We start from the raw sequence: 144,179 nt of genomic DNA, 5'->3' as shown, positions 1-144,179 counted from the left end.
ATTCAACTTTCTAAGACGTATAAAGTAACTCACCCATAATATTAATATCACAAGCACTCGATATTAAAAAAAAACTTTTTCAGTTTTCTGCACGAAAGACGTACACCCCTGTCGAGGGTTGAAACGATACTAACAAATAAGGGTGGCTTCAGTTTTATTCACAGGTGGAACTTCAAATTTAATTTATGTTTCATTCATTTGTTGACAAGTTTTTATATTATAATGAATGCCGGAGTTTCAGAGTGAGGCCTTATAAGTCAAAGTTCTTATTATAATTAACTATACTTATTGTGCGCCCGGAAACTCATTTCCGTTATATAACCAAATTAATAAACGTTATTTCAATTAAATGATTTTTAATTAAAACTTCACTTTTCATATTTAAATAGTGTGGGACGTGGATACAATATTTTTGTTTAATTGAACCAACGTCTACTTTCACAATACTCCAAAAATTGGAAGTAATTGTTTGGCAATGATTAATCATTACATATTGTTCTTTTCATATTAATTTATCTCACTTTCAAATATTTCCTTAAGATGATCTGTCTTAGGCATCCTGCCAGAAGTTTTATAAGTTTTCTTCAGAATCCATTTCAGTATCTATGGTCATAATATTCGAGTGGAAATTGCTATACTGTGTCATATTATCTACTGTAGCTGTGCCCCGCGGTTTCACCCGCATTGCTCCGCTCCCGTTGGTCTTAGGTTGATGATTATAGCCTATAACCTTCCTCGATAAATGGACTATAGCACCGAAATAATTTTTCAAATCGGACCAGTAGTTCCTGAGATTAGCGTGTTCAAACAAACAAACAAACTCTTCAGCTTTAAAATATTAATATAGTATAGATATTAAAATTGTATACATTAGTAAGTAATTAAACTGCAGTTTAAACTTTCCAATATAATAGTAAAAGTTTTTATCGAAATATAACGTTAATTTTAATGCAATCTCTTTGGAATTTGCTAATAAAAGTTCGTAATGATAGTTATCTTTATTATAATACTAGCGGTCCGCCGCGGCTTCGCCCGTGGTACATGTTTACGTTTTCTCTACATAAGAACCATCCTCGTACTTCAAGGAATGTAATAAAAAAAGAATTAACGAAATCGGTTCAGCCGCTCTCGAGTTATGCGCTTACCAACACATTTTGCGATTCATTTTTATATATAAGAAGAAGATTAGAGACAGCTAATAACATACTATTAAGGTTTTGTTAATAACAGGGTGTCGTGTTTCAAATAGATCAATGAACGTATCGTAGAGATGTTTATTCTAAAGGTCTTGCAAGATAAGGAAACTACACGTTTCAAATTTCCTAGAAAAGGTTTAGTTTGATTGCTGATTGCTGAAAATTCATGTATCTACTATATATCGGATGGGTCTAAATGCAATAAGTAGTAATTTATTTAATATCTATTGAAAAAAAAAATTATTACAACTATAATAATATGTTTTATTATGAATCTCCATTCATAAAAACGAGAGAGATTTTGAGATTTTTATTATCATGTGCTACTCGTATTATGGCTAATTCAAAAGTAAAAGTTTTTGAGTAATAGAACTATTTAATTTTTATAATTTTTTTCCAGTTCGAGTAGAATAAGAAGTCTAATGAATAAAGACTTCGTGGGTTCGAACGTTCGAAGCCTTTTGAGATCTGACAGACGTGTTACCATTCATATTTTTCACACTTATTATACAGTATATAATATATTGTATTGTTATTGACACTTAATTCATTCTACCATCACTACTATTTAAATATTTTTGTTTTGTTATCCGTAAGAAGGAAAGAGTTCAGTGACCCCTCCATTGGGCGGCGAGACAACACAGTGGGGTTGTAGGCTTATGTAATAGGCGCCAACAACTTAGAGCGATATAAGCAACGAATTGTGCAATTTGTGTTAATAACTAAAAGTTGCCTATAATCTTATATATAAAATTCTCGTGTCACAATGTTAGTCTGCATACTCCTCCGAAACGGGTGGACCGATTCTCATGAAATTTTCTGTGCATATCGGGTAAGTCTGAGAATCGGCCAACATCTATTTTTCATATGTACCACGGGCGAAGCCGGGGCGGACCGCTAGTTATTTTATAATTATTTCGCAAAGAAAGGAAATAAGATTTAATCAGTTTGAACATCGACTGAAACTCTTACATTTTTTAACTTGTTAAGTCAAGTTGCTCCTTTGTTTGCTGTGACATAAAAAAATCAAAAACATCTACTTCATTTATGCCATTTAGGAGATGTTATAACAAACACAACTATGTAAGCTTTTTCCCTAGAGTCCTGTATCCTTGTATTTCCACTCATTAAAGGTATTAATTACATCAGTATTGTTACAAACTGTCCCTCAGTACACTAATCGCGAACTCCCTAAAGAGCGATACGGACGTTAGCAATGGACTCTGATCGTAACATCAATCCCATTTATTAAGATTGCGTAATGCGTATATAGTAGTTTTGACCCCACTGACCTAGTTTGGTGATTTAGCTTTTAATGCCTGTTATATGAACGGCTGATTTATTTTTATACATAACTATGTTTTACATGCATCACTACATAGTATAAAACAAAGTCGCTTTCTCTGTCCCTATGTCCCTATGTATGCTTAAATCTTTAAAACTACGCAACGGATTTTGATGCGGTTTTTTTAATAGATAGAGTGATTCAAGAGGAAGGTTTTAGTATATAATTTATTATGTTTTAGACAAAGCGGGCGAAGCCGTGGGAGGAAAGCTAGTAATGTATAAAAGCTACCTATGCTATAAGTATAATGCATGATTGGAAAATCATGTTTCAGAAGATGGTAAGTGTGGCCCGAAAATATACCTACCTATATTAATACAACCATGTTTTTGGACAAAATTTTACGTTGGGAAATAATAATTTTCATTCCAATTGGAGTTAATATTGAAATGTATGTTTAGTTTACTGTGTAAAAATTGCATTTAATCTGGTGTCCATTGTATAGAAAATAAAAATAAAAGCTTAATGCAAACTTATTTCATCTTCCAAATATAAAGAGTTTTCACCTGTATATTTTGGATGAGGTAAGAATACGTGATATATCTTCTATTGTTATTCAAACAGGCCACTTCATCTTTTGTTATGCTGTAATCTAAAATATGTTTAAGAAAACACACCAAAGACACCTTTCTACTCCATTGAACACCGAACTGTTACATAAAGGAGAATATCAACAATGTCGTCATCGTCCCTAAACTTAAATCATAATGATAAAAAACACCAAAAAACTTTTGAGGTCAAAAATATTATACATGAAAAGAAGACGGTAAATAATTGAGTAAGTAACGTATCTACCTATGGTCGGAATGTCAACCTTCATATGATTTAATAGATTGTTTGAGTTAATAGACTTGTTACCCAAATACACCTCATTTATTATTCCTTCCTCCAATACTCAAACTCAACTGTCTACGTATGATTTATAAATAGTATTTTAGTTTATTTTGCACTTTAAAAGCTGTATTACCTGACTACTTTAAAAATTATGAAACGGTGAAGGAAAACATCGTGAGGAAACCGACAAGTCGAAGAATCAAATTCGACGAAATGTGACATCTTTCTGCACTTGACCAGCGTTGTGGATTATTGCTTATGACCTGAACCCTCATAGGAGGCCCGTGTCCCAGCATTGGGAACATAAATTGGGCTGATGATGATGTTAATTATGATAAATGCAGTTACATATAAAATAAATTGTAATACTGGCATGATTTAAAAGAGCAACTATGGAATTTCTTGCCGGTTCTTCTCGATAGATATTGCTTTCCGAATCGGTGGTAAATGTTAAAAATATGTAATGACGATTCAAAATTGCTTCTAGAAGAAGTCTAATTGAATAAATAAATGTTTGATTTTGAGTTTGAAAGAATAAATGTCAAATGAAATATCTAGATTGATTCATAACTCAAACACATTTATTTATTAAATGCCCCTAAAATATCGATCCGCAAATATTAGATTATCATGAGTCACAAGCCAAAAATCAATAAGTTACATAAAAAGATAAAACTTGGCGCCATATTGCTAACGAGGTTAAGATTATTGGTATTTATATTGTGAATCATGATATCATATCTTCGTACCTTGGGTAATGGGTTGGTATTGTAAATTCAATAAATATAACAATATACCTGAGTCGGTATTATAGGTGAATACCTACCTATAATTCAAGAGTTATTATTATAAGTTGTAAGTTAGGTACGTCCTAACTTACAACTTATATACTATTACATATCTGTGGATATGTAATAGTACATCGGTTTATCCAGGATAAAACTTAATGAAGATGAATCTTTCAAAATGGTAGTATAATTTTCCAAATTCTGTTTCAAACAAAGTGTTTATAAGATTAGATAAGTTATAGAAATAAAATTATTTTAAATTTATTCAAAATGATTTAATACTTAAACTTTCAACTTATAAGAATTTTCAGGCTACTGGTAACATGTTCATTTTATTTAAAACTAGCTTCCGCCCACGACTTTGTACGTGCATCCCCGTTTTTCCCCGTTCCCGCAAGAATTTCGGGAAATCCTTTCTTAGCGGATGCCTACGTCCTAACATGCATGCCAAATTTCAGCCCGATACGTCCAGTGGTTTGGGCTGTGCGTTGATAGATCACTATATCAGTCACCTTTGAGTTTTATATGTACATAGATGATTAAAAACTTGTTATAGCTGTTTCAATCCAAATATTCAATAACTAAATAAACTTATAACTGAATATTACTACTAGTGACCTAAAAAATTAACAAAACAAATAATAAATTACACATTGGGAAACCACGTCATAATCAACGTAATCAGTTTCTTTAATTGAAATCAAAAAGCACATCCTGTCTATTTAGATTACGTTTAACTAAACACACAATATTCTGGATTACCCAAAAAAGGGACTGATATACACTTCGACGAAATTCAATGTCGTGATCAATATTACCATTATACACTAATGCGTAACCGAATTATCACTACATATTTATCACTACATAGTATAAAACAAAGTCGCTTTCCCTGTCCCTATGTCCCTATGTCCCTATGTCCCTTTGTACGCTTAAATCTTTGAAACTACGCAACGGATTTTGATGCGGTTTTTTTTAATAGATAGAGTGATTCAAGAGGAAGGTTTATATGTATAATAAGATCCATTAAGTAGTGAAGAAGTATTGTTATTTTTGAGGTTTCTAATGTGATGTCGTAAAAAATTACATTTATTCCGCTTACATTGCAAACGCAGGCTGAACCCTACGAGTTTTATCAAAATAATGTACTAAGTATTATACACATTGAAAAGGTCTACAGAAAAGTCCGCGATGGTATATGTCTATCTCTTATGGATAACCCACAATAACTTTTTTTGTCATTTACTTTTTACGACAAATAATGGCTAATTTTCGAAGCGATTTTAACCAATACAGCATTAATCCTTAACCACTTAAATACCATGGATACATTGTTCATTTAATATAGATCTATATGGCCCTTTACACCGTATGATTTAAGTGAATATTTTCGAAGATATTACAGAATATTTAAAAATTGCAGGACGTAGCGTTTGCGGCCGCCCGGCTATGTATTTTATTATTTATACCCGTGCGATGCCGGAGGCCGGAGCGGGCCGCTATATTTTTATACCTATACAACGTTCACAATTTTTCTGTAGTGTATTTAGTATCAGCATTGCACCCGTGCGAAGCCGGGGCGGGTCGCTAGTAAAATTATATAGCTGAAGAGTTTGTTTGTTTGTACGCGCTAATCTCAGGAACTACTGACCCGATTTGAAAAATTCTTTCGGTGTTAGATAGCCCATTTATCGAGGAAGGCTATAGGCTTTATATCATTACGCTAAGACCAACAGGCGGAGCAATGCGGGTAAAACCGCGAGGCACAGCTGGTTAAATATAATATTCATAGCTATACGTATGATTCATATGAAGGGAAGTCAGAATCAATCTAACAATGAAATCCTGAGTTAAATCGTTGATAACAGATTGATAGTACTTTGAGTCACCTTTAAAAATAACTATCGTTTCACCGTTAGTAATAAGGAGCTTACACATTTTGCTAGAAATCAATAAGATTGGTAATAATTTTCAGGTTAAGATTTTCAAACTCGATACGCAAATAAGGTGTTTTTTTTTAGTTTAAACATAATATAGTACAAGTTTCTATAAAAATATTCGTAGCTGCTATAATAATTCAATCGATTCGATTATGATTTTTAACAAAAGCCACATGTTTTTGTTCTATATTTTTTTCAAATAAGAGGTCGTACAACAGGGAATTCTTTGAATAAGTTCCAATACCGTAGTACCAATTTTTTTATTAATTTTTTCGCAAAGATTACAACACATCTTTGATATTACAACTGTAATTAACAAGCGTAAAACACATTAAAATACATGTGAATGAATTAAAACAAAGATTATTATGAAAACAGATACTACGAATAATATTATGTAATGAATAAATTATTCGTTACTCAAGGAATTTACTTAACAAGCTGTTGTTACAAACTCTTCAATCTTCTATTTAATTTTGCTAAAATAACAATCTCAAGAGTTTACTGTTTAAATATTAGTAAACAGTTATCATCAAAATACAGATCAAGGCTTAGTTAAATTAAACACAAACGACAATAAGGGCTGATTTTTCAATGCTTGAATATAACTTATCCGTCCAATAAAGTATTACACGATAATATTAAAATGTCACGTAAACTGTCAAATACGGGCAATTAGAATACGTTTTTAAAATGATAGTTTTATACATTATTCTACGAATAAGTTTTAACCAAGGATTGAAAAATCAGCCCTAAATAAAATTATTTTGAAAATAATTAATCAATAAATCCATCACTGGAAGATATCGCATTTCGTATTTCCTATGTCTTACTTTTAAGTTTTTATACAGAACTAGCTTTCCACCCGCAGCTTCACCCGCGCAGTCAAAGAAAAACCCGCATAGTTCCCGTTCCCGTGGGATTTCCTTGATAAAACCTATCCTATTTGCCGGGGTAAAAAGTAGCCTATGTCCTTTCTCAGGTATCAAAATATCTCTATACAAAATTTCATGCAAATTGGTTCAGTAGTTAAGGCGTGATTGAGTAACAGACAGACAGAGTTACTTTCGCATTTATAATATTAATGGATACGTCTTCATAATTTTATTCGCTCATCTTCATTCAGTCATCAATCATCATTCTTTTACGATATTGTACTCAGCGTCTTCCAGGAATTGGAAGAATTACTTATTTACAAATAAAACTCCCCTTAAATACTTGCTATAGAAGAGATTTTATGTGTACATGTACTCATATTAATGAGATACAATATTACTAAGGACCTACAATATCCATCTTCATACTCAAGCATTTATTTATTCAACAAGGCTTTTATAAATTAATTTGAAATGTCAAAATACATAATCATGTGCCACTGGAAAGCAAACTCCACACAGAAAAGGCAGGAAGAACTCTATAGTTGCTCTTCTAAACATTAAATCTAGTTCTGCCTTGAGCGAGAAATGTTCGATCATTCGCGGATACAAGTGACATTTTCGAACCATGAACGCATCAGCTCATTAAATCTTTATATATTATCCTTCAGATTTACCACAACATAATGGTGGCTCTACATTGATGCCGTGAAGCTCAGTAAACAGGTGTGAACGTGACTGTGGACGGTATTCGCGATGTTCACGCGCGTTCGCGCCTGTTCCCAGATCAGAGTCGGTATCGTGTCCCACGATAAAGGATTCGCGCCTCCTTCACGCAGTGTTCACGCGTAAACATAGTAACCTATATAGTAGTAGTAATATAGTGATTTTAGCAGCAGTTTCTAGGTCGATTTCACTCTTATTTAACGGCGGGTTTCACGAACGACTGCGAGCATCCTGTGAATGTGGAAGGTACAACTTTTGCTGCGATTTTACAGCACGAATTTGCGAGTGAATTCACGGCACTAATGTGGAGCCACCTTAATTTTTGTATTAAGTAACGTGAAGCACGAATCAATACGGGAAACGGATTCTCAAGATTAGAGGAGTGACGTCATCAACATTCTTCGATGGTTAGTGTATGGATTGATCGAACAATAAATTGATCGTTAAATAATTTCTTTTACTTTGTAGGTTGCATTCCTGGGAAGATTCATCGTGTTTTTTTTTATGTAGGCCGTTAACGGAGTAAGGAATTTTTAATAATTTAAATGGCTTAAAAATATTCTAATTTTATTGAGGTTCTGCTTTTGTCTGTATTGTGTATGTTCATCTGTATTTTCAGTAGTTGTGAAACGATTAGTAATCATTTTAAATATTTTGATTTTATATATAGCATATAGTTGCTTTCTAAATACTGTGTATTTTTTCAAAGAATAGAAAAAATGCGATTACGGGGCGAGATTCAACGCACAAATCATTTATATTTCGAAAGATGTTCCAAGTTGGTCCCGTTAGACTTCTAATTAACTTACTAACAATGTACATTGTAATTAAATCTTATACAATTTAGACCCACTTCCCGAATTTCCTATTGAGCTAAAATTTTGTATACTATTATGTAACAATACAATACATTAATCGGAATTCGCTATAACTTTAATGAAGGGATTTGCATTGTTCAATAGTCTACAAATAAACTGCATTAGTCTTAATTGTTCATCTGTGATTAGAATTTAGTTAAATATTATATGAAACTAGCGGTCCGCCCCGGCTTCGCCCGTGGTACATATGAAAAATAGATGTTGTCGATTCTCAGACTTACCCGATATGCACAGAAAATTTCATGAGAATCGGTCCACCCGTTTCGGAGGAGTATGCAGACTAACATTGTGACACGAGAATTTTATATAATATAAGATTTAATAACGAAGAAAGAAGATGATTTTTCATTTTCTTAATGATGAAGATGTTTGATTAAAATTTCTTTTAGCTATTATATGTACTTCCTATTCTATTTATAGGACACTTATATTTATCACAATTTTATGAAAACGATATAAAAAGGACGTAATAATTCTATAGACCAAGGGTTTTATATAAATTGAAATTCTGTCTGGCATTGTGATCCTCATCCACCTACGTCAGCAATTTTCCTTATAATTTTTTAGAAAGATATCGGAGTAATAGAAAAAGAAGGAAATGAATAAGTTACATTTGGTAATAATATTACAGTATATAATAATATTACGGTATATTAAAACTTTTACTTGTTCTGAGTATAAACATATGGGCAATTCGTCATTGGTCGGTTTCTTAGAGTACCTAGGTGTATTAAATTTGTTTATAAGAAGTAAAAGCTTTGAAAGAAAATTAAATTTATTAAAAAGTAAACAGCTACTAAATCTCCGTATTCATGGTAAGCATTTATATAGCAACAAAAATAAATCGAAAAGTTGAGTAATTTCTGTCATTATGTTGCTGGCCACTCTTCATTCTTTCAGCATGCTGAAATGGCGCCGGAGTCGTCGATATATAAAAAAATACTGTGCGTGTACTAGTGTACACACGTAAGAAGTGAAACTTCTTTATGACCTTATTTTTCAAAAAATAATTTACTATATGCAAGTTCACAGAAATACGTCGAATCACGCGTGGTAGGGATAAGAAAAAGATGGCGCGTAACGGAAAAATGTCACGCGTAACGAAAAGATGTTACACTAAATTTTTTTTCAACGCCGATAAAGAAGTTTCACTTCAAAATTCCAGCAAAATTTTTGACTGACTTTTATTCTTTACCGTTGCATATTAAAAAGTTTAGGCGATAATTAATATCCATTTATAAAGTTGATTGAGCATGCCTACATTATGTTAATGCAACCCTATATTATGTTCGATATTTTTCGTTTCATGTATGTGGTGTAGTTTTTTGTTTATAAAAAGTTAAGTATGTACGAGAACAATGCTCTTAAAACCTTGACTCATAAATGATGTAAACAATTGGGTTTTTCATATTTTCCGTAGAAATTCAGATGCAAACGGGTCACTGTCTAGTGACAAAGAAAACCATCCAAAACCGCAACTCTGACACATTATTATAGTGGTACGTTCAGGCGCGTGGCAAGCAGCCTGGCAAGCAGCTCGGCAAGTAGCCCAGCAAGTAGCCCGGCAATAAGCCCGTGCGCTTATTACGGTACAAACAAACAAACACAGGGGCATGCACAAACAACCGTGCTTGTGCTGGTTGAATGTCACTTTGAACGCAAGCGTCTGAACCCACCATAATGTTAAACTAACGCTCACCCCGGCTGTACCCGTGTAAAACCTAAAATAATGTAGCAAAGCACCCCATGATCTCTAAAGGCAGTGTTATTTCCACTAAGGAAAAATAACAGCGCTTTACAGGCCGTCGAGTTTTACTTGAAATGAAATGAAATGAAAATTTATTTGTTTGAATGACTACTTCAAAAATTTAAGTTGGTAATGGTAATCGTTAGGCTGAAGTGGGTTTGTCCCAGCTAGTATTTCAACTTTAAATGAGAAGGCGTGTTAAATTATATATTGATATCGTTACAACCAATAAGTAAAAACTATGAAAACATACGTGAGACAAAATACCTTAGCACAATTATACCTATAATGTGTATATTACAGAAATTTAAATCCTTCGTATAACCTTAAATATGATCTTGTTTTCAAACAGTGCAATATCAGTTGCCATAAAATGTATGAAGACCATCTTTAAAAATTTACCCTCCATAAAAGTAACGAATCCAAGAAGTTATCATTTGTCTCAATTAATTCCACTAAGGTTCCCAATTTTCCTTACGTAAGTAGGTATATGTACTATAGGGATCAGTGTTCGATACTCCTACGGGAACACTCATAGCGCTAAAACTTTTATATGTACTGTAGGGATCAGTGTTCGATACTCCTGCGAGAATGCATAGAAAAGCCAGTCATAATAATATAATGATACCAATCGAATTGACCATATTATGTTATCGTGGATCTCACACTGGTGAGTCATTATATATATTATAAATTATCACCACACACCTGCCTCCGCTCAGTCGAAAGGTGACTGCCGCAAGATGAAGTCCATATACTTAATATTCATTTTGTTCATTCTGAGTGCGTATTGCAGAACTATTATTGATAAAAGTGAGGTTTTAAGTCAAAATAGTGTTAGTGTAAGGACAAAACGTAGTGTTATTGTTGATTATAAATGTCCTGTGGGATATATAAAAGTGTCACCACGTTTGATGATTTGTGTGCCGTGTCAACAGTAAGTATTTTGTATGTGTGTGTGTGTGAGGTGTTTGCCATTTAGTTGCGGTAAATATTATGATACTATAATTGGCCATAGATTTTTTGTATTTTATTTTATGATGTTTTTAGAAGAATTGAAATGTTTTATGTGTGGATTTTTTGTCGTTTTAAAGGTCATTTGTGTTTTGGTTTGGTTTCTGTTGTTGTTTTGAAAGGATCGTCGTGAATCTTTGTAGATAGAATTATAACGTGTTAAAATAAAATACTGGATTAATCAATTTCATATAAAACAACCTCCCCTACATTAAATTAGGATTTAGCAATATGTAATACATTGAATGAAGCATATAATTTTGTGAATAAACCTATTTCTACTATCCTTAGCTACTAGGTATTAAGTATTCTGTGCCTACCTACCTATACGATGAAATAAAATTGACGGCATGTATTAAATTGTATTTATTTAATTACCTACATATCTACATACTGTTCTGAAAATAAATTTTACTGCATTTTGAGTTAGTGTTTACAGCAAAAGAAAAAAAAAACACTATGTATTGCTAAATCGTAATCCAACATATCTTATTTTTTAGTTATACCTATTCCTATTCCGTGAATTCTATTATTATTCTGATTTGGAACAATTAGAATAATAGAAAATCTAGTATAATATTTTTAGCGACTGGTTTTGACTTTTGACTTTTTGACTTTACGTTTGAATACAATATTCAAGGTCATTTGTATTTGGATTAATACAAAATTTATAGTTATTAAAAAAATGTATTTTCATTGGAAACTTATTGAAGTATTTTCGATTAATTTGCAAGTTCTTAGCTAATAAATTAATAAACATTCAGAAATGAGTAACAAAATTTACCAATTAATATTATGCCACTTCCTAGTGATACAAAATTTTTACAAAAGTCACTGATTATTCAAGCTTTTGACTTTTGGGTTCATCACAATATGAAGGAATTTAAAATTAATATAGAAATACATATTTTAAATACCTAAATACTTTTAAATATCTGGTAGGAGTTAGGACACAGAAGGCTGATCACCTACTTGTCCCTAAAGAAAATCGATCAGTGAAACAGATGTATAATGCATCTGCCCCTTACCTAAAGGTATAATATGTATGTATATAAGAACTTCAAAACATTGACCACAAAAGGTAAGAATTATGTAAACCTCAGTAATGAATTAGTCGTGACCGTGAGTCACTTGTTAAACATTGACTTAATTGTAAAAGTTGGATTAGTCACACTAATATTACCTATAATCTATATGGCGGATTATTAATTCGCGAGAAAGTCCTACAATATGTAACTAAACATTGTGTTTAATAAGAAAGAAAGAAAGAGATTATAGTCTTGATGAAGTTGATAAGATCTATTTGTATGGATAAAAGAAAAGACATACTAATTGGTCCTGTGTTCATTTACTGCATGTAGGTATCCTTTCATGCAATTCCAAAATACCTACTATCTACAAACATAAATAATACAAAATAGGTACTTGAGGTCGCGAAATATTCGTATGCAACATACCAAATCTTATCGTAAGGAACTGATAAACAGTACGATATTTCACATAGACATAAAAAAAGCCCAGGCTCTTTTGAATTTATATTACAGTATTCTTCCAGGAATGAAATCCAATTGTCGAGAGATAATCAAAATCAGTAAATTATAGTGCATAAAATGCTATGAGTCGAAGCAGATTTACACTAGCAAAAGTATTAAAATGTATTCTAAAATGCCCTATACATCATCCTTGTTTGTTTGTTGAAATGACCGATACCTCATACGGAGTAAGAAGGCTTTGCAACACATGACGCATAATATGTACTAACGTATTACATATTATAATTTATTTTACACATAATTTGTTTTCAAGAATCGATAACGTATTTATGAAATATTGCTTGCCATAAGTCAGTTTTTATAATTAAATTCAGTGTGTTGTTTATATATTAATAACATTTGGAGATGTCTTCTTAAGGCAGGGGGTTCTTAAAAAACATCGTAGTATGTTTATGCTATTGAATACTTACTGTTTAGTCACTACATAGTATAAAACAAAGTCGCTTTCTCTGTCCCTATGTCCCTATGTATGCTTAAATCTTTAAAACTACGCAACGGATTTTGATGCGGTTTTTTTTAATAGATAGAGTGATTCAAGAGGAAGGTTTTAGTATATAATTTATTATGTTTTAGACAAAGCGGGCGAAGCCGCGAAAGGAAAGCTAGTTTTCACTAAAATATAAATGTCAAAATAAGAGGTCAATAATGATGAGAACAAAAAATAACAACTTTAACAGCTGTTCAATGAATTTATACTCGTTTTTACCTCTTGATGGAACTGAATTTTCATGTAAAGTGTCCAATGATTAATTGTCAAACAAATATTTAATTTTTAAGTACTTCTCATAAGAAGTAGGTCCGTTATGTTGCATCTTACTTTGCGGTCAAACCTGCTTGTGACTCAGTCGGTGAATTTGTATGAAGCGTAACCTACATGGTGCATTTCTATTTGTAGAAAAGTACTTTTATTGTACTTATTTAGTCATACTTTTGTTTCAAAAAGCACAACATAACTTGCATAATTGGTTAAGAACCTAAAACAGAATCATTAATAATTCGGATGAACTAATAAAAAAACGGGTTAGCAAGAAAATAATAATTGCTTAGGACTTAGGTAATTAAGTATTAACTTATTGAAACTTACATAAAGTTTTATGGAAAAAAGTTTTGTTCAAAAAAGCTTTCATGCTTACAATTTCCCTATTATAATTTCGGCCAAGTATAATGAAAGTAAAAGGCATTCTTAATTACTTCTTGGAACAGAGGTCAGTGCATTAAAAATTCCAGTTGCCGTTATTTTAACTAATTAAAAAAATTAGGATACCTACATAAATAAAATTAAAAAAAACTATATTCCTAAATAAAACCTATCAGTGAAGCAGACTTATAAGAACACTTTCTCTAAATAATTTTTACTCGTGATAGTTTTAATATTTTGTTTTTGACTGTTATTATTATAAAAGTATTTCTATCTGTCTGATTACACTTTCACACTCAAACCACTGAACTCATTTTGATGAAATTTGGTTCAACGATAAAACTAGACGGGTAAAGAAATACTTTTTGGATTTCAAATTGAGTAAGCCGGTTGAAAAGATGATTGTTTATAATTATATTTCAATCGCGTTTCAATAAAATGTGACACAAATGTGACTCATACAATACAAAAATGTAATCAATTCTTACAAATTGCAGTCAATAATTCGGGTTTCGATCTTGTATATCGAACATCGGTATACTATACCTGTAGGTACCGTTATTTATGAGAAAAGACCTTTATTGACCTGATTTTGTACGATATTTTGAAGGGACATTCAAATTATTATTAGCATGTTAACAAAATGACATACATTTTTTATAAGTGACTAATAATAATAAATAATTCTTCCTGTTTTTATGAATTCAAGAGGGGTAGGCTCACTTAAAAAAAAATACTCAATTTTTTATGTCTTTTATCAGTTCAGTTTACTTCAATTTCTCCAACTTTAAATGTTTATTTAAATTCTTTTTACGGCCTAATAATATAATCCTACAGTCTGTTGCCAATTCTTGGTTAATTTTGTAAACATTGCAGACAATAGCTGTTTATTAAATTACGTATAAGGTATGTTTGTAAATATCTCAATTATTATTGTGTCACATTGCAGACTAAACTTCCATTATACTCGCATTTGATCATTCAGTTCGTAATATACGTTAATTATCCATTGTCTATGTTTTAAAGTCATGTGGGTGTTGTCTTTAGTACATATATTTCGTATAAGTACTTCAAAGCAATTTATATAAGTTAAGTTAGATTTATAGTGAACTAGCTTCCCGCCCGCGGTTTCGCCCGCGTTATCAAAGAAATACCCTCATAGTTCTCGTTCCTATGGGATTTCCGAGATCCTATCCTATGTGTTAATCCAAGTTATCCCCTATATGTGTGCAAAATTTCATTGTAAACGGTTCAGTACTAAGTATTTGCGTGAAAGAGTAACAAACATACATATAATTATGAATGTATGTGTACATACACAAACAAACAAGTTTGTTATATTAATATAATGTTTGCTTATATAACGTGTAAGTAATTTAATAAACTTCTATGATCTTTTTAACCCTATAAAATACTGAAATCTTATAAATTCTGCATCTGATTGTACCAGAATGTACCGAAAAAAGCTTTGCACTTTTTACTAGCATAGTTTTATATCTGTGATATTACTTTCTGATACAAATATCGTGAAAGGAGCATTGGCTGTCCCTGTTTTTACTTTCACTATTGCTGACTCATTCAACATTAAACCTATCATAAGGCAAATAATAATATAAGCATATTTCATTTGCAACAGGATTCACAATCACTATTGAAAATTATTACTCACAGATATATCCTGAAGTCTATACACCTATATCTATAAATTAATTTCTACCTGCATCATTTATCGAATTGTCAAACTAATAAAGGTTGTTGTAAAGAACTCGAAGTATCTATTGAATGAATGAATGAATGAACTCGAAGTATCTATTCAATCGACTTCAAAAAAGGAGGCTCTCGATTGGAGGTTTTATTTCACTATGCTACCTCAGAAAATCTGCCTAGGCCCGAGGTGAACAGATATTGATGATTTTTTTTTATTTGAAAGACGGTGCCTGTTTAAAATTTAAATTTGGTCAAGTTCTCCCAATTTTAAGGCAGTTTAATTAAAAAAAATAATAATGTTAAAATCTATAATCGTTTCTATAATAATATTGCAGTAGCTCATAAATATTCATACTTAGAAAGTAGGATTAAACTCAAATGTCGCATCTCATAACTTGTTTACTGGTTCTAGGCTTCTGAGAAATGAAGGCATCGACTGACATTTCGAAGTTATTTTGTTCTAAAATAAGCATAAAGAAACCTTAATTTATAACCTTTAATTTGTAGTTAATTGGGGACTAGGTAATGAAGGGCTATAAAATCTTTTAATAGTGTAATAATATCATCATGCGTTTTATAAGGATAAAAACTAGTTAGCAAGGTTTGACCCTCATAGTAGCTGTTTCTAAGAAAGTAAGTAAAAATTTTCATACACGTAGGTAATATGTTCATTTATACATACAATCACAGAACTATATCGAGATATATTTCTGTGCATACAATATTATAGATAGATACACAAGCATGCTATAATCTATTCCATTGTTTTCAACATAAACTTATTCAGGTGTGTTCTATACAAAATAGCATTACCCATATAAAACAAACACCTACGTCAAATACACGCAAATAAATGACTATACATAATATATTATGCTAAAGTAGGTATAGATCGTAAAGTAAAGAAAACATCGTAAATTAAAATAAAACAGAAAGTAAACGTCATTAATCTTAAACAAATATTGCCACTTGTGTCTTATCAGTTTAGACAATGATAACAATGCACCGAGTTTTCTATACGCATTATTACTTTTTCATGTGGCCTTTGAAGTAATTTTTACAACGCACATTCGCTTCGCTTCCGTGAATATGAAATGAAAATTTCTTTAAACAATCACATCTTCAAAGTTTGTAGAAGCTTTTGAATAAATATAATTGGTAACAGTTTTAAAGCAGGAGGTTATCAATTCAGCCGGTATATTTTTTATGTTTGTACACCGATTACGAAGAGGTTTCAGAACCGATTTACGTGATTGTTTTTTTGTTTCATTTGGAATGGTTTCGAATTGGTCCCATAAAAATTTGATTCGGCTAGGCCTTAATGACTAGGCCTTAATGGCCGTAATTTTTATTTTATGAGCTGTTTTTTACTCTTTAACATATTGTAAGAATTGCTTTTCATTTTGTGCAAGTCAACATTGCAGTTTGCAAACAAGATTATTGACCTTCTGATTTGAGAGGCGCGACAAGGTGCTATAAAATTTATTACTAAATTATAGCAGTATTTAGTGTTCTTATAAAAACGTTAAATGTCACCTTTTAACTAAAAATAGTTTAAGCTGTGTAAAGTATTTCTTTATTATATTTTATCGATTCTGATGAACAAGACGGCAAATCATTATTTTCTCAGAACAAATAAAGTACAATGTTATTATCTTTAACAATGGAGTAATAAATAATAATTGCCGTCAATTTCATGTTCCTTTCATTCATCATTTAATTCGTCATTTAATTATTTTACAGTTTTACACGATGAACATAAATGACATTGATTTTCAATTAGCAACTAATTATTTACACATTCATTCTTTATATTATATTGAAGATACATTTTATAAAGAGTATAGTTCTAAAAGTCCACTATCTGTAAAAAATCTGATAAAAAATGGACTCCTGGTAATAATTTATTCCAAACATATTTTAAATAACATTCTTATTAAATTTACTTTTTTTTATTTTCAGGCTCAAAGGGAGTTTGTGCTAAAATATTGCTCAATGAAGAGGAACCACGTGGGACTGAAAATTATATCACTATTACATTTATAGTTTAATATAAATATGGCGGTCTGAATGCAGGAGATACCCGTCTATTTAAATAAAGCAGGCATTTATCTATAGTTAATAATTTGAGATGATTTTCAATCTTCATATTTTATCGAGAAGATAATGAACTTGCTATCCATCTCTTTCTTTTATATTGAATGACATGGGATAGCATGTGTGTAGTTTTAATTCTTGTTTGAAGATTGAAATTGCAAACGATTGGATCATAGAACGAAAACGTGATTTTTGTAATGTTTTGTATGTATTTATTTATTGTTATATCCTGTTAACATTAATTATTATTTAAAACGGTTGATTAGCTCGCCATTTTTGCCATATTTGAATACTTATAGGTATCTATAGTTAATTTATTGGTCACATCCTGTCCAATACTTTAAAAAATATAGTCATCGCAGTATATATGCATCACGTAAGGATGACACATTTTTTTGTAATTTGTACCTAATTGAAAATTTTTCCGTACATTCCAATAAGCGACAAAATACAGATATAAAAATAATGTAGCGTGAATCGTAAAATTGTAAAAATGTTAACAATTAAAAAGATGTTAATTTTTTTCAGTTGAAAATCAGTTGTTTTTAACTAAATAATTTCTTGCCTCTTAATATATAAAAAAAATATTTTTGAGTGTAGATCAATTAGTTAGTAACCAAAGAAGTAAAACATCACATTTCTATGTTAAAATTCCTACTTTAGTAAATATTTAAACTTTTTTTGTAAATTATGAAAATATAGAAAATTGTAAGTGTTAGATTTAACACTGAATAAAGAAAATATACTTTTTGTATAATGCATTGTGTGTTTTATTTATTTCATGGAAACAAGGTAAATGTTTTGATTTTTTTATTATGTTCATGTTATCGGTTTATCCGGCTTAAATTGGATAAATTGGCAAGCAAATATCGATTCATAATGAATTTTTTTCTTCTTCTTTTTTATGCTTTTGTGTTTAACTCTTGAACTACTTTACCGATTTGATGAAAGTGTTATTTTTATATATGGCTATATTTCGTGAAGTCTTTCGAAAAAAAGTTGGCCTAGTATCTCGGGAACAGCTGAACCGATTTCGTTAATAATTTTTATAAAATACCTATGCTTTGATGTACGAGGATGGTTCTTATGGAGAGAAACCGTAAACATGTACCACGGGCGTAGCCGGGGCAGAGCACTAGTTGTTAATATAAATGAGTTGAATGGGTTTGTATCATGTTAGTATAATTAGTACACTCATGTAATTATCACCTTACGAATATTCACATTGTCCTTTATCAAATTATGACAAAGTATGAATAAGGTATTCTTGACTAATTTTAGTCACCTGAGGCGATCATCCATCAATCATATTACTCACTTATGACTAAATGGAAAAAAGTCGATTAGGATTTGTCGTTCATTATCTTGAACAAGTATTTAGATTGACGTTTATTCTTGCTAAATGTGTTTGTAAGGGCAAAACTCAAGAACGGCTGAACCGATTTCGTTATTTCTAATGTTCCTTGAAGTACGAGAAAACGTTAACATGTATCACGGGCGAAGCCGAGGCGGACCGCTAGTTGTTATAAAAAGTGGCATGTAACAAGATTTTAATAAAACAGATATTTGGTTTCATCGTCATTTTGGTAACTGATTTGTGAATGACTTGCCTAATCATACGGATATGTTAAAGTTAATTTCAATGACAATAGTTAAATTGTACATTATAAAATTCATTTCAGGGTAAAATAAATCAGGTGGGTAAATAAAATAAACTGTATAATTTGTTAACTTATGTTTTATTCGACTTAAGTCTATTAGTTAGGTAGTTATAATAATAATTAATACAGATCATTTTCTTTCCATACCTACATCATCAATCATTGGTAAAAACTAATACATAGATACTGACATTATTATCTTATCATTAAATATTAATGTTAATATCTTACTAGTTAGTTACATCAATTGAATCTTAGAAATGTGGCTAGGTTTCCTTTTTAACAACAATTTAACAAACAATATCATTATGATTCATCGTATTGATAACACAAGAGAAAAGCTACTTTTATAATATTTGTAAAACTTAAGTAATTTTTATGTAATTTATACAACTATTATAAGGTTAATATCATAGTAACACTTTATGGAACATCTTAAATAATTTCCATCAATCATTCAATACAATCACAGACAAAAGCCTAGATTAGAATTGTCAATCCTAATTAATCATTTAACCACAACAATAAACAACATATTAATCTATACTAATATTATAAAGAGGAAAAGTTTGTAAGTATGTATGTAGGTATGTATGTATGTATGTATGGTTTTCACGCAAAAACTACTGGACCGATTTCAAAAATTCTTTCACCATTAGAAAGCTGCATCTTTACTGAGCAACATAGGCTATATTGCATTTTCAAAAAAATTAGAGATCCTTACCAAAAATGCAATAATGTAAACCAAGGTGTAAAAAATTCCTCAATAAAACTTCTGTCATCGCGTGCGCTGCGGAATCTATTGAAGATAGAACAAAAAAATGTTCTACGGTATTATAGAATGGATCAATATCTACAAGAAAGTCCGCGATACCATATGTCCATCTTCAGTAGTTATGTTACTACAACAACTTTTTTACGTTTTCAAAGTAAATAGAAGTGCCGACAGTAATCAAACCATGTTATCCATACACATATATTAATCCTTATCCCATTAAATGATGTTTTATTATAGACTGTTTCAATACCAGCAAAATACTTTTTAAATGAAAAGAATTGGATATTCCATTCAAAAGATATAACGAATTTATAAAAGTGTCAATCTACAGAAAATAGTAGGTATACTGTTCGAGCAGGCCGTAGTGCGGGGGTCACGGAGGAATTCTACCAATATGCGTCTTGACGGAACACAGTGGGGTTTTGGTCGGTAGGAATCCGACATAACCCACGGCCCCTCCCCCAGAGGCCGTGGGTATCTATGAAAGATTTCCCCACTAAAACAAAAAAAAAAGGCCGTAGTGCGGGACGGGGTAAAGGTGATTTTCATGTGATTAAAAATTAAACCTATAGTCCGAGCTATAGTAGACTTTTCACTGTAACGATATCGCTATCTATGCGGGTGAAACCGCAGGGCATTGCTAGTAACTAATAATACTACAAACCTACTAAGTATAGCTAGTTCAACTTACAAAAAAATACAAAAAAGATTGGGCTATAAAGTATAAAGCTCATTTGCTGAGTGTGGAGAATATTATCAAACATACAAGGCGGTTTCATACGGTCGCAACCCAAATTGAAACAAATTACAAGTATTACCTCATATATCCGAATCAGTAAATGTAAAGTTTTATATAACAGGAAAATTAAAGTGTTTACAATTTGAAAAATAATTGATATTCTGTGCGTCTTCATCCTTCACTTACTATAGTTTAACTAGTGCGTTAAGGTCACAAAGATACCTACTGTTACTTTTGTTTAAATACAATTAGGTAAAGAAAACGATTCTCACACTTATTTAACAATATTGTTTACAAGATCCTAAACATCGTATGTGCATCATACCTCATATAAATATTTTTAAAGTTTAAATAATTAGTCTGTAAATAACACTGATATTGATCTTCTAGCAGAATAAAAAAGGACCAGAAAATAATAAATTTTCATTAAACTTAACGACAATATTTACAATTGAGACAAAAAAGTGTCTGTGTGCCAGCTAGTACCAATAACATAATATAAATGTGTAACTAATGACATCATCTCGCCCTCCGGCTCGACGCTCGAGCAGCATCTCGGAAGGAGTTGTAAAACCAGGCATGCTGAACTTTCTTACCAACAAAAACCTAACCAAAGCAAGCAACAAACAGGAGGAAAAAAACAAGAACGCATAGCAACTAGGCCCCTCCTCCAAAAAATATCGCACAAACAATCAAACAGGAACACATAATAAAAACAATCTTCCAATCCGGCCGGTCACCGTGGAAGATAATGACCACAACCCTCCAAAGACAAACACAGTAATAAAAAGCACACAAAGTAGCAAATACAACAAGCAAACCAACCAAATTTATATCGCAACATACAACACCAGAACTTTATCAACATACGATCGCCTTCTAGAATTAGAAGAGGCCCTAAGTGGAATAAAATACGACATAATTGGATTATCTGAAATGAGACGACTGGGAAACGAAATAAACGAACATGAAAACTTTATACTATGTCATATAGGACTTACACCAGGCCAATATGGAGTAGGTTTTATAATAAAAAAGTCCCTAAAACCCAACATTGAAAGTTTCAATGGAATTTCAGAACGTGTCGCAACACTTAATATGAATTTTCAAAATTACAAGCTATCTATCATACAAGTTTATGCACCAACCGAGGCAGGAAGCAAAGAAGAAATAGAAGACTTTTATACAAGTATAGAAATAGAACTGGAAAAGGCACATAAAAATATTATATTAATGGGAGACTTTAATGCAAAGATTGGAGCCCCCAAGCAAGATGAGTACTTAATTACGAAACAATATGGATATGGAGAAAGAAACGATAGAGGACAGAGGCTAATAGATTTCGCACTTGAACATAAATTAACGATAATAAATACATGCTTTAAGAAAAAGCCTAGCCGAAGATGGACATGGCGATCGCCGAATGGGAAGCATAAAAATGAGATAGATTATATACTCTCCAACCAACCAAGAATATTTCAGAACATAGAAACTTTGAATCTTAACTATCCGTCGGACCACAGAGCACTAAGAGCAACAGCAAAACTTGTTAATCAAAAAATAAGTAGAACAAAATTCATTAAAAATCAATTTAGCACACTGAATAGTAAAAAAGAAATAACTAAGTACCAAGAGAATCTAACTTCCATGCTATCAGAAAGTCATTTTTCAGAAAATACCTCGGCACAACTTTTTTACAATACAATACTAGAATCTATTACTCAAAGCTTAACATACGCAAGAATAGAGCACAAAGACACTAATAGAATACATAAAATAATGTCAACACGAACAATAAAACTGCTGCAAAGAAGAAAGGAACTACAAAAAATCAAAAATAAAAATCGTTCTATGAAAATGGAACTTTCCGCTCTTTACAAACTAGGAAATAAATATATAAAAAAAGATTACGAAAACTATAGAGAAGATACCATAAAAAAACAATTACAATATACTGGAAGTACGAAGAAAGCCTACAAGGATCTCAGAACAAAGAAAAGCTGGATAAACGAATTGAGGGGGCAAGACAAAACTATATACCAAAGAAAGGATATTATAACAGCAGCAACTGAGTTCTACAGAAACCTATATAGAAATCCGCAGACAGAATTAACCGGCTCTTCTAACACGATTAACACGAATAGCAATGAGATTCATCCAATTAATGAAACAGAAATCGGTCTGATGATAAAGAAACTAAAAATAGAGAAAAGCCCAGGTTCGGACAACATTACAAATGAGGCACTAAAATTAGCACATACAGCTCTATCAACACCCTTGACTAAACTTTTTAATCTTATTCTAAACAAATCGGAAACACCAAAGCAATGGTCCGAATCAAACATAATACTTCTCTATAAAAAAGGGGACCCAAAGGATATCGGCAATTACAGACCAATAAGTCTACTACCTTGTCTCTATAAACTATTTTCATCTATTATAAATACAAGGATCAGCACGACGATACAAGCAAAGCAACCAATAGAGCAGGCAGGTTTCAGAAGAGGCTTCAGTACAGTCGACCATATTCACACCCTAGAACAAATTATTGAAAAATATCAAGAGCAACAGAGAACGTTATATATAGCATTTATAGATTACCAGAAAGCATTCGACACAGTTTCACACGTAAGCATATGGGAAAGTTTGAGAGAACAAGGAGTCGAAGAAATATATATAAAAGTCATAAAGAATATATACAATAATAATACAGGCAGAATCAAACTAGAAACTCTCGGCCCGAGTTTTCCTATAGCAAGAGGTGTAAGACAGGGCGACCCGCTCTCTCCAACCATATTTATAGCCGTTCTTGAATCTATCATTAATAAACTTAATTGGAACAAATTGGGCTTGAATATAAAAGGCTCATATCTAACTCATCTCAGATTCGCAGACGACTTAGTTTTACTGACGGAGACAAGCTCTCAGTTACAGCTTATGATCGAATCCTTACATCTAAGCAGTACAAAAGTAGGTCTGGAAATGAATACCACTAAAACTATGGTAATGACAAACGGCTGGAAAAGACCAATAATAGTTAACAACAAGCCATTGGAATATACGCAAGCTTACGTATATCTAGGAAAGAGAATTAGTTTTGACAAAAGAAATAACGAATTAGAAATAGACAGAAGGGTTAAATGTACTTGGAATAAATACTGGAGCCTAAAAGAAATTTTTAAAAGCAACATGCCAACAAATCTCAAAACGAAGGTTTTGAATTCAAGTCTACTACCATGTTTGACGTATGCCTGCCAAACATGGAAATTCACTTCAAAAATAAAAAATAAAATAAATAGCTGCCAAAGAGGGATAGAACGTAGTATGTTGAAGATAAAGAGATTAGACAAAATTAGGCACACTAAAATAAGGTCGATTACCAAAGCAACTAATGCTTTGAGTCATGCACAAAAACTGAAGTGGAGGTGGGCAGGACACGTCGCCAGACTTACTGATCAAAGATGGACAGCGAGAACGACAACGTGGAATGGCCCACTAGGCAAAAGGTACAGAGGGAGACCGTTAACACGCTGGGACGACGACATCAAGAGAACAGCCGGCCCTCTGTGGTACCAAATAGCGCAAGATAGAGACGGGTGGTCAGCTTTGGAGGAGGCCTTTACCCAGACAGGGGTTCATGCAGATTGATTACTTTAGTTCATTACGTTAAATTAATTTCTTTTATTTATTTACAATAACTAAATAATTAATATTAGCATTGGAATACAACAAAATTACAATTACTAACACTATTAACAATCAAGTTTTGTATACACTTATTTTTTTTACCGCGTAAGCGTTACTTTGTAAAAATGTCAACATATTTGCATGAAATAAATAGGCTTTTTTATTTTTTATTTTATTTTTAATGACATTAACAACAGATTAACTACATGCATAATATCGTTACATACTTTGTTACAAACTTAATTATTATAGTATCTTCTTATATATAAAATTCTCGTGTCACAATGTTAGTCTGCATACTCCTCCGAAACGGGTGGACCGATTCTCATGAAATTTTCTGTGCATATCGGGTAAGTCTGAGAATCGGCCAACATCTATTTTTCATATGTACCACGGGCGAAGCCGGGGCGGACCGCTAGTATTATATAAATTTCTACCTAAAATCTTATTTCCTGAGCCTACATTATACAGCATTATTCTAATACAGTATACCTAATTTTTTCCCCATCATTTGAGCACAATATCAAAATTCCATAAATTAATTACACCTATCCAATAATGTCTATCATAATTCACACATGGTCAAGCCCGAACCGATGCATGCTGCATACGCTATGGCATGAGGAATGTAGTTCTGTTCATAATTCCCGCTAAAAATATGGGACCAGGGACCAATAGCGAAGACAGCGACGTCTTCACCCCCGTGGGTCTCCCGGGGTATGGGGACCAGTGACGGGTATGTGTAGTTTAAACTGTCTGAAATTAGAAGAATCCTATTTACTTTCCGATCCTATTTATTTTAAACTAGCTGCGCCGCGCGGTTTCACCCGCGTGGCTCCACTCCTGTTGATCTTAGCCTGCCTTCCTCAATAAATGAGCTATCTAACACAGAAAGAATTTTTCAAATCGGACCAGTAGTTCCTGAGATTAGCGCGTTCAAACAAACAAACAAACTCTTCAGCTTTATTATATAAGTATAGATAAAACATATTAAATCTACTATTACAATTTTGTCTTATAAATGATGTCTTATAAAATATAATAATGTCTGTATATTAACCTACTAGCTGCTCCGCGCGGTTTCACCCCCGTGGCTCCACCCCTATTGATCGTAGCGTGATGATTTATAGCCTATAACCTTCCTCGATAAATGGGCTATCTAACACCGAAATAATTTTTCAAATCGGACCAGTAGTTCCCGAGATTAGCGCGTTCAAACACACAAACAAACTCTTCAGCTTTATTATATTAGTATAGATAAAACATATTAAATCTACTATTACAATTTTGTCTTATAAATGATGTCTTATAAATAATAATGTCTCTATATTAACCTATTTGAGATATGTATATGAAAATGAAGTAATTATAGTAACTTTGAAAGTAAGAAACATAATATGGCAATTAAGATGGAAGATGCTTAATACTGATGATAAAATAAATGGGATATACTATTTGGCATGTACATGTTATCGCCTCAATTACAGCTGGTTAGTTCATAGAAGTTTCAAAAAGCAGTCTCGCTATACTAATACATATTATAAAGCTGAAGAGTTTGTTTGTTTGTTTGTTTGTTTGAACGCGCTAATCTCGGGAACTACTGGTCCGATTTGAAAAATTATTTTGGTGTTAGACAGCAAATTTATCGAGGAAGGTTATAGGCTATATATCATCACGCTACGACCAACAGGAGTGGAGCCACGGGAGTGAAACCGCGCGGAGCAGCTAGTAACAAGATAAATAGAAGACTATAAACCAAGGACTTACTCATATCATCTAACATAAGGTTGTGTCTCCTAAAGGATTCGTGGGGTTTATAACCAGGGCCATTTGCGTAACTCAGAGTGGTGTAGGGGAGCTCGTCTGAAGCGTTCACCTGGAAAACAAAGATAAGGAATAGACTAATATATTGAAATGTACACTTACATTGAAATGTTATCTAACATACCTCCTAGGTATAATGTTCCAGCTTTGTACCAGTTACCTTTTTTTTTTTTATAGTGGAGAATGCATTTAGGCATACCCAGGGCACTCGGGGGAAGAGCCCTGGGTTATGTCGGACTCACCCTGCTGAGTGCAGGGTCCTACCGACTAAACTCCACTGTGTTCCGCCGTGCCGCTTTATTGACGGGGCCGCGGGTTTTCGGTAGAACCGCGTCCGCAGACTTGTACCAGTTACTTAGTCTAAATGCAATTAAAGATGGATAATATCAATCGGGTTTCTATCCGATATCTGAATAGTAAAGTTTAGATATCAATAGAATTAGAATTATTCAAATTAGGTAGTCATAGGACTAATCGTCTTATATTATATTGATTAATTTTTACTTATGGAAGCAATAAAAATCCTTGGTAAGAAGTCCTTGGTAGAAAATAAAATAAAACTGAAACGAAACTGGAAAACTACTAAAGTTCTTTATTAGAGATGAAACGTTTAATAAATCCGTTTACGTTACGTCGATTTACGAAGAACAAACCATAAATATCTCAGTTATAACAAACATAATGAACAATCTAACAAAAAATTGGCGCCGTACAACATCTGTTTACATACACACTTACCTTATTATTATTAACAAGGCCCAAAATATCAGTGCCCCGTTCACTATAACCACTATACGTCATGGTGTGACTATGGTCTGACGTCACAATGACGAGGGTGTCCTCTGTATTCACCAGGCGGAGGGCCATTTCAACTGCCTTTGCGAATTCTGCTGTTTCGTCGAGAGCTTTACGGGCTTTGGTCTCGTGATGAGCTGTGTCTATTCGACCGCCTGAAATGTCAAATATAATTCTATGATTAAAAGAAATGAAAATAAGTTAGGTAATGGAATAAAAAAGCAATAGTTAAGACGGGCAAGTATCGTTAGTTTGTCAGAAAGCATAGCGTTCTTTCCAGAGAATATTAGAAAATATTCGTTCATCGGGAATTTCTAAATAGTCGTTCATCGAAAAAAATATATGATATCACAATGGAGCCTCCCGTATCCATAAAATGGATCACTACTTTCGCGATCAAAGTTCAAGACCTCATCGATTTTATCAAACTTTGACGTTTAAAGTTTAAACCAACCATGTTGTTGCAGTATACCCTAACATAATAAATAGGTTATAAATCTAACCTTCAACAAATAGGAAGTATCCATTCTTATTTCTAGACAGCAATTCAATAGCTTTCTGTGTCATTTCACTGAGACTTGGATCATCATCATCAGCCTCTAGATGATATGGCATGTGATCATGTGAAAATAATCCTAAAACACTATTATATTTATCGACATCTAGGTTGTATAATTCTTTTCTGTTCCTTATATACGTGGGTTTGTATCCCAATGATTCCTTTGTAAGGAGCCATTCTCTTATAAGGTTTTTGTTATCACGCCTGTATCCGGGTTGACCTTTGTTATCCTTTTCTGTTTTTGGTACGAAGTTCTTTCTACCTCCACCAAAGACAACCTGGAATAAGATAAATGTAAATAACTAAATGCGATTGAATAGTGCTTATTTCATTTATTTTAAAGAGAAACGTCTACAATATTCTTGGTTTAGGATAAAAAAAAAATTTGCAGCAACAAATATGATGTAGCGGAATTTTTAATGGTATTATAATTTTTTTGTAATAACGCAATACCACTCATTGTGAAATTGATATAATAATTTGCCGGTATTGAGTAATGAGTAATTCATTCAAGAGCAAAATATTACAAATTTTATAGTAGACTGAAGGAATAAATGCATTGATTAACATCATTTAACATTGAAAACGTTGTGAATGTGTTTTAATTTCCTACTTTGCTCCCAGTTTACCTTGCATGTCAATCCTGACGTATAAACCGACGAGATCCGGGACCTGTTATATGCATTTTATTAACAGCAGAATATATTAAAAGTAATTGGGAATCCATTTTCTTTAGTGCAGTTGACACTGGTTTGAAACCTTCATATTTATGCATTCGATAAATTGTATAACTACATGAGAAAGTAAATCTGTCGTATGTTATGATATCGCTCTATTATGGATTTGATCATTGGGAAATAAAAATGTTGGACAGAATATAATATGTTTGACGTGACAACGTCTTATAATTCGATAGAGCCGCGTGCACGCACGAAAAAACATGACTCATGCGGCGTTACCTCGCTCTGAGGCGTTCCATGTAAGGCTTGAAGTGCGAGCGAGAGCGCAGAACGAACGACAAAGAAGCACAATCGGACGTTGTCACGTTCAACTCTCGTCAGTAAACCGACTTTACAGACAACCAATTTTTTGTTTAAAAAATAAAACTTAAAGCGAGAGAAATTGCGGATTTCATTTATACTATGATTGGGAAATATTAGTATAATAAAAAATAAATATCGATGAAAATAATTGTCTTCTTAAACAGCGCGTAATCCATTTATTACCTAGCTTATGTCATTACACAAAATACTATTTCCTGGACTATTCCTATCAACTCTACACTCTATAAATCTTCATATTCTATACAAACCAAGGTTATCCAATGAAACTTACATCAACATGACTGCCAACCCGGCCTCTCACGAGTTGCGTCGCGATGTCGTCACAGCGCAGGCCTTGCTTCGGCAGATCAGCGTCTGCCTCCCACCGTCGGTCAGCGGAGTGCGCATACGCAGATGCCGGCGTCGCGTGCGTGACCCGCGTGGTTGTTACTATACCTGGGGATTTAGTACTTGATTAGATTTGAATATTGTTATTTATATCCTTAATTAGATTCTATTTTTTAAGAGTTATAAAATGAATAGAATTATTGTAGAGTTATAAGAATTGTTGTAGGTACTCATTGCTAGCTAGACAATTGTTTTTTTTTCTAGAGTACCTATAATTTTGTAAATTAATAAAGATAGTTAGTTACTTGTTTACAGTAGCGTATTAACTTTACGAATATCAGTATTTATTTCTATTTTACTAATGTGACCTAGACATGATTTTTGTCTCTCCAGGTATGTAAATTTAGATATCTGAAAACTTCCGTATTTTTATAGTCAAATATTAGTATAGATGACTTCTAAATTATATCCCAGCACTTGACCATCTTGGCCAGTAAAACAATAAGTAAACGTGCTTTATTTCATTCTATTAAAAACACTTCCTGGAAACACTAACGGATGCTCACGTTATACTTGAATATCGATTCATGATTGTTTGAATTATAAATTATCGAACAAATAAGCTGAAATCTCAATATGGTAATAATCATTTCTTATAAATAATTTTCTGGCTCTAGTTCATAGAAATCATTACTCTTGACCGAGTTTTCTTTCAATTGTCTAGATTTAGTGTCAAGGAGTTATTTTTATGATCACTTCATGTTTTTATTCTTTCATAATTTCAAAATAGATTAGTACCGATCTAACAGTCTAAAGGCCTTTAAATTGTAATCAATGTTAGTGATAATCAGTTGATTCTATTAGGAAAAGTCTGATACAGATTATGTTGAATTATTACCAAGTAAAAAACATTAACTTAATGTTCATAAAACAATCAAAGATACTACAATTGGGTCATCTAATAATCTTCATTGTTCATATTAAACTCCAGTCAAAATTTTCTTAAATTTATTGAACTCAAACTCAAACATATTTTATTCATTCAATTAGGCTTCTTCCAGAAGCAATTCTCACCTTCTCCTTATACCTCCGTAAGTATCGTTTACCTTATAAGTTATAGTTACCTAATAGTCATACCTAATGTTACAATACTGAATCACAAGTTAAATTTGCATCTTCTAAAACATAAAACGAATAATTTACGAAGTTAATACCTGTAGCCTTCCCGGCCATCTGTGCCCAATCAGTCAAGCCAGTAACAGAATTAGCAGCATTGCGCTGTCCCTCACAGTCACCTCGTTTGACAGCAGCACTAAGTCCTACAGTCTGACTGTTGGCTTTCACTCCGCTTAAGTAGGCTGTTCCACTGCAAGCTGAATCTGCTACATTGTGATCTACACAATACGTCTGCAGAAACAATATTTGATTAAATTACTATAAATATAATCATTATTATTTATTTTCTGTGTATTTTAACACGCTTTTATTAACTTCATCTTTAAGTTTGTATGTAACTGACACCTCTAGACTCGATAATCCACTTTAACTTTAAACTTTGTAACACTTATCAAGGATCGACGACACTATAATAATTTCAAGAGTTAATCTAATCCTGAACCAACAAAAATAGTATAGTGTGTTTGTGTTTCTTAGATTATACTATGATTATATTATTATACTATGATTTTTTATTATCTGTGCTAGTTATTGTAAGTTTTCGTTTGATATGCAGACAAAATTAACAAGCATTTTCAATCCAATGTCGAATTCAAATGAAATCTTTGCCGTTTAATGCGATCGGAGCCTTAATGAGTTTGTATATCGCCTTTTAAGCAAGAGAAATGGATTTCATTTTCTGTTGTGCACGTGTAGAAGAAAATGTCTAATTTTAACCTCAGAAATAGCAATTAGAACCCTAAGTCTTTTCGTTTTTATATAGTTTCGATGCCTAAAACTGTTTATATGTCGTTATGAACTACAATATTACTTTTGTGTAGGTAGTAGGTATCTTTACCAATGCCAAATTAATCGACAGAAACGAGTCAAAATTATACTTTTAACTTTTTAAATTAATCAAGCACTTTTACAAGCAAAATTAGTAAGGATGTCTTTTTTTTTCTTTATTTTGTGTTATACGAGATCAAATTGACAAATATATACTTTATTACCTTAGCTAACCCAGTATGCGGGAACGACTCGAAGCTTAGTTTCACCTCCTCCCCCGTGAGGCCATATTTCCTCCCCAGGTAGACCCTGGTAGCCGCCAGGGTCGTGATGCTCATACCATCACCAAGGAACAGGATTACGTTCTTGGCTATGTTTTTGTTTTGCGGTTTTGATATCTGAAAGCAAATAGCGGTTTTATTTTAGCTTAAATTACCAGTAGGTGAGTATTTTATGCTAATTTCATTTTTCTACATTGGGTCATTTATATTTGATAGTATATTTGGTATGATGATGCTTTATAAAAATAAAAAGCGCATTGATATCGATAATATAAACACTGTCCATGGGTAACCTTTAAATCTTATGAAAGGAATTGACTATGGAGAACTTTCCGAAATAAAGCGAATGAATCATGGTACCTAACTTTCTTCGAAAAACTATTAAAATAAAAATAATTAATTCAAGCTTTTAAATTTATATGGTTTATACCTATTTTAATAATTTTGCTTGATACAAATAACATTTAAATATTTACCTTTGATCTTAAGGTCCATTGCGCCTGCAGCCTCCAGTGATCTTTGTTTTTCTCGTCAAATGGTGTTTTAGGTACGCCATCTGTAATAATAATTATCAATATTAAGAACTATTTTTGCTCCGCGGTTTTACCAGCAGTGCTCAGCTCCTATTGATCTTAGAGTAATGATATATAGCCTTCCTCGATAAATGGGCTATCTAACACCGAAAGAATTTTTCAAATCGGACCAGTAGTTCCTGAGATTAGCGCGTTCAAACAAACAAACAGACTCATCAGCTTTATAATATTAGTACAGATTAGTTCATAGTTAGGTATTTGAAAAAATATTCTAACAGCAATGCCATTTCAACATAAGTGGTTTAAATAAAAACATTTGGTTTATTATTTCAATAAAAATTTAATATTTATTCTAAAAATGATATTTCATTTTATTTTTTATATTAATTGTGTAATACATAGTGCAACATAATCCATACCAATATTATAAATGCGAAAGTAACTCTGTCTGTCTGTCTGTTACTCAATCACGCCTTAACTACTGAACCATTTTGCATGAAATTTGGTATAGAGATATTTTGATACCCGAGAAAGGACATAGGCTACGTTTTATCCCGGGAAATAGGATAGGTTTTATCCCGGAAATCCCACGGGAACGGGAACTATGCGGGTTTTTCTTTGACTGCGCGGGCGAAGCTGCGGGTGGAAAACTAGTATTATATACAATGTCACGTTTTGAACAAAACATATTTGCATGTATCAAAATAGTCTTTGTAATATTATTATACTATTACTTTGTATATATTTTTTAATAAATTATTCCCTTAAAAAATACAGCACATTAGGGCAAGGTTGTATTGATTAAAAACATGTAATATTGCAAAATGGCTATTTAATTCTCGTTAAGTCATTTGTATAGAAAGGAAACCTTGGCCCAGGCGCCTAGTGTCATTGACACTAGGAAACAATTTCCACGTGATATTCATTACGAAGCTAGATATATAGTAAAAAAAGGGATCCTTTTATATGTATTGCCGTGCTCTTTATATGTTTTACCTTGTCTCTATCTAACACAATATATTATGAATCTGCTATTATAATGATGCTGTATTTTTTTTACGCTGCAATAGGGGAGCGCTTGGCCACGATCTCGCCTGATGGTAAGCTGAGATGTCATGGCCAAAGATGGAGCGCGCTTCCCTAGAATGTACACTGTACAGCCTGTTCACTCTGTATGAAAAGAAAATGCGTCGATAACTTCGGCTGATAACCAAAATAAAACAATGTTCTTATTTAGAAAAAGAGCGTGTGTGCCCTGCACGTGTCAGAAGTGAAACTTCCTTGGCAAGATTCAAAGATTCGCCTTACTCCATTTCGTGACGGTATTTCCATGACGCGACCTATAAATTTTGCTCTCAACGCCCCTAAAGAAATTTTACTTCAAAATTATGCTACGGATTGAGTACCTATATCGAGTATTTTCATATACATTAGGTAATGATATTTCATAAACAATTTATTTTGTTATAAAATACACATAAACATAATCAAGCGGATAAAATAGTTATAAATAATGTAAGATTAGAAAATAAACATGTATGTATAAACAAAAATATTGGAAGTAATGTAACTACATTCATTTCACAATAATTCATTTCTTCTATATTATGACAGATCCGACACAGCATATTATTTAAATTACGCATGAAGATATAAATATTGATTTATATTTTAATGTTATTTAAAATCAATCACATGTCATAGTTAAAGTGAGATAGTTATAATATTATGGAACCGATAATTATAATTAAAAATATTATTTAATTATGTGAATTATATAATTTCTAGCTGTGCTCCGCGGTTTTACCCGCAGTGTGCTCCTGTTGGTCTTAGCGTGATGATAAATAGCCAGCCTTCCTCATTGAATGGGCTATCTAACACCGAAATAATTTTTCAAATCGGACAAGTAGTTCCTGAGATTAGGTCGTACTAACAAACAAACAAACAAACTCTTCAGCTTAATAATAATAGATAATTGTCATGTCATTCTAATGCAAACTGTTATTTAACGTGGACCTAATATTAATCTCACACTCTAGCGATCCGCCCCGGCTTTGCCCATTTTCACATAATATCAAAACCTATAGTTAGAATCTGAGTTCTTCCTATAGGTTAGAGATGAATGTTATAGATTGTAATATCTGTGAAAGAGTTTTTAAAATTGAACCTGTAGATAATAAGTAGAAACAAACAAACAAACTCTTCATTTTTACATTATTAGTACCTACAAATAAAAGCGCTTGTGGTATCGTGAAAAAATAAATTATTGTTTTGGAGATTCCATAAGTTTTAGCTTTCATTGAATTAAACCTAATTATTGATTGTTTAACAATATTGAATATCCATTTCCTTCTTTAATTACTACATTGTACATTGTAGGTATATGCAAATTATAACATATTGTGACTCATGAACTATGGCCATTTTGCTATTAGTTATCAGTTAGGCGGAAGCTCTTTGTTTAGTTTTTAATCGGATAAGTATTATCAAACATTTTTTGCATTTTGAGATTATTTAGTTTGCAATGTTTGAGTCAATCTAACAGTCTTGGGTGAAAATAAGGCCAGCTAGGATAGAAGAGAACACAACAAACAAGAACAAAAAATGTATCTATCAAAAAATGTATCTATGTAAAAATGAATCTATCAAAAAATGTTTGTAGGTAGGTACGTTATACTATGTAATTAATTATGAACGTGTAACTTTCGACCTAATTGAATTATTCTATTTTTTTGTGTACGATTGTGCAAAAGTAAGATTAATAAAAAAGAAAGAAAAATTCAGCCCGGGGAGAAGCCGGTTGAGCGGCTAGCGTTATTATATTTATGTTTATACTGTCATAATTTACCTAAAACCACCTAATGTGTAGGAAACATTTTGGATATAAATATAGCCTATATTTTCAGCTGAACAAAATTCGAATCATATTTTAATTTCGCCGTTATGAAAATATTTATAATTCAATCAAATTAAATTCTGAGAATCATTATTGTCTCTTTGTCTTGTACCTTTATTCTCAAAACAAAATGACATAATATAATTTTGGTTGTTTGTTCTTGAAAAGTCTTTATTGTTAGTTATTACTGACTTTTTAATATAAAAATGAAAGTGCCATTCAAAAGAGCAGATAATAATTAACGTTTATTATACATTGTAGAGATTTACGCTTAAAATTTATTATTTACTAAAGACTCACCTGCTGCTTCGCCCGCTTTGTCTAAAATCTAATAATTTATATACTAAAACCTTCCTCGAAAATCACTCTATCTATTAAAAAAAACCGCATCAAAATCCCTTGCGTACCTAGTTTAAAAAATTGAAGCATACATAGGGACAGAGAATGCGACTTTATTCTATACTATGTAGTCATATTATCATTCGAAAGTATCAACTATTTGTATTTACCTAGTTGTAAATTGTAATTCCTGTAATGATCTCGATCTCAAACGCTCTATATAATATATCCCTATATCTATACTATCTTCACGACCCACTTTCGTCCGGATATCCATTCATTTAATTAGCTTAGAGCTATTATCCTTATACAGGTGGATTTATCTACCTGTATAGGATGAATAGTTTTATCGATATAAAAATTTTATATCGATAAAACTATTCATCGAATAGTTTTATCGAGTTTATAAAAATCGATAAAACTATTCAGCCGTTCTTTGTAAATAACAAATTTATTGTATGGCCGCCCTTTACACGGGTAAAGTAACCGGTACAGTAGAGCTGTAGAGTACCAACTGTCCTACTTACTATCCTAATGTAGCATTGGTAGAGTAGAGAACTAAAATCTCTACTAAAACTGGTAGAGTAGTATGCTAGTTCACTCTACCGATTACTCTATCCGTGTACAGGAGCCATAACAAGCTATAAATTTAAAAGATTATTCATAATATTGAATGCAACGAAAATTATATTAACAACTAGCTGCGCTCCGTGGTTTCACCCGCATGGCTCCGCTCCTTCTCCTTTCTCGATGAATGGGCTATCTAACTCGAATATTTCAAATCGGACTAGTAGTTCCTGATATTAGCGCGTTCAAACAAACAAACTCTTCAGCATTATAATAATATATTATATTATAGATTTATAGTCCTTCATCGTCAACCTAATAGGTAACATTCCTAAGACGTTCTCCTGGCAGGTTGATTAAGGTCTCATACCTTTCATCTAGACTTAATATACACTACTTTATGTTTTATGAACCAGTTAAGTGCAAAATGTACATTACAATAATGTTTTTATGAACCAATTAAAGCTGTGTCATAATAAATATTGTAAAAAGATTTACTTTCCTTCGTTTGTTTTGAAATTTTGTATTTTTCGAGACAAATTTCTATCATAATTGTTTATTTCTTGCTTAATCAAAAATTAAATAAAAAAACTACATTGGTTTATACTTTATTTCATAAAATTACTTTTAATATAGTAAAGTAGTATAATAAGCTTTTAAAGGTAGTACTCACTTTTATTATTTACACTTCTTGATTTTACGTAAACACAAGAAATTAAAACAAAAATCAGAGAAAACCTCATTTTCATCACTTTTAACTATAACTTTAATTTTATTTATTTATTTATCATTATTTTCTGTTATTACATAAATATAACAAATAATTAATTATTATACAAGAAGTTTATTCTACTGCGGTCGACATAATACTAGTCATATTGCTCTTTCATATCTCTTAATAATGCAATTTCGGTGGCACAGAGAAACGCATGGAGTTGTCATTGAACATACAATTATGTTTTTATAATTACCTTACTAACAATGTACACAATGTAGAATTTGTTTGTGGACGTGATGGTACGTGCTAAGTTTTTTTAAACATATCCTTGAAATTATAACTGTATATAATATTATAGTAGCCAATCAATTTCTTTAATAGTTAAATGAAAATATGTAAAGATAACATTTTGTTTAAATAATATTGTATACCGTCAAAGTAATGCATGTTTAAAAATCATAAAAAATAACGAGAATTTAGTCACGCCATCATTCATTTGATTTAATTTAAACACTTCTCTCGTAATGTTTTCGAAAGCAAACATTAAAATATTATTCGTGGAAAACTCTACCTACCAATATTTTGTTACCAGTTATTTTAGAAAACAGTATATCAAAGCTTTTCATAAGTCATCCATAAAAACCCACTACTTTTAATATTTGTAAGTGTAGCTTAATCTGTTAAGTTAGTGTTAATATTATTCCTTGTCAGGAAAATATTTCTGCTACATTTTTATTGAATGCATAATACCACTCTATGCATTTTTATTCCATTTCAATATAATCAGGCGGTTGAGAACCAACCTGTGTGAAAGATTCCTTAAAATCTGAATAATAATAATCTTTTATTTCAACAAATTTGCTGAACTAATTTCGGTGAATACATACTATTGTCACATACGAATTTAAATATAAATGAAATATAAGAATAGATACTTATTCAAATGTATTCCACACACACAGTCTCACTTTAAATATCACAAGTTAAAGCGATTTTTTTTTGAGAAGCACATTTGAAATTTGTTTCTTTATATATTCGACTGAAAGCCAGTTAACTTCTGAACAGCGCGCCTGAATACGTTTTGGGTAGAAAATCTGTCTGCTAAAAATATCGAGGAATATACTTAAATACAAATATGATCTTAAGTATCTATATCTACAGACGAACGTAGAACCATCGTATTTTTATGGAAGTCGGTTAAAAAGAATAATGTTATATGACAATGAATATAAAAGTTAAAAAGAGTTAAATATCAGCGAATGGAAAAACCGCCCTTAAAGTTCAAACTGCTATTACTTTTAAAGAATATAACCAATTCAGAATCCATGAACCTATATTTAACAACACAAGAGAAATGAACATAATATTATAGCGAAAAAATAAATATTTATATACTAGTTACTAGCTTTCTGCCCGCGGTTTCGCCCGCGTTTTCAAAGAAAAACCTGGGGTAAAACCTGTGATGTGTGACCATATTACGCTCTATAATATTATGTGTGCTAAATTTTAATCGGTTCAGTAGTATTTGTGTGAAAGAGTAACAAACATACATACACATACATCCATCCTCACAAACTTTCGCATTTATAATATTAAAAAGCAGGAAAGGATTGTCTTATATCTCTTTCAAGTTTTGTTTGATACAGGAAAAACTTCATTAACTTTACCGGTAAGTAAACGAGGCTATGAAACCAACCGGGGAGATACCTAGTACAAACATTATGTGTAAATAAAACCTACACATAGGGATAACGCAACGAATAAGAATTTTGACATTTATTCCTTATTTTTTTTCTCCCATCATCTAGATTGTTTCGGCTTGTGATTGTTCATCTAGAATGTATGGTAGGTATAATGAAAGTAATTATAATAAAATGTTATGTCTGTATTATTTTTATTATTTCCTCAATCCATTTCAGCATTTGCTTATTTAACAGAGTTAGTTTATTCGGTACAATAACCTATCTCTGTTACAACTTCGTTGCAAATCATCATCATCACTACATAGTATAAAACAAAGTCGTTTTCTCTGTCCCTATGTCCCTTTGTACGCATAAATCTTTGAAACTACCTACGCAACGGATTTTGATGCGGTTTTTTTTAATAGATAGAGTGATTCAAGTGGAAGGTTTATATGTATAATAACATCCATTAAATAGTGGAGAAGTACTGTTATTTTTGAGGTTTCTAATGTGATGTCGTAAATAATTACATTTTTTCCGCTTACATTGCAAACGCAGGCTGAACCCTACGAGTTTTATCAAAATAATGTACTAAGTATTGTACACATTGAAGAGGTCTACAGAAAAGTCCGCGATGGTATATGTCTATCTCTTATGGATAACCCACAATAACTTTTTTTTGTCATTAACTTTTTACGACAAAAATAATGGTTAATTTTCGAAGCGATTTTAACCAATACAGCATTAATCCTTAACGAATTAAATACCTTGAATACATTGTTCATTTAATATAGATCTATATGGCCCTTTACACCGTATGATTTAAGTGAATATTTTCGAAGATATTACAGATTTAAAAATTGCGGGACGGCGTTTGCGGCGGTACCGGCCGGCCGCCATTGCACCCGTGCGAAGCCGGGGCGGGTCGCTAGTAATTATTAATTTTACTTTTTACGACAGATCTTTAAACTGTTACTAATCTCAACATTCAATAGACAATTTATATTTTGTCTGTTGAAAGACAAAAAAGTTAGCTTTTTTCTTAAAAAAATATTTTGAAGTGAAACTTCTTTATCGGGGTTGGAAAAAAAATTTAGTGTAACATTTTTTCGTTACGCGTGACATTTGTCCGTTACGCGCCATCTTTTTTTATCCCCACGCGTGATTCGACGTATTTCTGTAAAGTTGCATATAGTAAATTATTTTTTGAAAAATAAGGTCATAAAGAAGTTTCACTTCTTACGTGTGTACACTAGTACACGCACACATTTTTATTTTTTTCTAGTTTAAATGCAATGCAACAAAATGTAAGCATTCCTGATATCAGAACTACTATAATATCCTACGCATGACAATAGTTTCTTTGAATTTTATAAATTGAACAACACCAATTATTTATACCTAACTGCAGATCTGCTGAGCGGATTTCAATACTTTAATTTTTTACCCAACTACGGCAAAGCAAAAGGAGGAACATGAAAATGTATCTCTACAAAGTGGAATATTGCAAACTTCAGAATAGTATTGTATGACATTATTGTCAACTAGCTTTCCACCCGCAGCTTCGCCCGCGCAGTTAAAGAAAAACCCGCATAGTTCCCGTTCCCGTGGGATTTCCGGGATAAAACCTATCGTATTTCCCGGGGTAAAAAGTAGCCTATGTCCTTTCTCGGGTATCAAAATATCTCCATACCAAATTTCATGAAAATTGGTTCAGTAGTTTAGGCGTGATTGAGTAACAGACAGACAGAGTTACTTTCGCATTTATAATATTAGTATGGATTTACAACGAAGGCATCTTGGTAGAGTCTACTGTGTCCATTTACTACTTGCAACTATACATTAGCAACTTTGTTCAGTTCAGTATTCTGAAAATCTTGTCTTATACTTTTTCAGCGCCGTTTTTTGTTGTAGTTGGGTTTTAGTTTTTTGTTCTTTTTATTATTGAAGTTGTCCAATATTACAAGCAAAATAGGGATTTGTGAGTGAGAGTGACACTTTTCCTTGGGTATGATTGTAGTTCCAGAGAAAAACCAAATAGGTACCTAGTATGAATAAGGTGGAAGATTCCCTATTAATTAACATACGTAATAAAATGTTTATTATATTACTATAAAATTGTTTTATGTATGAACAGTCACGTAAGCTTTATGTACTGTTTGATGCGGAAGGAAAGATGTGGTTAAGGTATCTATATTCTTTCCTCTTTAGCGCCTTTTTTGATGCTGGTATTATCTTATTCTGATCAAGACAATTCTCAATGACAATGCGTAAATACTACCAAAGCATTTCTTTTTTCATACAATAAAAATAATTACATATTGTATAAAATATATCGAAAGGAAAGGAAAGCACTGAAACACAGTCTGTATACGTCAAAATAATTTATTAGTATTTCCATGGTCTAAATATTAGTTATTAGGTACAATTATTATTCAATAAATTGATTCATTCACAATTAATTACATGAAATAATTCGTACATTAAAATTCGATAATATTCATATAAGGAACTATCAACTATTATATAAAACACAATACATATATAAAAATAACAATGATTAGTTACTACAATTACAATAAAATATTTACAAACTATTAGGTAAAAACTGAATATAAATTTAAAAATATTTCTTTTCTTTGATATTTTGTACTAACAATGAATGAAATTTGTTATGTACATAAATATTATGTTTTCTCAATGGCTCAGCCAACATTCTTCTAATCTTCTTATATATAAAAAAGAATCGCAAAATGTGTTGGTAAGCGCATAACTCGAGAACGGCTGAACCGATTTCGATAATTCTTTTTTTATTATATTCCTTGAAGTACGAGGATGGTTCTTATGTAGAGAAAACGTAAACATGTACCACGGGCGAAGCCGGGGCGGACCACTAGTTATTATTATAATAATATCTCGATGATGTCTTGTCAAAACAATAAAAAAAACTTTGAATCTTTTCTCTTACAATAAATCTTTTCTTTACAATAAAACAAATTTCACTGCAGTAACAACAATTTTCTCTATTTTAGATTATTACCATTAGTGTTTAAATTAATCTATAATAACAGTAGTGGTATGCAGCTATATTTTTATTAATTTGTAATTATAAAAATATAAATTGAATGGCACTTGTATAGAAAATGTTTACAATTTATCAAAATTGGTAAGTAAATATACAGATAAAACATTATATTTTGCTTTCAATAACCTTTGTCTGGCTATTTATTAATTTCATTTGATCTTTTACTTTGGCCAGTTATTACAACCTTTTTGGTGATCGAACGTGAACGCAAGTACTGGCATAAAATAAAATAAGAAAAAGAAGACCTAAACAATAATCATGTTTAAATTGCTACGGAATCGTTCGATTAAACAGCTTTAATTATGTAAATCGCAATTTAATTAAATAAGAAATTTGTCAAAAGAGAAATGGAAGGCAGTTAATAGATGAAAAAAGAAAATTTTCAAGTTAGAACTTCTAGGTAAAGTATGGTACCAAAGAATAGTGCTTAAGTATTAGAAAAAATAAATACTTGTACTTACTGATAAAGATTGATATTTGATCAACAACTTACTTAATTACATCTAATATTCGTTTATTAATTATTTTAATACTTAGGTAAATTATGCACTTAGTGCAATGTTTTTTCTATATTATAACTTTGCTATACGTATTTGATGTACCTACTACAACAATTTAATATTTTACAAAGAAATGAATAGTCACAATTGTACATTGCATTTATTTTTATGAAGATTTTTAATTATAATTTATAGAAAAATTAGTACTCCTGAGAAAAATAATGGCAATTTACTGTTTAGTTTAATTTGCTCAGATTTTTTCTGTAGGAACATTGAAAATGTTTTGATGAAAACAGTGTATTTAATAGTTATGTTTTCAGTACCTATATCATAAATTAATGATTGGGATCACGTATTATCTAATTGCAATAATAGTCACCCATAAAACTACTTAAAATTACTTTGTGTCAATTGATAATAAATATGATTTAGGATTGAGATGCATAGCAAAAACAAAACAACAATTCATTTCAACAACTTGAGACGGCCTGTTTCTACAAAATGTCTAACTATATAAAATAATTGTAGCTATTGATAAATTCGTTTTCCTAACCTCTGCTTATTCACATTTAAGTAACTCTGCCGCCATTCCTAACCTATTTAATACCTAACACAGCCAGCTATCACAGCACAAGTTAACATAATATAATACTCTGGTTTGTGGGTTGTACCACTGGAGGTCCAGAACGTTCTATGCCTGGACTTCGGTTTGCAGTTCTCGTGTTTGTCGTCTGTAAGGCACATGGCGTAGGCCATGAGGTGCGGGACGACGGATTGTTCGTAGCTGGAAGTGAAGAGGTGCTGCCAGGGGCCGAGCGCGAATACCGCAACGTCCTCCCCACCGTGGGTTTCCGATTCGAGCGGAACGAGGCTGGGGTAGGAGTAGTCTAGTGCACCTGGAGAGATAACGTATTATAATGTAATGGGATTTTTGTTGATGTTTGTTACTTCAGAATATTTTATTTTTGTATTAAAGTATATTCTCGTATTGGTGCAGTAAATATTATGTGAAAATGAGCATGGAAGATCGTTAAATAAACAGACAAAAGTAAAAGTAATATATTTTATCATTTGAGTGTTTTTTTTAGGATTTTAAAAAGTAAGCTCACTTATAGCCATAGTAACTACAGGGAAATTGGTTAACCTATTTTAGAACCTTGTTTTTAGAAATTATTTTTATTTTATTAATTGAAACGCTCAGATACTTACGATTAGAGAACTCGCTATGCAAAGTGACGTCAACTCGTCCATTCTCATTGATCGAAGTGGCTTTGCCATTCGCATAACTAATAGTGGTGTACGGCTTTCCATCCTGACCACCTGCTGTATCCACTACACCGAGGATATCGTTACCCCTTGAAGGATACCCTGCTACTGTCATTGTATGAGCGTGATCAGAACTGACTACTATGAGAGTTTCCTGATCGTTGGTCATGTCTCGGGCCTTTTTGACAGCTTTGCTGTATTCCACTGTTTCATCTAAGGCAAGATGGGCATAGCTGTCGTGGTGGGCATGGTCTATTCTGCCACCTGAAATGGTTAACCATTCATTTATTAGTATGCATCTTAAGATATAAATGTTAATGGAATATGAGTATGAAGAGAAGTTTTCGGTATAGCACTTGATTTCAAATGAACACAAGAACAAGGACAGAAAGTAATGATACATTACATCAATCTGCAGTTTAGCATATTGGCTTGGGGAAAATGATAAAAGAAAAGATAACAAGCATTGGTAATGAATAAATTAAAGTGCTTCCTACTCCACAGTATTTGTAATTATATTTTTTACGTTAAACATAAGAAATACTAAGTACTTATTTCGACATAGATAACTGACTTGGCTGTGTTTGTGCATTATCAGTATTTCCTATTTTTTACAAAATGACTGAAGCAATATCTTTTCAAACAATGGCTTTGAAATACTACTGTGATGCGGAAAATAAATTCTTTGAAATAGTCGATAAGCCATTGTAAACTCTAAGAACGTGAAAATTGCCATCGTGCGAAGAATATTAAACATAGTTTTATATCCTATAAGTTATATTATCTGAATCATCAATACGGACCTTCAACAAAGAGGAAATATCCTTTCTCGCTTCTGCTCAACATTTTGATGGCCACTTCGACCATTTCCTCCAAGGTGGGTTGGTTGGAAGCCTTCAGGTGGTAATCCATGTGGTCATTCTGGAATAGACCTAGCAGATACTCTGGTAGGTCATCGGAATTGAACACCTGGAAAGAAAAAGATTTAAAATATTATCATACTTATCGTGTAAACTATTGTTCGACTACAGGACTCCCCAAACTAAATCGGTATCCCTAAGATCTGATAATTTTTATCCTTACCATACCGCAAATCCAATATTTCAAACCTTTTTTCGGTTTTTAGTTATTTTGGCATTTCTAACTCCACCAGTAGATGTACTTTTAGCTTTTTAACTATTTAAGTGAAGTATTTGCTTTCTAAATCAAGTAAATCTAAAGATCCTGATATCTCATCAAATTTTTCAATTCGTAAATGCAGTACTTATTTAACTAATCAACCAGTACGAAAACTATATATTATATATAGATATTATATATTATATTAATTATCTTACCTTCATAAGTTCATTCCTATCTGTAACATACTGATGGCTGGCATTCTTCTCCATCTTATCTACATGCCACATATCTGTAAGGTCGAGGCCATCGTTCCGCCTGCCTGTGTTGTTGGTTAGAGGTGATGTGATGTTTGGCAGAAATTCCCGCCGACCACCACCCAGTATTACCTGGAAATAAAGACAGATATTTAGAAAATACTTGCGTGATTGTATGTGCGATGTGTATGATGCTATGTGGCTTTACTAGGTTCACTATATTTTTTTTATTTTTAATTAAATAAACACTTATTGTTAAAATTTATTGTTCAATTATTCTGATATAAGTAAGTACATAACATTATAAATATAAATGAAAATTATTTTATTTTTACAAAAAGTATTGCAACAACATTTATCGATACAATATTGCGTTGCTGATGATAAATGAGTGATTAAAATTGCAGGTAGAAATATTAAATTAAATGTAATTAAAATTAAGATTTTTGAACGTTCACAAACAATTTACATTGATGATTGATATTATTGAGACATCTTTGTTCGCGATTTCTATACCCACTTGACATAAATTGAAAGCATGTACTTGTCATAAATACAATAACATTGTAGTAGGTACCTACAGTTTAAATGATGGTTGATGTCTTGTTACAAGTGCGCAGATATTAAAATATATGCAGCTGTTTTAATATTTATATAGATATTTCGCATTTAAAAAGAAATAAACTGAAACAATTGTTTCCAAAATAGTCTACTGTTCGAAGTATTTCTGACAGAATGAATGAAATCAATCAATATTATAACTATTTGGTTAATCAATATTATAAGAAGATAGACTGGTCTACAAATTCGCAAAAATAGAGTCACGATTAATATAGTTAATATATTTTATAACTATACTTATATAAGTTACAATAATATCTCAATTAAATATTTTATGCCTTCTGATAAAGATAAAAGAAAGATTCTTCTGATAAAAGAAATTTCAGTATAAGGGTGCATCCTTGGTGCTTCGGTTCGCACATTTGATATTTAAACATTTGGCCCTCATTCAAAAATACACACATTTAATTCAAATTATTCTACATGCAGTTTAAATATATTTAAACTGTTCATTTTAAAACGTTTACTATCAACGGCCTTGCTTGCATCAGGTAGTACTATCCCGATAATGTGCCGTGAAGTCGCGAACACCGTCACACCGTAAAGTATCCAATTTACATACTATTTAACTGATGTGTCATTGTTTAAAAGTTAGAAATTCGGAACTAATTGAAGATGACGTTGAGATAAATGTAATATTCATTGCTTATTGAATGCCGCTTTTCGCACGTTCGAAATAGCGTCATCGAAGCAAATGCGATACATTCAAATTCATAGCATGTAATATTTTGTAAAATAATTGTAAAGAATTAACAACTCCAAAAATATATAAATGGTCTCCTACGATTACTAATAACAGTAAAAGAGACACATCTAGTAAAATTAATTAAATCAATCTCCCAAAGATTAGGTACAGTCACGAGCAATAATATATGCCTAGGGGGCGATGTGCAAAAATATCTGTCACTAGAACTAATTCAATAATATCTGTCTGCCCGTATACAGCAAAAATATCTGACATTAGTAGGCAGCATAATAAAGTGGCATCAAAATTATATGACGAAAATGTAGAGCAAATAATTGTGACAACCTCTCGAAGCATAAATATGTGACGTCACCTAGGAGGCAATAATATCTGACACAATTTTATATTTCTGTATTGTAAAATATAATCTATTCCTCACAAAAAGCATAAATATGTGACACTAGCTTTCCGCCCGCGGCTTCGCCTGCGTTTTCACAGAAATACCGCATAGTTCCCGTTCACGGCATAAATATGTGACATCAACTAGGTGGCAATAATATCTGACACAATTTCATATTTCTGTATTTTGCATCGATTCCTCACAAAAAGCATAAATATGTGACATCAACTAGGAAGCAATAATATCTGACACAATTTCATATTTCTGTATTTTGCATCGATTCCTCACACAAAGCATAAATATGTGACACCAACTAGGTGGCAATAATATCTGACACAATTTCATATTTCTTTATTTTGCATCGATTCCTCACAAAAAGCATATAAATATGTGACATCAACTAGGAAGCAATAATATCTGACACAATTTCATATATTTCTGTATTTTGCTTCGATTCCTCACACAAAGCATAAATATGTGACACCAACTAGGTGGCAATAATATCTGACATCAACTAGGAAGCAATAATATCTGACACAATTTTATTTTCAATTTAATTAATATTGAATTAATATAAAATAAATAAATTTTATTTTAACTACGTTGTTTTAAAACATGATTACCATATTAATTAATATGTGCCGTCGTTGTATACTACATATTGTATGTCTAGATATTATATCCTACTAGCTTAACACCCGCGGCTTCGCCCGCGTTTTCAAAGAAAAACACGCATAGTTTCCGTTCCTGTGGGATTTCCAGGATAAAAGCTCTCATAAGCGTTAATCCAAGTTACCTTCTATGTGTGTGCCAAATTCCATTGTTTTGTCTTTTATTTGTGTGAAAGAGTAACAAACATCCTTACATGATACGAACTTTCGCATTTATAATATTAGAAGGATATCATATCATGACAAAATTAAAGTATTCATATACTTACATGAATACCCACTTGGGTAGATCTATTTTATTTGAAGGTTCAGTGTAACCTTCGTGTATTATTTAGAAATTGTTTTGTTATATTTGACGTTAGCGGCGTTTGACACGATTGCTCCGTTATTCATTTTCATTTACCTATAATATTGCTATTATTTTATTGAGTATCGAAAATTATGGCAAGTTATCATATTATCGTAATTTCATTTAAATAAAAAATATTATACATATTTACAAAATATAATGTGTCTTTTGTTCATATTCTTACCCCAGCAAAATACAAAACACTAATTCAATAAAAAAACGTTTGGCCTTTTTAAAATCCTATCCTATCTTATCCTACTAGTCCTACTATAATCCTACTTCCTATCCTACTAATCTAGTATTATAAATGCGAAAGTTTGTGAAGATGTGTATGTGTGTGTTTGTTACTCTTTCACGCAAATACTACTGAACCGATAACAATGAAATTTAGCAGACATATAAAGGGTAACTTGGGTTAACACATAGGATAGGTTTTATCCCAAAATTCCCACGGGAACGGGAACTATGCGGTATTTCTGTGAAAACGCAGGCGAAGCCGCGGGCGGAAAGCTAGTGTCACATATTTATGCTTTTTGTGAAGAATCAATTATATTTTACAATACAGAAATATAAAATTGTGTCAGATATTATTGCCTCCTAGGTGCCGTCACATATTTATGCTTCGAGAGGTTGTCACAATTATTTGCTCTACATTTTCGTCATATAATTTTGATGCCACTTTATTATGCTGCCTACTAATGTCAGATATTTTTGCTGTATACGGGCAGACAGATATTATTGAACCCGTTCTTATGACAGATATTTTTGCTAATCTGCAAATGGTAATATATTTATGCTTCTGACTGTACATCAACATCATTAATTTCATCATTCCCTTAATTTCAATAAGAGTGCAACGCTATTTGCAGATACATTAATTCTGCAAATATGGACGGTGTATGTATTGGACGAAATATGGACGGAAAATGGACGGTGTTGGTCGCTTAAGATCAAGTGACCCATCAGATCAGTTGACCACTAGGACAGAACAAAATCTACCTCTTACCTTGAACTGCCGTCCAGGGTTGTTCATAACCAGTTGATAGGCGATATCCCGGCAGCCCAGGGACAGGCAATCATCAGGCACATCAGCATCCGACTCCCAGTTTCTCTCAGAGCTATGTGCGTACATCCCCGCGGGAGAGGCGTGGGTCACACGCGTTGTTGTTACTAATCCTGTAAAAGATATTACAATTTCGTTATAGGAAGTAATTAGTTTAAACGTTAAACTAGCCTGGCTTTATTATTATTTTGTAAATTAATTTCGATGTTCCGCTCGTGGTAGATAATATATTATAGCAGCACAAAGGAATCATGTTTGTACGTTAAATAATTCTGGAAATCGTTGATCAGGATTAGTGGGTCATATAATATTATAAACAACAAACATAAGCTATAACCACAGTATTACCATTATTTCCTACAGTAGTGCGACGAATGTACTTGTGCAGAGAAACGGAGGGGAACTGGCGGGGGTCGGGCGACGCGGGCCGCGTAAAGCAAACACGCTTAGTTTGCTTTACCTAGCGCGAAAGGATGACGCAGTCGTATTTTTTGTGTAATAATTTTATTATACATAGGTACTTACATATTCTATTATGGCGCGCACAAACTGTTCGGTTTACGGATGTAAATCTACATTGAAATCCCAGAAGGAAACAATATTTCAGAAAGATTGTATTAATCGTATCTGTTGAATTAAAATCAAAGCTATGTATATTATGTTGTCCTCATTATTTTCTAATCAGATTGTACATCCCAATGCGAATGCATTACTTAGTTAAATGTTATAATATACAATTAAGAACATCCAAAAATAAAGTGTCCACGTAAATAATATTTAGCAGTGCAATATATCTGTAATTATATATTTATGAACAAATAATTACATCTGTTAATAATCGCAATTATTTTGAATGTACATATGAATAAAGATTTCATCATAATATTAATAATCACAATTGTTTTATTTCCCACTAGCGGTCCGCCCCGGCTTCGCCCGTGGTACATGTTTACGTTTTCTCTACATAAGAACCATCCTCGTTCTTCAAGGAATATAATAAAAAAAGAATTATCGAAATCGGTTCAGCCGTTCTCGAGTTATGCGCTTACCAACACATTTTGCGATTCATTTTTATATATAAGATTTGTTGCAACCCTAGCGTATTTTCGTGTGGCAGCGTAATAACCTACGCTGGCGGCGGCATCGCGCGACATCAAAGGCGATTCCTACTGTAGGAAATAATATTGTAATACAGTGCTATAACTTTTTATGATTAGTACCTATAGATAGCTATATCTATTAGGTATATTTATGAAGGCGGGTCTATACTCTAAATGATCATTTCTTGCAGATCCCTTTCCTTTGTTTAAATAATACTGAAATTAGTTTGAACTGTTTCTAGAACATTTTTAAAGATTGTTCTTTGAGTTGAGATCTTTGTTTCACAATTAATTATTTACGTCAATAACTCAATAGAGTTATAATTTATTCAATGGTGATTTATTTGTAAAATTTTATTGCTTTTCCTCCATTTTCGTATTTAATGTTTCATTGTTATTTTTATTAAATCATAATTAATGATTTAAATGTATTGCAGGTGTTAAGACGTCACTATTCTCTTATAATAAGAGTTTAGGAATAATTTATTATTGTAAAATCTATACTAATATTATAAAGCTGAAGAGTTTGTTTGTTTGTTTGTTTGAACGCGCTAATCTCGGGAACTACTGGTCCGATTTGAAAAATTATTTCGGTGTTAGATAGCTCATTCATCGAGGAAGGCTATAGGCTATATACCATCACGCTACGACCAACAGGTGAGGAGCCACGGGGGTGAAACCGCGCGGAGCGGCTAGTCTATAATATAATATTATAAAGTTTGTGAAATAGCCCATTCATCGAGGAAGGCTATTATAGTCTATATATATATCATCACGCTAAGACCTACAGGAGCGGAGCCATGCGGGTGAAACCGCGGAGCGCAGCTAGTCTATATTATTGTTTTACGTAAATTAACAATAAAATTAGCGAAAATAATATTATATAGGTTTTATTGTTTAAAAATTGATAATTTTACTTAAAGACATGGACTAATAGAATCTAATAGTCTATGCTTAAAGATAAGCCTAAACCTTGGCTTCATTTTTCATCAAATATTACAAAGTTAAGATAATTTTTTATCATTAAAAGTTTTGTAATTTGAATTCCATTTCAAGGGTATGTTTGTACAAATAAACACTCCTTTCAAATAATGATAAGGGTTTGGAATTAATGTATATTTTAAGAATTTATATTACAACATAAATTTCAATTATTTGTAGATAGGTAATTTAAACCCTATTTTGCAGATGATTTTGTAATTTACATAAACCTTGAAAATTTAAATGTTTTCATCTACTAGTTATCTAAGTACCATATTATAGATAAAAATATGTCTATTAAAGGTAATTAAATAATAAAGTAAGGCACATCTAGGTGCACTTAAATATAATATTTTCCTTTAATTTGAAGTAATTATAGTTGTAAGTTTTCAAATGGACACATAACTAGGAGGAAAATGCAGTCTTGTTTACACTAATTTTATAGTGTTTATTTTATGTGGTCATTTTAATATTCTTACTATAGCTATATAGGGCTACTGAGGTACATAGGGGCATTCACAAGAATTTCTATCTATTCCATGATTACAGGTTTAAAATTAAAATTCAGACCATTTATGAATTTTTAAAAGTACAGTACACACTTACTTAGATACTTGGGTTGGGATCTGGACTTTACAGTTAAGGAAAAGAAGATGAAGAAAAAGATAAATTCATAGAAAGTGATTTAAACTAAATCAAATACTCAAAAATCTCGTCCTTCACTTCTAAGCAAAATTGTGTGCATTTAATAGACTATCATTCACCTTTGCCGGTTCAAAAGCATTCTTTAAAAAGTATAAAAGTTTCGACTCACCAACATCCAGACCATTCGCCAATGCCCATTGGCCAATAGATGGCGCCCAATTGGCCTTATGCAGTTGTGAGTAACATGACCCCCTTGTAACATTGCCATCCAGACCAATCACACCATACTTCGTCTTCACACCAGTGAGGTAGGACGTGGCAGTGCACGCGGAATCGGGGACTTGAGCGTCTATGCAGTACGTCTGGGAATAAGAAGGAAATGTATTTAGTACGGTTAAATTATGCTTCATATTATGGTGTCTAAAATGCAGAAGACATTGTTGACATTGTAGTTGAAACAAAAACGTTGTTGGATCAAAAAGTACCCTCATTTCTTTTTTCATTAAGACAATGTTAATAGGTAGATCTTTAAAGTAGTTAGGTAGGTATTATACGTTAGACAAGGAAAGGAATGCATCATAAGGGCCGGCGCCCACTGCCGGCACGGCACGGCATGGCACGGCAGAGCATCCCGCGGCGTGCAATGGCATCCCGCGGCATGCCGTGGCATCCTGCTAAAAGCCCCACTAATGCTGCATAAGTTTCAACCTTATTTCAACTAGCTAGCAATCATAATTCCTCGACCCCAAAGCAAGACACGTCATACCGCCGCATCCTGCGGCGTGCCGCGTCATGCTGCAGCATCCTGCGATACGTCGCAGCATCGTGGCATCGAAATAAAGTAACTTGAATTCTAAACTGATTGAAATAAGATTCAAAATAACTTCATTAGTAATAAAATCCTCTGCCCTGCCATGCCACGCCGTGCCGGCAGTGGGCGCCGGCCCTAACGGTGTGATGATTAGACCTATAATTACATAAATCATTAACTATTTGTAATTAAATCCGTTATCATCTCAAAATTAAACAACACACTAAATTGTCTAAAAAAAAAGAAATAAACAACGCAATACATATTATATATTTGCATATATTTGCTTTTATTTCACACATTTGCTCTGTGAATAAAAGTCCATCAACATGTTTGAGCAAACACATTTTTTGACATCTTGACAAGTCCAGATAAATAACGTCATGAGATGTCACTGTCACCTTGACAAGACCATTGTTTTATATTTCCTATTTAGCTTCCTTCCTTTGATTGTTCTCTTACTATTGATAAGGTAATTCCAAATGACTTGGTTTACGTGTTAATGTTGTGTCACGTTTTAATAAAGTATTTAAGGAAATTACTCTTGTAAAATTTTATGTTTGTTTTGAATTTAGTTACTGAATGTAGTAAATTAAATGCCTGCCTTAAAAATAATTCCCTAATACCTAGCTTACAAATTAAAGCCAACAAATATAATTGTAAAAAAATATAACGAATTGAGAACCTCTTCCTTTTTTGAAGTCGGTTTTTAAACTATATTTTTATATGAAACTGCTTAAAAAATCACATTAATCACCGATCATCGGAGGTTATCTATGTAATCTTTATGTGTTAAAAATATCGATACACTGATGCAAAGCCAGACCAACACTAGTTTCTGAATGACTATATTATGACGTCATCAGTCGCCAAAATGGCTCCTTTCACGCAATGGTACAAAATCGGAAGACAGTACGTGCGACCTCCTGCGCGTACGTTCCCTTGAACGTGACACCGGTCAACGCATTTTACCAACTAATGACAAGTCACGCTTGGCTTCTTCTGTACTAATGTTATAGTATTACTTATGACAGATTTACGAGCACTAATGGTTAGTACTGGTACTAGTAGCGAATAATTGACTATACATTCAGTTGTGAAAATGCATGAAAATCTTCGTAACAAACGTTTCCGGATTCCAACTGATTTATTCATTACATGAACTTTGAATTGGAAAAGATTTAAATGAATAGAAGAAGGAGTTAATAAGTCACTCTATGTAAGGCTTCACAAAACATGTCTTCAATTTGTTCAGTTAGGTCAGTAAATTTTATTCAATCCGGAAGCAAACACGGTCATCGACCTTATAATAAACACATAGATAACGTCAACAAATTGAATTTTAATAAGATACAGTGTGTATACTCTGAATGTTTATAATGTCAGCATCTTAAAAATAATATTGAAGTTAAACTTTGATACTCCCAATAATAAGTGAAAGCATTTTTTTTTAATATTGGTTTCTGTTTGAAAGTCGATTCCGTTCATTCAATTCAAAAATTCTCCTTTATTATTTCAGAATTAATAATTTTCAATTTTCATATGGTTCAATGAAATATAGGTCGTTAAAAATAAAAATACATTTTGTTTACAAATAGAAAACAATACTTCACCTTCCATTCGATTTTTCTTTGTGTCGTTTCCGGACAAAACAGGATAAATATGAAATTTTCCTTAAAACATAGGTAACATATTATAATTTACACTCTCACGGTCGTGTTTATTCGACATGGCATAGTAACAATTAATTACAATTACTTTATTATTTAGCTGTATTAACTTTATCAGTACACAAATTACCATTTATTATAATTATTTTTGCGGTGTCATTTTTAGTATAAAACATTCATTTTTTTTTTAATATTTTTGCGTGATAAAGTTATTACACTTTTCACACATCACACGTTACGGTTGCCAATCTTTATCATGATTCTTTGACGACGCGGTTGGCGCAGTGGTAAAGTAACTGCCTACTGAGCCGACGGTCCCGGGTTCGATCCCCGGTCAGAGCAAATATTTGTGTGATGAACTCAATTATTTGTTCTTGGGTCTGGGTGTTATTATCTATATATGTATTTATTAAATATTATATTTATCGTCGCCTAGTACCCACAACACAAGCCTTAATTGAGCTTACTGTGGGAATAGGTCGATTTGTGTAGTAATGTCCTATATTTATTTATTTATTTATTAATGATTTTCAGTCGATTTGAAAATGCGAATAAAACCTGTAAAGTATATTTAATACCGGTAGGTGTGTAAGGGTGTCCGAGCGTAGTAATTGTACGTTGTCTTACGTTTTCCGGGTCAACTAGTTCTGTTTATATTTTTTACTTATTTGAAATTGTAGCAATAAATCACCAAAAAAAGAACCGTTGCGTATTGTACTACATTGTTCAGGTGTAATCGTATTACAAGTCATTGACATAATATTATAATGATAGTGAAACTTTGTGAAGAAATCTGCCGAAAAGAAGTATCTACAGTCGTCCACAAAATGAAAAGTGCGTCGGATTTATTTGTATTGGGTACCTAGTAGTCACATTTTCTAAGAGCTAATAGAATTTTCAAGGAATAAACAATCGCAGCGCAAAAATAATTTTACTTCTACTTTCTAGATTTACTTTTATACATATTATAACCTTTATTTAACCTCAGACGTGTTCATAAAACGTCTAACCTTGATCTGATCCAATCAGTATAAAACGGTACCATTAAATTAATTATTTTATAATATAAGCTTTAGCATTCGACTGTACAATAACAGATTGGTACCGCTTCAATGAGCAAAGAGATCAGTTTTATTGTGAGCAATTGTGCAGTTTTTGTCAACTCTTCCCGGATATTGTAACTTGTAAGGCACGACAAAACTTCAATTACTTTAAGCCCATTTTTTTTGGCACTTTATCGCTGCTTAAACAATGATTAATAAATGGGAATTAGTAGTTGTATTTATAAATTTACTAGCTGTCCCGGCAAAAGTTGTTCTGCGTTACTCTAAGGAAAAATAGGTGTTGGCCGATTCTTAGATCTACCATTAGGCACACCGAATTTCATGAGAATCGGTTCAGAAGTTTAAATTTAATATTCGGTTAGAAGTCAGAAGAAATGTTTCGAAGTATGGTAACTAATATTGTGACACGAGAATTTCATATAAACTTACTATAGAGAATAATAATATGATAAATAAAATGAATTATGTATTAGACATTTAACGTAAAATATTTCATTCAATTATTGATAAGTATATTTTAATTACTACTATATAATTGCATTAACACTTGTAGTGGTTACGTTATATATACGAATACAAATGGAATATTAAAAAAAATATATAATTAATCATATTGCAAGCAATAGAGTCTTTTTTTAATAAGTATTTTTTATGAATATTATAATATGATAAAGACATACTCAATAGATATTTTTATATTGAAATATTATATTTTATTTGAAATATGTTCAATATTAAGACTTAATGTATCTACCTATATAATATTAATAGGAATTCTAGGAATTGATTATGTACAAATACAATCAGATAGCGCAAATAAGCATAGACAATATTCAATATTTCGCGCAATACTTTGTAATACAAAACATCTAATGGATGATAAAAAAATTACTATCTACGTAAAAAATATATAGATCCCAAGCGGTTTTGGCATTTTTGTCGCCCAATAAGTGCACGGTGTTTAAAAATTTTGTTTTGTTTACTTTTTCCAAAACAATCCATATTTTTAGAATAAAAAACCAATTGCACATAAATTCGAATGCTTAATGAAATTTCACTTGCAAAATTTTAGTGCTTTAGCATTTAAGAGATCTTATGTAACAACCGGTTAGAACTTTTCGTTTAAAAATAGTCCAAATTGAATCTGCATTAATTTTATGCAACGTGTTGCAATTCTTAAATATGTCTTGTAAGATTAATATCTCGATTTCGTTTAGTCATTGTTTAGTATTCTGTATTAGAACATTATAATTACCTGTGATAGAATTTTAATTGACATCAAAATAATCTATGTATAATGTGCATAGACATTATGTAACATTTTTGTTTTATTTTAGATGGTTAAATATAAAGGAACCTATCTAATGAATAAATATTAAATATTTCAAAAAATCGACTAGGCACTCAATTCTTAGCTCGAAACAATTCCGTATTTCCAATCACGATGTTAAAATTTAATAATGAAATTAAACATTACCCCAAATTAAAAACCAAGACATGTTACTGACCATGTTAAATTTTGAGAAATGCATTTTTTTCCTCAATTGACAACGTGAAGGTACTAACAATTATAACACAAATAAAGACAGGGTAAAATGTCGACTGTGGGACTTACCCGACATAATAGTGTTCTTAATAGTAGTGGTAGGGACATAGGGACAGAAAAAGCGACTTTGTTTTATACTACCTATGTACCTAGTGATGATGGATATAAAATTCATATTAAATAATACCATATGAAAATAGATTGCTTTATATCGAATACTAGATTTCCGCCCGTGGCTTCGCCCGCGTTTTCAAAGGAAAACCCGCATAGTTCCCGTTCCCGTGGGATTTCCGGGATAAAACCTATCCTATGTGTTAATCCAAGTTACCTTCTATATGTGTGCTAAATTTCATTGTAATCGGTTCAGTAGTTTTTACGTGAAAGAGTAACAAACATCCATACATCCATACATCCATACATCCTTACATCCATACATCCATACATCCATACATCCTTACAAACTTTCGCCTTTATAATAGTATTAAGATTATTTATTACAACAATAATGAATAACAACAACTGCCTATTAATATAACAGTAAAAATATGACGTAGTTTGGTTTAAGTAGGTATCCATTTAATTAGTCAAAAAATTAATTAATATAAAGTTTGTTCTCTTAGTTATGTCTTTTGTTTGTTTTTATAAACAAAATTTAACACACATACTGACACATATACACACACATGTAGTATCTACCTACAATTACTATCTATTTTACAAAATATCACTCACCCTAGCCAATCCAGTAACCGGGAACTTCTCAAAGTCCAGAACGTTTTCCTCCCCCAAATTCCTCTCCAGCTGTCCACCGAACGTTCTAGCAGCCATGATCGTCGCTACCGACATTCCATCGCCAATAAACAGAATGCCATTTTTAGCTTTATTCGTATTAATTTTCTCCTGGAGCTTTGACTTGAGAGTCTCCGCAGCAGTCTTCTTCCAATAGGAACCGTGTTTCTCGTCAGCTGGGATGTAGGATGGATTCATGACGGTGTCTAGAATCTTCTTTGATTTCGGTGTTGGTACATTTTCTGTAAAAGATGGTTAGGGTTAGATACGTGTTTTAATATAGATTACATGAAATAATGCCCATGTTTATGAAACGCAACTTATGAGAGGTACCTAATATCAATGTTATGTATATTATTTTATGTTTTAAACTTACAGAGTAATTAACGTTAGTAACTTCTATGTGTTATATATTACTAGATTTCCGCCCGCGGCTTCGCCCGCGTTTTCAAAGGAAAACCCGCATAGTTCCCGTTTCCGTGAGATTTCCGGGATAAAACCTATCCTATGTGTTAATCCAAGTTACCCTCTATATGTGTGCTAAATTTCATTGTAATCGGTTCAGTAGTTTTTACGTGAAAGAGTAACAAACATCCATACATCCATACTTACAAACTTTCGCCTTTATAATAGTATTAAGATTAAGATATAGGTTCTAGTGTTTAAAACATTAGTACAATGACAGGTATTTTAGATAAAAATAATGTACTGTACGAGTACATACTAACCTAATAGTTCTAATTCGTTATTCTTCTTTCGTTATCTTATTTTTTATTTGAAAAGTAAATTAATATTTTAAATAATCAATATACTTACTTTATTAGTTTTTGTTAAATGCATTGCAGTACTTTATGCTTTAAACGTGCAAGTTACATCGTAAATTTAATAATATTATAGCGATAATTCATAGCGATTTACTAGAAAATCGATTTATAAAGAAATCCTTTTTCTTGAAACGTGTACATTATGCTAATGTTTTAATAATATTATGAAATAGTCATGTAAGAGTGTGCCATTTAAAATATTGCAGATTTCTCATAAAATATAGATTTTATCTAAGTAATACCACATAACGATGAATTTGACAGGTAGATAATAATCTTATTATTGTATCTTTTTTAAAAGTGTGCGATGTTGCAATCATAAAATCTCGCTTCTAATGTTCTTGTAATCATAAAACATAGTTCTTTTTGTTGTTTTGTTCGATTTATAATATTTTAAATGTCATTTAAAAATATCACGCATGCATTTGGATGAAGATTATATATATTTTTTAGTAATAACTTAGAAATAATATGAAGAAAACCGATGAAGATAACCGATGGCTGAATACATACCTACAAGATAACTTATGGATAACTTGCATTTGGACAAAGTATAGTAACTTAAAAATATACTATCTTGTAAGTAATAAAAATTGTTTCACAATGTATGTCTATGTAATTAAATAACAACCAATTATCAACAGTTTTTCTACAGATCGTCACGTTCGGTTTAAACCAAGATTTAATCACGTTTACCAGCCTTTTATCTTTTAAGGTATTACTTACTAAAGAAAATGAGATTTCGTATATTCGGTTACAATTCGACTAAAATACCTTTGAAACTTAATATTGCAAGACATTGCAGCCCATCAGAAGCATAATAAGTGGTAAATAATGCATATAAATAAATTAAAATTTATAATATTAGATTGAAATTTCTAAATTAATATGTCTGAATTACAAAATATACTCTACTAAAAATATGAAAGATTCGTAAACAATCCATAAATTATATAAATATAAAATATTATGTAAGTAATGCTCCCGTTTTAAAATCACCTTAAAAAATAAGGAAATATGGGGCAAGTAGGTATATTTTACATTTAAGCTCATACTTCTTCAAAATTTCTATCATCGATATCTATCTAATAACTGTAATAAGACACGTGTTACATTAACATTATTCATATAAAGTATAAGTGATTTTTCCATACAATAAAGTAACAGGTATTATCCAGTTATACAAGGAACAGGTTTAAAAGCACGTGATTTCTTGCAATTGCACATGTACTGTCACTGTCCAAATGTAATAAGGCCCACTCTTTAATATTATTTAATATACTCTTTAATATTTATTATTTATCTAGTAAAGTTCAGAAAATTTTTGTTAATAATAATTAAATAATTAAACATGCTTGTAAGCAGGATAAAAGCTTTTTGCACTTTCATTAAAAATAGGATATCAAAATCGGATCTGTCGAAAATTCTAAGATAACCAACCAGGTACCCAATGCTTTTTAGATAGGTAGTTATTACTAACTGTTTTATTGTATTATATTATTTTACCACCGAGTAAGTAATTGAGAAAGCTAAAGGATTCGCATTAGAAATTTAAATTTAACAATATAATGTATCTTCAGACTTCATTAAAAGTCTACAAAAATGTGGATAAAACTGAAAAGTTTCAATGAACTTCTATAAATTCACGTGTTATCCAGTTTCATCCACACTTCATTCCAGACATCCTAATTAGAGGCGAATTATCTACGAGAATAAACAATCCTAGATTTTATAATTTGATCTTATAATTTTGTAGCTAAATTTTAGAGGTACCATAATGTGTGAATGTTCTGTATTTATTGTGTTATTTATTTTTAATACGCTTGCTAATTGCTTGGATATTTATTCATTCAAATGTCACCTGCATTTTGTATTTATATAAAGGGCTCTTGAGCAATAATAATTAATAACGAAAAGGAACAAAAAGTGGGATGTCTTCATATTTCTGCGTAATCTGTGCTTATTTTAGCAACGGTAAAAGAAGAAGCTTCTCAATTCCTACTTCCTAACGCTTTATGATGTAGGTATTTAAGAAAATATATATTTAAGAAAATTGTTTGTTATGATATTTTTCCAATCTTTTTTTTATTTTTGATTGGGAAAGTAGGTTCCTAGTATAATAATTAATAGTAATGGTGTTTTAATGACACAACGATACGTTAACTAATTAACAAATCGACATCAATCGAAAGTTGCTATAAATTTATATTCTTACCTCGGTTTCGTTAATTGAAATAAATAATAGCTTTTTACACACGTCATTATTACTTTTTCAATTACATTTTGATCAAGCAATTATTTATTAAATAACAAAAAATAGAAAAATAGATAAATAATCATATTTTTTATAATAATTAATCGTTATTGACGGATCGCTTAAGACATTTCCATAAATTAAAATATTATGAATAAATTAGAAGTTGTGAAATGCTTCCTCAAACGCGGAGTAGTTATAAAATTGAAATTCAGAATGTTAAAGTAAGTTAAATTATAAATTATGTTTTTTGGCTTCTGAAGAATATTAATTTGACATGAACGTAAATAATTTAATATTTGGGTCAATTTCCATTAAGTAGGTAATTGTTTTTGAACTATCGTTTCTACCTACATTTATTATAACTAGGTAAACGAAATACCTACATACGATATTTTATTTCATAAATGTCAATAATTATTGGTAGGTAACATATTAATTCAAGCAAAATGCTTACAAATTTCCGTCTCTAAAATAAAAAAAAAAATTCCGTTGACATTTTTAACGCAAAACTCAATTCAGTTAGGAGGTACTTAAACATAAAACCACATAAGTGAAATAATTTTTCGTCATTAAAAATATTTTGAAAAATGAATCCGTTGATATTTTCAAATGCAAAAAACGAACTGTCTCGAATTAATAAAATCACACAAAGCACTAAAAACTAATATATTACTAGAGTAAACACTAAAAACTATTGTATTACTATTTATATGTATTATATTATTAAAAACGAACCTGAATTAACAGCGTAAATTAAAAACAAAACTTGCAACACAAAAATTCGCGCCATCGCGTATCGTGCGCGCGCCGACGGCCGTGCTTACCAACTGCTTCATCAGATACCGCGGGTTAGTTTTTACAAAGTTTTGAATGCAATTAAACTGATAGGTTCATCTTGACACTTGTAATGAAGTTTGTTTGAATTCATTTTAAAATAAAAGTATTGGTAAATAAATCTGAATAGTTTATTTGAACGCGCTAATCTCAGGAATTACCTACTGGTCCGATTTGAAAAATTATTTCGGTGTAAGATAGCCCATTTATCGAGGAAGGCTATATAATATCATCACGCTAAGACCAACAGGAGCGAAGCCCTTTAGTTTCTGTGATCTTTAGTTATTCTTTTTAGTTAGAGCGAAGCACTGCGGGTAAAACCGCGGGGCATAGCTAGTTATAATATAAAACTGTAAAATCCATTTAGTTCGATAATTAAACCCGAAACCGATTTTTTATATAACAATAATGTCAAACAATAAATATGTTTATCCTTTCATAATATTTTAACTTAGTCGTCCATTTATGTACATAATAATTCAATAAAGAATATTTTATTGAAGTGAAACTTCTTTATCGGGGTTGGAAAAAAATTTAGTGTAACATTTTTTCGTTACGCGCCATCTTGTTTTTATCCCTTACACGCGTGATTGACGTATTTCTGTAAAGTTGCATATATAGTAAATTATTTTTTGAAAAATAAGTTCATAAAGGAGTTTCACTTCTTACGTGTGTACACTAGTACACGCACAATTTTAAGCTATTGCATAGCTTCTATCGCGGGCCTTGAGCGCGGGAACCGAATCCAGAAATTCCGTAACGAAAAAACCTCACGCTCCCCACTCCGACGGGCACGGAGGCTTGAAGGCATAGCATGCAATAGCTTTACCGCGGCAGTCCCCGAGTGCCACACGTCTTTTTTTTATTTATTCATTTAACTGTGAAGTTGAACGCTCGCACGGTAAATTATTGAAAGTAGACAGATAAGAACAGCACGTGCTGAGAGATCGGTTCCTTATCTCCAATGTTGTAATTGAATACAATACGTTTATAGAGCGATTATGATGGTTTATCTTTTTAATATTTATTAATAGATCATCTGTTAAGTTAAAAGTACCAAATTATTATAAATATGATTATGATGGTAATAGTTTTTTAAATAGACGCAAATTGCAGTCCCATTAAGCTAATTTAATTTTTAATCAACAACACCGTGAAACAATAAAAGCATGTTATAAAATATAAGCCTTGTTTTGTGTATTAGAAGTAAAAATAATTTGAAAATAGGAGTCTATTTACTTATCATGAATTTTGTGGTTTTAAGCAAGTGTATTATGATGGTACATTCACACTTTACAAGGCATCAAGAAATTTGCAATAGATTATACAGGCGATTATAAATGGGTCTTCCACAAAGAACAGTAAGCAGTGTGGATAATAAATTCTGTGTGTCCAAAAATCAAAAGTTTTTGTACAGATGTCGATGAACTTTGAAACGAACGCCCGAAGCATGTAATTACATTTGCAATGCAGTTTAACAACTTAAAAAGTGTATTATTCCTTTGAATTCCCGAAAACATTTATTGTTTATTTTATGTGAAACTAATTGGCATTACATATAAGTAGATATTTAATGTTATAGAGCTATTTATCTTTGATTAAATAATACATCAAATAATGTTTCAATAACGTAATTTTCCAAATTTTAAGATCAAGGTCTATATACACAGTTTGGCACATATCAAACGCGAATTGGTGATAATTGATTGATCGAACATTTTATAATGTATTCTTGCACATTTTTATCCAGATAATAAGAATAAATAGAATGCTGTGTAGTGGCATTCCACACATATAATGATTATTTGCTCGGCGCAATCTGCACGCGAGAAGCACGTGGTCTGATGTAATATTATAATCCATATGGATTACAAATTAAAGACAACGGATTTTAACCTAACTAATGTTATAAAAGTAACTCTGTCTGTCTGTTTCTTCTTCACGTCTCAAACACTGAACTTGTTTGGATGAAATTAGGTAGGAGATAGCTTGTATCCTAGAAATCCCACGGGATCACAACCTATGCGGCTTTTTCTTAGACTACGCGAGCGAAGCCGAGTTGAAAAACTAGTTTATTATATATTCAAATTAAAATATAATCTATTTATATAGTAATGCATGAAATGTAATCCAGGGTAATTATTTATATTATTTAAATTTATGAAGCTCTTTCTTTTTAGCGTTGCTTACTTTGTTATTAAAATGATTAGTACCATTAATATAGGTACCTATTTAAGTGTTGATTTGTAATGATGTAATTTAGTTGATATTAGAGTGGTGATAATATTGTTTTGTCTGTTATATTTAGATAATATTATGTGTACTTATAATTTTCATTTCTTTTTTAATCGCTTAAATTACATTATTTGTTTTAAATATGTAAAAAATAAATATGTAGAATAAGCATTGTTACTGATGTAGAGTTTGTGTGAAAAATAATATTGGGTCTAATTCATTATTTAAAGATATTAAAAAACAGGTATTTGTCGGAAAATAATTATCATTCTATTAGCCTATGCACTTCCTGCGTTTATAGTTTATTCTGATCAATTACCTAATATCGGATAACTTCGACTTCCTAATTTATCCAAAACCATGAAATCAAATCAAAATCATACCCGGTCCCAATATTCAAATTAACTACCCCTTAACAAAAGATAATGATACTAATTTATTAGTGAGGTCTCACAATGTAAACACGGAACTTATCTATTTTTAAACTCCCTCCTACATTTTCAAATAAACGTCTGATTTTTAGCAATAAATGCACTATTGCATATATTTTTCCCAAAAATGTCTCAAGGGTGTGTGTATAAAATGCACTCACCGTACAACCCTTGCACAGGAATAATTGAATAAATAAAGAAAAGCCACAACAATGACATGTTGTATGGGGGCGTGGTCCACGACTGTGCGTTATCTTACGCAGCTTCGTTTTATATTTAAGATTATTATAAACAGGATGATAATTGTTTTAATTTGTCTACTGACTTCAAACACAAACATTTATTTAACCAATACTAGCTTTCCGCCAGCGGCTTCGCGTGCTTAAAAAAATAAAAAATATACCGGCCAAATTGCCGAATAACCTCCTCCTTTTTTTGAAGTCGGTTAAAAATTATACAACTAAAACCATCAAAATCTGATCTTAGCATACAGGGACAGATTGCGGAAAGCGAGCTTTCTTTTGTACTAGGTACATATATAAAAATGTAGTCAAGTCTTCTTGAAGCATTATTGAATCGTCGTTTCATAGCATACCATTTACCACCAGTTCAGAAAGTATGTTCTACAGAGAAGAGGCGGCAAGAAATATTTAACTTCAAAATATATCCGTCTTGCCCGGATCAAAAACAAGAAAATACCGTAGGCTATTACCTATTCACACAGAAGGTAACACTTTACCTGAATCCACTTTATTAATTGAAATTGCAATTAAAATCTCAACTAATTACGATATATAGATTACCAAAGACCACAAGGGTCAATAAAATATAAAGGAGCACCCTGTATAAATGTACCACGCCCAAACACCGTGGGACAATGCTCTGGATAAGCACTGACGCAAATTCTTATCTATAATATGGGTTTATCGAATTTATGAAAAATAATTACAGTTTAAACCTTTCTTAAATACCGTCTGAGTATCATTACTTGAGAAAACATTAATCTCTATCGTAAATACAAATAAACTACTTATTACCGCAATAGTATCGTAGAACTATAATAAAAAAACAAGGAAGTCGATATCTCTTCCTGAAGTATGCTAGGTAGGTACTTCAGTGATAATTAATAAGATATTTAATGCAACCGGTATCGGTGTTGCAGATTTATCAGCGCTTTTAATTGTAAATAATGACGTATTCTGTGATAAGGGTCAGGAGAATCTCCCTTATATTTCTGAAGAGGCAGTCCAGGCAAAAATCAAATAAAGGTTAGTATTTGGTTAGTAAATCTTGCACTTACTATCATGCAACCTTTTTCTTTCATTAAAATATTATTATGGAAAAATATGTATTAGGTTTAAAATAGTTCTGCAACTGACGTAGAATCTTACCTAAATATCTGTTTTTTCCATGGAAAAATAATGTTAATTTTTTATATTCTATTCATTACATTAATATTTAATAAAAAAAAATAATGTAAGTGAGAAAATTTTATGTTGAAATAAAGCGTTTTTTTTATTTATTTGCATAAAATTGTATGAATTAATGTCTCGTTCTTATCAACCACGGTTTCATCACCTTATGGTTTGTTTGAAGTTGAAGTTATTTTTTGTTTCCGCTTATTTTGGATACGTCGTTATCATTTCTTAGTTATAAAGTTAACAATTTACTTCTCATTTTGCCTTATCTTCGATCTATCTTATAAACAATATATTTACATATTATATAAAAATGAATCTCTATTTCCCTTGGTCACGGCATCACGCGTGAACGGGTGGACCGATTTCTGTAATGATTATTTTTTTATAATATTCCTTGAAGTACGAGGATGGTTCTTATGGAAAGGAAACGTAAACATATACCACGGGTGAAGCCGGGGCAGACCGCTAGTAAACAATAAAATTATTTTATTGATTCCTCATAAATAATCCATTTCGCATTTCATATATTCCGAACCTTGGCCATGAGCTAAAAAGAGAAAATATTCCAACTCCAATTGGAAGCTATTTTATTTCTTGGCCGTGCTATTGTGTGGGCGCCATTCATGCTAAGAAGGATGTGTGTAATTTACGATACTTCAGTATTGTGATTGTATTGCATACTGCAAGGAAATACGTGATACGATACCGAAAATAAGACTTGGTGACGTAGCGTAATATCGTGTTGTTAACGCGAGTAACTGAGGACAAGGGGACCATGTCTTAAAGGAGTGCTAATTCTTGTGTGGGTAGTGATGGCGCTAGACGACCTTGTGTTTCTTGTTCCACATCGGAAGTAATATTGCTTTAAGACATCATGGTAACCCTCAAGGATCATTAGAAGATTAGGGGACGCTACAAACTAACCGTTTAAGAGATAGGTATCATTAGTTATACTCTCTCCTTGTCTGAGACGGTTTTTACTATGGTAGTCTACGGTTTCATGCTAGTAGCCATCACAATGTATCCAAGCTAAAAAAAAAAAACAAAAACACGACAATATCCGGAACGCAACTGTCAAACTTCATTACGTTTTTTTGTGCGCAAGCCATCACAGTAAAATTTTGTTTATTTTTATAAAAATGAAAATTTCATTTAAAAACAAGTGTATTAATTACTAATACTAAGTTTTAATATCATGTTCCACTGTAAATTGAATAAATCAAGTGCTACAAGCTTATAAATGCAAAGGAAATCTTACAATGACGAGTGCATTAAAGGTACATAAATGGATTGAATTCTTACTAACGTTCAAGGGGTAAGTGATACATAGCATAAAAGTTTTTTGGTAGTCAAACGAAGATATTAACGTCGTTTTACCATAGAATATCATTAAATATCGCGTATGTACCGGTTTAGAGGTTATGTTTATGTTATGTTTATGCATTGCAACCTGTTTGTACATGTCAACATGACATGAGTGTTTTTCTGAACGAAAAAGCGGGTTTTTTGTTAGGTTCGTTATATTCGTACACTAGTCATTTCCGTTTCCTGAAAAAACTTTCTCATTGTACCTACGGATCGCGCGTGTTTTATCTCTCTTGTGTTTGCGTTGCAAAAATCACTGTCTTAAAATAATTGTGAAGTGAAAATGGGGAAAAGAAAAAGATCAGATTCCTATTCCCAAGAAGATTTGTGGAAGAAATTAAAAAAACTGGAAAGAAAATTGAAGAAATGTGAAGGCAGAACTGATAGAGATAGAGAGTCAAGTCCAGGGACTCCTCCTCCTCCTCCTGTTGAATGCACTGAAGACTTGACAGGTAATATTGTTAACCCAAATCTTACCTACTTCAAACGACTGGATAACTGTGGTAGATTTAGTACCTATTAAACTAGTGTACAGGCCCAATACTAATTTTTGACTTAGCGCTACCACTAGCAGGTAGACAATGTCAGTTATATATTATATACATTTCAGCGCTATCACCTAGCGGATAGACAGTGTCAGATATATACATTTCAGCGCTATCACTTAGCGGATAGACATTTTATTCTTACTTTCTAGTGCTATCACTTGTGGATAGACAGTTACAACCACAGCCTGACAGAAATGTTTGTTCCCTAAATAAATAAAATCATATAGTAGTATGAGAAATGAATAACATTTTGTTTTATATTATTTACAGTCGAAGATATCCCAGAGGAGCTTCTGTTAGCCCTGGGCAAGGAAGGTGAGAAGGAAAACATTGTTGGTGGGGAGATACAGCAGCAGCTGACAGAACGATGGACAAACATCATTCATCAGGGACTTGGAAAAGAAGCCAGAGAAAATTTAACAAAGAAATACCCCTCACCAATAAATTTTATGGCAGCTGTACCGCCTGTCTTGAATGAAGAGATAGCAGCGGCTATGAATGAAGCCAGTAAGAAGCGAGACAAACGAATAGTTTTCCGTCAGGCGTTAATAGGTAAAATGATGGTCGCATTAGGTAAGGCACTTACCTGTGTCCTTAAGGGTAATATAAATACCAAAGAAATTGTAGAACAACTGAATGACTCCGCAAAACTAGCCGCAGAAGTTCTCCACCAAGACTCCGAATCGAGAAAATTTTTTGCTCTTGCGGGAACAAGTCCAGTTATAAAGGAAGCAGTCAAAAAGGTAAAAACAGACGAATACCTTTTTGGTAAAAACTGTGGGGAACTTATTAAAGCGGCCCAGAGCATTCAAAAAACAGGCTCCCAAATTAAAAGACCTATAAGACAGGAAAACTGGAAGAGCCCGCTGCAACACCATTCTCAACCCCGCAGCGGGCAAGCACATCATCAACCTCGCAGCGTGCCAGCCAAGCAAATTCAGACTCCCCAGCAAGCCCAGGGCCAGAGGCCTCTACAACAGCGGAAGAGACCTCAAGCCCAGCGCCCCAGTCGACAACCCCAAAACAAATATCGCAGATACTAGAGGTACATGCCGGTAAATTGAAATTTTTTTCTCATAACTGGTTAAAAATTACTAATGACCCGGTAATCTTACAATGGGTTCAGGGATACAATATCCCATTTAATTTTATCCCTCCAGAGCATACAGGACCCCATCAGTCTTGGTCTAACAAAGAAAAAGAAATTATTGAATGGGAAATTGAAAAATTAATAAATTTGGGTGCTGTATCTCAATGTGAATATATAGTGGGCCAGTTTATATCACCAATATTTGTAATTCCAAAACCAAATGGTACATTCAGGTTTATATTGAATTTAAAAGAATTAAATCAATACATTGATACATGTCATTTCAAATTAGAAGACATGAGAACAGCATGTAAATTAATTACTCAAGACTGGTATATGGCAAAATTAGATTTGAAAGATGCATACTTTAGTGTGGCTATTTCAAATGAATCAAAAAAGTTTTTGAGGTTTAAATTTGACAATAAGTTGTATGAATTTAACTGCTTACCTTTTGGTTTATGCACAGCCCCTTTTGTATTCACAAAACTTATGAAACCAATATGTACCTACCTTAGAAATAAAAATATTGTCCTGACATCTTACTTAGACGATATAATATATTTTAACTCATCAAAAGAACAATGTAGGAAGGATATAGAGATTTCGTGCACTTTGTTTCAAGATCTAGGTTTTATTATTAACCTTGAAAAGAGTATTTTCACACCTAAAAAGACTTGTACTTACCTGGGCCTAATTATAGATTCAAGATCAATGTCCTTATCAGTACCTCTAGAAAAACAATTATCTATAATAGAAAAAGTTAATTATTTCAAGAAAATTAAGTCTTGTAAAATAAGGGAATTTTCTCAACTGCTAGGAAAATTAACTTCAGTTTGTCCAGCTATACCTTATTCATGGGTATATACAAAACTTCTAGAAAGGGAGAGATATCTTGCTTTAATTAAAAAGGATAACAATTATGATGAAAAAATGGAATTATCAAAAATAGTTACTTCCGAATTAGAATGGTGGACAAAGAACATAGATAGGTCTAACCCGATTCAAAATTATAATTTTTCTCTAGAAATTCAGACAGATGCCTCAACCACTGGCTGGGGAGCAGCTTGTGGTATAGAGCGAGCTTCAGGTTCATGGTCTTCCACTGAGAGGCAAAACCATATCAATTTCTTAGAAATTAAGGCAGCTTATCTAGGACTTCAATCTTTTACAAAAGACCTAAGTCATTGTGAAATCTTACTCAGAGTGGATAACACAACAGCAGTAGCATATATTAACAAAATGGGTGGTGTTCAATTTCCTCATTTAAATGAAATGGCTAGGATTTTTTGGCAATATTGCGAGAGAAAAAATATCTGGGTGTATGCGTCATACATAAATTCAAAAGATAATTTTGAAGCTGACTTTGAATCAAGGAAAATAAACATAGAATGGGAACTTTCAAATACTGCCTATGATGAAATTGTACAACAATTTGGCTGCCCAGAAATTGATTTATTTGCCTCTAGAATCAATAACAAATGTAAGAAGTTTATCTCATGGAAACAAGATCCTGAAGCGTTTGCTGTAGATGCATTTACTGTTAAATGGAGTAAATATTTTTTTTATGCATTTCCTCCTTTCTCATTAGTTTTAAAATGCATTAGAAAAATACAATGTGATAAAGCAGAAGGTATCTTGGTATTTCCTTTATGGAAATCCCAAGCCTGGTTTCCCACATTACAGACTCTTCTAGTTGGAAAAATGTTAATTTTCGAACCCAATCCAAATTTATTATCTTCTCCTTACAGAGAAACACACCCCCTTCATCAACAACTTACCCTGGCTGCAGGGCTGCTGTCAGCGAGGCGTTCGTGAGACGGGGCACTCCAAACTCAGCCTTAGGAATTATGTTAAATTCACTATCTAGCAATACTATCAAACAATATGATAGCTCTCTTAAATTATGGTGGAGTTTTTGTAATAGGTTTAAATTAGATCCTTTTCAAACTTCAGTCCCATTTATTTTAAATTTTTTAAGTGAACGTTTTAACTCAGGTGCCTCATATGGTACCCTTAATACCATTAGATCAGCTATTGTATTAATAATGGGACCGAAAGTTAGTGCAGATGATAGAATAAAAAGATTCTTAAAAGGTGTGTTTAAAATGAAACCACCTAAACCAAAATATAATATGACTTGGGACCCAGGCTTAGTATTAGAATATATAGGTAAAAATTATACGAATAATAATTTGGATTTACAAAGGGCTACTAAAAAACTTGTTATAATGTTAGCTCTTACTACGGGACATAGGGTTCAAACACTGTCCCTAATAAAAGTATCAAATATTAAATTTACACAAAGCGGAGTTCAAATTAAAATCCCAGACATTATAAAAACGTCAAATAAAAATTCATTTCAACCAATCTTACATTTGCAGTCGTTTACGGAAAAAGAAATCTGCCCTGTAGAAATTATAAAAATTTATTTAAAAGCCACAGAAAAATTAAGGCAAAACATAGATCACCTGATTTTAACATTTAAAAAACCATATAAGAAGGCTTCATCTCAAACAATAAGTCGTTGGATAAAATCCGTATTGTGTGAATCTGGGATAGATGTGTCTGTTTTTTCTGCCCATAGTACCAGACACGCGACTACGTCGGCAGCAAACAGGGCGGGTCTTAGCATAGACCTTATCCGTAAGACTGCTGGCTGGTCTAGAGGTTCTTCTGTATTTGCTAGGTTTTACAATAGGCCTATAATAGAAGATCCTTTATCCTTCTCTGATACTATTTGTAATCTGAGTACAAATATTTAAGAAAAACTTGTCTCTAGTTATAAGAATATTTGTAATATTTTGAAATAAATAAAAAATTCATTTGATTTATTATAAATGGTTTCATTCACAACTCATGAATCTTTAAACATCTACCATAGTAAAAACCGTCTCAGACAAGGAGAGAGTATAATTAAATGGTTAAACGAACTTACCTGTAAGTGAAGTTCTACCATAATTATACGAAGCTCCTTGTCTGAGACGGTACCTGTTCCCACCCTACCCACCTCTGACCAAGTCTGAGTTGTTCATGAAACTTCTTGCTTTAAAAGTAATGAAGTTTGACAGTTGCGTTCCGGATATTGTCGTGTTTTTGTTTTTTTTTTTTAGCTTGGATACATTGTGATGGCTACTAGCATGAAACCGTAGACTACCATAGTAAAAACCGTCTCAGACAAGGAGCTTCGTATAATTATGGTAGAACTTCACTTACAGGTAAGTTCGTTTAACCATTTAATTATCCTTCATAAAATACGCTATGGGAAGGGTGCATCATTAAGCCATGACCCTGAAGTTACAATCGCTCAGGAAGCTAGTAGGTACTTTTAACAGCAAGAAATTGAAAATTTGCCATCATTTCATAAGACGTAAACGCGATATGAGTGTTTATCTTTCTTATGTATCGGAAAGTCCTTCTCCTGTCACGGTTATGTGAGGCAATTATTTAAAATTGAAGGTAAGGCATGTTTGGATGTGATAAAGTTTACAGGGTAAACGTGTCCCAATTTTTGCTTTACTGATAATAAGAATATATTTCATATATAAGGGGGCTACTCACCTACCTGCCGCAGGGGCTATATCGGTTGCACGGCGGAGGAACTTCGGTTGTTCTCTAAATTGCCCCTGCTTACCTATACACATCACAATTAAGGAGCCAATTAAGGTGCAATTCCAATTTTACCCCTGCTGTAGGTATGTGAGGTGCCCGCATTTACTATAATAGTGCATTTATGGGCAGACTGCGGCTGGTGATCCACAACACATTAAAGTTCTCTAAAGGTACTGCATATTGGACCTGTGTTCCTACTAAAGGCTTCCAAAGGATCGGGTATCTTCCTTCATATATACTACATATATTATCTGAATAAATATAGGTTATTGGTGTAGGTAATAATAGGTTTTTAATTAATTTTAAATTAAACATCACCGCAAACCTTAACGATTTGAGTGGAAATTAATTATTCTTGAACGTGGTATCTAAATTAAGTCCTAAATGTAAACAATCAAGGACAGCAATATATCTAAAGTTTTACGACGATAGTATAAAACCTTGCTATTATTACTCTGAATATAAACCACAGAACAATAATATTATGCTCGCAAATAAGACTTAGTAAAACTGCAATATTTATATTACAGTCTATATTCAAAAAACTATTTATTCTAAATACTTATATGGATATTGAAAAAAATCCCTGATCTAGTTCACTTAGAAGCAATTACACACTTAATAGTTATTCATTTCGTGCGACCTTATATGGGATATGACTTTGACCTGGTCAAAGTATTTAATAAAAACTCTTTACAAAAAAGGTCAAACACTTCTTCATACCTTCTAAAATGTACTAAATAAGTTTTTGTATACAATATTCATTTTCTCAAACAATGTCTTTGATACACTGAATGGGTGATGGTATATAAATAAGAAGGAAATTTTTCGCTATCATGTAGGTACTTAAGTCATTTATTATGACGTCTCACAAATAGGTGTCTGTCAAAAGAAAACAATTATTAATAGATAAGCTTTATAGTTTATACATATATATATAGAATCTGTTATATAGGGAACATGACTTTGGAGAAAAAAAGGAAACGGTATTTAAATGAAAGAAAGTAAAAATTCGCGAAGCAGTTTAGATGTATCGATACTACCGTTGCGCTTTGAACTAGGCCACTCACGTACCCGCATCTCAAATCGAATTAGTTCTATTGAACCTAAGATGATTTGAAATTAACTTTGAGCACTTTTAGAATAATATCTAAAGACTTCATAATATATCTAGTTTTAGCCATCGATATTTGCAAATATAAAATATATTATACATAGGTAGAATGTAGGTACCTAGATACGAGATTCAGATTTTTCGTTAAGTTTTTAGATCTTTTTAAGTTGAAATTGTTTTTACTTTCTTTTACTTGTAAATTTAAAAACATTTGGATTAATATACTAAAAGATTTGGAAAAATTATAATTAAAGGTATAAAATGATTTACGAAAATCTATAAGGGAACGGTGCTTATGTCTTATTGCAAAGAGCATAGGTATCTAATTTTTAAAAGTGTAACATCCAAAAAAATGTAATAATGTTTGTCTTTGTATTTCTATGACCACGTATCACGCCTCCGTGTTTTGATGCTTTTCATTCACATGTGTAATTTTCATCTTAAATTTATCTATTAAATTTAAAGCCAGTGTGTTACATATATACATGGCTTTACCATACGGTAAAGTGTAAAATAATGTATTCTTTGTGATATACATATGTTTATGATTCATGGCGCGATTCGTGGCTAAACAATGATATTGAAATTGTAGTATTATGTTTATTTTATTTGCTGAGGTTTTGAGTTATCTCCTTATTGTTATAGGAATAAACGGGTTTATTAATACGGAGCCAATCTTAATCTATGTACCTACAGTTTATTAAAGAGTTGAGATAAATTATGTAACTATTCGTTAGTTATATTACAATCAATGTTTTTATATGCGATATAATATGTGTGACATATTTTGTGATAATTGCCTTTCAATAATACAAGTACTCTAATAAAAATTAATAAGGTAGCGAAAAAACTTAGTTGTGAATGTTCAAACTGTTTTTCTGAAATAAAAGTGTAAGAAATGTATTCACTTTTTGAGGGAACGAGTGCTACATGCAGAAAACTGTGTATATATACTTTGTAACTAGGTATAATCTACAAGGTCGCGGAAGAATTCTAACAAATACCCGCGGCCCCATCATTAAAGCGGCTCGACGGAACACAGTGGGGTTTTAGTCGGTAAGAATCCGACATAACCCACGGCTCCTTCCCCGTGGGTATCTTTGGAAGATTTCCCCACTATAAAAAAAGGTATAATCTACAATATACATTATTAATTGTAATAAATAAAAAATTATTTGCATAAATTATCGTATTTCCTTCTTTCAACATAGATAGTGATAAAAATAATGATGTAAAACTTACAGACAATTTACCATACTAAAGGATATGTCTAATTGTTATCTTAAAAAAAAACAGAAATAACACTAATTGTCATAAAGCCAAACAAAGTAGAATTTGTTCTGGGTAGAATTTATTGGGTGCAAAATTATAATGGATAGCAATGCAGTTTTAGCAATGCTAAATAAAATAATAATTACTCTATACCATAAAATAGTTTTATATTATTATCTGTGATATAGATATACATAATATAACTATAGAGCTTCTATAGAGCTAATATAAATTTGTATCAGAAAAAAATACTTTACAATTGTGCAATTGCATCCGCTTTCTAATCTTAAATAACAGTTTACTAACAAATAAGTGTTACCAGCCGCTAATTGACAATAATATATGTCAGAGGTCAACATATATTTTTACCCCACACCGTTGTTTGGGCACTTTATCAATAAATAATAAGATAACTAAATAAGTTCAGTTATCAGCCCCCACATCACAGGCGCATGACGCGTGACAGGCGTGTGAGAACGCTGGCATGTGATTGGTCGAGGCGGATTGGCGCGTGCGCATGACGTCATGCATGTGTTTTTGATTTATCTTGCAGTGTTTGCTTTTTAGAGTTCCATACTCAAAGGGTAAAAACTGGACCTGAACGCTGGCTTGTGATTGGTTGAGGCGGATCGGCGCGTGCGCGTGACGTCATTTGTTTATGATTTGTTATGCAGTTAAAACTGCAACTGGTTCCGTAACCAAATGGTAAATGGGATCTTTTCAATGAGAGTTCAGTGGCCGACTGCCTGTCTGTCCGCCCTTCTGGCACCAGACTGTATCTTATGAACTGTGATAGATAGACAATTAAGATTTCAAAGACGATGTATGTTGCCACTACAACAACAAATAATTAAAAAGTGAGGGTAAAAAACGGTTGACACGGTTTTAGATTGGATTGGTGAACTGTTTTGCATTTGCTTTTTAGCTTATTTGTACGGAACCCTTACTGTAGCGAGTCCGACTCGAACTTGACCGATTTTATTTTTAATTAACACTCGTTAGTTGTTTAATAGACATGTAGAGTATTTTTAGGTTGGACAATTAAAATATTTTGTGCGCTGTATGTTTTATAAGATAGGTAGTACGCATGTGAATTTGTATAATTTTTTTAATGATATTACATTGTATTTGTTTGTATTTGATTTGGAGCAAGTGTTATACATTTAGAAATAAAAGTATTGTTAAGTAATTGAAACGCAATTTATTCATTATAATATTATTAAGTGTAGGTACACGGGGAGACTCACCCTGCATCCACGCACACTGTAACTGTAGAGCTTTCTTTAAAAAGCTCTACATCAAACAGGGTTCTTTAGAACTCAGTGGTGTTTTTGAAAGGAAAATCACGTTTAAATTTAAATGCTTTACTTTTCATAGCTTAGCATATTTATTATAACTGCTATGTATGTACGCTATCTATAGTAATTCAATCTTGTTTATACTTTGTCTAAAAAAGGAATAATAAAACACAAATCACGTACCAATTTTATTAAAATCTTTCCATACGAAGCTTGTATAATCATCTAGACAATTACATTGATCTAACGCATAACATACATGTATAACTTCGTAATAATATTACATATTTATACACTTTATTATTTCAAACGTTCAATCCAAATTTTACCACCAAATCAATATTTATTTGAGCTATATGAGAGATGATAGCAAGTTTGTACTTTTAAATAACTTTTAAATCTTTAATTCTTATAAGTTAAATAAAATAAAATATGTAGTTTTCTGATAAAAATACATTTTAACGAAATAGGCCATTAGAATTTGGATTAGTAACAAATATGATCATAACTAACTAACGTAAATATAATTATTAACTTACACATACACTGCATACACATACTTGATTATTTAAAACAGTTTGTAATCTTTGATTATTTATTATTCATTTAAATAACTAATGATTTTAGATCTTTTAGAATTTTTTTTATGAATCCATCAAGGCTTAGGTTTAATTGCTTATAATATGTATATTAAAATCAATTCATTAATATCATGAATGCAATTTAAAAAATAAGTAAACATTAAATAACAATTTTTTAATGAAAAACTCTAAAAGATCTAAAATCACGTAAAAAATATGTGTGTATTTATAATTAATTATACACCTAATTAATTCATAGTAAATAATCTTTATAACTTTTTCAAAATAAATATTGTAAATAATTTGTATTTATTGCTTGTGATATGCTCGAATATAATTTTAATAATAAAATATAATTTAAAAGTTTCGAGTAAAATAAACAATTTTCAAAATTGACTTGACAAAATGTTTTTTATTGTCGATCATGTAATGTGCTATTTGGTTATATTTTAAGCCAAATGGAAGCCCATTTTAGCTTTCGATTCTAAAAATATTAATGAATTTTACGAATAATATTATATACAGTTATACATTGATATTACATAGCATACAGATAAGCAGAATACGATATAATAAATATCAATGTATTTTACTCGTTTCGAATTTATTCTTTCCTAAGCACATATAACTTAAATTTAGGTTTTCGTCATTTCCTATTGTTAAACCGCGATCACATTGATGTTACATTCAAACATATAGAACTTTAAACATGAATTTGAATTGATTTGAAATGCTATATTAGCCACTGTCTGTGGTAAACCATTACAAAACTCAAAACTATGCTCTTTTTTAAGGATGCCGTGAATTCAAAAATACTTTTCTAAGGATATTATGATAGTGTACTTGAACATTATACCCACAATTATTCTTTATTTATTTTTGTATTATGTAAACGTAGTGTTTACTATCATTAAGCTCTACACTGCAGTGTACTGTGCACTGTGACCGCGGCGTATTTTGAGATGACTCAAAAGTTACCTTGAAGACGTTACGCTGGAAATCAAGTCTTCCAACTCTATACATATAATTCTTAGTGACATAAAATTGTATGTGTTTGAAAATTCGACGCAAATATGAATACAGTGCTTATAATAAATGTGTTGGATTAAAGCGTGACGATGTTAAAAGATACGTCTCTTTCACACATAGCAAAAGTCACACACGCCATCTTAACATGTATTTTGAATAACATTATTCTCTCGATTTCATAAAGTTACCCTTTTCTTGTAAAATTGTTAAAATTACTTATAACATTCATTAATAAACCCTAGCTTCACAATCAGCTGTATGCTAGCCTTTCTTGTACCAAACTCTATAGTTAAATAAATTTGTATCATTAACGGTTAAGTAATTTTGCATGTTTGTAAATCTAGGGCTTTTTATATCAATGCTTTGTTACATTAAACACTCAGCACTAAATCTAAACCTATATAATCTTTCGCATTAAAACCTTAATGAACTTTACCGCCTTTCTTCAGTCAACCTTCGTTATTGGAAGACTAACTAAAAATCTTTTAGATCGTTGGATTATACAAAATAACTATATTCATAATATAATTCTGGGAAAACAGCTCTACCCTTTAAATTATTATTTATAATTTTTCTTTTTCTATTGTTTTCCGGCTAAGAGCGAAAACTGTGTGTGTATTAAGGATTCCTTAAGTAATTAAAATTAGCCTTATACAAAATACTTTATTATTTTTCTTCTATTAGCAACTCTTGTTGAATAAAGATATTATTATAGATCTGTATCGTCTTAATTTAGTTAATATCATCATATTGTATAGAAAACAACAGCACAGGAACATCTACCCTAATAATTAATACAAAATACGGTTTAAAATTGATTATTATTGTTAAATATCTGGTACCTAACGCCTGGCTTGATTTTCCCAGAATTATATCAATATTCAATACCACATTACTCTTCTTAAAATTTCGATACATCATGATCTAACTTTTCTTCACGAATAAAATACACAACCTTTAACTACTTCAACATTTTCGGGTACAAATTTGAATTATTTACTCTTTATACAATGCTAGAATATGTCTTCGTTATATTATGTATTCGCTAAAAAAATTGTTTAGTAATTTTGTACACAAGACATTTCTTGAAATCGTTTATTTCGTTAGAGTTGCTTAAAAACATGTTATGAATCAGCTAATAGGTAAATTATTAAAATCTAAAGAATGCTTTGATACAATTTATATTATAACATTCCCATACGGTTATTCATTAGTTTTAAACAAATAAAAACGCACAAAATCTGAAAAACTTTTCAATATAGACGAAAAATTAAAAAATGTTGTTCCTTTTCGTTTAGTACGTTTACGTTGTTTGAAAAAATACATGTAAAGGAAATTGCTTCAGTTATCAATTTCCTGCTGATCAAAAAACCTTCAAATAACCTTTTGAATTACTTTTTAGTCACAATAAGTATTTATAACAATATCATTACTTGAAATTTACAAAAATTTTATTTTCTGTTTCTGAAACAACATATTAGTTAGTTTAGTTAGTCATTATAAAAAAGTTAGTCATTATAAAAAATATACGGGCCGAATTGATAACTTCCTCCTTTTTTGAAGACGTTTAAAAAAGGCTACCAAAAAGTAAACAGATGACTCGTAATTATTACGATTTCAAGAAACGTAAAGTATACTGTACTATCTATATGTATATTGGACTAATATAATACATTTTAACTGGACCTGGGTTCAGGACAGTCTAGATCTATCTAAACAGTAATAAATAAGAAAAGATTGGTTTAGGTAAAGTATCCTGAATCCAGGGTTGTAACAACATATAAAACTAGCTTTTTACAGCAACACTTTGCAAACATAACAATAATAAAATATTGTTTTTGCCTTTACAGAAAAAAGGTATAATAATATAGAATTTATTCAAGTGAAGAAATAAGTTAGTTGTAAGAATTTTAAAATCAATATAAAAAATGTAATTTCAGCATGAAATTTATAAAATCATTTGTAAATAATATGCCTATTATTATAATATTATAATGTTAATATTTTGTACATACAGGCTAACAGAGAGAACAGAAAACGTACCTTCTTACAGATAAAAATAATAGGTGTTTCTAGAAACACAATATTTTCAACGATACTTTTAATAATTAAGCTTTTAATTTTAATGAATACAAGATGGCAAATAAATGGAAAACATGACTAGATAATTAAACATAGCGTAAAGTGAATTATACATTAAAAAAAACATAAATTTACAATAACGCTTATATTAAATTCTCCTTCAAAATATTTGAACACTTTGATATTTCTATATTATTCTATCGCGTACACACAGTTCAAGCAAGCTATGATGTACAATTGGTAGCAAATGTACTCGGTGCTTTATTTAGTTGTATATTTTATTCAAAATCAAAGAAAAAACAATATACTTTAGTCCAAGGTTGTTCTAGTTTTATAGTTACGTGAATTAGGTTATTAGGCTCCTCACAAAACATATGATTACAAACAAACATACGACTTGTTTCAACTTCAGAGAAATTTAGTTATAGGTAACTAAATTTCTACAGTATCCATATAATATACTGTAGAAAGCAAGCTAATTATTACAATTTTTTTCATTCTGTTTCAGGTAACATCACCTAAGCCCACATAATACAAGGGTTTGTGGAAATCTGCATTGGAAAACTAATATTTTCAAAGTTTAAGAATCTAGAGTGGTATGAAACGGAATATTATACGCGATCAATATTATAATAAACAATAGCAGCTGAGTATACCTTTTATTGCACCTTTACTTTATAACCAATTGTACATAACATTTATACGAACACACATCTAATTTACAGATTGGTCAAAATATTTTCTAGTCGAAATTGCCGCTTGCCGCTCTCCTTAGGCGCGGGTCAAACACAAGCGGCGCGGGCGCGGGCGTGCCATAAGCGCGCCTCTTCAATCTGTTTTGCACCACGTCCTTCTTCTACATTTTGTATGAAAGAATTTTGGAAAGGCGACGAGGCGGCACGCCACGGTTGCGCCGCGGGCGTACCGCAGGCGTACCGCAGGCGCGCTTCCCCCATCGCATCCAAATAGAGGTCAATTCACGGTCATACACAATCAAAAACAAATCGGGTGGTAGGAGACGGTAGCCTGTCAGTCAAAAATGTGTTCTCTCTGTGTGGAATTATATAGAGCTGCTATTACATACCCTTCTTCGTTTTGTTTTTAAAGGTGAATTGAATTAATCGATGAAATGATTTACACAGGTGATGGCAGTAGGGAAAGTGAAAATGAAGAAGAGCATAATGAAAGTTCCCATGTATTTACAATGTCAGAAATAAAGATAATCCTGATTTTGATTGTGTTTTTTATTTATTTGTAATTGTAATAATATTGTGGAATGATCAGTACTGTAAATACTTTTGAACTGAGATTTTAATGATAAGATTTATATGGTTTAAATGTAAACCTGTGTTTGAAAACCATATTTTATCTATACTAATATTATAAAGAGGAAAGGTTTGTATGTATGTATGGTTTTCACGCATAAACTACTGGACCGATTTTGATGACATTTGGCACAGATAATCTTTAGACCCTGAGAAAGAACATAGGCTACCTTTTATTGCGAAATATGTACCACGGGCGAAGCCGGGGCGGACCGCTAGTACAATATAAATTTTGTGTTATTTTAACCTTCTTTTCTTCCATCATTACACCAGTACTACTTTAAAATTACTTTAAAAGTACTATAAAATTTTCCAAGTAAATTCCAACATTTCCAACAAAGATATATTTGCAATCGTGGGGTTATCCTCGCTATTTACTTACAAGGAATTATCAAAACAAAATCGTTACTTTCAAATTAATGTTAAACTCTTTTAGCACAAAAAACATAATTTTACTAAATTATGCATGAAGAAAATGCATTTAACCACTCTATATAAATATCATTTTCGGACGCCAACAGCGCGCCCGATGCGCGCCGGCAGGCGCGCCGGCAGCGCGCCCGAGGCGCGCCGGTAGGCGCGCCCACGGTGCGCCGGCAGGCGCGCCCGCGGTGCGCCCGATGCGCGCCGCGCCGCTTGTATATGTCCCGCGCCTTAATAAGTATATAACATGAAAAAGTGAAGCTTGAAGAAGTACATTTCAATTTGCCCTTATACAAAATTCATAGCAAATTTATTGAAATGAAAAAAAATCATTTTTGCTATTTTTTATAAATAGGCGAACAATTTTTATGAACCTACAAATAATATTATGTATATTTGTCTTAAATTTTAGATAAACACTTCGATAACAAATCTGAAAAATATCGCAATACATTTAAACATAGGTAAGTTACACGAAGTTTAAAAAAATTGTTCTTAAAATAATAATAACAACTTAGATTAAGAATAACAACATTAAAATATAAAGCTTAAACACATATAATTATAATAAACTCCATCACACAAGGCTCAACAGTCGTTAACAATCCATAACCTAAACAAAACGCTTACCTAAATATTGTTCCATCGTCACGTCATATCACTTCGCTACACATAGAGCATCACTAGAAACCACTTGAACCAATCGACAAGCACATCACTAAGTCAGTTGCTAGGCAACTAGATAAGAGTTTCTTTCCCTCCGAGCTCAGTCAACTCCTTGTGGGGAAGCGAGCGTGGTGGAGGGCGATCTCTTCTGGGTTTATCTGCATACTAGTTTTTCGACGTCAATATTGTCACAAATTCTGGAAACATACAATGTTCATTTACATTGTTTTCAAGATTGAATATTTTTTCTTTATCAAGAAGCTTATGTATAAGATCAATAATTCATGGCATTAGAGAAACAAAATTGCATTCATGAATGGAACCCAAAATACTGGCCTTAAAAATTCTCTTAATACTAATCTTAAGAGAATTTTGAAGGCCAGGCTATTCAAAAGCTAGATATAACCTAAGTATATCTAGCATTTGAATCATTATTAAAACTAAGACAATCATAAAAAGGTATCGCTGTATTTACATCAAGGACGATGATTTTACTTTTCAGTGTCATAGTATGTGCTTTTAGAACTTCACTTGTTTTCATTAAATGAAGACTAAGTCTATAGAAAAGGATAGAAATTATGTAATTCAAAATAGATTGTAAGTATCAAAATATGTAGTTTTACACGCAAAACCACCAGTTAAAACAAGCTTCTCATTGACGACCTAAAAATTTGTTTATAGAAAAGTCTAGACATTTTATATTCAAAATCCCCATTGCTAGTAAAAAATCTATTACAACTATCAAAATAGTTTTACACGCAAAACCACCAGTTAAACAAGCTTCTCTTTGACGACCTTATCAAGAAGACAAAGGAAGTATGTAAAATATACGGCGACATGGAAAGTAGAATAAATTGTGGCGAAACCCAACCCACCATCGTAATTGACCATGCCGTCACCATCGAGGTCAGCCTCGCGGATCATGTCGTCCACCTCCTCCTCGCTGAGCCGCTCGCCGAGGTTCGTCATCACGTGCCGCAGTTCTACTGATGATATAAGCCCGTCGTTGTTCTTGTCGAACACTCTGGAACGTTTAGGAGGAAAATTTATTGGGTTTGAAGTCATCACTTCCTAAAAAACGTAAGTTGATGAATCACAGGGTTGATTTTTAGGTTTTCATTTCTGGGTGGAAATTAGATATATTAGAGAATTGTGAGAAATTAAATTTTTTAAGTTGATGTGTGTGAGGTACGGGAGGATTGTATGTGAAGTTTCATTTTTAACTTTCATATTAGTATTTTCAGCATGTAATAAATAAGCCTACGAATTACGATTATTCTACTTTGAAATATAACCTGGAATTTAATGATGAATTATAATAAAATTGTTATTAAAGATACCCAGTAAAACAGCACAGAGATTATGTAATTGTCTAGTTGACAGCTGAAATAAAAAAAAATAATGTATCCATACTAATATTATAAATGCGAAAGTAACTCTGTCTGTCTGTCTGTTACTCAATCACGCCTAAACTACTGAACCAATTTGCATGAAATTTGGTATGGAGATATTTTGATACCCGAAAAGGACATAGGCTACCTTTTATTGCGAAATATGCACCACGGGCGAAGCCGGGGCGGACCTCTAGTTCAATATAAGTGAATACAATTAGTATGTTTTACCTGAAGGCTTCTCTAAGCTCATCTTCACCATCTGCCCCCCGCATCTTCTTGGACATCATCTGCAGAAATTCATTGAATTCGATCGTTCCGTTCCCATCCTGGTCCACTTCTTTCACCATATCTCGTAGTTCAGTCTCTGGAAATATTAATTTTAATAAAAGTTAATAAAATAAATGCATTCATATATTCCACTAGCTTCCCGCACGCGGCTTCGCCCTCTTTGTCTAAAACCTAATGAATTATATACTAAAACCTTCCTCTTGAATCACTCTATCTATTAAAGAAAACCGCATCAAAATCCGTTGCGTAGTTTCAAAGATTTAAGCGTACAAAGGGACATAGGGACAGAAAAAGCGACTTTGTTTTATACTATGTAGTGAAGTGATTAGGTGGGAATGTAGTTTATAAAAGCTCTTATGAAATAAAGTACCTAGGAGGTGAACGCTCAGTTAATAAAGTTAGTATCTATCCCTAGAGCAATTGCCTGATTAACGATCTCTTAGTTAAATAAGTATGCTGCAAAAGGAGATTACCGCAATGAATAGGTAAATGAATAAATGATAGAATCTGAAACACAAATCTACAAACTATATAATCTCTTCGAGTGAAAATTGAAATAACACATCTTTTCTTCTCTCTCACCATAAATATGTCAGAGTACTGCATTTAATTCCAAAGAGTAGGCAAGTTAATTTCGTTTAGGACAATGCGTGAATACGAGCCGCACCATGAATTCTAAGTGACCATTTTATGTAGACCTCCCTACTTTTTATATTGTTTCAGATGAATTTGGTAAACAGGAAGATTCTACAGGAAATAATAATAAACATGAAAGAAGCAGAATAATTATTATAGAACGTTTTTTGTGAAATTAAAATATTTGTGGATAATATGTTTTATAATTTATTTTTGTTTTCATAAAGAACTAACGAAAGAATGATAGCATGAAAAATTTCAATCTGACCCATTCATGGTGCCGAATGTTAAACCGTAAATTGTTTTATTATTTTTGGCATGGGAACATATAACAATCTGTTTCATAAAGCATCATTGTAATCAAATTAGGTATTCACTAGTTAATGTTAGATTACGTAATAAGCTTAAATATGAACACGGCCGCATAGAAGACATACAAAAATATGCATTTTAATACCAACCGGTCTAAAGCCTGCTCTACGTCGCTTATCCGGTTTTTATTTCCCATAATCCCACAGACTATCGTAAGCTCTCGAAATGAAGGAGGGGTTGAATAGGGCTGTCACCATTTAATTTTTTAGACCTAAGTTTTTCTAAATGAGATCGCTGAAGTGTTAGTCACTGACAGTGTTTTTTTTTCTATTATATTTGTTACACTTACCATTATTACCTTATATTTGTTTTCGTAATTGAGAAAGCTGTATGATAATATTAATATATTGTTATCTCCAAGTGACAACCCTAGGCTCAACTTAATATGGTCGTGGTGTAGTAAAAATTCATGAAACACATTCATCGCTGGTCGAAAATTGAAATGTCTATGTGTATTCATTTATTCACGTTTTCATTCGTATTCCAATATACTTATAAATAATTGAACCGGTTAAGTGGGTTATAGGAGAAAATGACTTTTAATTTATTTTTCTTTTATGGTTTGCGGTGTTATGCGTCTTAACTATTTATATTGACACATTCTTACTTGATCGTTGATTCTTTAAATATATTACGGGCTGCTAAATTATTTTGGTCACTAGTGTACAAATACAACGCGCTAGGTACGTTAATATAATATCAATGTTATTGCGGCAGAGTAAATTAAGATTAATATTTCAACTAATTTTTAATGATTTTATTGTTATTTCAGAAAGCTAAAAATGCCGTAATAAGTAGGAAAAAAAATTATTTTATTCAATCTGTAATTAATATTTAAAGTACATTCGCATAACATATTAAAGTATTAAAATTCATACTTCATTATTTATCTATTTAATATAAGTTCTTACCTGTAGGTCTCTGTCCCAAGGATCGCATGACAACCCCTAGCTCGGCCATCGTGATCGTGCCGTCCTCATCTTTGTCGAATAACATGAACGCTTCTTTAAATTCTGTAAAGCGTACAGATAAAAAATATTATTACTTTTTTTTAACGAGCATGGCACTTGCAATATTTAAAAAATTGTTTTTTTTTATAATTTGTACAAAGCGCTAACATGAGCTAAAGATATCACAAGACGTAAATACTTTATATATTTTTGCTAGTGTGTTATAAAATGCTTATGAATATACTCTATGACCACTTGTATTTAAAAAAGCTAAGAGTAAAAATTTGACTCAACCAATCGTATTTCCAACTACACATTATGAAACGTACCTGCAACTTGTTCTTCTGTAAGGCCATATTCTGACTGAAAATTATAAAAATATCAATTAGCGTTTTTTTAATTTAACTCTACATTGCAAACTTTTAATGTAGGTAAAACAGAAGAAACTGACAAATAAAATAGTATAAAATAATGATTTCAATAATGTAACGTACACCTATACTTAATATTATACACATTTAGAAAAAGAAAAGAAATAATAACTAAGTACATACTTCATATTAAAACAATACACATGCTATTATATTAATTAAAAAACAGTTACGATAATTAGATAAAAAAAAACCTTTAAAAGGTATTTAATTAAAAGACCAACGTATGTAAAGTTACACAATTGTACAAAGTCGTGAGTAGGTAAAACTCATTGGCAATTAAAGATAATTATAGCATTGGGCGGGAAAATGATGATGAGTCAAATGACATTTGATTTGGCATGGATCTGGGCTATTAGTAATGCGAAATAAATAGGAAAACAAAATATTTGCCTAATTATAAGATATCTTATTAGCTTCCTTTCCAATAAAAACAAATATTAAATTTAAAAAATAACAATTTGTATTAATATGGTGAACATGAAGTGTTTGTTTTTAATGTTTTAATTAAATAATACAGTACACACAGTACAGTACGTACGGAAAATTGTCTTGTAGCAAAATCAGAAGTTAATCGACGAATCCTCCTGTATTCCTTAGTATAGATCTCATCCCTCTTCGCCATATTTTAATACATACCGATACTACAACCGTTTACAACTCAACAATTTTTACCGGCTTCAAACTTATATCGAGAAAACTTTTTCCAATATCCACTACAAACTTGGCTGTTTGGATCTTTCCTTTGCCTATATTGCAACAGATACGCTTATTTATTTTCATTCGAAATTCAAACTTGTGACGAAAACCGCGCGAATATGTTTCCAAATGGCAGCAAATCGCGAACAGCTTTTCACAATTTTACGCTTTGTTGAGTTTTTAATTACTTCTCTGCACCGAAAGGCACTTTTAAATTCAGTTTCGCTTCATGATTATTTTCCCGCCACTTATATGAAGAACACTTCTGTTTGACAGTTTACTTTTTAATTATTACTTTTTAATATCGGCCATTAAAGAACGCTAGTGACACGCGCGTCTCTACAATGACAGCTCAGTTATAAGTAGATTCTATATTTAAATTAGATTTTTGCGCTATAATGACAACACGGGGCGCGCTATAATGGTGTCAAGTTTACGCTTTTATATGGGTCTTTCTGTTCTAGAATCATTAGATTAGGAAGAATATCGATAAATCTTATGATAGCATTTTTCGATACCATTACTAAAATAACAGTTTATAATCTTAATCGTAAAATAGTTTCAAGGTATTCAGTTTTCACTCGACTGATCTATCTTACAACTTTTATAAATGCTCAAGTTTGAGAGGACGAATTGTGAGTAAGGACGAACGGACCCTTCCTGCGCATACAATGCGAATAATTCCGCTGCAGCTGGCTAGATACTACATTTAATATTATAAAACAAATATTATACATACCTATAACAATGTTAAAATAAAACTGATTATAATAATTTTCACACTGAATATATTTCTGGTCATTGTGGAACGCACAAATAACTTCGTAATCTTGGCACGAAACGATCATTCGGAACAAAATACTTTTGGCGGGAAAATAACAGATACATCAACAAAACACGAGGTGCTTCGAACGGATCAATAAATAATATTTAAACCAATATAAAATTAAATTTAGGTTTTAACACATTGTTTGCTTAGAAATTTATACTGATATTGTAAAGCTGAAGAGTTTGTTTGTTTGTTCAGGAACTATTTGTTGTACTTTTTATAGGTCAATGGACATACATTTTCACAGATACTATACGGGAATTAGATAATAATCAGTATACTGTGCGATGAGAAATCGATCTTTTATAGTCCTATCTCTATATTGACTATAAAATATATAGGGTGTAAAATTTAGACCAAGAAAGACGCAACCTGTTTATCTCTACTAAGAACCTATTATCCAATTATTATGAATTAAAAATAATGACATATTAACTGTGTTAACTCAGGGACAGATGTGTTGACGAAACAATATGGTGACTCCATAAATACTCGGTCTAATAAAAGCAGAGCCGTAAGATGTGTGAGTGATTACAGAAACGTCAACATGTTCACACCTTGTCTAGAGGGATACTGGAGCGTGTCAACTAATATTTTATTCTGTGATTTATTAAAGAAACTCGATAAAAATATTCAGGGTTACTGAAAAATGGTGCGCAAAATGTTATTGCAATTTAATTATTTCGATTTAAATACTTATTGCAAACACGTGAAAGAGATAGAGATCTCTATCTACCTATGTATTAACATTTTCTTTCGGTATCAAATTAAACAAATGTTTAACTTGTAGATACTATATTTTTATAACGAATAGCTGATTTACCGGACTATAAATTGGATATTGGTAAATCATTGATTAATCGACCTCGTAGAAAAGTTCTGTTTATCGTTAATCTATTTAACAAGTCTACACGGCTTGTCTCATTTGACGAAACACTTCAAAGGGCCTGCTTTTCCTCTACTACAACTGAATTTTTATATAATAAAAAAAATATTTATTGACAAAACATTTTACTTTTTGTGATAAATAAGTCTCTTAGTCCCAAACTAGGTATAAACTTGCATGTCAGGAGTCTGCTATATTTATATTATAGCTATCGCTATTATACATTTAAACCTTTATATCTATTATCTGTTTAATCTTTATAGGTTCCATTTGAATCCTCGTACCGAACTACCAAAATCGGTCAAGTGCTTGTCGAACTAGCAACGGGGAAAAGTTCCAGTTTGGAGTTCGAAATCGCGTATCGCAGAAACTACGATTTAAACATTCCCTTTAGAGAGAACTTATATAAATTTTCATATAATTTGCTAATATATTTTATATTACTTTTATATCTCGCAGTATCGTAAAATGTATCGTTACCTTTTTTCGTCACATGGTTTCTTGCGTTCTGAATTATTATTAATCTTTGAGAGTGACTGTTGTATATGTACCGACATGACATAATGTCTAATACAAAAATTTCATACACAGACAATTTGAAATATTCAAGCAAAGATGTTTCCAGAAGCAATCACAATATGGCCTCGAGTACAATTTTATGTTCAAACATTTTTAAAGTCAACTAAAAATCAACAGATCTTAAATTTAATGTAGTCAGAAAATCGCTGCAAATTTATTTTCCTTGGCTCAAAGGGCTTCTTATAAGGTTACTTTAAATGTGCCTGAAGGCTGTTTTTACGGCATATAGTAAAATAATGCTTCGAGCGAGTTTTAAGATTGGATCATTATCTAGACGCTTATGTTCTGACACTATAATAATATTAAAATGTAGATAAGGAGATTACCCTAAAGAGAATAAACGCGCTAGATATAGAGTTTCTATTATAATAAAAATATCTACAATGATTCATAAGGTTTCTTGATGTTATATTGGGTATGTTCTAATACTAAAATAGTATATGAATTAAAAAATCATAGATGCATTATGGGTTTCAATAATTTACCGAAAGCTGATAAATTATGAAATTCTGCTAAAATTTTAATTGAACGTTTAGAAATTTGTGCTTTAGCGTGTGTAATTATTGGGGAAGTATGCAGTATGCTCTATCGCTATGAATTTGATTGACTTTACTCATGCTTAAGAAGTTAAGCATGAGTAAAATCATACATAGTAATTTCTTTAACTATTATTCGTTAATCATACTAACAACACAGACTTTTAGAAAATTTATAATTATTACTACTTACCAAATTAATAGTAACAATAAGTTCATACTGCTGATGTTTGTGTCCCTTCTTCTTCTTTCCCTGGGGGGTTTTGACGGCCGCGGCCGCCGCCTGCTTTGGGGGTGCTGTCTTAACTGACCCCTTTTGCGCTGATGGCTTGACTGGTGTTTTTGGTCCACCTTTTATAGACAAAAAAGGTGGTTGTTAAGGTCAGAAGCAAGCAGAGCTTATATTATTATGCTTCGAGAATGTGTGTGAAAACGCAACCATGTTGAATGTAAATCATTTTTGAAGTGAAACTTCTTAAGACGCGTTGAAAGTATAAATTATTAAAGCTCGCGTCGTCGTAAGGCGACAATTTTGGTATATTTGAATCTTGCCAAAGAAGTTTCACTTCTGACAGGTGTGCTTGGCACACACGATTTTTTTTAATGAAGTAAGTTATTGTAACTAATACCTATTTATACAATAAAGCTTTATCCAGAGCAAGCCCAATATTTTTTTTTATAAAATTATCGATTACTAGCTTTCCGCCTGCGGCTTCGCCCGCGTTTTCAAAGAAAAACCCGCATAGTTCCCGTTCCCGTGGGATTTCCGGGATAAAACCTAGCCTATGTTACTCGTGGATAATGTAGCTTTCGAATGGTGAAAGAATTTTTAAAATCGGTCCGGTAGTTTATGAGCCTATTCATTACAATCAAACAAACAAACAAACAAACAAACAAAGTTTTCCTCTTTATAATATTAGTGTAGATGTATAATTGATTAAAAATTTATTGGTGTATTGTTATTAAAACAGACCTTTTTGACATGGTGCCGACGATTTCTGTCCGGCGGAATTCTTCTGATTGACATGACTGCCATCTGCTGGCTTATTTCTGGCCTGGAATATAATTAAAATCTAATTAATTTTACTATTTATACGCAATAAAACGACATAAATGAAAAGTTACCCTGTACCAAAGCAAATAAAACAAATCAATCAGTAAAATTGTCAGTATTATTGTGATGGGCATAAACTATTTGATGAGGTTTTCATTTCTTATTCTATCTAGTTAAATAATAACAAGTGCAATATGAATGTAAATTTTTACACGACTTGATTAACAATAATATGGGTTGATACGCATTCTATCAAAGAAAGTTTATAAATTTAAGCTTTAAAATAAAGTGTAATATCTAAAATATTCAACTAACAAATTAAATTAAAATCACTGTAAAAAACATTTAGAATATAAAACCAACTAACAATCTAATTTTATTCACCTTCTTCAAAATACCCACGAATTAACAATGCGAGAAATTTTCAACACTTCGCGGTTAAAACTATTTCCTACATTTGATTACTTTGGCTCATACCAGTCGTTAAATGTACAAATACATCGTTTACTCACTGGTTAAAAAGCAGTAAAGCCTCCACTTTGAAATCAACTATAACATGCTGTAAAAATCGTACGACAGAAGTGACTTTGTTAGGGCGTCCGTTTTATTTATTTTTTATTTCATGAAACGGTTTATTGTACTTGTTTTGCGGTTATGTTTTATGAGCATTATGACTATGAACTTTCATTATAAAATGAGGGAACGAATGTAGACCGTATTTTAAAATATGATGAGCGATGGTTCTTGATATGTAGAAATTTGTATTCTATAGCATAATTTTATTCAATAAAAACAATGATAATTGAAAGAGTTCTGTACTGTACATTTTTATAAAAATTTAAACAGAAAATTCTGTAAAAACCTTTCATTTTTTGCTAGATATATCTAGAGCTTATTAATACATAAGAACAACTGTTCATTTAGCTTTCAAAGCTCTACTTTCACACGAATACTTAAACAAGCTATTAACCGCTTAAACAAAACACCCCAACAAATAATGGTTTTACGATAATAACTTCATTATGCTATAACTATATCCCTATAAAGTTTAGTCAACACACATTTACGTCGAAATCTGCGGGACTGTACCATCTAATCTCATAACAGCCAGCGCTTTAGGCTGCGTTTCCACCAGAGCTGTGCGAGGAAAATTTGTGGTGAAATCACAGACATGTATATATAAGTAGACAACGCAAGTACCGCGATCTGTATGAAAACCAAGCGTGTCATATTTTTTGTACTGACCTTGACGCGTTATGACGTCACGAGCGCTTTTTAGTGATGTTAATTTCATTTTACGCTAAATCGATTAGGCCGCCACTCGCGCGGCGATTCTAGTATCGTCCTATCCCATCGAAGTAAATCGAAAGAAATCAGATCAAACTAGATCTATGTCTAAGAGGTAGTCAAATAAATGAATCGTAATCGATTACTAAATCGATTCAAGACAGAAAAATGATAATTACCATAGACAGAGGGATGATAAAAATATAAAGTTATAAACCTTTTAATATTCTAACAAGTAAACTAATGTGTTTTAGCTTTTTCTTACATATGCCCATTGAGTTACCATGTACTACGTACTAGAGAGGCCATCGAAAGAAAGTAATGAAACTGTCAATCAATCAATCTTTATGTCCCGTTGCATCGATCCATTTTCCTTTTATGTTCGGGTTACTTGGAAAACTGAAAAAACAAACATAGTCTAAGCAATAAGGAGTTTTCTTAAAAAACTCCCAAGATGACACTTTAACTAATGGCGTCCATGTCATAATATTTATTTTTAGTACCTTTGTATTAAAATACTTAAAAGTTCTAGGTCAAGTCGTATTAAATGACAAAAAATATCTATGCCTTTTTTTCTGAAAAATTGCTCCTTCAAATTATCATTTATCTGTTCGATTATAAAATCGATTAGAATCGAGAACTGTTGCATCAAATGAACATCACTAACCACAAAATTGGACAGAAAAATGAGAACAGAAAAATGAGAAGACGCTATTCATTGCTTGTTATCATACGACGCGATCTTTACCGTGCCAAGTAAAAGCCGCAATGTATTCCGAATCATTTCGTATGATTTGGTATCCGTGTTTGTCACGATCGTTTTCCACAGATATTCTTTATTTGATTTTAAAATAAATAGTGCATATTCTGATTAGAAAATTACTTACCGGTGGAAGGAAACATCTCTGCTAACTCGGCCACTCACAGCTGTGGAGTTTCTACAGTTTATAACGGCGTAATTCGGCATTTTACTTTATTCAGCTTCACGTCTTTCCTTGGCGAACTGCAAGCGCGGACTGAGTGTAGGCCAGCGTCAAGTAAGTTTCATAATCGTAGTTTGGACACGGGAAGTACATACACTCGCTTAGTCTATCTTGATATATGTCCGTGGGTGAAATAATGTGTTGCAATGCTGTGAAATGTCTTCTATTGCTCAAAATTATGGAACTTCTATGTTTATTAACACACATTCCTCGCACACCTTCCTTGCACAAATCTCTCCTTTGTTTTTGTATGCGTAAAAATCTAGCACCGTTGAGCCGTTTCCACAAGATACGACTCATGCATCCTGGCACATCTCTAGTGAAAACGCAGCCTTAAGCGCCTAAACTTGTAAGTCGTTTAATTAATGCAAGCGGAGACGTGACATTCAGTCGGGGTTCATTTGATTCGCTCTGTCAGTGAGAAATGGGGATTATGATTGTTTTAGAAAGTTTGTAATATTTATGTGATTTATGGTTTTTGGTATACCTTAACATTTCTAATTGGTTGATCTTTATTAACTATTCAGTCAATTAAGATACAAATAGTTGATAAGAAATGTATTTAAAATTTTATAGTCATCAATATCGATTATTACATTTTTAAAGTACCGAGTAAATCCTCTTTTTTGTAAATTCGCTTTTAAACAAACAATACTCTACTTAACTTCTGAATGAAATAACTTTTATATTGTAAGAAAATATAAAACTCTCACTTGGTTATTGGCACTTATTGGAAAATCAAATCAAATCACACTTGCAAAAGTAAGTTATAATACTGCCGAAAGGAACTGGCAAGTCGTTTATTGATCTTAGGAAATGTTTAACCTGCTGACCTATCTGATTTTTAGCGCAAGACGTGAGCCGAGTTTGGAAGTAGTTATATGTAAGGCTTTCCTTCTATAGTTACTTTTGGGTTTTCCTGGTAATAGGGTAGGATGTTTTGGTTCGATCCTAAACCGTCCTTTGAGTTAAAATTGGGATGTGTTAGGGCGTAAAATAATTATAACTAAAAATACTATTGACTCTACACTAAGACTGAGATTTTTTTTAATTTCCAACAGAAAAATATGTGTTTAGGTAAGCGATAAAACGTTTGTCAACTATGTTTAGTGAATCACTGTAAAATATTTTTTGTGCAAAAACTATTTTATTAGTTTTCTAGAAAACGCGTGAAAGAACGACAAACTTTTTCTATGAAAATTGAATTAAAAGGAATTGAAAAATGTGATGACAATATTATTATAAATAAATCTGTGGTTATTGTCTATTCTAATTGTAATATTTCAATCAAATACATGAATGGTCTCTCGTAGTTTTAAGTTTGTATAGATCATAATTATGACATTATATTTTACTGCTATCATAAAATTTAATTGTCGCTAGGCCGTCTTTTCAAGCATATGTGTTGGTCTGGATTTAGATTTGGGGCAATAAAAGTAGACGTTTATTGTGTACATTCCGTATTTCCAAACATTCTTCATAGGTTTCGATTTCTCGTCAGCAGTAAGCTGCTTCGTCCAGTTGGTGTCGGGGTGCGCGCGCAGTTTGACAGCCCGCGCTTTATCCTGTCATTCCTTTTTTTTAAGGATAGCGTTCGAATTTTAAAATGGTGTGTTTTTTTATTATGCCAGTGATTTAAAGGAGTTGAGAGGTTGTGATTATAAGTTTATTTTATGTTACAGAACAATCAAATTGACGACGAACAAATAACGAGTAAGTCTTTCTTTAATTAGCTTTTTTAATTGTTTAAATTAAAGAATAGCGAAATATAATACATCTAATTTTTATTTTTAATGGATCAGTAAAAATATGCGATTTCCCGCGCTTTCAAATAAAAATAAAAACAATAAATACTGTGAAATGGAAATGTCGTATCATGGCAACTAAAAAAAAAACTTAAACCGAGGCAAATTGCTAGACCGCAGGGGTGGGAGCTATTAGCATATTATTTATGTACCAAGAGTCATTTCACGGGGCGCTTGCCAGCAGAAAACCTCAGTATTCCGTGCTATTGTTAATTTGCGGCTTTTTAACATGGCTAAATATTTAATAATTTTATATCAATTATCTTTTACAGCAATTAATTTAAAAATAATACTTACAATATTTATTAGGGCGTAGTTTTTTCCTTATAAATAAATTTAGTATCAATATGAAATGGCATAATATGTAATATGTATGGTGCCGAGTATTAACCCTTAATTTGGCAAAGAATAAAATGTAATAAAATCAATTTTATTTTTATAAAAATTTATTGTAGACATTTATAGGTGTTACAAAAAAATGGTAAAAAAAATATAGGAACTTCAGATTTCCTGAAAAACAGTGTATGTCACAGCATACATTGCCAAGTGCCGATATTCATTGTTGATACCGTTTTAGAGACATCAAATCGGCTATGGGATCGTATCTGTACCGCAAACTCCAGTAATCGGTGTACGATGGCATACTAACAACACCCATTATAATATGAATTGCTAAAAAATCTCGCAATTCATCTTCGGTCAAGCCAAGAGAGCGCCCAGTTTTGAATACTGCGTATGAGTTTGTTTGCTCTACGATGTCTACTAAAACGTCAGGGGAAAAGAAATTATAGAAATAACTAAGTGAAGTTTCGTTTAATATGTCGGTAAGATCTGAGTCTTCTTCTACAGTTGCCTTGTGTCGAAAAACCGTTTTTTTCCACTGATAGTTCAGAGTGAACTTGGTGATTCGTCTAGGTCGTCTAACAGCAGAAACAGTGGGCCGTTGCGATCTGGTATTTCTGGGACGCGACTTGGAAGAAGCCCTTATGCGAGCTGCAACTAAGCCAGTTATGGAGCCACTTGCTGTTGGTTCAGGCGGTGCGGGGGGTTCAGGAAGTGCAGGGGTTGCTGGGAGTGACGGAATGTCACTCAGGATTGGAATTTTTTTACAATTTGGTTCTAGGGACGGGCTTGAATACACGCTTCGAAAAATTGGTGTGAGTCGAACATTCTGGTCGGGGGGGGTCTTCATCATCATCTAAAAAATTGAGCCTTTCCATTGAGCTTATCTATAGAAGGTGCAGAAGAAGATGTCGCGGAAAGCGGGGTGCGCACACGTAATTCATCGCTACCGTTGAGGGTGCATGCTCAGCAGGCACAAGCGCTAAAATTCTACCACCACGAGTTAGAAATTTTTGCTGCCGACAAAGAAAATAAAGCGTGCTATAAAACCAAGTATATAAAAAAAGCATCCTCAAATTGGCAATGTATGCCGTGACATACAAACAAAATGGCGGGTGTTTCGTTACAAACTTGGCAGTGTATGTCACGTCATACATCATGTTAGTGATCAAAATAGAACCATTCAATGTAATAGAAACATCACAATTATTATCACACTTATTCCATTACACAATAAAGCATACATTTTAGTCATTACACCTGTCCTAAACTAAGTAATATTCATAATAATAGAATAAATACCTTGGACAACGCAGTTGACGTCCGCCGGGTAGCCATTTTTTTCAATTTATGTCAAAATAAATGTTGCTACATGTGTGTTTATTTTTTCCACCCAATAACAGTTAGTGTTGCAACATAAGAATGTTAATTTTCCACACGGAAGATGTAATTATTTTAACAATTTTTTTTTTTCAAGTTCATGTATGACGGTACATACAGTGCCAAATTAAGGGTTAAAAAAAGACGTGTGGCACTCGGGGACTGTCGCGGTAAAGCTATTGCATAGCATTAGCATGCCTTCAAGCCACACCTCCGTGTCCGTCGGAGTGGGGAGCGTGAGGTTTTTTCGTTACGGAATTTCTCGATTCGGTCCCCGCGCTCAAGGCCCGCGATAGAAGCTATGCAATAGCTTAAAAATTATTGAATAAATACAAATTCTGGAAAATGCTATCAAAAAAAATTAATAAAGACAGCGAGCAACAGATTCTAGGAATTACATACAATATTTCCTACTAATTGTATCAATGACGGATTTAATACATTTCCGGTAACATGTTATTGGATATACATAGGTACTCACACATTTAACTTAGTTGTTGCATTTGCGATCAAATAAAATGAATAACAAAAAATGTCTTAATAATTAATAAACAAATACCAAATACCTAAGTATCGTATTAAAAACATTTATGTATAATGAATGTGATTATGAAAATATTGAAAAGGTAAAAAACCCGTATAGCTCTCATTCTTGTGATATTTCCAGACTGCCTATGTCTTATTCTGAGTCTTCAGCTATCTACGTACCAAATTTCATTGTAATCGGTTCCGTAGTATTTGCGTGAAAGAGTAACAAACATACATCCATCCATCCATCCTCACAAACTTTCGCATTTAGGTATAATATTAGTAGGATAAAAAATAGCTTATTATAGTGAATTATAATGAAAAAAAAGACATGTGGCACTCGGGGACTGCCGCGGTAAAGCTATTGCATACCATGCCTTCAAGCCACAACTCCGTTGCCGTTGGAGTGGGGAGCGTGAGGTTTTTTCGTTACGGAATTTCTCGAATCGGTCCCCGCGCTCAAGGCCCGCGATAGAAGCTATGCAATAGCTTAATAAAATGTTAAATTCGATCTAATTCCCCATATTATTTCAGTGCTGCGCCGTGCGTTCAGCATGTTCGACTCCAGTAAGCAAGGAAAGATCGAGAAGGAGAAAGTGCGGACGATCCTCAACACCATGGTGCATAGCTTTGACGATAACGAGCTTGATCAGAGACTGGACAATGAGGATGTTGATGGTAAGTGTTGTTATTTGAGAGATTTAAACTTGTAATTCGTTTGTAGCCTGTAGAATACCTATGTGATGCTTTTATATTTGGACAATTAGTATATTTTATTCGTCTTTTTTCTCGAGTCTTGTAATATTATTATAATGTATGTTCTAGTTTTGTTTTTCAATAAATCTATATTGTTGTGTATAATTTATGTCGATTATCTATATGTAATAACGTTAAAGTATCTAAAATTAAACATATTCAATTCATTTCGCATCGTTCTACATAATTTTAACAGGATCTTTTAGTTTTGCTGTAATGTATGTATACAGGGTGTCCCGCTCTTGGTATAATAAGCGCGAAGGAACTTGTAGTTTTGCATACACTGATCACGTAAAAAATACTTAAAAAAAAAATTACGTCCAAAATTTTTTGCTAAATTTTTCCTGAAAATCCATGTTTTCTTCTCTAGCTTCGCGCAGCCGGCATATACCGCTTCTCTAATATGAGCATTTTATCTATGAAAACATAATCTTAAACGATAACTCACGTGCTGGTGGCAAAGTTGGGCGGCTCGCTTGTTATGGGTGTACACATAGAGTTTTAAGAATTCATCTATTTGAAAAAAAAATGCGTCTGGAATTTTTGAATTATTTTTTACGTACTCAGCGTATGCAAAACTATAACCTCCTTTGAGCTTAGTATACCAACAGTGGGACACCCTGTATACATGCATAATATAATATTAAAAAAATATGAATTTCACATCTATTTTACTGATAGTCGTTTTCAGCCAAGATTTTAATATTTTATTAATATCCATCGGGTATTGAATGAAAACCCTCTCGGTTCGCTCACGCGCCAACGCCCGGCGCCCGTATCAAGGAGCTTTTTAATTTCTATGAATATATTTTCAAACTAATTAATATATCGATGTCTTTTGAAGTAAAATAAATACAAGATATATCTATAATACATACAACATTGGTTTTCCTTCACAAAATATATTATGTCCATATATCCTATAGAGATTATTGCTTGCCTGGAAATTTTTCGTTAAAGAATATTTAATAATTAATAGTAGGTAGCTATTAAGTACCTACACGAAATAGCAAACAAAATACAATACGTAACTACAAGAACGTAATTTTAACTTCCATAGTACCTGTCATAACAATTCCCGTATCCAGTACCTAGGTGTCTAATTTAATATTTTCATAGTATCATAGCAATTCCAGTAGCCGACTCTAATTTAATACATACACTTTTATAACAGGAGGTACTTTTTAAAAACCAGTTTGCCGAGTTTAAAACTAATAATTTTCACCAACGCGAACGTCGCAAAGTTGTCGTACCGTGGAATTTAATCTTGCCGCCATCTTGTAAAACATCAAAGCACCTTTGAACTAAAACTGTCTTCGATTGACGTCTCGTAAAAATCACACTTTAATATTGTAGCGATGAAACTATGATTGGAAGTAATGAGTTCACTGTGATTCGATTAATTATCCTTTATTAGAAAAGTATGCGAATGTTTATTTTGAACTGTTTAATGGATTACTAAACTACTAATATACTGTTTACAATATTAGATACCTACGTAGCCAGTTAGGTATAAAGGTCACAATTATGGAGTACAGAGATGTTTTAGTAATTTATCATTCGATTTGAAAATATGTCAAGAATCTAGGAGTTCAATCTTCTCACTCTATTCATGTTTTTATAGATTCCTCATCATTAAATTATTATTATTATAAAATTTAAAACAATAATTGGTAAGCATCAAAATAAGTAGATACCTATGTATGTAAAATTACAACTAGTTCGTTGAAGAACTTTTATTTTTTCTCGAAACCGGGTCCTTTAAGAGGATAAAATCCGATGTCATTATGGTCTGTTGAATCTTAACTTTTTTTCAAATAAAAGACAGTCTAGCTAGACGGGTGAAATTATCCGTTCATGAGATCTTTTAACTGGAAAGGCTTAATGTTAGAGACAAAATTTTAAATATTATACGTCTGTATTCCAATACTATGTAAGAAGTGAGCTATAAACGATTCGTAAAAATAAAATAATATAAATAAAAGAAGTACGTTTTTCTAAACAGCAAATTATTATTAATTAACTGTTAGGTAATTAATAGATTTTGAAAATTTTTAATGAAACTTCAGGCGGGGCTCGAAAAAAGAATCCATTGTAAAAATGATTTGATATTTCGTAATTATTGAGCTTAATAACTGCAATAATTAAATGAAAAAACATTGAAATTAATATTCTCTACACGTATGAAAGTGTAAAAAGACCTTTAGAAGAAGCAAGGCGTAGAGCCTTTCTTTTCCCTTTTTACCGGAATAGCCCTGGGGATAAATTTAAAGTGAGCATAGCCATAGTTAGACTAATTATAAATAATGTCTGTATTATAACTAGTCATTTTCAGAGCCTCGTTTAAAAGTTTAAATGAATTTTAGGCATTTTAATTAAACTTTTTAAATGATGCTTCAAATAAAAACCCACGGGAAACATTTTTCTGACGGAAAAGGGTTATCACACGTGTGCAAATAACAAGTAGTAAAAAAATTCGGATCATATTTTTGTACCTTCTATTTACAAACCTCACGACTGTTTGTGAAGTTTGTAAATAACGTTTCTATATACATATAAAGTGAAATGCTATTTTATTCTAATAAAAGGTAACAATTAGTGTCGTATAACCACTTTAACAAACAGGATGACAGGATGCTGGATGAGTCAAAGACTCAGTTTTCTAGACTCTGACTGAAGGCTTTAAACTATTTAATATATTTTATAAACACTTTTAATATCTACTGACTGCACGTCTGTGCTTGTTTATTTAAATCTTTAAAATTTACAGTACACATAAACTAATATTATAAAAAGAAAAGATTCAATTCAATTCTCTACGTTATAATATTATTCTTCAATTCTGCTTAAATCTGGGGGAATCCGGTACAACCGTACAAGCTATATATATTTACTGTATGCTTTATTTAATATTATCTCCGAGATATAACAATAGGAGTATATCTCTGCCACATTCAATCCTGCACAAAGTTTAACAAAACTTGCTCCACTTGTGACGAGTTCGTCGCAAATAATACAAAACTGTTTGTTAAGAATTTGTACCAGCATTGCGCAGTACCTATGCAATATTAATATTTGTTTATATTGTGATATCAGAAATTACGGAAATATATTATGCCAATTGTCCTAATAACCTAAATTTCGGATTTAAATCCGAAATTTCAAAGTTTCTTACAGTTGCCGTAAGAACGTAGCTACTATCTCACTACTACATAGAAAAAATTGTTTTCTAAAGCGCAGCATATTAGGATATTAAAGTGATCTAAAATATCATAAAAAAGTGAAGCCCCCCGGTGCTACGCTCACGCGTCAACCTCTGTACCAAGGAGGCGGCCGTGTACTCGCTTCGGATACTAAAATTTCATGGTTTATTATAAATTTTATTTCGACCTAAAATGCTGAAAAAAGCAGGCCATCATTATAGCAAAACGGTTATCAAGACCACATTCTAATATAGCATATATTATTATCCTTATTACTATGTACTGTTCAAGAGCATTTGTACAAATTAAGCTTCCAGATTTCGTGCTCGGAGATTCCACAAAATTAAAGCTACCAGAGAATAATATCTCTTCTCGAAGTATTACGGGAATGCAAAGCAGTTTATAATTGTAATGTTTTGTTTGAACCTGGGAATATTATGTAAGATATATTTGTCAGAAAATGGACGGTATATCACTGTATGAATAAGTAGCAATAAAACTATCATATTGGATATATGTTTAGGTATTTTGAGTGTATTTTATTTGTAATAGAATAAACAATCTAAGTGATTATCTGGAAATATGACTGAATAAACAATCTAAGTGTGATTAGTGATTTTTTATCTAATTATTAGCGAATAAATTTTGATTATTCAGTTTGCAGCACCAATAATGTAATTAAATTAGTCGATTACACTGAAAAGCGCCATAATTTTATTGGTATATGAAGAACGGCACTATTTATACTTTATCGAAACCATACTTTAAGTCAGAGAACCAACGTTCGTCAATACCCAAAGAAATGACTAAAAAAAGCTCTATCCCTTCATAGTTATGAAAGAACACTTCTATTCATTTTACATTTTAGGTACGCCCCAATACATTTTATTTATCACAAATCTATTTTTATTCCAGGATCAGGCAAGCTGAATTTCGATTCGTTTGTCCGAGTTGCGACACATTTCTTGGACGAGGACGACGAAGCCTTACAAAAGGAGCTTAAAGAGGCTTTCAGGCTGTATGACAAAGAGGGTTTGTTGCTTTTCATGGGAAATAACAATTACAATACTTTTGTTGAGAGCACTTATTATTATTAAACGATATTTTTTCAAAATGAATTTTTAGATGGTTCTAAATTTATTAAACCAAGACAGCATTACCTAATCTTAGAAGTGAACTGCTAAGGCATTTTTAAAGTGAAACTTTTATTACATCGTCTCAAACTTTTTGGTCTGTGTAGCGCATGTCGCGTGACGGTCGAACCGTACGATAATTATCGTAGAAATACGATAATTTTGTGCCTAAGTTTCACTTTTACCGTGGTTTCAAAAAACCACACAACATTTTTTAATATAAAGACAAATGTAGAAATTTATATTGCTCAAAATAACAAACAAAGCTTCAATACCCGATAATTTTTCATTAAATTAAACGTTCATTTCATGAACTTTACAATATAGTTATACGAAAGAAAATATTTAAGATCAGCCAATATCTGGTTACTAAGAGAACTCCAAATTTATAACAAAGTACCACTTCCAAAAGAAAATATCGAACATTGTTCTGGCTATTGAAAATTTAAACTTGATTTAAAGATATTACTCGCAGATAAATTATTGCCTGAAGTGGCTGGTTGAAATGAAAATGCTATTATATTTCATATTAAGCATCGCGTGGGAGCAGAATTATTAGTACTCTATTTAAAACTAGAAACAAATGTAAGAATTGTTGGAAACAATGTATTTCTTATTATCAGAACTAGAAATTTTCTTTGACTAGTGGGAATTGTGAAGAATTTTAATCAAGCTTTGCGGTCTTTAATAATCGCAGATTAATCGACACAGTTTTGCTGTTGGGAAAATAGCGCTTACTTTTGTGAAAAAGTTGAATACTTATAACTTATGTATTGTGAATATGTGCCTGTTAATATTCCAAAGAAATAATTAAAAACCAGTGACACAAATTGACATTGGAGAACACAATGCAAAAAAAATCCGCATTATTGATACAAGAAAAATGTAAATGAGCGAAAATTTTGGGATTAAAATCGTATGATTGTTCATAGGAGCCGCAAGATCACCAAGCACCAATATTTTTGACAATAACTCTTGCTTACTCTGTTGCAAATTCAGTTACAAACTATACAAATTTATATTTAAATCAAAATCAACGTATTAACCCACTGAGTTACCTCCTCTATGAGCCTTTGAATTAGGATTCCGAAACTTTTAAAAACGTAATCGCCAAAATCAAAATATGGTTCAGTAGCAAATAAAATTCAAGATCACAATCTCAAAAAGCTTCCAACCAATCGATACGATTTCGATATTGGAAATGCAATTTTATATATAGGCATTACGCAACGCGCGAAAATCTAGTATTCTATTTCAGCACTAATGTGCCCTGCGAACATATTTATCGGGAATTCCATTACTGCACTTCCATTGTCAGCTCATCAATTCTGAGCACGTTTTATCGGCCATTATTAATTACAGCTAGCTAAATGCATTTTAAAAATAAAACAGCATTCGAGTTTAACGGTTTGTTCTGGAATTTCGATTTCAAAATTTGGGATTATTGGTTTGTTATCGATTTCATGATTCACATTTCAAGTAACTGTTTCTATTTCTGCATCTATATTGTAAATCCTTTCGAAAAAGTTTATTTTGAGATCACCTTTCATGCACTGTGTTCTACGTAATTTAATAATGAGTGAAAATTGGGTAACATGTGTTTAAATTATCTTCTGATTTTAGAAATTTTATTCACCAGCTTATATTTTATGTTGGTATAATTTTGTATTAGTAAGAAAATAAAGTAAATAGTATTAATATATGACTTTGGTAGTTTTGAATTTGAACTTTTTAGTTTTGAACACTTTATAATATTAACGTAGATAATTATTCACGTATATCTTGAACAGATGGTAATAATTCCACCTCACAAAAGTGGAGCACACAACGCAATAATCATTTGACTGTCAGAACTTATACCCACTGATATGAAAAGTTAGTGCTAATGTCTAAAGTTACGGCCGTCACAATTATTAACTACAAATTACAAGTACTAACGACAATTTTGGTTTCTGAGAATTTCTAAATAATCTGATACCTATAGAGCTTAAAAAACCATATATGACGTCATCTCTTCTGCCCTTTCTGTTTCATGTCATGTCATCATGTTTTATTGAAGCGCCTAAAGAAGTTCTTCTTGGGAGTCAAACAATGTCGCGTCATGGCAATACCGTCACGTTATGGAGTAAAGCGACTCTGTATCTTTCAATCTTGCTAAACACACACGCTCTTTTTATATGTATCAATTACGCACGATTCTGTACTTTTATTAGTTGTTAAGATCTAATCTGGGCTCTGTTTTGTCTCAATTAAAATTCTGAAAACATCAAATTATTCACAAAATCAGCAGATAATAATATCAATATTAATGATATTTACGTATAAGAAGCACTAATCAAGTATACACAATGTTCAGGTAACGGCTACATTCCCACATCGAGCCTCAGAGAGATCCTTGCTGCGTTAGATGATCAGCTCACACCAGACCAACTCAATGAGATGATCGCCGAGATTGATACAGATGCATCAGGCACTGTGGACTTTGATGGTATGTACGGAATATACATAATTGTTTTCTAATCCTGGAAATGAAGGATGTTCTAAATTTTGATCTTTGTTATTGTAGGTCTTAAATGCATTTTATTATTATCTTTAATAGGTAGTGTACTCATCTTTCTGCCATATTGCACGCCTCATAAGCGAAGCGTTGAGGTGGGTACTACTGTCACTTCGCGCAAAACATCTGATTTTTCAAACTTAAAATGTCTTTATGTATCATATATTGCACTTGTAAGATAATACATACTCACACATATTAAGAAAAAACACTATTTTTAACATTCATGATATTTTTGATGTCATTTTTGTTATTTAAACTAGTTAAAAAACAGTTTAAAAAAGTTCTGTCTTGGACGTCCGTGTGTCTGTATGTGCGGAGGATTTTCTTGTTAACACGATAGCGACCGAAATACTTTACTAATCGATTTTTTTTTCTCTTACGCTTGAGTATGCTCAGGAATAGAACCCTTTCATTTTTCAGGGTCCGATTCGATGTGGTTTAATTGTTATTAAATAAACAAAAATAATAATTAATAAATAATTATTTAAAAAAAATGATGAGGCGTGCACTTTTGGATTTTCCAAATTATCTTATTTTGTTACAGTAGCATTTTCTATATTCCTGACTTGTCGAGGTATTTTTATATTTTATTTAATATGAATTACAAGTAAACATTTTATAATTACTTTATTCGTTTTTGCACTGCTAAAGATTAATAGGAATATTCTCTGAAATTTAAATAATTTTACCATACCTAGTTAAATTTAATAAATGATTTTTATTTATTTTAACTGAGTACGTGCTCATTGAAATATATTTTAATTGGCTGCAGTAAGATTAAACTTTTCTTTTCAGAATTCATGGAGATGATGACTGGCGACTAGTCTTCTAACTGCAAAGAATAATAAAAGTTGTCGAGGGAGATATTCTAATAAACTTTATTTATTAATTTAGAAAGAATCTTTCATTTAAATTCAAGAATATTTTTACTGTTGCAGCAATTTATGTTCTAATTAAATGAAAAATTCATTGACAGACGCGGAGTCGTTTTCCAGGAATTTGCATCAGAACGTCAAAACACGAACCAACGAATAAATTCATATGAAATAAAGAGTCACAAAATATAATAGTACTAGCCTTATTCTAAACAGTATAGTAAACTGTGTAAGTTCTAAATATTAGATAATTATGTGTTTGAAGAATGGACAATATTTTCACCCGTAGATTATTTCTGTGAGACATTTTTAACCCTAGGTTGTGATTCAGCCCACCCAAAGTCGGGTTGAGTGTCTAGTATTATATAGTAATAAATCCTTGTTAAACTAGCTGTTGACTGTTATGTTACATTGATTTAGTTATTGTTAATTGATGTTATCTTCAGCATCCGGTATTGTACCGGAAATCACGTCATGTGATGGATTTCAGATCTAATTTATGTCTATTCTGTCTATATGTGAATACATTCAAATACATAATATAGCAACTACCAAACACAATATATTAATTTTTATTTAAGATCCCTTACAGTTATCCTCCTACTAATATGATACTTTATTATAGAACCTGTGGCCTGTGCACGTTATTAGACTTTAAGTTTTAAGAATTTAATCCATAGTTTCCGACCTTATAACTCTTATAATATTAAAAATACATTATTTAAAATCAGTACCTACTTTAATATCCTCGTTTCATTATCATTCTGATTTAAAACCATACATAGGAAAGAACCACAAAGCGGAGTAAAATGAACAAGTAAAATTACCAAAGGCATTCAAAGTAATGCGAAAAACTTTCATTTTAACTTTTTGTACGGTCAGGAGAGCTGAGTGCGGAGTCCGTGAAATTTCTGCATTTTCAATTTTACCAACGAACAAAATAACAATGCCTTAAATGTATTACTATATGATAGATAACCTTCTACAGTATTTTAATACCTGAAAGTGATTAAATGCATGCTTGAAAATAATGATTGCCTACTCGTAATGTCAACGACAGATATTTTTATTATTTTGTCCTTTATTTTAATTCGTGAATTTTACAGATTGCTTTTTGATGATGATTCTATGAAATGTAGATTTAATTTAGTATGTTCTTATACAAATATTAATATTCTAATCGAATAGTAATCGTAAGCTAAAAATATATATTATATTGTCACATTTTGTTCAATTTGAAAATTCTTCTACTCGAAATATATCAATCATATTTTTTCATCATTTCCCTAGATCCACAATAATAGTTTGAAATGATAACGATTTCATAATCTTCTCCATTGTTTAAATGACAGTGAAATATGGCAGTTCACACTTAACTTGAATTGGGGACAAAAGTAGGTTTCTAGGTCACAGGACGTTATCTATAATGGACCAACTCCTTCCAAGATGTCGAATGGTTTTTATTGATAAAAAATACTGAGTATTCTAAAACATATAGGTATATTTTTAATGAAAATTAAGTGGTACGTAATGTTTAAGTAATCGTATTTGAAAAACTAGAAATTAATAACTCTAGAAACTACATCTATAACGATATTCAATGATGTTTTTGTAATTGTCGTCTGTTCAGAATATGTATACACTTATGGACATAATATAATATGTATCTTGATAAATTATTCTTCCCAACTTTTCAATAGATACCCATTTCCCATGTATTATACAGGATCAATGGACTGTTCAAGAACACGGATGAAGTCCAGATTTATATTCATGTTCTCATGTAAATAAAATATGGTTTTCTCACACTTAAAAACTAAAACAAATCTTCTTTCTACATATTATGAATTAATTTTGTTGTCCTAAGTTAAATGTGAAGAAATTTGCTATACCAGTAGCATTTCATAAATTTAATTGTATTGACGAATTAATTGTTCGTTTAAAACTGTCCATGAGTGTATATCTTTCGAGTCGTGTATGACTTACCTTGATCGCAGTCTAATACTCAGCTAGTGGTAAACTACTGAAAATGCAGATGGTTGACATGACACAAAACTTTGGCAATGTACCTCCACATTCACATAGCAATCCCGATACATTGCCAACAAAAGTAAAATAACAAAATCATCCAAATACAAAATCATCATGAATGGTCAGGCATGATCAAGCATTACATTGTCATTACCTGACTTACACTCCTAAAGCTACTGGTGCTAGCGCTCCGGGCCTGCAAGAAGAAACATTGGTCCTATACACCAAGCACACATAGCCTTTGAGAAGACCAAGAAGATTGACGTGCCACCACACTTGATAATAACCTGGTCACAAATCATAAGAGCGTAAATGATAGACAACTTTGAGTTGGGCAAATATATTTTATGTAAGCTGAGCCTTTGTTGGATATAAATCCTAAAGAACGTTAAATTGCTTTCAGTTTGTGAAAAAATAAGTATAATTAATAGGTCTTATACAATCCAGGAAAAAAAACAAAAGCTTTATCAGCAGATAATCATTAGGCTACTATACTGTGTTTCTCATACTGTGTACTTATATAAATTGGTGTTAACTTGCCACAAGCACTCGCAAGAAATTAAATTTTACTTGTGACAGACAATTTGACAAAGGTCTGACAGTTACAACAGACATGGTTGTTGGTGGAATTTAATAAAAGGAAGTTCGTACTAAAGAGATTTGTGACCATATTACTATCAATATAATATATTGTGCAATAGAGTGCATAACAGTCAAGAAAGAAAGTATTCGTGCAGCATATCGACCTTTTTGGTCTAAAACACATAAAACTGTTATTTATTATACATACACACATATATTTGGAACTGCAATTAAACAATCATGCTAGTAATATGACAATACTCATCATTTACAGTTTCAATAAATACAAGTCCCAAAACACGATAAATAGTTTTGCAAGCAATACTTAAATAGATATAGAAATATATAAGACAGTCATAGATCATTTATTAGAGGAAATCTAAATAGAATTTGCAAACGTACTCTTTACAGCTTATGAAAATAATAGGTTCAAATGAAATAGCATTAGCGTTTGTTATTACTTTATTAATGTAAAGAGCACTTAAACAGTTTTGTAGAAGCTTTGTTTGCATACATTTAGCGAAGTTGTACACTCAATTAATTATGGTTTTTGTAGGAACCATTACAAACAATACAAAAGCAGGTAACACTTAAAGCGTTTGCGTTCAACCAGCGACAACATATTTACAACACGTACATTAGTGTCCGTAACAGTGTTCAATTGATGTCAATGATGTGCGAATGTGAAATAAATTGCCAATTTTGAACAATCCTGTTAACAGTTAGTGAAGTGATTAACTGCTTCGTATTTAAAAAGCAATTTGTAGCTCCATAAAAATTGTTATCTCCGATCGGTAGGCTGTTGTAAAATTTATACACGACTTTACGACAAATAATACAGGAACAAATCTTGGTTTGAGTTCCTATACAACCAAACAAACCCTCCGATATATTTCCGTAGGTTTTCCTGATTCCTATTTTACGATCACTTTTGGGATATTTTTTCCATATATTACATGAAGGACGCTGTCGCCTATGAGGAAGTTGTATAGCCTTCAAAGAATATATGAATTGTTTTCATATTTTTTACTGGAGAATTTGCTTTCACTTGAGTGGATTTTTATACCCTAAAACAATTTCATAAATGAATTGCACAGAGCTTATTACAGACATTTAAACATTCAAAGTTTGCGATATAAGATTATACTCTGGTCGATAAAGATAAATAACAACATTCTGTAGTTTATTATCAAATTCTGAGAAAGGTTTCATATAATTTTATCAATAAGTTGTATCTCTCAAATGGCATCTACATCAACTTAAGAATAATTTGGTTATTGAACAAAATAAAATCAATTTACTAATAAGAAATCTCAAAATTATATAATAACCTAATCCGATTTGTACATACTCGTTTACCTTCTCATTGAATCAAATGTTTTACAAACCCATAGTAAAGAAAAACAGAAAAGTCTTTTCATTAAAAATCTTCCTCTAATAAGAAAATGTTTTACCAAACATATCGGCCTGCTAGCTAAATAAAAATCTTTAGACGTCGATAAATTGGGATAAAAGGTGAAAGGAAGTCGTAATGAATTATTCATGAAAAGTTATATGCCTTTTTAAATTTAATTTATTACGCCGGCTTTTTAGGGTTATTTAAAAAATAGAGATACATAATGTGTTACCAAATGGTTAAATTTCGATATTTTTTAAGGGAGTATTATAAGTTAAAGATTAGTAGCAATAAGTTTTAATTAATTATAAGTATTTTTATTTCTGTTTTAAATACATTATAATTCCCGTTTTTTATATAAAAGTGAATCCAATTGATTTAAATGTTTGGTTGTTAATATATATGGATCCAATAATTAATGTACATTTTACTGAAACAGAATATTAATAATTACAATCGTTAAATTATCCTTTTGAGTCAGTTTAATTTAATGTATTTGCAGTAAATGTTATTTATTACTTATTTGGTTTGAAAATATATTGGAATATCATTGAGATAATTTCGACTCAAAAATACATGTATGTTTTACAGACTTGTAAATATTTGTAAAAAGTAAATCAATCACTTATAACTAACTTTGAACACATCAATACAATATTAACTTAAAATATAAGATTCTTTTGAAATTTATTTATTTTTATTTGACTTTTTATATATTATAATACAAAATTTAATCCGAAACTAATCAACCATGTTAGCGTTATTGACATGTGTTCGTTTAAAAGAGAATTTGATAGTTATTATTTTAAATACAATTAGTTTTACCTTATAATGACGAAGAACCCGCTTATATTTATTTATTTATTTATTTATTTAGACATACCAACAGAGTATACATAAAAATTATAACAATTAGATCTAAACAACTAACGAATATTAATGTGATGTATACACCAATTACAGGTATGCACAAGAAAACTTATACATATAATTACGTTACTGTTATTTTAAGTGCTTAAATAAATTTAATTACAAAAATAAAAATAAATAAATCGTTAAACATCTTTTTTTTACTGAATTTTTGTACTAAACAAGAATTTAGTAATTTTTTTGCGAAAAACTACAAGTGAATCAAAATTTATGTCTATTATACCACCCAACGACTTACATAGGTCATTAAAAGTACTAGGTACATATACGAGTTACTGGAGAGTTTATATTGTAAAGGTAAATAATTCATCGTGAAGTAGGTAATATTTTTCGGCCAATAATAAGGAAGTAACAATAGTACTGGCCGTTCCACGTATTCCTTGAGAACCAATTTCCTCTCTTGGGCCACTTCCGTACTTGGGTACAATTACGATCTTGAAATAGCTGATTTTTTGGACGCAGGGTTTTATACTCGAGCTACGATTACGATTTTTAATAAATTGTGTTGTCAATTGTTTATTTTACTTTAATTATATTAAAGTAAAAATGTGTTATTTTTTTACGTACTTAGGAAATAACAATGATAATGCCTTTATTAGGAAATAACACAATATCAAATGGAAGTTACTTTCGCATTTCTTTTTTTTTGTTTGATTTCAAAATTAAATAGTAACCCTCATCTTTTCGAAAACTGAAGATTTCCAAATCTACGTATTTTGTTTATCTTGGTACATGTAAAACTATTTCCATTTTAACTAACTTCAATACAGATAAAAAACGAACAATAACCTACACGGCACACCGCACCACTGCGTTTACCAATTTCCTGCACGAAGCGGTTCCGGCTGAAGTTCTGATCAGCAATTATATCCCTTTGTTTACTTTACATTGCGTGTTTTGGGTAAACAAATGTTTTTTTTCAATTCAACATAAGCGTATGTAGTGGGAAATAAACGGCTTAAGAATTAATGACCATATTTCTGTTTTTGATGTGATTGGTTGTTAATTGAAACCTTATGTATTTTAATTCAGAAAAAATAATATTGCGAAAGGCACATAGCAATATTATGCTCTACTGTAATACTAACCATGTTTAAGACACAATTTGTACTTTTATTTTGATAGTAATATACTTCAACGAATATTATAGAAGTTATAGCAAGAGGCTATTAGGTAATCTGTGATTATACCTTCTCTTCTTTTGCCTTCTCCTTTATTTCGTAGGTTTATTTTAGCTTTTAGCAACTTATGTTTAGAATATTAATTATCAAAACATTATGTTATTTAATATACCATCTGAATTATATTGAAATATTAGCGATACTTTGAATACAGAAGATATAGAGATACAGAATGAGGTAAGGTTATTCAACTTCCTACTGTCAGGCAGTGTGGCACCTATTCTAAAATCTTATCTTTCCCCCCTCCCTCTCACGCCTATCTCTCGTTCCCCCCTCCTTTTCACGGGAGGTGAGAAACATCCGCTTCGAGGATTACATACTATTGTTAACCCATTAGGAGTACGTCACATTCTATCGCATAGGTTATTTGCGTCTTTTGGAAAACAAATGTTCCTGCAATTACTCTGGAATTTAGGGAAATAATTTGTGGTAAGGCAATAAGTTCGACCAAAAGGAGTAACAAGTATTTTTTGTCGACCGCACCTGGGGCCTTAGACAAAGTAACAATTAAAAAACGATAACGAAGTTAGAAAAGGCAAAAATGTATGGGATTGACATACGCCGCGTTAGATCACGTGGTCTATCATTAGATAGACATTAGTCAGTCCCATACATTTTTCCTTTTCTAACTTCGTTATCGTTTTTTAATTGTTACTTTGTCTATGGGCCCTGTTTTGGGAGGCATTTAGACGTAAACGCTAGTGTAGAGCTTTATGACATTAATTAAGTACCCTCCTAGATACCTCCAATTTTTTTTACTTCATAAATAAAATGGCTGTTGATTTTATAAAATGTATTAACAGGTACGCAATTTTAAACATTCAAGCTTACCTACCTAATTAATATGAGACACACACACACACACACATACACCGACTCAGGTTTCTTTTTATTTTATACTAGCTGTTGCCCGCAGCTTCGCCTGCGTGGAAAAGATAAATGTACATAATACAAACTTTCATCCCCTATTTTTTTACCCCTTTAAGGGATGAATTTTCTAAAATCCTTTCTTAGGGGACGCCTACGTTATGACATCTACCTGCATGCCAAATTTCAGCCCGATACGTCCAGTGGTTTGGGCTGTGCGTTGATAGATCACTATATCAGTCACCTTTGAGTTTTATATATATAGATATATTTTTGACTTTTAAAATATTAAGGTAATAATAAATTATGTGAACGTGAAATGGCAAAGAATAACTTAACACAGTACCTACGAAGGGTCCCATAGAGGCGAGCCGGAACACAACTCGACGTCCCTTTTCCCGCAGTTCTACAGGATTACCCTACTAAAAAGGTCTCAATGGCTGTTGTAACATTCCTTGTAATTGTATTAATTAAGGGAGTGTTTTATTGATATATTTTTATTACATTCTATTAATTGTATTACACAAAGTTTATTACAAAGAATCATCAAAGTCCCTACAACAAATTAAACTAATATAAATAAAATGTTAATAGATATATACCTAATACAAAATTAAAAAACGCAATAAATAATTATTTTTCACAAAGAACAAAACCACCCAAGACATACATAATTACATAGGTAAGTACAGTCCAAGGTACAGTCGAATTCAGAAGGAACCAACCACATTTTTGAAAGTCGAATGAAAAAAAAAAACATTTAAATAAACGATTTTTCTAGGAATAGTTATTCCTCTAGTGTTTGATTTTACGCGAGTATTATACATTTAGAAATTAAAGACTTTTTAACGGATTTTAAACGCGATTTATTCATTTTACATATTATTTTCCTGACGTTTCGAACACTTTACAGCGAACGTGGTCACGGGGAGACAACGGTCAGAAACGTCGGGAAAATAATATAATGAATAAATCGCGTTTAAAATCCGTTAAAAAGTCTTTAATTTCTAAATAGTTATTCCTTGTTTAAACCAAACAATAGTACCTATCCGTAACATCTACGTTATACTCCTAACTCTGGGAAAGGTTTAAGCTCCTACATGTTTATACGCTCGAAATTTAGGATTATACAGATTTAGGCGTTTTCTAACGGTTAACCCTGCGAAGTTTAATTTATTTGTGTAATCGTATTTAACAGTAACTTTTTGCTGGGTGTTAGGTTTCTGTTTTGCTCGTATTTATTTGTTTTGAGTTATTTATTGTTCGAGTAAGTTTTGAAGGTTTAAATTACGTTTTATAAAATAGATTGAAATGTAAAATTGCAAAATGTATTGCATTAAGTCGTTTACTGTCATTTAAAAGATTCTGCCTACAAATAAAATATTACTCGATCATTTAAATAAAGTTTTACCATGGAAAGCCTACTTTTTACCAAATAAAAATAGGTTTAAAAATAACAAGGATAACTAAGAACATTTAATTAACGCACGAAAATACTGGTCATGCGATGACAAACAGAATATATATACGGACTAGCGGTCCGCCGCGGCTTCGCCCGTAGTACCTACATGTTTAAACTATCCTATCTCTCAAGTTGGATTTTAGGAGTCCATTGAGGACAAACATTGTAACACGAGATTTATATATATTAAGATTACTATAGATGCTATAAAAGTTTCACTTGTTGTTTTTATAAAAATCTAATGGTTTATATTCGTTTGTTTTCTATAATAAATCGTATCAGTTAAACCAACACAACGAACTGTCAAAAGTTATTATGGGACTTTGCTTTGTACGAGGAAATTTTTCCAATTTTCTTTTCGTAGAAGGTTCACGATCCAACTTCTTATTTTTTATTTATTAAGATAGATGTTAGGACATGTACGGTATGTTATTTTTAACGATATGTTATTTTTTTGTTACTTTAAATATTCATACAATATTTGTCCTTGCAAATTTGACAACTTGATTTACAAAATATTATGTTATTCCTTTTTTTATACTAATACTAGCTAACCGCCCGCGGCTTCGCCCGCTTTGTCCAATACCTAATAAATTATATACTAAAACCTTCCTCTTGAATCACTCCATCTATTAAAAAAAACCGCATCAAAATCCGTTACGTAGTTTCAAAGATTTAAGCATAAAAAGGGACATAGGGACAGAGAAAGCGACTTTGTTTTATACTATGCAGTGATGATGATACCATACGAATATTCTATAACTATAATAATAAAAAGTAAAAAAACTAAAACCCAACTACGACAAAAAACGACGCTGAAAAAGTATAAAATAAGATTTTCAGAATTCCACTATGTAGAGATAAATTTTCATGTTTGGAAAGGCGTAGTCACACGTTACATATATCTACCGTAGCACTTTGACAACGTGTGACTACGCCTTTCCAAACATGAAAATTTATCTCTACATAGTGGAATTCTGAAAATCTTGTTTTATACTTTTTCAGCGTCGTTTTTTGTCGTAGTTGGGTTTTAGTTTTTTTACTTTTTATTATTTGTACTATTTTGGTGTTAAAGTGTATTTGTGGCGCATAATATTAACAAAAGTTAAGTAAATTGATGAACTAATAAAGAAGCTATCAACGAAAAGATGTGAATTATATGCAATCAGCCCATGAATACAGGTAAAGTCACAAGCAAATGCTAGTAATATATATATATATATTCAAAATATGCAAGTAAAAAGCTTTCAAATGATACCAAACACGGCATATTTATCTTAACTTTATTTTTTTACTCTGTATGTTTTGTCCGCTAGAGGGCGCCACATTAGATTTTGTAAAAACCCCATATAGCCTATAACCAGCGGACAATTAAGACGCTTCTAATGATATGTCATTTGTCGAATTCTGATAAGTAGTTTAGAAGTTACGAGGGAACAGATGAACATACATACATACATACATACATACATACATACATACATACATACATAGCCTGTCAAAATCATAACCCTCCTTTTGCTTTGCCGTAGTCGGGTAAAAAAGGTTTGTGATTTTTTTACGATTAAATTTTATTTTAAACATTATGAATGAATGAATAAAGAATGAAACATTCTTTATTGCACACAAAAATACAGGATTACATTCCATACTAATATTATAAATGCGAAAGTAACTCTGTCTGTCTGTCTGTTACTCAATCACGCCTAAACTACTGAACCAATTTTCATGAAATTTGGTATGGAGATATTTTGATACCCGAGAAAGGACATAGGCTACTTTTTATCCCAGGAAAATGACGCAATCCCAGAAATCCCACGGGAACTATGTGGGTTTTTCTTTGACTGCGCGTGCGAAGCCGCGGGCGGAAACCTAATATAAGAGCGATACATTATGTTTATTTTAACAAACACAATATTTAAAATCAATACGATTACTACTTATCGAAATATAAATCACGCAACTACAAAAAACATTACGTACATTCAATTCTCAATTAATTTATTGACCATCTATTATTATCCTAGACTTAAACACAATTGGATTAATATAATATGAATGGAATAGCCAGTAATTCGTGTCAAGATCCCTGTTAAATTGTACCCCTTGTTAGAGTAACATGACCTCGACGTTGGAATCCAATGGATTTATGTTTTGCCTTTATACTAATCTGGTGCTATTTGTGTTTTCTTGCATTGATATTTATTATTTATATTAATTAATTTTTCTAGTATTAATAAGGTTTTTTAGGGTGGAATGTTAATTGCTACGCGATCTACGTGACAGCAATTATTGTCAACCAATATTTTCAGTTTCAATTGAATATTAATACAATATATTCATATATTTAAAATGTTTTATTATTTCATCATTCCAGCCTTTCAGGACGTCCACTGCAGGACATAGGCCTCCCCCAAAGATTTCCAAAACGACCGATCACTAGCGGCCTGAATCCAGCGGCTCCCCGCCACTTTGATCAGGTCGTCTGTCCATCGCGTTGTAGGCCGTCCCACACTTTTATTATTTATGTTTTAGAAATATTATGAATAAGATTGAAAAGCTAGTCTATTATCAAGTCGTTTCTTAAAGCATTTTTTCCCGAACAAATAAATCATTGTGTTATTTTAATTACACGAATTACGGAAAACAATTTTCACGACAAAAAGCTCCAATTCCAGTTATTCAAAAAAAACAACATCAATACACTACATATTATTTAAATGTCTTTACTAAAAGCTTTCAAGCTTTTTCACTTGAAGCTTTTACTTCACTTAGTTACTAAAAGTAGACAATTTAAAAACCAAACTGTTTAAACGGTAGCTTTGTATATAAAACCATATTAAAGCTTAAAACTCATAGTTTCAGAGCGAAAATTAAAGTAGAAAGTAAAAAAAACTCATTAAACACAAAGTCTGTAATGGTTTTAGTCAGCCCACGACCGGATACGGCGGCGCTTGTTCATATAGCGGCCGCCATATTACACCGATGCGTATCAACTTTTCAATTAATTTGGTTTTATTTTTTGTTTGGTACGTTTTACTAGTATATTCTACAGTATTGGAATGTACGTTGTTATTAATATGAACGTATTGATCGCATAAATGTTAATGTTTGTTATTTTGTTTTTTAGGCAGGTGTATGATTTTTATCTAGTTAGAAAATTACCTTCTTTTGATTCGATCCTAGGGTTTCATAATATCGTGATAGTTTATTACATTATAAAGGAATAACTATCATTCATTTTAATTAATATTTTTAAACATTCGTTTTAAGATATTTAAAGACATGTGAGAGAGGGACAGTCTTTTTATAATCTTACAGAAATCTAATCATTAATATTGTGCTTTCTAATGAATTATTTATTTATAGTTCCTCACATTACTAAAACGTCTACTTTACGTTGCATTTACGTTTTTTTTTATAAAAAATCTTTGTTTCAAACCGAAACATAACTGAAAAAATGTTTTGTTTCAACCAAAAGCCTTCTCTGAATTACGGTGTGAGCGACTGCCCATAATCACATAACGTAAGCGACGTGGCTTAATGAGCAATTTCCTTACGAACTTAACTAATGAACTGTTCTAGAAACCTCTTTATATCGTCCACCGTTTTTGTAATTGAAAGGCGATAAATACATTGAAAATTAATATCTATTTATAGGTAAAATATGAATAATAGAGTATGATGAAAAAATGATAATATAATACTGTCACACGATTTGGGTTAATCTTAAGAATATAAGTTTATATTTTCTTATTTTTTCTTCCCGCAATGTCTATATTGTCCACAGTTTTGTTTTTAGCTACCTACCTACATTTTTTGTAGCATTATAACTCAAAATAATACGGTAGGATAGTTTTCTTACTGCAATAATTTTCGCTGCTATAATATTGTAGCTATTTTATAATCAGAATAATGCAAAAGTATTTTAAACTAAAAAGAAGAGAAGAACAAATGTATTGTATCATTTAAAAACTCTTTACCTACTCTAACTCTAGTGTTAAAAAATAAAATTATTCTATTATTGTTTAATTTAACTTTTAAATCCTGAATGCAGTAACAGCTGGACTCAATCAAGTCTAGACATTCTTGAATTCAAAATGTTACACCCAGAGCGTTAAAGTTTAACTGGCGCATCGATTTTACCTAAGTTAACGAATAGACTGCTTATTAGTTAAACTTAGATTAACGAACAAATTCCGAGTACCATTTAAAATTATAAGGAGTATTAAGACAAATTCACACACTATAATAATCGAAGTTCCTATATTTAACGTCTGTTAAAGCTCTGCGCCATCATTTAAAAGAATTTACTGTACTTATGGACATTTATTAGGACAAAATAAATGAACAAATCCGAGTAACATGTAAAATAATCAGGTTTATTAAGGCAAATTTAGAAACTATAACTGAAATTCCTATATCTATAGTCTGTTAAAGCTCTGCGCAATTATTTAAAAGAAATTGTCAAAATCTCTGAAATCAAATTTTAATTAATTGATAAACAATAAAATCATTCATTTTAATGTAATATTCACATTCATTAGGAAATAAACTAATACATCCGAGTAACATGTAAAATAATTAGGTTAGTTTATTAATAGTGACAAACAAGATATTTCGACGCTACAAAAACTGAAATTCCGATTCGAAAAGTCCGTTAAGCTCTGTGCAATCATATAGAAAAAGACGGTCCAAATATTTGAAATAATATTTTAATAAACCCATTAACAATAACATAATTCATTTCAGTATAATTTTCACATTCATTAGGATTAGTGGCAATTAATCCTGAGGATTATCATTTGATTGAATGATAATTTTAATTAAAATATCCTATTTGTTTCTACTAATGATGCTGAACATACATTCCCTAAAGTAAAATTATTATTATTTTAAACACTAATAAGGACTTTTCACACATTGGCATATTATAACCAGTGAAGAGTGTAATTAAAGATTTAAGACACAATTTGCATCTAGTAAATTATTAATTTATAGTGTACGATTCAAATAGAGATTATATTTTTAGCATTAGTATTAATTTCGCTTCAGCACTTCTATTACCACCTAATTTTTCACAATCCCAAAAATAATCACAAATTCATAACTTTTTGACACACAAAAATATTACCTATATGGAATCTGTTTATAATAATACCTTGCTTCTATTCCTTGGATCTCTGAAATCTTCCTTAGATGCCTTCCGCCGCTTGTCTTTCAAGATCATACGAGCTGCTGCGAACGCCATTTTGTTTACACACACACACAACACTATATAATATATACGTATCACAGACGAGTTTGAATTGACTAACAATTGATTGATTTACTTCGATGTTGCGGTTCTATAACTATACTTTTACGATGGTTCGACGTATTGTTATTTGTTTGTTTTAGAGATTTTATTGCTTTCTTTTGTGTCTGTGGAAAAATGTTTGTTAATGAATAGTGATGGAGATATCATGTGAAGCGTGCCTTTAATTACAATAATGGCTTGCTGCATTTTATTGTTATAGTAATTCGGTTAATTAAAACAATCAACTCATTTTAACTGAAATATTAAATATAAACTACCTTAATCAGATTCCTAGCTAAAGAATTAATAATGACGTCAAATATATGAATGTCGTTTTGAACTGAAAAGTCTATCATAATATTACCACAGACTAATAATAATATACTACGATATTACTATTAAATAGAACACAGACGTTTTGAATGCTTTTCAAAGAATGTCCTGGCACGAGTGGAACAAAAACCCTCCACAAAATGGAGAAAACATTAAAATTGTGCCTCATTCACGAAAATAATACATCTTGAAATAAAAGGCACTAATTTTTTGTTCATTTTGATATTTCGTGACCGCGCTCATTGAACAAGCCATCACGTTAATTATATTTATGAATAAATCGCGTTGAAATTTCGTTAATATAATATTTTCCAAGGTCTTATTATGGCTTGAAATTTATATTATTTTCATATGCGTGCATGATGTAATCGCTTGGTTCAAACTTAATCATAATAAACCGTTATCAGAAAAAGTTTTATAAGGTTTTCGACTTCCGCATTGTTGGTAAGAACTTACGTCAAAATTGATCAACCCTTCGGCTTCAATTCAAAGCTCTTTTGCCGCTCTATAATGTCTCATATGACACGGGTATTTCTGACTTTTTATATTTTCTTGGGAGTGCAGAAAAGGCAGAAATTGACTGACTTCTAATACTATGGAATTAACAATTCATTTATTAATCTAAGGAAGTATTTGCAGGTTATTTGGAAAGAAACCGGTACCATTCATATCGTTAATTCAGTCTGAGTTAATATTTACACATTTAAGATGGCTCTACAAGGATTGTTAAGCTTATAATTAGGTTAATTCTTGTAAAATGTATCTAATAACACAATGTGCCTATAACAATTTTTATATTTTCAGAATCATGATTGTCTCGCGGAGAGACGGGTTAGTTTAATTGAGCGTATTTTTCAACCTCTTTTTTAATTATACTTGTATACACATAGTCAGCTTATTCTGTGTTTACTTCAACACAATTCTTGCTTAACATTCTAGTTAAATTGACAACAATATGTTGAGATGTAACAAAGGATTACACTCCATTAAGAGGCGACAACAGCTTAACTAAATTATACTCAAGATAGGCTTCTCAATAGATAAGCATAAGGATATACTGACGGAAACTACGCTAATCTACTAGTTATCTATTTTCGTTCTGTAAGGATTTGAATTTTGTTTGTTTGTAGTAAGCTACGAAAATATTTAAGTGGTTTTGAAATTCTTCCATTAGGCAAAGATGTGATATAGGCAATATTTTTAAGCTATTGCATAGCTTCTATCGCGGGCCTTGAGCGCGGGGACCGAATCGAGAAATTCCGTAACGAAAAAACCTCATGCTCCTGACTCCGACGGGCTCGGAGGTGTGGCTTGAAGGCATGCTATGCAATAGCTTTACCGCGGCAGTCCCCAAGTACCTAACACGCGTCTTTTTTTTATTTATTATTTTCATCATGGGACCTGGATGGGTTTATTATAACAACAGCATAATAATAACACGTATAATCATCAGAACAAATAAAAATAAATTATTGCATTGTGAAGTAATGTTTTATAGTGGAATACAGTGTTTTAAAATTTAAAATATGCGAGGAATATTTGTATAAAAGTTAAGGATTTACTAATATAGTTTAGCCCATGTGTTGTTTGTTAGTGTTAGATATCATATTATTATAGACAGCACAGAAAAGTTGCAGGCTCAGAAGACCAGAGTTTTGCTCTTAAAATAAATAGTTTGCATAACGCTGACTTCATATATCTCTTGTCTTATTACATCCACAATTCACAAACACTGACTCTTCAAAATAAGAGAGACGTAGGAAAACGAATGTAGTATTTATTTGGCCATGCCAAATTGTCGCTTGCTTTTAAGATAATTACAATTTTTGTTGTTTATTATATCTATTCGTTAGTGTAGTAAGTACCTACATACTTGATATACGTATATAATATGTAGTTTTATAGCATGTGGAGAATTATAAGTAATATAGCTTATGGCAGAAAAGACTGCTCAATTACATGTTCATCTATACTTATTTTTTAATATTATAAAGCTGAAAAGTTTGTTTCTTTGTTTCCACGCGCTAATCTCAGGAACTACTGGTCCGATGTGAAAAATTCTTTCGGTGTTAAATAGCCCATTTATCGAGGAAGTCTATAGGCTACATATCATCACGCTACGACCAACAAGAGCTGAGCAATGCGGGTAAAACTGCGGGGCACAGCTAGTAAAGAAATATAGTCAGTCCAATAGATTTGAAATGCATTTACCCCATGTCAAAATGGGTCACAGAACTATATTTTATGATACTAGTAATAACAATGAAAATATAAAAGGTGCCATAAAGTATTCGAGAAAAGGCTATTTGCTTGACCTCTTTTCATAAGTGCTTCGCGACTAAGTAATGAATATTGAGTATAAACGGCAGATTGACGGACTATAAAGGCTATAGTAATGATCTCATGTCATGTTATTTAATATGTTATCATGTCATGTCATGTTATTTAATATGTTATCGGTACAAATATTATTTGCATTTTCTTTCTATGTTATAATTAAAAAAAAAAATTTGTGTCTGTTTTCAATGTTAAGCCTAGAATTTACTACTCTAATTTTATTTAAAGATGTTAAATTCCCGTAAGTACCAAACAAATACCAAATGATAATTGATGTGGCATAACTAAATGTAGACAGATATTTTCTAATATTTTAGATATGAAAAAGAGATCCCACCAAAAACATTTTCATGTAAAATGTTGCCAAGACGAGCCCATATGACTCGCACTGTCAAAAAGTTATCAGATCTCATGTAGAGCCAAGCTTCTAACACTACACGCCCTAACTCTACAAGGCCTAACTTCACAAACTCTACACGTTAGTCAAAATATGTGGCTTGGCCATTTCGCTACATTCACATCGGCGTAAGGTGAAAAATTAATTCACTGTTCATTACTTTTGTGTTATACAATAGTTCTTGTAGTAACGAACGGCCAAGCCACATATTTTGACTAAGGTGTAGAGTTTGTGAAGTTAGGCCTTGTAGAGTTAGGGCGTGTAGTGTTAGAAGCTTGGCTCTACATGAGATCTGATAACTTTTTGACAGTGCGAGTCATATGGGCTCGTCTTGGCAACATTTTACATGAAAATGGTTTTGGTGGGATTTCATTTCTTTTTGTAGGTTGTTTGTAACAATTTTTTTTTAACAAGGAGTACCTATACATATATATATCTAGGGGAACCAAGTTTTAGATTATTAGATTAGACCTCTAGCGTCATCAAAATTTAATTTAAAATTACAGGTCTCATACAAACTCCCATCCCCTAGTTTAAGGGGTTGGGGGATGAAAGTTACAAGTTTTATAATTTTTTTGTTGTTTGTGTGCTAATACTAGCTTACATACAAAATTTCAGCTTTCTAGGACATTAGGAAATACCTTAAGAATTTTGATGATCATCAGTGAGTCAGTGACGAAATTAGCGTTTTTTAGATATAAATAAAATCTGAAGTATAAAAGCTAATGTAATTAAAACTTAATATGTTCAATAAGTCCGCTATTGACAATACAGGGTTACTTGTAAAACACCAGCAACCTCGCAGGACAAGATAGCTAACATCATAAGTAACAACATTTGTTCTACGACTTTTGGCATAACGCAAAAAATTATTTTTAAATGATTTTTTAAACTTTTACGGCGGGGGCACACGATGCGTTGCGGCGCCGCACCGCAAAGATTTCACCGTGTCAGTGAGCACACGAGCGGTGCGGCGCCGTAACGTTTTTATGTCGCAGCGGCGTCGTAGCAGCGTTGCACAGCGTGTCCTTCCTTGTAAGGCGCGGGTCAAACACAAGCGGCGCGGGCGCGGGCGTGCCATAAGCGCACCTCTTGAATCTGTTTTGCACCACGTCCTTCTTATAGATTTTGTATGAAAGAATTTTGGAAAGGCGACGAGGCGGCACGCCACGGTTGCGCCGCGGGCGTACCGCAGGCGTACCGCAGGCGCGCTTCCCCCATCGCATCCAAATAGAGGTCAATTCACGGTCATACACAATCAAAAACAAATCGGGCGGTAGCCTGTCAGTCAAAAATGTGTTCTCTCTGTGTGGAATTATATAGAGCTGCTATTACATACCCTTCTTCGTTTTGTTTTTAAAGGTGAATTGAATTAATCGATGAAATGATTTACACAGGTGATGACAGTAGGGAAAGTGAAAATGAAGAAGAGCATAATGAAAGTTCCCATGTATTTACAATGTCAGAAATAAAGATAATCCTGATTTTGATTGTGTTTTTTATTTATTTGTAATTGTAATAATATTGTGGAATGATCAGTACTGTAAATACTTTTGAACTGAGATTTTAATGATAAGATTTATATGGTTTAAATGTAAACCTGTGTTTGAAAACCATATTTTATCTATACTAATATTATAAAGAGGAAAGGTTTGTATGTATGTATGTATGTATGTATGTATGGTTTTCACGCATAAACTAGGTACTGGACCGATTTTGATGAAATTTGGCACAGATAATCTTTAGACCCTGAGAAAGAACATAGGCTACCTTTTATTGCGAAATATGTACCACGGGCGAAGCCGGGGCGGACCGCTAGTACAATATAAATTTTGTGTTATTTTAACCTTCTTTTCTTCCATCATTACACCAGTACTACTTTAAAATTACTTTAAAAGTACTATAAAATTTTCCAAGTAAATTCCAACATTTCCAACAAAGATATATTTGCAATCGTGGGGTTATCCTCGCTATTTACTTACAAGGAATTATCAAAACAAAATCGTTACTTTCAAATTAACGTTACTTTCAAATCTCTTTTAGCACAAAAAACATAATTTTACTAAATTATGCATGAAGAAAATGCATTTAACCACTCTATATAAATATCATTTTCGGACGCCAACAGCGCGCCCGATGCGCGCCGGCAGCGCGCCCGAGGCGCCCGCGGTGCGCCCGATGCGCGCCGCGCCGCTTGTATATGTCCCGCGCCTAACGCAAAACAACTGAGCGGTGCCGCTCCGACGTCGCACCGCATTCACCCCTCCCCGCCTCGTCTTGGTGGTTACAAGTCCGGTGCGGCGCCGGAGCGCATCGTGTGACATGCCACAGATATTTCTATGTAAGACGACGCAGCGACACCGCTCCGGCGCCGCACCGCCGCCGCAACGCATCGTGTGCCCCCGCCCTTATTGTACTCTCCTTACATTTGTAAGTCTATGTTCTATTCATTATCGGATGGACGACGCGACGCCCCCTTCCCCCTCTCGTTCGCTTTTTGTTTACATAATTTTTGGGAGGCGTAGAGTTTATAATATTCAGACGGAAAATTAAATGAATATTTATTTTTGTATGAAAATAAAATCTAACAAATTATCAAAAGTCGTAGAACAAATGTTGTTACTTATGATGTTAGCTATCTTGTCCTGCGAGGTTGCCGGTGTTTTACAAGTAACCCTGTATATCCCGAAAATTTTGTTGATCTAGCATAATCCAAACCCAAGTTATGAGGGTTCAAAAAAACGTGTCGAAGCGCTTCGAGAAAAGGTAGGTAGTGCCCGTGCGCCTCGCTTGGCTTGTCTTGGCGGGGGCACTACCGTGCCCCCAGATAAACTTCAATAGCCAATTATCAAGATGCATTTGCCTCTATTCCCGTTAAAGTCATAAAAATAAAACAAATTGTTATTCAGCGAATATTTGATTGAGTGTGAAGGCATAACAAAGAAGCCGAGTCAAGTATGCCTTTCACGTTGCTAAAGTGAATTAGAACCTTACTAAATAGCAGTATAGTGCAATTTTGTATAACACATATACCTACATACTTAAATATTTAAATATAATATATATTATATATATTTCTGCATTCATGTTGTCTGTTCAGTGGAAATGTCCAGGAACGTGACGTGGTACGGAAACACTTTTGTTATCAACTGCGTAATTCAAATATTGCATTAAGTACATTAGATTTACGTACTAAATACAGCATACACAAGCAGTGGTAGAGCAGGAATGAAAATGGGAGATTCGAGACTACATGTAATAGAGGATAGATTTTTTTCAATTTATCTGAATAAAATTTAAATCGCCACTGCTCTAATCGTTGAAGGAATTTCAAGAACCAAAGCGATACCTACTAAATAAATAACGAGATGAGATTTATGTTTTTTTCCTATAGTCTCATGTGTCGCTCATTAGCGACACATTTGTCGCTTATTGTTATGGTTCCAATTTATACTTTAAAAACGATAATTGAGTACAATTATTTCGATGAACCGCATTCATTATTGCTATCATTTTAAAATCAGCGGTAAATACTAACAATTAACCAAATGGCGAAATTAATTAAATACCACGTACAATCTACATACAATATATTTAAATGGGAATATTAAATATAAATGGGGCCATACTTTGTCAACTTCTATAATATTATAAGGTTCAATGACGACGCGGTTGGCGCAGTGGTAAAGTAACTGCCTACTGAGCCGACGGTCCCGGGTTCGATCCCCGGTCAGGGCAAATATTTGTGTGATGAACTCAATTATTTGTTCTTGGGTCTGGGTGTTATTATCTATATATGTATTTATAATATTATATTTATCGTCGCCTAGTACCCACAACACAAGCCTTAATTGAGCTTACTGTGGGACTAGGTCGATTTGTGTAATAATGTCCTATAATAATAATATTTATTTATTTAATGACCGTCGTGATAATATGTATTAATAATTAATATTAATGAATGAAAGCTGTTACAAATGTTATCGTTTCCCATTCTAGGCTTAAAACTATGAAAATTTAATATTTTCAGGGGATTATAAACGCGTGTTCTGCAATAATATGTAGGTATATATTCTTTCAGATATTACAAAAAAAATGAATTTCGTTTAAATGCATTGTGATTACGTAAAATAGCAGAAACCCCTTACATTAAAATATTATAACACAAATGAAACATTACATTCAAAAGTATATTATTAACTAGCGGTCCGCCCCGGCTTCGCCCGTGGTACATATGAAAAATAGATGTTGGCCGATTCTCAGACTTACCCGATATGCACAGAAAATTTCATGAGAATCGGTCCACCCGTTTCGGAGGAGTATGCAGACTAACATTGTGACACGAGAATTTTATATATAAGATTACAGTAACATCTTGACAATATTCTCTAAATATAACAGTACTAGCTGCTCCGCGTGGTTTTACCCCCGTGGCTCCACTCCTGTTGGTCGTAGCGTGAATCGTGATGATACATAGCCTATAACCTTCCTCGCGAAAGAATTTTTCAAATCGGACCAGTAGTTCCCGAGATTAGCGCGTTCAAACAAACAAACTTTTCTGCTTTATAATATTAGTATAGATAAAAAACAGTATTTAAAACATGAACTGTAACAGCAAATCCATTAGTAAATTCCATCAAACAATAGTTTGAAACCTAAACCCATCGATACGAATCGATTTTCCAGCACTCTATTTAATTTTGCATTCATAATGTGCATGCAGTTCAAACAAATTAGCCTAAACATAGGCTTTGACGCTAGAATTACTAATGATCTAGAATGTGTAATGCCCTTTTTTGGATACACGTGTAGTGAATATAATCGGTAAGCTTTACAATTTATAGAGACGACATTGTTATATAAAAACTGGTAAATCAAAAGATAGTTTACTATTATTTAAACTTGTGAAAATGTTGAAAATGAGAATTCTTATGAACCTATTATAATTTAAAAAACTTATTTAAAAATAAAGAAATTCCCATTATTAGTAACGGTTCTGAAGTAAACTAGATGAAAAAAATGATTTAACATTTATGTTAAAACTAGATTTCCGCCCGCGGCTTCGCCCGCGTTTTCAAAGGAAAACCCGCATAGTTCCCGTTCCCGTGGGATTTCCGGGATAAAACCTATCCTATGTGTTAATCCAAGTTACCCTCTATATGTGTGCTAAATTTCATTGTAATCGGTTCAGTAGTTTTTACGTGAAAGAGTAACAAACATCCATACATCCATACATCCATAAATCCTTACAAACTTTCGCCTTTATAATAGTATTAAGATGTTAGAGATTTGCGTAGCGAAGTTATCTTTACAAACCAGTGCTTCCAAAAATTATGAAGGTTTTAAATACGTAGCCTCTTACCGTAGCCTATTCTCATCAATAAAATTCTCTGTTATTGTAAGTATTTAAAAGGACACGTTTTATTGCCTCACTTGTATATGACTCCTTAGACTCGATTTCGACTCACTTTAAACGGACAGATTTAATTCAAACTTTCAACACTTATCAATAATCGATGATAATACAATTTAAATCGTTTTTTTTTAACTGTATTTCCGTTATTCGTAACGTGTTTTGTAATTTCTCTTTGGAAACTGAAACAGGTTATATTATGTATTTATTACTACATTTCGATAGCGAGCTTTAGTACTGTTCATTTGGCTATCAAGCACCCTTCTGATGTTCATCAGATAAACGTGACCGAGTGTGGAGATACCGACCCTTCAAACGGAACCTTAATGACGTGGAGTTTCTAATATCTTTGTGATTGACAACGTTACCTTTGTAGGTATTAAGACATTTGATTGAAAGATAATTCAGTATAGAGGATCGTTGTAGACCTTTTGTAAAAAAACAGATAAAAGAATGTACATCTATAATTGTTTCCATAAAATACTGGTTCATCTATAGCTGCTGTATAGTTATCATCCCCGCTTCACTTACAAACGTTAGAAACAAGAAACGTTAGTAAATTACGCTGATTTTAGAACAAGTAAAAAAGCTCTATAGGCCAGCGTTGAAAGTATTTTTACACAAAGTTTATAGATTATTTTGTGACCTGATGATTGTTGATTTTGCCTTTGTCTATACTTCTAGTTCATAATCAGAGCTATTTCCAAAATATTGAAATTCTGATAGATCAGGCTTTTTAAAGAATACGAAAACATTTCCTCTTCCTTATATAACGCCACACGTTTCATCTCAGTGATTTGATTTCCATTCCACATGTTCAATCACACACATGTGTTAGCAAAAGTCTGTGATTTTCATTTCCCTGCCATCTGTTCGCTTTTACCAACAATTTTATAACGAACTCCAATCTTCTATAATATATGTATATTGTATATAAAATGCAAAAGGTGACTGACTGATCTATCAAGGCACAGCCCAAACTTCTGGACCGAGCCGAAATTTGACATGCATATAGCCACTGTGATGTAGGCTGCTAAGAAAGGATATTGATAAATTCTACCTACAAGATGAATATATAAATAAATCAGAGATGGAAGTTTGTACCATTAAAATTTTAAACCACACAGACAAAGCTGCGGGCAACACTATCTTATATAATAATGTCATAATGTTTTCCGAAAGAAGACATTGGACAAGCGTGTAATAAAAACTAAATAGAAAGTCCGAAACTGTTTATCCAAAAGTTATAAAGGATAAAGTTGAGGCATTTAATCAAAAGTTAAAGAGCACATGTGTTGTTATGAGGCGGTATGTAGTACACGCTGTCCTAATTGGCAAATATGAAACTATATGAAGGAAATATTTCATTTTGGACGTAGAAAACTTGTAAGAATGATTCTCTGTGCTTTGTCTTATTAATGATAATATTGTATGAACGATGTGCTACGGTATATGTATAGTTCATACTCTCCTTCTACATAAACTGGAAGGAATTTAAAATACAATGTAATAAAATAATGTTTATTTGACGTATAAAACATTTCTCACTATAATTATTTGGATATTACTATTTGAGTTATTTTCTGATTATCTATTAAATTAACTCTACATTTTCATTTTCCTTTTCCGCAAGTTTGGATGTTTCAATAAATGTTATGGTGTTGTTTTTTCAATTATGTTAAACCTACTGATAACGAAAAATACTTGAAAGTATAAAATTATCAGTTTCAGATATTTCATATTAACTTACCAATAGTTGTCTAAATGTAAAAAATAAATGCGAAAGTTTGTGAGTACATATGTATGGATGTTTGTTACTCTTTCACTCCAATACTATTGAACCGATTACAATTAAATTTAGTATTTCAGTAGCTGAAGATCCAGAATAACGCATAGGCCACTTTTTATTTCGGAGTTCCCCATATCAATATAGGGTAGGGTTTCCACCCAGACGAAGTCGCGGGCGGCCTCTAGTTTATTATACAAACTATATAGGTTATTATACAACCTATGTAGGTTGTATAATGTATCGTCTAATCACATGTGTTCCAATTGCGAGATTGTTAATCAAGGTACAAATGCGTATCAACTACTGACGGCTGTGATCAATTACTGTACATAGCTAGTAATTACAATTTACACCAAAATAGCAACGCGGGCGAATTTCTTCGTTTTTGCTTATTTGTGAAATATATTAATTACATTTTCAGCCACCCGCGTTATATTAATTATTTGTATTATACATATATCTATCCTCTACCTTAGGTGGCCTGGAAGAAATCGCTTTAAAGCGATAAGGTCACCTTTTGTACTTTACCTCGCATGTACATTGTAATGTTAGGTGGTGTGTTACAATAAATTGTTAAATAAATATATTATCGTTACAGACTATTGAATTAATATTCAGACCAAGTGTGAAGTCCCATGTCCCCTAGTGGGGTAAGGGGCAGATGCATTATACAATATCTGTTTCACTGATAAATTTTTGGAGTGTCCTACCAGACCGATACATTTTTTTTTCTTCGTCTCCACCGGGAATCGAACCCAGGACACCTCGGTGCTACGCTCACGCATCAACCACTGTACCAAGGAGGCGGTCAATATTTAGATGAAATGAGATAAATAAACCTGACTTATTTAATTATTTAAAAACTTTAATAGCCGATGTTATTTTACTGCATCTGATGAGAAAATAATGGAATTATTTTTCTATCTAATGTTTTCCGGTAAACAGAGTTTCTATATAGTTATTTTTTCTTTAGAAAAAAATTAACAAATTGTAATAATATAATATTGTTCATTTGTTATGTTTATAGAGATCATCATCTTATATGAAACATAACAAGATTGTTTTATTCAACAATAATGTTAAGAAAGGTTTTGTTAACACAACACTAAAGTTACATCAACCATGGATAATATCTATGATCCTTAAGCATTCCGACACAGATACAAAAAATAAATATCAGAATACAAAAAATCTCTTTCCACACGACTGAAGTAAGCCCTCTTTGTGTGAGGACCCTTCACTCATGTGAGACTTAAATATTATTTGCGTTTAAGTTTTATGAGAACTTTTTTATTTGAATTTTTTTGAATTTTTTAGGTACGTATGTTAACGGCATGTATTTGGTCGGTTAAGTTTTGAGCAATCTGTTGTTAGTATGTAATAAGACTGAGCTCTATGGCGTGCCTTAGGAGATGCCTATGTCCAATAGTAGACGGAAAAAGGCTGAAGAGAGAGAGAAGAGAGAATATTTTAGGCTTTATCTCCAAAGTTTTCACCTGTAAGTTTTAATGAAAACGTTAATGTTGATATACAAGTATGTTTTTTAAAAATGTACTTATATCCAACTGTATTCAAGGTATGAAAGGGCTGAAACCATAACACAGATAAAACAGAGAGGATACATTTTTGCAGTTACTTAAGTTTGAAATATTCCATATCATATTTACATTACCATAATTTATATAATTATTATTCTAACTGCACATGACTACACTCCTTTTTCAACTAAAATTTTTGTTCGAATTAAAATAAGCGTGATGCCTGCAATATATCGTCGAGATGTTATGTGGGTGTAAGCGGCTAAATCGTGAAAACCGCAGAAACTACAATACAGAGTCGCCGTCGTGTCTCCGCTTGGAAATCTGGAGACCAGCCAATTGTAAGATGCAGCCGTGAACGAGTCTAGGTGGATCTAATTCTATAGAAAATTACGATTTTTATGTTAATGTTTACTAGACTAGGCGGCTTCACCCGCTTTGCCTAAAACCTAATTAGTTAAATATACTAAAACCTTCTTCTTGAATTACTCTATCTATTAAAAAAATGCATCAAATCCGTTGTGTAGTTTTAAATACGTATGTTTATAAGCAGCCTATAATATAGATCTTTTATAAAATTAACTGATGTATCTATATTTCTGGTATGATATCGAAATAAAGATGTAGCGTCTTATGAATATGTAAGTGTATATGACGAAAGTATAAACTATGCCTACTTAATATTTTACATGCGAGAATTTTCTACGCCAGCTGTAAGCAGAATTTTGATAAATACGCAGCTGAAACAATGAAGAAGGAAATAGGTACGACATTTTTATCGCGAAAACAAAACTGGAAGGGCGTGAAATAGAGGATGTAAATTTAGAAAACGACGGACGCGTGATAATACTCATAAATAAAGTATGAATGAACTCGAGTAAAGCCACAGTGAAAGCTAGTGTTGCATAGAACGTTACCCTTATGGTCTAAGATCCGAATATAAGTCGAAATGCAACGGCGTGATAATAGAATGAGACCAATTTTATAATAAATTTAGTGTATTAAAAAATGTATTAAAAATGGGTTGACTGGGAAAATCCTGGACAGGACATTTTTAATGAATTAAAAAAAAACATTTTTTTTTAATTAATTGCAGTATCAAAATAATAAAAAAAAATTATAATAGACTTAAAGTATGAAACCTACAGAATGTGCAGGCATAGTCGTTTTCTAATATTTACCGGGACAAACGGCTAGGTTGGCAGGTATAAACAGGTATGTCGGTACCAGTTACTTTCACTTGATTGGATGATGAAAAAAAAAATTATGTCAGCGCTGTTTTATTACAAAATTGTTTTATTATCTCGATACTGCAATTAATAAAAAATGAAAATAAAAGATTTTTTAATAATTAATAAAAAATGTCCTGTCCAGGATTTTCCCAGTCAACCCATTTTAATACATTTTTTAATACACTAAATTTATTATAAAATTGGTCTCATTCTATTATCACGCCGTTGCATTTCGACTTATATTCGGATCTTAGACCATTATGTAAAACAATCGAAAAACCCTCTCAAAATCCAATATAAAGCGCTTGTAGTTCACGCAATGTGGTGTAAAAAATCGTTTGAAACTATTGTTGACTCTCCCCAAATATCTTTGTGTGTCACTGTGAATTTTCTATATATTCCGACGCCATTTTTGCAAGGGAAGTGTTTTCGATTGCGAGCGAAGTTTGCATTTGTATTAGCAAAATATTGTGATTTATTACTGCATTTTTTAGCGTTCAGTGGATGTGCAAAAATTTGTAACATAATATAGATCAAAAATATTTTTATAAGCACTTTGAATTAAACTTAATTTCGAGGTCTTGATAAAGGAAAAAGTTAGGTAACATGTTTTATGTCTAATGAAACGAATCCACTTTTATGAATACTGTTAATATAAACCACAGATTTTTTTACCCGTAAAATGCCTTTCATACAATTTTATATCAAACCTCGTATGTGTGGCACTGTATCAAGTAATCTGTCTTATTGTTTTACAAAATAAAGATATTACTAAAGTTTCAATAAAAATTTCTCGTCTAATTCTTCGCATTAAAGCCTTATTATTTTTGCCTACCGAATCTGACTCTTATGAAGGAAGCATCAGGGTTAAATTTCAATCGTTTAACGCTATCAAAAGGAATAGTCATTCCATTGCTTAAAAAGAAGATGTGAAACATCAAAGCAAAAAGCCACAAACCGTCGCAGTTACTAAAACAACAATGTTTAACAGCTAATTTCGGTGTTTTGGTACTAAGTATATCACTTTCATTTAGAGATTGAACATGTACATGTTATTTTTTTTTTATTATGCAGGTTTTTTTTTCGAAATTCGAACTTCCCTTTCTTTCTTCCTTTCTAAGGTCACTAAATTGTGTTCAACAGTACGTATAGTAACAAAACATGTACCTATTCGTCAAATATGCATTGTAATACGAACACAAAAATAGAGAAAAACGTATAAAAAGTGACCCACTGCGTAGTGACATAGATTGGTATTTGTTATATTATTCAGTTTTTATTAAAGTGCTGATACATTTAAAATATACAACTATAGGTTCACTAAATTTATTTTATGGCAATAGGAGAAGAGCGGTTTTACATGTAGGTACCTACTCTATGTATTTGTAACTTATGGTAAAATTAAATTAAAAGCTTGTGTGCAAGTAATTACTAGCAAATTGTTGTCTTACTTTAGACATAATCAAGAAACGTATTGCATAGAAATTATAGGTACACGCGAAAAACATCCTTATCGTCTTCTACAATAACCACATAAAATTGCAATATCGTGTAAAACAAAACGACAGAAACCATATCCACTGTGTTCATTGCAATTCAATTATCAACGCTATCGATTCTCAGTGGAAAGATGAAACGAATTTCTGGTTACAACCGATAAGGGAGGAATTTTAACTGACTTTAAATCGAGTTGAGCTATCGTATAGCTTAAGGGGATTTTCATTTTATTTTTCCTTAATATATTAAAGTTTATTCTCACTTTTGTTATATTGAACATCTGAGGGTTTGCAATATTTGTATTCAATTTGACCGTAGGACTGAAACTGAAACTGTTTTAATTCAAAGCTACAAGTAGCAACAGGAAAGACTATTATCCCCTATGAGAGCATATATTTGAAATAAGTAAACAATGACTGACCCTCGTACTCTAGATATATAATAAAATTTGTGATTTAGCCATGATAGCGAAAAAGAAAGCAAAACTTTCGCTTTCATAACATTAGTACCTATATATTTGAAGCTTAATCCTCACACTCTTCACATTCCTGCAATCAATCAAAAATCACCACAATTCGCTTTCACAACTATAGACAATTTAAAAAATGTTGTGTGCTTTTATGAAACCACGGTAAAAGTGAAACTGTTCGAACGGTTCCGAACACTGCTTTGTGTAGCGCATGTCGCGTGACGGTCGGCTGCCGAGTAGGTATACCTACTCGGCAGCCGCGATACACGCGACATGCGCTACACAGACCAAAAAGTCTGAGACGATGTAATAAAAGTTTCACTTTAAAAATTCTCACTTTATAAAATAGGAATTTTATTCCTATTTCAAATAGTCGAATCAAGTGTTTGCTAATCGATGCACGTTACATTTGCTAAGCTCTCCGCTTCTGCTGATTTCGAGTGTGTACTTCATATGGTGCTTGGTTTCGATAATATAGAGATAAGATGTAAAGTCAAGCGTTATTAGATCGGCAGTTTTTGAGAAAGAAAATCTTCGGCTATCGTCATAATTTTATGGCCGGTTTTGGGAGAAATAACTGCGGCTATCGTAACTGTATCGTATCGATGACATTTTAATTATTTTGAAATAAAAAATTGCGTATGGCACCTATTTAACAACGAAAAAAACGTCTGGCAATAAAAAATTATGTCTGATGGATCTATCTAAAGGCAAAAGATTAAAAATTACGCGTTAATAAATGACTTTAAATAAAGGATATTTTCCTGTGCAGATAAGATGCGCACTAATAAACGCAACCACTGCGGCCAGCCAGATAGCACGGACTCTAACCGAAATAGGAAGAGAAACAGTATATCAAAGAACCAAGTATTCTAAAATTCTCTCTTGTCAACGTTGCTACCTCTTATACGATTAGCGTTTAGAATTAAAATGAGTTCATAAGCAAATATGAATCAAATTGTTATAATCACATTTGTATATTTCAAATTATTACTTACTAGCTGTGCCTCGCGGTTTTACCCGCATTGCTCAGCTCCTATTGCTCTTATTGTGATGATATATAGCCTTTCTCGATAAATGGACTATCTAACACCGAAATAATTTTTCAAATCGGATCTTTAGTTCCTAAGATTAGCGCGCTCAAACAAACAAACAAACAAACTCTTCAGCTTTATAATATTAGTATAGATAAATACGAAGCCCATATTGCAATAAAGAAGAACTAAACCTACAGAACATTTAAACTGAAATTAAAAACACAATCTCAGAAACTCACCACTTGTTCAGAATTGCTCAATCCCAAAGGCATTGTCTTCGCAGTAGTTTATAAAGTGCAATTAACCAAAGTTACGTGTAAAGGTTATACCATTACTTTACACTTACAATTGTGTTTTACTTGAAACTTAATGCATTTAAGACTTAAGTTAGTGTTAAAACTTCTTAGTTTTAATTATGAAATTAGCTTTTATTGAAACCATTTTCATGTAATTTACAATTGATATATCGATTGTTTATAGTATAGAGAAGGAGTGTACAATGCTATGATTTTTTTTGATGAGTCATAAAATACCTTAACTAGGAGAAACATTATACACTTTTTTGTTTAAGTATTCTTATTATTAAATAATCATCAATCCATAATCGACCATCTTAAAACGTAAACGTACGTAACGTACGAATTCATGGGAAAAATCCATTCAAACGTGAAAATGGAAACGCTCTCTGTAACTTTACGGTACTGTCGTACACATGGTCCAACCTATTTCCTTATATTTTATGTTATTATTTCTCCTTATAGCCCTATTCTTACCAACTTCTCTTCTGTTAAATGTTTCCCTTCAAAAGAAGTTACGTACATAAGTGTGTATATTTAAAGTAATCAATAAATAAACCATATTTCAAAATATTACCGCGAAGGGTAGAAAATGAAAAACGATATTTAGATGTACCTAATAATTAAATTGATGTTTTGTAAATTTCATAGTTTAGAGTAAATGTTTGTATCTATTAATTACATTAATGAATTTTATATTCAAATACACTTTAATAACTCCGGCCCCGGAATCACAGACACAATAGAAAATCTATTGTGTCGTGGACCGATCGGGCCGTTCGGGGCTCAATGGGTTAAAGTCCGATCAAATAAACATAAAAAATAAACATAACAACACATAATAAACTAGATAAACACAACAACAGTTATTCCAACATTGTATGCATTCTATTCAAGAATATCGGTATATCGTTTGAAGCGGGAATCAATTTAGCTGGACAAAGACGTCGCATGCTGTCAGCTGAGCCCTGATAGATATTGCACGGGAACACTTTGTGATTAACTATTTTAATGGATATTTTATATCATACTAGATGTTTACACCGGCTACATCTGGATAGATACAGTTTAGTTTATACTAGCTTACCGCCCGCGGCTTCGTCCGCTTTGTCTAAAACATAATAAATTATATAATAAAACCTTCCTCTTGAATCACTCTATCTAGTAAAAAACCGCATCAAAATCCGTTGCGTACTTTTAAAGATTTAAGCATACATAGGGACATAGGGACAGAGAAAGCGACTTTGTTTTATACTATGTAGTGACTAGATGTTTACTCCGGCCACATGGAGGATAATAACGTTAGTAACAGTTATTATCCTCCAAATGAACATAAATCGAATAAACTCAAGAAAGTCGTAATGTAATGTAAAAAGTGGTGTAACTAAATGTGTAACTAAACAGATCTGAAGAGTTTGTTTGTTTGTTTGAACGCGCTAATCTCAGGAACTGCTGGTCCGATTTGAAAAATTCTTTCGAAGTTAGATAGCCCATTTATCGAAGAAGGCTATAGGCTATATAATATATATTGGTATTAGCGTAATGATATTATCATTACGCTAAGACAAACAGAAGCGGAGCGACGCGGATGAAACCGCGCAGCGCAGCTAGTCCTGAATATATTTCAACAAGACTTTATTCATTTAGATTTATCAAAATTAATCCATTCAAATTGGTAACTCGTAATTATCGGAAATATTCCAGTTCAATGATTTCAATATTGAATCGTTATATCTATTTGTTCAAAATTATCAATTATAATTAAATGTAAAAGATATTTTCTCATAATCTAGAAATATTATTTTCTTATACACCATTTGAATTGTTTAAAATAAATAAGTCCTAATAATATTACAAATGCGAAAGATTGTGAGGATGGATGTGTATGTGTATGTTTGTTACTCTTTCACGCAAATACTACTGAACCGATTACGATTAAATTAAGCACACATATAGAGGGTAAACACATGGGATAGGTTTTATCCCGGAAATCCCAATTTTTAAGCTTCAACATATTTTTTTTGTATAGGTGATAATGATGAATATTAGATATATATACTACTAGTGGTGCGCCCCGGCTTCACCCGTGGTACCTACATGTTTAAACTATCCTATCTCTCAAGTTGGATCGAACTGCACATGGTGTGCGAATTTTATTATAATCGGTTAAGTGGTTTAGTAGTCCATTGAAGACAAACATTGTGACACGAGATTTATATATATTAAGATTAAATATAAAACAAATATTCATCAAAATAAAGCCACGTAACAAGAATAAACAGTAAAAGTAAATCGAGTCATCAATTTCCAACTTTTAATTGAGTTCGAACGCGATGTAACGCTAAATATTTACCCTTCGATCAACTTGTATATTACCTATACAATTTAAAAGAATAACTTGCTAACTTTATTTATTTACTAACTGTATCCCGCGGTTTTCCCCGCATTGTATTCCACTCCTATTGGTCTTAGCGGGATGATATATAGCCTCAATAGCCCTTCTCGATCAAATGGACTGTTTGATAGTGAAATAATTTTTCAAATCGGACCCATGGTTCCTGAGATTAACATATTCAAGCAAACAAACAAACTCTTTAGCTTCATAATATAAGTAGGTAAAAATTATAACAGTTGTAGCTACACAAATGATAGCTTACTACAACTTACAAAAAAGAAAGGATTGTATTTCGACCTTATCATGATACAAAAACAGTTTATCATAATTCATAAAATACAACACAACAAAAGATAATAATACTTTATAGTAATTTCCTATGTGGATGGCTGCTGAATTTTAGACTTCTTCTATCTCCCGGGATATTATTCTCCAAGACACACCTGCGTCTTATACTTTGTCGCGGATGCATTGTCCAATGGCAGTTATTTCTTGACTTTTTCTTAAAACAAGAAGAAAAGTATTTGGTTACAAATTCTCACATTTGAACGAATTGAGTTTCAATCCAAGCAACGTAATTTTGACAAAATATTTCAGCATTAACTTGTGAAGAATGTTAACATAAAATAACAACAAATCGACAGATAAAAATCACTTCATGAGTATAAGCAAAAAACTAAAGAAACTGTATCACTTTTAATTTTTACTTCTAAATAATAAATAGTTATTTATAGAAAAAACATACGACATCGAGATTATGAATATTCTATGATTTCTAAGCAATATATCTTTAATCATCAAAATTTAAATCGCTAACCAATCTACACAAAACTTAAACCTTTTTTTACCTTTAAACCATCTGATATCTCGATTTAACTGCACATTGTCAAAGTCGCATGAAAAATGGCCGCCGAGATTGCCTCAGCCATGTGAACGTTTGATAAATGTCGGGACGGAAATCCTAATAAATGATTCAATTTATGCCTACCGGTTTGTTTTGGAAGGATTTTGGCTAAATGAGCGGTGCGGGAACTAATTTCACCGCTCATTGGAACCGTTGCATGGACTTAGGCACGGATTTCGGGCGATAATTTTACCTTTTAGCCTGGTATTAGGAAATATCCTGTAGTTAAAATGGTACTTTTAATCAATTAGAAACCATTGAGATTCGAATTAACGATATTGTTTTATTTTATTTTATAATAAAGTAAGAAACTGTTGGTGGTGTTAATATTTTTTATGGTTGGAATTTAATACGACAAAACTACTGAACCGATATATTTTATAACATTATGCATTTTTTTTCTCTAGATTCGACTTATAATATGTTATTACAAAATATCATAATATTATATCGTTATTCTCTACATTACAATATTCCCAATACGTATTCAAAAAGCATGACTCAATTCCATAATTATACACCAAACTTGTTGATATCAACACATTCATTTCATTAAAACACTACAGACATGACATAGAAATTAAAACTACGCAACTTTCGCGCGATTAATCCTCATCCAATACATGCTGAGAATTCGCTGCGTTGAGGTTTCGTTCAGTAATTGCCAATTAAACTACGAGATTCAGTGCCAAAGGTTTTCTGCATCTGACTTTCCTGAAACTAACATTTAAACGAACGCTTTTCCAATTTACATGCACGCGTGAAGTGAATGTATCATGAGTCTTGAAGGTTGAACGTCTAGCCTAATCGGGAATAATTAGGTTTTAATATGTGTCTTATAAGTAAGTAAGACTCAATGTAGATTAGACAACATTCATATTGAAATACGGGTGTGTTTGAAATGATCAGCTATTAGATAGATGAGCAGGCCTAACTAACAAATGTTTTTGTATTTTACACATTGTCAGTACACCTATATACATTTTTTTTCTTATTTTTTTGATTATTTTTATTTCAAATACAATCTTTTTTACATTTTTCTAACTCAGTTTACGACGACCACACGACCTCACCCACGACCAATGCCACTCGTGACAATTAGGTATTTACTACGAACTTTAAATGGAAACTAACTATCACTAATATTAATTAATCATACTACCGTGACTAAACATGTTATCACGAAAACTCCAATATCTAATCACATTACAAATCAAGATAAACAATAGCGGAAGATGAATCAATAACAACTTAACGGGTTTTTCGCACTTAATATCGGCTCCATACATCATCGTTAGTTCTGCTGAATCACGGACATTAGCGAAAATGTAATGTGAGGTATTATTTTATGAACAACTAGGTATACCGTGACTGTTTATACCTTGTGATTACCAGAGTACATTAAAAGGTGTACAACTATAAGCGAAGTTATAAGAAGGAGATAGAACGACAAAATTGTGGCACGGAAAAAAGTATTTTGACATTCAAAATTGTTGGAATAATCTTTTTGAAAAAAGATTTATTTTTTCGAGATAAATGGTAAAAAATACCTTATACCCATTTACTTATTTTTAAAACAAAACATTAAACCGACATCAAAAAGCCATATCATACATCGTTCACTTATCCTGCAAACTCATTCTAACATCTCTGATTTACGGGTAAGTTTCGGAAGTAATTATTACGTGCTGCATCAGGTTAAATGTTTAGAGGAATTTACGTAAAGGAGAATTTAGTTTGATCTCCAATTTAATTAGCTATTTAAATATTTTAAGTATTTGATGAATATTGTAAAAAATAATTAACAATTATGTAAGTATCTATTTGAGAAAATTTTATGGTCAATAATTTCATGTAGGTGTACACCTGGGTACAATGATATATTTTATTTTATTTTTATAGAGTTTAAAACATGTGTATAAAATCACAAAGTGTCGCCACAGAATGGCTGAATTTGAAACAGTAAAACCGTTGAAGGCAAGTTTTTAGTATAGAATATGTCGTTTCAGAAAAAAAAGTAATAAAATTTCAAATATAGAATGTTCCAGAGCATTCGAGGCACTCGTTCGATTTTCAAATATATTCTAGAACTCGAACACAGCGTTAAATTCCGATACATTTCAAAGCCTTGTTCCTAAATCCTTTTCGATTGTTCGCAAAATACTACATCTTAATGCAAATGTAGTGCCCGTGGAGTAATATCGTTTCAAATACTGCCCTCATCTGAACGACCACGCATTTATTGTGCTTCAATCAAAAATGTGCTCTATGCGGTTGGAATAAAGCACAAAATTTGATGACCGTTGAATGGTGTATCCTGACAAAAATGTAGGTCAATGAATTTAGAACTCTAGGTATGAGAAATTTGGGTGAAATTTTATTTATTTGAATACTTATCGTTTTATGGAATGTCGATTTATTTTTTGTTGTTATTGGATTTATAATTTACTTTGTTATATGTTTGTATCAAAAGAAATTTAATCAATATCCAATATTATATTTGCTATAACCTCCCCAGAGAAATAAGTTGATTCATAACAATATTACAGGCCAATGATCCAAACGTCTACGTTCTAATATTAAAGAGTCTTTAAATTTTTATTTCTCTTCTCATAAGATTTTAAAAGAGCAATATAAAAGTGAGCATAAGTTATTATAGACTCAAATCTCGAAACGTATTAGGAACAGAAATATTTGGTTTTGTATTATTCATTTGCCTAGAATCTAGATGATTTATTATAAGATTTTTCTGAGTTTTTTAGGATTCTCCTTTATATATTTAAGAATTATAATCAAAACGATGTATATGAACGCTTATATACACAATATATTGCTCTTTTAAAATATCCAAGTTTCATCACGTCATGTCCGTGAAAGTTCAACACGATGCACTAGCCCATACAAAAGTATCCAATCCTCTTTAATGATAGTTCTTACTGATATAGTAATCCAATAAAAACAGAAAGCCTACCATAATTAATATCTCAATTTATAACACCATTGTTTATCACCTTAAAAACAGCAGTTTATTTCGGGCCAAACTCATAACGGATAATATTTTCGTATAAAATTTCCATTTGACATTTTTTTGCTCCTTTATCCCTAAAGCGACCTAGTTCCTTAGCGTTTGTAAAAGCAATTTTAATATACTCACTTAATCCATACTAATATTATAAATGCGAAAGTAACTCTGTCTGTCTGTCTGTTACTCAATCACGCCTTAACTACTGATTACTGAACCAATTTGCATGAAATTTGGTATAGAGATATTTTGATATCCGAGAAAGGACATAGGCTACTTTTTATCACGGGAAATAGGATAGGTTTTATCCCGGAAATCCCACGTAACGGGAACTATGCGGGTTTTTCTTTGACTGCGCGGGCGAAGCTGCGGGTGGAAAGCCGGCCGCCATATTTGCGATAATTTCTGATACATGTTACATTTTAATTTTAATGTTTAAAAATTAAAGTCTATGTTAATGAAGAGGTATAGTAATGATGAGCTATAATTGATAGTCGGTACTGCTGACAGATAGCAAATAAAATTTTCGTGTCTGAACTGTGCCAAAATTGTCCTAGCAATGGTAATAATTAAGAAGGCTGCTTCGTTTCTTGCGATATTACTACCAATCTTTACTTCTCATATTTTCAATCAACATAATATATTCTATTACTTCTCAATTAAATAGTTAGATATTGTACTAGTGAATGAATATTTAGTGCTTTAATTATGTTAACACCTATTCCTTTCCACTTCCTTACAACACGGGGCGTCATTCGACTGAACTTTACAGGTTTCCTGCTTTAAAAGCAGATAAGAAACACTAATAAAAACTAAAGTTAAGCCGAGAAGACAGGAGTCAAGTCATTCTGATAATAGGAAGCTTTATTTTAGCCAGCGCCGTTAAAAAAACGACCGCCTAATCGGTTCAAATAAATCCCTAACAACCTCCTAAAGAGTGCTATAAATTCACTCCAACGTGGACCTTTGTTTTTGTCATTTAATTATACGAAGTTTAAGTAGATGTCTTGCTGTAGCTGAGATTTAATAGTCTTTCTGTGTAAAAAATGTTGCAATCAATGAAGGACAAGACAGAATGAACGGTCTTAATCTTAAAAGTTTTATTCGAAAATGTGCTTTAAATCCTGGCAACATCATGAAAAGTAACAAACTTTTTTTGAAGTGAAACTTCTTTAGACATGCTAAGAGTAAAATTTCAAGGTCGCGTCATGGCAATACCTTCACGTCATGGAGTAAGGCGATGATTTTGGTATCTTTGAATCTTGCCAAAGAAGTTTCACTTCTGGAGCAAGACACGTTAAGACACTATTCGGCACACACGCTATTTATTGCTGAAATCTTCAAGTATTGATCACTTGTTTCAATTATTACATTGATGATTATATTATCATGTATGTATAATTTCTATTTTTCACAAGTTTTATGAATGAAGCTTGTGATAATCATTCTATAAAAAATTAGTTGCAAAATTTTGCTAAACTCACAGTAAAATAGAAGCAACAAATATGTTTGTTGTGTTTATTCATGTAAAGTTAATGCTATTAAATTTCGTGCGGTGTAGATAACAATTATAATAAATAGAATTATTTTACCAAATAATATAAGTACATATTATCACGCGATGTTTTACAAGGAAATTCCGTGAGATATGTAATTATCCACTTTACAAGGTTTGCGATCAAGGTCTGTTCGGACATTTGAACATTTGGATAAATAGTTTATTAACGGGTCAGTATACATATTTTATGTTAGTATTATTATTTACCTACGATGATTTGATGATTTGATAATTTTTACCCTACTCCGCAACCATTCTAGGATTTCATGATATTCTTTCGCTAATTATAATGTGTATAGTGTTCAGTATTTACCATCTATAATAATTTGCATCGATTTGCTTCCATATTGTATCCATATACCTATTAACTTTCTTTATTTGAATATTAAAAACTTTTATCGGAACACAATCGGTTTTAATTTCATAAATTATTTGACAAAATTGTCCGCAAATACCTGTAAAAATAGTCCTATCAAGTATGTGATTCCTACAAGAAAATAACTCACTCCCACATAATCAATTGACCAAACAAGGAATAGATTCGACCGTGGGCTGCAAGCACTCTCAAGTCTAAGCCCTCTTAAGATGGGATAATTGACTGAGACAGGAACACTTTTAATGACGTCTTCGGGCTTCAATATTTCTCAAGTGGACAATAATCTGGCTTAGGTATAGAAGTGTTTATCTGGGTAGATACAGGTGAGACGTAAAATACTATTCGCAAAAGGTTTGTTTAAAAATACGTCAAAATGATTTAAACATTATTAGGGTGGTTTTATAGAAGTTTAATTTAAACCACTTCATTGTCTCTTAAAAAATGAATACGATCTAAAACTTATACAGCCAATTACTTCGATTGAAAGAAAACATGCCGAATAATTATAGATTTTCATACATACAAAGAAAAACATTGCTATTCCTTTGACACAAACGGATTATAAAATACGTTCTAGTAACTGCTCTACATAAATAATAATTAATCTTATTGTTCCCTTTGTTTATTTTATGACGATATTTTCCTCTAAGCAACCTAGTTTGTTATACAATAAGTTTTACAATACTAACTTCTTATTATGTATATATGTAGAAGTTTTTATTTGAACTTACAGTATGCTTTGTATTGTGCTCTATTATTACATTTTCTTAAAGTTTAAGTTAGAAAGCTTATTTTAACTTTTTCTACTCTCTAACTTAAGATTCTCGCTTATTCGTCTTGAATTATTGTTACTATAACCAAACTTTTAAACGATTTGACCTAATAACATACTGAAATACTATTTTTAATTTCTTTGGTTTATTTCCCTAATTTATATTTATTCCTTATTATCACACATTAATATTTAAAAAAAGACGTGTGGCACTCGGGGACTGCCACGGTAAAGCTATTGCATGCTATGCCTTCAAGCCACACCTCCGCGCCCGTCGGAGTGGGGAGCGTGAGGTTTTTCGT

At 32.0% G+C, this 144,179-nt stretch overlaps 5 protein-coding genes across 6 annotated transcripts; 2 read left to right on the top strand and 3 right to left on the bottom strand.

The window, feature by feature from the left end:
- Window positions 1-25,265: 25,265 nt before the first annotated feature.
- Window positions 25,266-32,922, bottom strand: LOC149903611 (membrane-bound alkaline phosphatase-like). Its single transcript, XM_090108890.1, has 9 exons — window positions 32,899-32,922; window positions 31,974-32,081; window positions 31,441-31,614; window positions 30,487-30,679; window positions 29,217-29,380; window positions 27,826-28,159; window positions 27,266-27,477; window positions 26,471-26,579; window positions 25,266-25,459 (listed from the first exon to the last, which is right to left on the bottom strand). Exons 1-9 carry the CDS (start codon window positions 32,920-32,922, stop codon window positions 25,269-25,271), a joined length of 1,509 nt encoding a protein of 502 aa, XP_089965016.1. The 3' UTR covers window positions 25,266-25,268.
- An 8,816-nt stretch (window positions 32,923-41,738) lies between these two features.
- Window positions 41,739-63,664, bottom strand: LOC149903610 (membrane-bound alkaline phosphatase-like). Of its 2 annotated transcripts, none has more exons than XM_090108499.1 (8): window positions 63,597-63,664; window positions 56,798-57,096; window positions 51,144-51,336; window positions 48,192-48,361; window positions 44,421-44,591; window positions 43,887-44,052; window positions 43,027-43,347; window positions 41,739-42,713 (listed from the first exon to the last, which is right to left on the bottom strand). In XM_090108499.1, the coding sequence occupies exons 1-8, from the start codon at window positions 63,652-63,654 to the stop codon at window positions 42,418-42,420; spliced, it is 1,674 nt and encodes a 557-aa protein (XP_089964625.1). In that variant the 5' UTR covers window positions 63,655-63,664; the 3' UTR covers window positions 41,739-42,417. The 2 variants fall into 2 exon arrangements, with proteins under 2 accessions (XP_089964625.1, XP_089964626.1); XM_090108500.1 differs by lacking the exon at window positions 63,597-63,664 and adding an exon at window positions 60,671-60,750.
- A 2,605-nt stretch (window positions 63,665-66,269) lies between these two features.
- On the top strand, window positions 66,270-67,813 carry LOC149903609 (uncharacterized). The gene is made up of 2 exons (XM_090108966.1): window positions 66,270-66,673; window positions 67,040-67,813. Exons 1-2 carry the CDS (start codon window positions 66,505-66,507, stop codon window positions 67,810-67,812), a joined length of 942 nt encoding a protein of 313 aa, XP_089965092.1. The 5' UTR covers window positions 66,270-66,504; the 3' UTR covers window position 67,813.
- A 13,354-nt stretch (window positions 67,814-81,167) lies between these two features.
- Window positions 81,168-86,364, bottom strand: LOC149903608 (neo-calmodulin-like). Its single transcript, XM_090108749.1, has 6 exons — window positions 85,871-86,364; window positions 85,228-85,261; window positions 84,860-84,961; window positions 82,881-83,016; window positions 82,134-82,282; window positions 81,168-81,455 (listed from the first exon to the last, which is right to left on the bottom strand). The coding sequence occupies exons 1-6, from the start codon at window positions 85,952-85,954 to the stop codon at window positions 81,424-81,426; spliced, it is 537 nt and encodes a 178-aa protein (XP_089964875.1). The 5' UTR covers window positions 85,955-86,364; the 3' UTR covers window positions 81,168-81,423.
- A 7,292-nt stretch (window positions 86,365-93,656) lies between these two features.
- Window positions 93,657-105,020, top strand: LOC149903607 (troponin C-like). Its single transcript, XM_090108554.1, has 6 exons — window positions 93,657-93,791; window positions 93,865-93,895; window positions 96,772-96,915; window positions 101,112-101,228; window positions 103,686-103,817; window positions 104,685-105,020. Exons 1-6 carry the CDS (start codon window positions 93,789-93,791, stop codon window positions 104,711-104,713), a joined length of 456 nt encoding a protein of 151 aa, XP_089964680.1. The 5' UTR covers window positions 93,657-93,788; the 3' UTR covers window positions 104,714-105,020.
- Window positions 105,021-144,179: the final 39,159 nt, after the last annotated feature.

Source organism: Colias eurytheme, chromosome 13 (genome assembly GCF_061535395.1).
Source record: "Colias eurytheme isolate Ceu_HAF_F1 chromosome 13, ilColEury1 Martin Lab GWU primary, whole genome shotgun sequence".
Classification (NCBI taxonomy): domain Eukaryota; kingdom Metazoa; phylum Arthropoda; class Insecta; order Lepidoptera; family Pieridae; genus Colias; species Colias eurytheme.
The sequence above is the reverse complement of the archived record's forward strand: the minus strand, read 5'-3'. Positions and strand labels throughout refer to the sequence as shown.

Bases quoted from the DNA above. Each gene is read 5' to 3' on its own strand.
- LOC149903611 (XM_090108890.1), bottom strand. From the start codon at position 32,922: ATGACACTAGGCGCCTGGGCCAAG. The intron at 29,381-30,486 runs GTATTAACTTCG...CTAAATCCCCAG, and splicing joins GATGGCCGGGAAGGCTACAG to GTATAGTAACAACCACGCGG. The intron at 28,160-29,216 runs GTAAGTTTCATT...ATCTTATTCCAG, and splicing joins GGGTTGGCAGTCATGTTGAT to GTTGTCTTTGGTGGAGGTAG.
- LOC149903610 (XM_090108499.1), bottom strand. From the start codon at position 63,654: ATGTCATTGTTGTGGCTTTTCTTTATTTATTCAATTATTCCTGTGCAA. The intron at 48,362-51,143 runs GTGAGTCGAAAC...TATCTTTTACAG, and splicing joins GGCGAATGGTCTGGATGTTG to GATTAGTAACAACAACGCGT. The intron at 43,348-43,886 runs GTCCGTATTGAT...TAACCATTTCAG, and splicing joins ATATTTCCTCTTTGTTGAAG to GTGGCAGAATAGACCATGCC.
- LOC149903609 (XM_090108966.1), top strand. From the start codon at position 66,505: ATGGGGAAAAGAAAAAGATCAGATTCCTATTCCCAAGAAGATTTGTGG. The intron at 66,674-67,039 runs GTAATATTGTTA...TATTATTTACAG, and splicing joins ATGCACTGAAGACTTGACAG to TCGAAGATATCCCAGAGGAG.
- LOC149903608 (XM_090108749.1), bottom strand. From the start codon at position 85,954: ATGGCGAAGAGGGATGAGATCTATACTAAGGAATACAGGAGGATTCGT. The intron at 85,262-85,870 runs GTACGTACTGTA...TATAATTTTCAG, and splicing joins TTGCTACAAGACAATTTTCC to TCAGAATATGGCCTTACAGA. The intron at 84,962-85,227 runs GTACGTTTCATA...TACGCTTTACAG, and splicing joins TACAGAAGAACAAGTTGCAG to AATTTAAAGAAGCGTTCATG.
- LOC149903607 (XM_090108554.1), top strand. The intron at 96,916-101,111 runs GTAAGTGTTGTT...TTTTTATTCCAG, and splicing joins GGACAATGAGGATGTTGATG to GATCAGGCAAGCTGAATTTC. The intron at 101,229-103,685 runs GTTTGTTGCTTT...CACAATGTTCAG, and splicing joins CAGGCTGTATGACAAAGAGG to GTAACGGCTACATTCCCACA.